The sequence below is a fragment of the Rhinatrema bivittatum genome, chromosome 5 (assembly GCF_901001135.1).
Source record: "Rhinatrema bivittatum chromosome 5, aRhiBiv1.1, whole genome shotgun sequence".
NCBI lineage: Eukaryota > Metazoa > Chordata > Amphibia > Gymnophiona > Rhinatrematidae > Rhinatrema > Rhinatrema bivittatum.
The window spans coordinates 116,500,322-116,644,500 of NC_042619.1; the positions used below are offsets into that span (position 1 = coordinate 116,500,322).

The window sequence follows — 144,179 nt, forward strand, 5'->3', positions numbered from 1 at the left end:
GTCTTGATGCCTTTTTTAAAGGCGGGCAGGGAGGGTTCGAGACGGAGTTGAGTGGGGAGGGAGTTCCAGAGGGCAGGGCCTGCTATGGTGAATGCTCTTTCTCTGGTGGTGGAGTGGTGTGCGATTTTTAGGGGGGGGGGGTGTGTAGTGTGCCAGCAAGGGTGGATCTTGCGGGGCGATTGGAAGAGTGGAAGTGAGGCATTTCCTTGAGCCAGGTGGAGTTGTTTTTGTAGAGAATGTTGTGCAGTATGGTCAGGGTTTTATATTGAATGCAGAAAGGGATGGGCAGCCAATGCAGATCGATAAGAATGGGTGTGATATGTTCTCTCTTATGGGTATTGGTTAGGATTCTCGCCATGGCATTTTGCAGATTTTGCAAGGGTTTGTTGGCATCACAACAGTGCTTGAAATTATCACAACAACTTGTATATTAATTTTACCTCAGAATGTCATTTTTCATGTAAACTATGTTATAAATGCATAATTTAAAGTTGTGTATGGGTAGGGGGCGCCAGACTGTAAGGTTTGCCTAGGGTGCCAAATACCCTTGCACCGGCCTTGGTCACTCCAGGGAGTTTCTGATATGTTTATGTTCAAATCATTTATGTGAAAGCCAGAGGAGTTAATAAATATTAGGTCCAGGCAATTGCCTTTCTTGTGGGTGGGAGTGGAGATGATTTGCTTCCAGTCGAATGAAAGAAGGGTATCGAACATAATGGTGGAAGTTGAAATATGTGAGACCACTGGGTGGAGGTTGAAGTTGCCTAGGATTATGGTTGATGATGGATTCAAGTTTAGATTGAGGATTGCTTTGCATAGGGGGACAGTGTTGATGGCAAGGAGCCCAGGAGAGCTGTAGGGATGTGCAATCGTTTTTCCCGAATTAGGAAATGTCAACAAAATAAACAAATAAATAAATAAAATTTCCTAATTCAGAATGGTTCAGGAGAACCGAAAAACAATTGAATTTTTTCTGAAATTTCGGAAAAAATTCATTTTTGAGTTAGCGCGCGCTAACTTCCGATAGTGCGCACTAACTCTGCCAGGTTAGTGCGCACTAAGCTAAAAATCGGGGCCCCCGAAAAAAAACCCTAAACTGTGGGAAAAACAAAATTTCCATGGGGGGGGGGGGGCCCCGAAACAAAGCCAGACACGAAATATTTACCCGAAGCACATCTCTAGAGAGCTGTAGGTAGGATAGAGGTTTATGTGTTTGGATTTTAGACATAGCAACTCAAAAGGGGCAGGGGTACAGATATCTACCATGGTAAATTTCAGATGGGATTTAAAGAATATAGCCAGTCCTCCTCCTCTATGTCCTATTCTAGGTCTATGAAAATATGAGAAATTAGGTGGGCAGCAATGGTTGAGAATCAGGGTGTCATAATCTTTCAATCAGATTTCAGTGATACATAAACAGTCATATGCTTCAGAGGCAAGGAGGTCATAGATGAGGGCGGATTTTTTCATAATAGATTGCGCATTAATGAGTATAAAGAATAGGGTGATGGTAGTACAGAGGACAGGATGCATGCTGGTAAATTTAATGTTGGTAAGAGTTCTGGTTTGTGGAACACAGAGCTGTCGTCAGATAGTACCTCCACCGTAGTGACCTTGGCCTGTGATTAGGGAGATAGGGAAGCCTGTGTGTGGTGAGATAGGTGATAGTGTACTCACAGCTCTCCATAGTATAGATCAGTGGCTCTCAACCAGTGTGTCCGGACGCACTGGTGTGTCACCAAGGGATGGAAAGTGTGTTACCAAAAATGTGACATTGCAAGCCTATGCTTTCTATAATAGCCACATCTACTTGTGGAGACTGCAGAGTAAGGAGCTGGTACTTAAAATTCCCCATCATCACTCCCTGTTCCTGCTTTTCCCGGTTTTTCTCTCTATCTTTGTTTATAATTTATGGTCTTTATAATTTATGGTCTTTTGTTCTGTATTAGATAAGGGTCAGTGTGCATTCTGCATGTTTGACATACCTGAGGGATTCTGCTAACTAGGATGTAGATTCTGTGTAGGAATCTAGAGCAGTCTGGCTTGCTTTGTTTTTCCCATAGTAAGTTTACTGTGCTCTATCTTTGCAGTCTTACTTTTTCATAGGTATGGTTGTTGCCTTTCAAGTCCTGGATGTTAGTACTCTTATGGTATAGCTCAGCGCTTCTCAACTGGTGTGTCGCCAAGCACCAGCTGGTGTGTCGCGTGCTCCCGGTCTGAAGCTGTGGCACCCGCTGCTAGCCTTTTCTTCTTCCTGCGCCCTCCCCCCCGTGACCCGGAACAGGAAGTGATACACAGTGCAGTGCGCGGGAAGGAGAAAGAGCCGTGCATGTGGAAAAGAAGCAGCGGCGGCCCCCGAGCAATTGAAGCAGCCGGAAAGGAGACAGCAGCATGAGCCTCCCGCAGCCGATGGGATTCTTCTTTCTTGGCCTGCAGGGGCTGGAAGAGGAGGCTGCTGCAGCTACCATTTGTGCTCGGGGAGGGGCGGGGGGGGGGGGGGGGGGGAGAGGAAGTGAGAGAAAGAGAGAGAAGCAGCCAGCCAGGCTGTGTGTAAGTGAGAGAATGTATTTGATTGAGAGCATGTGTGTGATTGTCAGAGAGCTGATGTGTGTGTATATGTGAGAGACAATGAAAGTGACTGCTCAGGGAGATGACTGATGTGTGTGTGTGAGAGAGAGAGAAAAAGCATGGAAGTGAGAAATCTGGATATGTGAGAAAGCATGGGAGTAAGAAGCCTGGTGTTGTGGGGGTGTGTGTGAAAGAAAGCATGGGAGTGAAAAGCCTGATTATGTGAGAGAGTATGGGAGTAGGAAGCCTGTGTGTGTGTGCATGCATGACAGACTGGTTGGTAAGGTGACATTGTGTGGGAGAGAAAGAGACTGGTGTGTGTGAATGTGAGAGAAAGAATGTGATTCATGGAATGAGAAGCTTGTGCACGTGGAGAGCGAGCATGGAAATGAGAGACTGGTGCGTGTGTGACAGAGAGAAAGTGATTATGGGAATGAGAAACCTGTGCATGTGAAGAGAGTAAGCATGGGAGTGAGAAACCTGGGTGTGTGTGAGACACAGCATGGGAGTGAGAAGCCTGAATATATATAAAAGAGAACATGGGAGTGGGAAGCCTGTGTGTATGTGTGCATGAGAGAGATCAGGTGACAGGTGACTGGTGTGTGTTTATGTGTGTGTGTGTGTGGGTGAGAAAGAAAGTGATTATGGGAATGAGAAGCCTGTGCTTGTGGAGAGAACAAGCATGGGAGTGAGAGACTGGTGAGTGTGTGTGAGACAGAGAAAGTGATTATGAGAGTGAAAAGCCCATATATCTAAGTAGAACACTGGAGTAGGAAGCCTGTGTGTGTGTATGGCATGAGAGAAACTGTTCAGGAAGGTGATTGGTGAGTGTGTCAAAGACTGTTTGGGAGATTGGTGTTTGAGAGACAGAAACTGGTCATGGGGGCATGACTGGTATGGTGTGTGTGTGTGTGAGAGACATGGGCACTAAGGAAGAGGACCATGAGTATAGAGCTTAGCCTCTACTGCTGCTTCTGCTGTGTGCTTCGGACTGCATGGAAGAGGAGTAGGAGAGCTGCTGGAGGGGGTAAGTAAAGGTGGCATTTTAAGTTTATCTTTCTTGATTGCCATTTTGATTATTTAATATTATGTGATGTGTCTGCTTTTTAAAAAAAAATATTTTATTGGTGTTTGGAGAATTTTTAATAGTTTTTATGAGTTTTTAATTGTTGGATGTTATTCTGTTCATAGCTGTTTTGAAACATTTATTCTGCTTATTAGTATAGTTTTACAATTATTTCTGTGTGGGGATCTATAGCTGCTTGCTAGTTCTGTTTTCCTAATAAGAGGTATATTGGTTTTTAGGGCCTGATTTAATATTTGTAGTGTTGCCTTTTCATAGATAGTGTTGCTCCTGTTTGAGTGTATTCCATAATACAGGTGTAACTGTGTGTGGATTAGTTTATGTGCATTATTACAGATCCTGGGAGTATGTTAGGTCAGTTCTGTGTCTGTTACCGAGATGAGATATTTTACTAGCAGGTAAGCGTATGTTATCAGTCTTATTTGTTGTGTTTTCTCAAGAGGACATGAATTGGTGGTAAACTGCTGTCTTTTCATAAGTAGGGCTATTGAGCCTGGAAGTAGAAGGAGTTTGAGTTGCTGTTACTGAGATGACACCAGAATATCTTTTTTGTAGGGTGAGTTGTATGGGGAATTTCATAATTCTGCTTTACATCCATTATTGTGGGTCAGGGGGTTCCCGTGGATGCAAACTGTACTTTTACATCTCGTCCTGTGACGATAATGGGTCAGGGTGTCATGCATGTGAGAACCATCTGTCAGGTGTGTCCCGACAGAAAAAAGGTTGAGAACCACTGGTATGCTATATAATTTCTAAATGTTTTTTTAGCAGGTTTTCATGTTATTTCACAAAGTGTCTGGCAGGGAAGGGATTTTGAAGTGCTATTACTGAGGCGATATCAGAATTTGAATATATTTTTTGTATAGTGAGTTGAAAGGAGAAATTTCTTATCTCTTTTTTGTATAAACTCCAGAAGAGGTCAGAACTTTCTGAGGTTGACAGTGCAATGCATGACAGTTTGTCTGATTTGAAAAACTGTGCTGAATATGCATATTAGTCCCAGATTTCTCACTGATGCAGTAAGCAAAGATTTACATTTTTTGAAAAAAATATTTATTAATGATATTTTATAAGCAGTTGAAATTAATGAATATGTTGTCTTTCTCCTGCAGCATTTTCAACAATAAAATATCTAGGATTTCTTTTTTTTTTTTTAAGTAAGGCTGTTAAATGAAGTGTGGAATGTGTCACATGCGTGAGTGTTATACTTGAGCTTGGTTGTGGGGCCTTGGGGCATGGTAAGAGCTGACTCCACCCACAGGGAGGAGCCCTTTGGGAACTCACCACGACAGGCGGGGTCTCAGCAGTGATGGACACAAGAGAAAAAGAGGTTTTATTATACAGCAGAAGGTAACCCGAGGAGCAGGTTTGTAAACACAGTCCAGAGTGGAAAGACCTTTAGATGGATTCTCCAGTAGTGATCCGCAGAGTGGGGTAACCCAGGGAATACTTCCTTCTGCTAGTTCTTGTGCGAGTTTTCTCCGGTAGTGGTCCGCAGCGTGGGGTAAGCCGGAGACTGGTATTGGAAGTAGGCACAAGGCAGCGTGGATCCAGTAGTGGTCCGCAGAGCAGATCTTGTACTCACTCTGAAGTGTAGCAGAAGAGCTACTGTCATAGTCGCAGTGGAGACCCGAAGCACGGGAACACTGGAGGGTCTTCCGTAGTAGCAGCGAGAGGTGCTCATTTAGGCTGGAGAATGTGAGACTCGCAGAGAAGGCTCTCCGAGGAGCGGATAGCCCTGAGTGCAGCAAGGCCCCCAAGGAGCGGGTACCTAAGTCACTCAGTCTGGAACGCAGGAACAGCGAGGCAAAGCCTCTCTACATAGCGGAATTAAGCATGACGGAATCCTTCGTACTCGTAAGTAGGAAGGTCCGGTAGGTTTAAATACATATAGGCAGGTGATGTCATGCGGAGGGGATGCCTCTGAGGTTCCCGCCATGATGTGGATAAGAGGGGGGCAGGCACGCATGCCTTAAGTCACACCAGATTCAAGATGGTGACCGGGATTGCCCACGCCATCCTGGGAACGCCAGGGGGATCAGCTTGCAGAGGCAGTGGTGGCCATCTTTATCAGAAGCGGAGCTGCAGGGCAAAAAGAGGTGAGCAGCAAAAGTCACAGCCGTCTGTGACTGATGGGCGCAACAGTGAGCATCATCTGTCAGGTGTGTCATGACAGAAAAAAGGTTGAGAACCCCTGGTACAGATGGTTATGTAGGTCTGAGATTTAATGGAGTGACCCCCTTATCCTAGTATGAGTGGAAAGGGTAACTAACCATTTCCTATTTACCTTTTCCACTCCACTATCATATTGCCTCTCGGCCCTCTCTTCTCCACACTGAAGAGCCCTAACCTGTTTAGCCTTTCCTCATGGAGGAGTTGTTCCATCTCATCTATCATTTTGGTCACCCTTCTCTGCACTTTTTCTAGTTCTGCTATATCTTTTTTTGAAATAAGGCAACCAGAACTACACACAACATACATGATGCAGTTACATTATGGATCCATACAGAGTCGTTTTGATATCTTCCATTTTAATTTTTATTCCTTTCCTTATAATTCTTAACCTTCTATTTGCTTCTTTTTTTTTTTTTTTTTTTACCATCGCTGCATATTGAGCCAAGGATTTCACAGTACTGTCCACAGTGACTGAGTTTCCTGGGTGGGAACTTCATATAACTACAGTTTGGATTATTCTTCCCTATATGCATCAGTTTGTACTTGTATACATTAAATTTCTTCTGCCATTTAGATGCCACATGCCCCAATAAAAAAAGGTTCTCTTGCAATTCTTCACAATTGCTTTGTGATTTAGCTACTTTAAATAATTTTGTATCATCTACAAATTTGATAGCCTCACTTTTCACTCCCTTTTCCAGATAGTTTATAAAAAGCACTGGTCCCAGTACAGACCCCTAGGACATTCTACTATTTATCTTTTTCCACTGAGATAAATGATGCCCATTCAGTCCTACCCTGTTTCCTATCGTTTAGCAAGCTACTAATCCATAATAGGACATTACCTTCAATGCCAATACTCTTTAATTTACTGAGAAGCCTCTCATGAGAGTTTTTGTCAAATGTCATTTTAAAATCCAGATACACTATAATCACCAGACTCATCCTTGCCCACATTTATTAACCCCTTCATAACAATCTAACAGATTTATAATACAAGATCTTCTTTTGATAAATCCATGTTGGCTCTGCTTCATTTATTTATGTCTAACCAGATAATCAGTAATTTTGTACTTCAGAATAGCTTCTACCATTTTGCCTGATATAGATGTCAAGCTTGCTGATCTGTAATTTGCTGGACCATGCCTGGAACCCTTTTTAAAAATGGACATTATGTTGGCCACTCTCCAATCCTCAGGTACTGAAGGTGATTTGAATGAGATTATTAGTAATAAGTCTGCAATTTCATTTTTTAGTTCTTTCAGAATTCTGAGAAGTATACCATCCAGACCCAGTAATTTGTTACTCTTTGTCAATTTGCTCTATTACATCTTCATGGCTCACAGTCATTTGCTTCAGTTCCTTTAAGTCTCTTTCATAACATGTGCCTAATGTTATTATCTCCCCACTACACTCTTCAGTAGACTGAAGCAAAGAATTCATTTAATTTTTCTGTTATGGCCTTGTCTTCCTTTTACCCTTCAGACATCTAGTGGTCCAACTAACTCCCTCACAGGTTTCTTGCTTAAAATATGCTTCGAACAGTTTTTAGTTTGGGTGTTTGCGTCTTTGGCAAGCTTCTTTTCAAATTCCCTTTTGCCCTGCTTTATTAACTTGCCAATGCTTATGCTCATTCCTATTTTTTATTTTTTTCATTTGGATTCACTTTTCAGTTTCTGAACAATGACCTTTTGGCTTTAATAGATTCTTTCACCTCACCAGTTAACCATGGTGGCAGTTGTTTGGTCTTCTTTCTAGCTTTTCTAATGCATGGAATACATCATTTCTGGGCTTCCATTCAATTTCTTTAGATTCATCTTTGGCAAAAATTAAAAGTTTAATATTTGTTAATTTGGCTGGCATTGGTTTAATGGGTCTCTGACTGGTCCTCTCATGAGAGGACCAGTCAGCTTAGTCTTTTTGCAGGCAATCTCTTTATAAAGTTTGGGCCGTCTGTTTCTTCACAGTCTTGAATTGGGTGTTTGAGAACATTCATCACCTCAACGCGAACAAAACGGAACTCCTTCTCATTTCCTCGCAACCCCCCGACCTCCCGCCTAATGACCCTAAACTTAACCTTCTCACAGGTCAACCATCCGTTAGGGACCTCGGAGTCCTGCTTGATCCCGAACTAAGCTTGAAACCACACATCAACGCTATCCTCAAAGCAGGCTTCTTCAAACTCAACGTTCTCAAAAAACTCCGATCCCTGCTATACATCCAAGATCTCCGCACAGTGATCCAAGCCACCTTCACCTCCAAACTAGACTACTGCAATGCTCTCCTCCTTGGGCTCCCCTTATCTACGATAAAACCTCTCCAATTGTTGCAAAATGCCACCGCAAGACTCATCACTAACACACGTAAACACAAACACATTACCCCCATCCTCAAGGATCTACATTGGCTCCCCATCCTCACCCGTATTCACTACAAAACTCTGACCATAGTACACAAGTCTATCCACACCCACAACTCCAACTGGCTCGACCTCCCCTTCATTGCCCCCCTGTCCACTCGTGCTACCAGATCTGCCAGCAAAGGTACCCTACATGTACCTTCCTTGAAAACAGCTCATCTTACCTCCACCCGTGACCGTACCCTCTCCATCGCTGGTCCGGCTCTCTGGAACTCCCTACCTGTCCACATGCGCCTCGAACCATGTGTGATCAAATTCAAAAAGAAACTAAAAACATTTCTGTTCAACCAAGCCTACCCAGAATAGTCTCCTCCCACCCTCACCATAGCTCTCACCCTCCTGGTGATCGCCCTTTCCTTATATTAAGGAGTTAATTACTTTGTAAATTGTTATTCTTCTTGTTATGACTTCTTGTTTTAATCTATCCTTCCATCCTGCATTTGGTTAACCCCCCGCCCAGTTTTCCTTCCCTGTTGATATGTATTTTCCAAGCCTTCTGTTAATATGTGAACCGGTATGATGTACCCACTAATACCGGTATATAAAAGTTTCTAAATAAATACTGTTAGAGGTAGGGTTCTGCTCTTCTAAATAAGCACAAACTAAGGCAAGCACAGAATATTTATTTCCACTTCCACAGAAATCCTTAGGAAACTACACCTCAGCTTCAGTGGTGCTTGACCTCCTGCACCAGTAATACAAAGTAGATCTGATCAGGACTGCAGCTTTTGATGAGATAGATGATTCTCATAGATAGCCTGTTAACAAGGGCATTTCACACTATCCAAGTGAGCCATTTCACAACAAACCTTACCCAGAAGGCAGTGCAGGACACCTTCTCATGGGACAGGGTTTGATCACTTGGCTTCCTATAGGAGGAGTTGCACATGGTGCCAGTTTGTCCCCCACAAAATCACTGTCTTAGATTAATGGGGCACTGGAATACTTAGCTGACTCTTAATGCTCCTCATCTCAAATATCTTACACAGTTTTTGTTAAACTACATTGACATTTACAGGGTTTGTACACTTTCCTATTGTGTGTCTATTCTCTGGAAAATTGTAGCAGAATTACGAGTCTAGTGTTGCGTCCATCGGTGCTAGACTTCTTCGCCCTGTTTGCCTCACCTTGTTCATTCGCTCCTCGAGGGCCTGCTCTCCCTGCCTCGGTGCCGCTACCTAACTTCTTCAAGCTGGTGGAATCGCATACCAACAGCAACCATCTAGTGAGTAATCTAACTCTCAGTCTATCTCATCCACAGTACTGCCTTGCTGGGAAACCTGCATCGGAATCCCCCTTTGCCCATGGGGTGAGAAGGGTTCGCTCTGCCGAGGGTCCTGAGACTGCTACATCCAGATTACCTCACTACTGCCACCTCTGGTGGTACACCTCAAGCTGTTTAATAAAAGAACTAAACTCTGTGTTTGTGCGTCTGCGTTTTGCCTAGTACTGTGGTGCCTCACGGGGCTCCTCCCCGTGGGCGTAGTCATCTGCCACAGTACCTAAGAATCCACTCAGACACCGCTTAACCAGAACATCAAGAAGGATGCCTATGAAGCTGAGATGCTTTTTCTATCTGAGGAGTCCCGTGTCACTGTTTTCAGATGGTTTGCTCACAGCTTCCAGGATGGAAACTCTGCATTTGAATGTAATGTAGGGTTGTAGCCACCTTCTCTAGCAATGCTCTTGGTACCAATACCACTTTGTATTCACTTAGTTCTGGCACCAGATGGGAAGCAATGCTACTCATATCATTAGCTGTTCTCACCTACTTGTAGATTGTCTTCACTATACCCAGATGGCTTATCATCCTGGACGCCTTAATGTTTCTCCCTTCCTCAGATGCTCTGATTTTGAGGGAAGACCCTCAGACCAGCCATCTAACAGATCTCATAAATGTAACTGGGTAATAAAGGCATCTTCCCAAAAACCAAGTATGCACCTTTTCAGCAGTTGCCTATCAGGTGAAAGTCCAAACAAAACTCCACACTCTAAAACCTTCTGTGACAGAGTAAGGCATTTAGTCTAATAATTTTTCTTTGACATTTTGGTCTTAATGAATTGAAAGGAAAATTCCTCCCTGTCTGCTACATTGCCATATACTCTGTAATGGCACCTTTACTTGCACTGGAGACAATATTAAGGGCTGAAGGAAGTAGACTCTCAAATTATTCCTTTTCTTTGCCAGAAAAGGCTTTTACTTTATAATGAATGGGATTCAGGTCTGCCCCTTCCTTTGAAGTCATTACCCCATGCATCACCACCATCCTTGAGATATCTGCAGGAATGGTTAGATAAAAGTTTTATGATCATGATCGTTACACTAAGCCGCACTGATCGATTAACTGGATTTTGCTGAATATAAGAATGGAACATTTAAAAAAAAGGATGATGGGAAAGACAGTGGGGCATGGGATGACGAGTCAGTGGAGTCTCATAGAGTTTGGAAGATACTTGCTGAACTCTGGCTGGAATATGAGGAATACACTGGGGTAAATGCCCCAAAGATGCTAGAATTTAGCCGGATAAGTTTCCAAATCTTCATTTAGCCAGATAATTTCTGAGTAATGGGGCTAAATGCTTTTGAATATGGACCTCATGATTGATAGAAAATGAAAAAAATGTCTTGATGTTGTAGATGCAGCATTTCTATATCCAGAGAATGTGTATTTCTATATTTCGAAGGTCAGCACCGGAATGAGGTCTTGGGGAATGGGGAGAATGCCGAGATCAGGGGAAGTGATAACATGTGTCCAATGCTGCTAAGTCATGTCAATCTGGAGAGGGGAAGGTTGCCCTTTTTCCTGTCTCCTTCCAATCTGATTTCCTTACCCTTTACCCTCCGAGGAGCAGGGATTGGTTGTGTGTGTGTGGGTGGATGGGGGTAACAATGTCAACAATTTTTCACACAGGGCGCCATTTGCCCTGGAGCTGGCCCTGCATCCAGTTTTTGAGAGGGTTTTCCCCTATGGCTCCTGTTAACATAGCTGTACTGCAACATGCCAGACAGGGTAACACAACAAAGTTATTTTATTTGGTATACGCCTTTCCACAGAAGTGTTCAAGGCGTGGTACAATAAGTAATGAAAACATTTAGAGAGCAAGTCTGTCCTTGCCTGTTTCAAGTTCAATTCCATCCCAAGACTGAATAATAACAGTGACAGCTGTAGAATGTGCTCTGGCCAGATGGGAACAACAGGCTCTTGGCGTATTATATTCATTAAAGCAAGGCAAATTAAATAAGACTAATAGATTTGGAAGTAAGTTGGTACCATGTGTAATGGAGAAATTACTTACCTGATAATTTAATTTTCCTTAGTGTAGACAGATGGATTCAGGACCAATAGATTATACACCTCTGCCAGCAGATGGAGACAGAGTCAGATTTCAAAGCTGATGTCACCCTACATACACCCCGGCAGTGACCTCAGCCGTTCAGTATTCTCTTCAAAAGTCACTGTGGACCTACTAGTGAAAAAACTCGATTAAAAACAGATAACGTAACTGTATTCAACCAATCAAAAACACAGAACCCCAGTAAGAATACACATGCGCTGATCTAGGGACTGTATGAAGGCTTACCCGTAATCTCTTGGATTCGATATCCATTCCACGGGCGAATTCTTGGTACAGTTCCTGGGCAGCGGAGGGCGAGATGCTGAGTCCATCTGTTCACACTAAGGAAAACGAAATCATCAGGTACGTAATTTTTCCATTCCTAGCGTGTAGCCAGATGGACTCAGGACCAATGGGATGTTCAAAAGCTACTCCCAATCGGGGCAGGAGGCTGCCCGCAATCCAATTAATACTGCCCTTGCAAAGGCTGTGTCATCTTGGGGCTGTTTGTCCAGGCTATAGAACCTGGAGAAGGTGTGCAAGGAAGACCACATCACTGCTCAGAAGATATCAACATGGGAGACGGCAGCATGAGAATGCCTGAACCCTAGTGGAATGAGCTTTAACCTGAGAAGATAATGGCTTTCCTGCCTCCACATAGGCTCCCGTGACCACCTCCTTAATGCAGAGAGCTATAGTAGCTCGCAAAGCTGGTCCTTCCACCTTGAAGGACAAATAGGTGGTCCATCTTTTGGACCAGTTCTGAAACTTCCAGATACCGCAGCAAAAAAGTCTACTGACATTCAAATTATCCAAGGATGACAATGAAATGGACTGATTCAAATGAAACTCCGAGACTACCTTGGACAAGAAAAATGGAACGGTACAAGCTGTAATGTTCCTGGAGTCTTCCGAAGAAACGGTCCTGACATGACAATGCTTGCAGTTCAGAGATGCGATATGCGAAACATATAGCCACCAGGAACACTGTTTTCAAGGTTAATAAACGCAAGGAAAGAATGTGCAATGGCCGAAAGGAGGACCCTGCCAAAAATTCCAATACTAGATTAAGAGTCCACAAGAGACTGGACACCATAGTGTTTCACCTCTTTCAGAAAATGGGCCATGTCCGGATGAGCGAATAGGGGGCTTCCGTTCACCTCGCCCCTGAAACAGGAGAGAGCCGCTTCTTGCACCTTCAAGGAGTTAAGGGCCAAACCTTTATTCAGGCCGTCCTGCAAAAATTCCAGAATTAGTGGGATTTTGACTACCTGAGGGAGGACACAGCATTCCTCACACCAAGCCTCAAATACTCTTCAGACCCACACATAAGCTAGGGAAGTAGAGAACTTCCGAGCGTGGAGTAAGGTGGCAATCACTGCCGCAGAAAAGCCTTGCTTCATCAGGTGAGCCCTCTCAAGGGCCAGACCTTAAGACAGAATCAAGTCGGATCCTCGTGAAGGACCGGTCCCCTGCTTTAGCAGCGCCCTGTGCAGTAGGAGGCACAGGGGGGTCTACACCAGGAGTCTCTGCATTTTTGCATACCACGGATGCCTGGGCCAATCTGGAGCTACTAGTAGGACTAATCCCCTGTTGTATTTGATTCTGCGAATGACCCTGCCCAGCAGAGGCCAGAGGGGAGGCCGTATAGCAACTCTTCTTCCGGCCAGGTCTGAACAACAGCATCGATCCCCAGGGACCTCAGATCTCTTCTGCGACTGAAGAATCAAGGAATTTTCGCATTGTGAGATGCGGCCAGCAGGTCGATGGATGGGAGACCCCAGCGATCTACTATCAGTTGAAAGGCTTTGGCAGACAGCACCCACTCTCCTGGATCCAGACTCTCCCTGCTTATAAAGTCTGCTCTGATGTTGTCTTTTCCTGCGATGTGGGAGGCTGAAATCATCTGCAGATGTATTTCCACTCATTCCTTAAGGAGGTCTATCTCCTGTGACATTTGTTGGCTCTTGGTTCCATCCTGGCAGTTGATGTAGAATACCGTCGTTGTGTTGTCAAACATCACACGGACCACTCAACCCTGGAGTCTGTGGCTAAATTGTAGACACGCCAATCTGACTGCCCGGGCTTCCAGGCGGTTGATGTTCCAGAAGGCCTTTTCTTTGGTCCAACATCCGTGGGCCGACAGTTCCTGACAGAGAGCTCCCCAGCGGAGACTTGCATCTGTCCTGAGGACCAGCCAGTTTGGTGAGAACAGGGGCACACCCCTGCTCAGATGAGCTTCCTGCAGCTACCACTGGAGCCGAGAGCACATGCCCATCAGCAAGTGGAGGCGAATTGAATAGTCTTGAGATTGCGGGTTCCAACGTGACAGCAGTGAGCGTTGAAGTGGTCACATGTGTGCCCTTGCCCACGGCACCACTTCCAGAGTTGCCGCCATCAAACTGAGAACTTGGAGATAGCTCCACACCGTCGGGCGGATTGAGCTCATCAACTGACACACCTGGGACATCAAATTCCTTATCCACGTGGTTGGAAGGAAGACCTTGCCCTGCTTGGTGTCGAACCAGACTCCCAGATATTCCAAGGTCTGGGAAGGCTTGAGACTGCTGTTGTCCAGGTTTACTTCCCAACCGAGTTCCTGAAGCAAGGAGGTTACCCTGTTGATCACCTGGAGACTCTCTTCTACTGATCTGGCCTGGATCAACCAGTCGTCCAAGTATGGGTGCACCAGGATTTCCCCTTTTCTCAATGCTGCCGCTACAACCACCATAATCTTGGAGAATGTTCTGGGTGGTGGTTAGGCCAAAAGGCAGTGCCCGGAACTGATAATGGCAACCCAGTGCTGCAAAGCATAGGAAACGTTGGTGTTCTTGATGGATTGGAATATGTAGGTAGGACTCGGATAGGTCCAGGGAGGTTAAGAACTCTGCCCATTGTACAGCCATTATCACGGTGCATAATGTTTCCATGCAGAAATGATTCACAGTGAGTACAGAGCTTCTAATGTTTGTCCCTCTTTAAAACTTGCTTCCAGGGAATCCCATTCCAGGTCAATCAACTCCTAGATGGCTTATAGTACTGGAAAGTAGCAAGAGGCTTTCCGTAGGGAGATCAAAATGGGATTCTTCTTTGGTTCCATCAGAGAATTGGATCCAGGGACACCCAGCGTCTTCAGGATTTGGGAAACCAAGGCTGTAAATTCATCTCTATGAAAAAAAACCACAACATGGTCCAAATCAGGGGGAAATTTCCCCTTCTTACACGTATGCACCTTTTCAGCAAGGGATCTGGATCGTCCTCTTCATCTGAGCCATCTGGGTCCCTACCAGGGATGCCCTTGGTAAGGCAAGGCATGCCTCAAGGTCTGCCAATAGGACTAGGAGAGGGAGGGCTTACCAGCTGAGGTTCCACCCGGACAGGGGCAAGCGAGGTAGTAGACTGCGCCTGTACAAAAGCTTGTAGACCTTGGAAAAATTCCACCAAAGAGAAGGCATCCGGGTCCATAACTAGCCCAGGAGGTACTGGGGTAGGAGCCACTGAATTTCCCTCTCCTATGGATGACCCAGTCAAGTACTCGGATCCATGGTACTTCCAATTAAGGATGTGGCTAACCCATTCTCTGAATGGGAGGAGCCAGACTTAGCAAAGTGCAGAGAGGCCAACTCTCCTTGGGCTTCCCTCACAGTGCCGACATAAGTTGGAATCCAGGTCAGACTATGCAGCCCTAATATGACAAGCATCACAGAGAGGAAAGGCACTTTTCTTGGCTGCCGGCGCCATTGGCAGCAGTAACTGTGTGTTCTATCGGCTCATGCTTAAAAATTTCTATGCGCACAGATTTCGAGCACCTAGGCAGGCGTGGTGAGGCATATGCACAGCCCATGCGCCCGGCTGATCTTGGTTCTGCGCTTTGAAGTTGTACGCGTATGTATACGTTATGTGAGTGGTGTATGCGCACACCCGATGCACTGCGTGTACCAACATTCTATGGAGGGCGATACGGCACGCACAAAGACGTGTGCAAGATAGCACTGCTGCGGCCTACCATGCAGTGTGCCGACCAAGCCTAAAGCGGGGCCTAGCCCATCAGGGTCTGCTCAACCTGCTCGGAAGCCTACTTCCCCTTACCTCAACGGGATCAGGAATGATGTCAGTAAAGCGCACTGAGCAAGGAGGCCGGAGGAAGTCTTACCGAACCCATCCAAACGTCTCTGAATTAGAAGGTAAAGCAAAATTGCTTACCTTGTAATAGGTGTTATCCCAGGACAGCAGGATGTAGTCCTCACATATGGGTGACGTCACCGAACGGAGCCCACGCGGGAAAGCTTTCTGTCAAATTTTCTAGAAACTTTTGACTGGCCCTGTGAGGCCACTGAGCATGCCCAGCATGCTATGATATTCTCTGCCACAGGTGTCTCTCTTCAGTCTGGTATATAGCATAAAGCGATAGCAAAAAATAAAATAATAAAAGGTTTGAGACCCAACTCCGCGGGGTGGCGGGTGGGTTCTGTGAGGACTACATCCTGCTGTCCTGGGATAACACCTATTACAAGGTAAGCAATTTTGCTTTATCCCAGGACAAGCAAGATGCTAGTCCTCACATATGGGTGAATAGCAAGCTAGAGGCTGAGTCATGTGGTATTGAGGCAACAGTGAAGTATTGTTGTTGAATGAGTCAGCCGAAGATCCCAGAACATTGGATGTAGGAGGAGTTGGGATTAAACAGGAAACAAGTTCTTTAAGACAGATTGTCCGTAGGCTGAATCTTGTCTTCCTTCTTTGTCTAAGCAGTAGTGAGCTGCAAAGGTGTGAAGAGAACTCCATGTTGCTGCTTTGCATATGTCTAAGAGTGGCACTGAACGAAAATGTGTTACTGAAGTTGACATTGCTCTTACTGAATGTGCCTTTACTCGCCCTTGAAGAGGAAGGCCTACTTGTTCATAGCAGAACTCTATGCAATTTGCTATCCAATTGGATAAGGTATGTTTACCCACTGCCTTACCTGGCTTGTTTGGATCATAAGAAACAAAAAGTTGAGTGGATTTCCTATGGACTGCAGTACGGTTTAGATAGAAAGCAAGTGTACGCTTACAGTCCAGGGTGTGCAATGCTGTTTCCCCTGGATGGGAATGAGGCCTTGGAAAGAATGTGGGTAAATTTATGGATTGGTTCAAGTGGAATTCCGTAACTACTTTGGGAAGGAATTTTGGATGTGTATGGAGAACCACTCTGTCATGTAAGAACTTTGTATAAGGTTCGTATGTGACAAGTGCTTGTAACTCACTAACCCTTCTAGCTGAAGTAATGGCTATGAGGAAGATAGTTTTCCATGTAAGAAATTTAAGATTACAAGAGTCAATGGGTTCGAAAGGGGAGCGCATGAGTCTTGTTAGTACCAAATTCAGGTCCCAGCTTGGGACGGGTTTTCGAATTGGTGGTTTAAGGTGAGTTAAACCTCTCATAAACCTACTTATGAGAGGTTGTGTAGATATAGGTGTATCTGCTATCTTGTTATGGTAAGCAGAGATTGCACTTAAATGTACTCTTACAGATGAAGTCTGGAGACCAGATTCTGAAAGATGGTATAAGTAGTCTAGTAGAGAAGTTGTGGGGCAAGTGAAAGGATTTATATCCTTTGCTGAGCACCACAAAGTGAATCTCTTCCATTTAGAAGAATAGTTTTTTTGTGTGGAAGGTTTACGTGAAGCTATAAGCACTTGAGATATATGAGATGAAAGATTGAGTGGTTGTAAAATCAAGCTTTCAACATCCATGCTGTCAGGGACAGGGACTGAAGGTTGGGATGTCTCAACCGACCCTGATCTTGAGTAATGAGAGTGGGAGCTACTCCTAGACAAATTGGATCTCTGACTGAGAGGTCCAGCAGTGTGGGAAACCATACTTGTCGAGGCCAATACGGGGCTATGAGAATCATGGCCCCCCTGTCCTGTTGTAGCTTCACTAGAGTTTTGGTTATGAGCGGTATAGGAGGATACGCGTATAGCAGGCCTGAGTTCCAAGGGCGAGCAAAGGCGTCCTTGGCTGGTTGGTTCTTCTGTATGTGTAAAGAACAGAAGTTGTCCACTTTGTGATTCAGAGGTGATGCAAAGAGGTCTAAGGTTGGTTGACCCCAGCGTTGAAATATCCTGGTTGCTATTGCAGGATCCAGGGACCATTCGTGTGGTTGGAATTGACGGCTGAGTCGGTCCGCCACTACATTGTGAATGCCTGCCAGATAAGTGGCTCGTAGGGACATTGAGTGATGCAAGGCCCAGCCCCAAATCTGTGCTGCTTCTTGACAAAGGAGATAGGAGCCCGTACCTCCTTGTTTGTTGATGTACCACATGGCTACTGTGTTGTCTGTCTGAATGAGAACAGTCTTGTGTGAAAGGCAGTCCTGGAACGCATGTAGTGCATAACGTATAGCTCGGAGCTCCAGAAAATTGATTTGATATGTTGCTTCGAGTTTTGTCCAAGTCCCTTGTGTGTGGAAATTGTCTATATGAGCTCCCCATCCCAAGGTGGATGCATCTGTAGTTAAAGTAATCTGTGGTACTGGGTGTTGGAAAGGTAGGCCCTTGCACAGATTGTCCATGTTGGTCCACCAAAGTAGAGATGATTTTAGTTGGTGGGTCACTTGAATTGGATAGTGTAATGGTTGAATTGCTTGGATCCATTGTGACCTTAGAGTCCATTGAGTTACTCTCATGGCTAGCCTTGCCATAGGAGTAACATGAACTGTTGATGCCATGTGACCTAGCAGAATCAGAAACTGATGAGCTGTGGTTTGTGTCCGTAAGGAAATGGACCTTGCTAACTGAATGAGGGTTTCTGCCCGTTCCATAGGTAGAATGGCCTTTGCTTGGTTTGTGTTCAAATCTGCTCCTATGAATTGAAGCAGATGAGTTGGAGTGAGATGGGATTTTTGATAATTGATGAGAAATCCCAGGGAGTGAAGCAGAGCAATTGTTCGGTTGAGAGAAGTTATTGCTCCTTGTTGAGATGGACTCTTTATGAGTCAGTCGTCTAGATATGGGAAGACATGGACACCTTCTTTGTGTAAGTGTCCTGCTATTACTGCTAGACATTTGGTGAAGACTCTGGGAGCAGATGCCAGTCCAAATGAGAGAACTCTGTATTGGTAATGTTGAAGGCCCACTGTGAAGCGCAGGTATTTGCGATGAGGAGGGTATATTGGAATGTGAGCATAAGCATCTTGAAGATCCAGAGAACAAAGCCAATCCTTTGCCTGAAGAAGTGGAAGCATGGTGCCTAGAGAAACCATCCTGAACTTTTCTTTCTTTAGAAATTTGTTGAGATTTCTGAGGTCTAGGATGGGACGTAGGCCTCCAGTTTTCTTTGGAATAAGGAAATATTTGGAGTAGAATCCCCTGCCCTTCTGCGTCCGAGGCACTGGTTGAATGGCCTTGGATCTCAGAAGGGTGGATAATTCTGTTTGTAATTGATGAAGTTGAGATTTTTGTTGTTGGCATGATGTTGGTGGAAATTCTGGAGGAATTGAAGTGAAATTTAGTTTGTAACCTCGGGCAACTATTGAAAGAACCCATTGATCTGAGGTTATGTTTTGCCAATTTTCGTGAAAAAGGGATATTCTGCCTCTAACTGGAAGGTTTGGTTTGGGATTGCAAGGTTGAATCTGTTCTCTGGTGTAATCCTCAAAAGCCTGTTGCAGGCCCTGTTTGTGCAGGCGGTTGTGGACGGGTAGGCCTGGATTGTCTGGCTTGAGAACGCTGAGTTGGCCTGGTGGATCTACCCCTATTTGTTGGTTGGTAGTACTTGTGTGGCCTGTAGTAAGAGCGTCTTACATCCCTTCGTGGAGGACGACGAGAAGGTTGACCAACAGGTTCTTGTGGGGTCTGAGACAGTTGTTTTAGTGTCTCCGTGTGATCCTTGAGCTGTTGAACCGCTTCTTGAATTTTATCTCCAAAGAGATTGTCACCAAGACAGGGAAGGTCAACAAGCTTATCTTGAACCTCAAGCCTGAGGTCAGATGCCTTGAGCCAGGCCCACCGGCGAGCAGTGATTCCTGCTGCTGCTGTTCTTGAAGCAGTTTCGAAGTTATCATAAACTGCTCTCACTTCATGTTTTCCTGCTTCAAGACCTTTTGATATAATTGCTTGAGCAGGCTCTTGGAATTGAGTTGGTAAGGAAGTGATGAATTGTTCCATCTCTTTCCAGAGATTTCTTTGATGTTGAGTTATATAGAGTTGATCTGCAGAGATTTTAGTACTCAGCATGGAACTCTGGTAAATCTTCTTACCCAATGTGTCCAGGAACCTGTGCTCCCTGCCTGGTGGGATGGAGGAGTGTGGGCGCACATGTTTAGATTTCTTCTGTGCTGATTCCACAATGACAGATTGATGGGGCAATTGTTGTTTATGGTACCCAGGAGCTGGTTGAACAATGTAAGTAGTTTCTACTCTTTTGTTCACTGCAGGTATGGAAGCTGGGTGTTCCCAGATTCTTTTTTGAAGTTCCAATAACACCTCATGTACAGGTATTGCTAGTACCTGTTTGGGTGAATCCACAAACTGTAATACTTCGAGAGTTTGTGCTCTGGTATCCTCCTCAGCAGCCAATTTAAATGGAATGGAATCAGACATAGTTTGTATGAAGGATGAGAAGGAAAGATCTTCTGGAGGTGACTTCTTTCTTCGGTCAGGAGAAGAAGGATTGGACATGAACTCCTCTGAGGAAAATTGAGAGGGTTCATCATCCCAGGAGACTTCTGATTCTTCTCTATAAGTTGTTTGAGTTGTTGGAACTGGAGGGGCTTGTAGTCCGGAAGGTCCAGGTTGTGGATCATCAAGGAAAAAATCAGCAGATACCTGCCTTTTTGTAATAGGTGGTAATTTGTCGATGACTTTTTGGTATCTTTGTAGGAGGCGATGATAAAATGCCTCATCGTGCACCTCCTCCGATGGAATAGGTTGCTGCAGGGATGCAGTCGTTTGATTCGTTGATGGAATTTGAAAAATCATCGATGTAGATTGAGTCAGTAGCCTCGGTGTAGTGGTTATAGTATCCGCCGAGGATCTTGAGGGAAAAGATGTTGTTGTCATCGGTGTTATCACCGGCATCGATGTTGTAGGCAGAAGCATTGGCATCGATACTGACGGTGAAGGTATCGGCATCGATGGCATAGCCATCAGCATCGATGTTGAAGACATCGGCATCGATATCGAGGGTATCGGCATCGACCCGGAGGTCGGCATCGACAGGCCTGTCGGAAGTTGTTGCTCTTGTAGAGCTTGGAAAACAGCTTGTCTAATCATTGTAGACAATTCAAGCTGTGGTGTGAACGAGGGCTCAGATGGTGTATGCGATGGTAGTGCAATGACCATCGATGACGTTGTCGGTGACGGCGAAGGCCCAATCACCGGCGTGTCTTGGTTTTTAGACCGCTTCGGCATCGACTCGTCCTGGGACACCGTTTCGGAGGATGATCGATGGCGATGGCAATGTTTAGTTTTGGATCATTCTGTTGACTTTGTAGAGAGTACAGAAGATGGCGAGGATGAACGGTCTCCTGATCCATTCGGACGCGGTTTTTTTAAGGAAAACTTTCTTTGTTGCTCCAGCCGGAGACGACCTCGGTGCTTTTGAGGGAGAAGGAATTAGCTGAAGAGAAAAAAGGTGTTCCATCTTCTCTTGTCTGGCCTTTCATCCCTTGACTGTCATTTCTGCACATTTATCGCAGGAACTGACATCATGTTGTTCCCCGAGGCACATTACACACTCCGAATGGGGATCGGTAATGGACATATTTCGGTTGCAGACCGGGCATTTTTTGAAACCGGTCGCCATTTTCGATCGACGGCCGTCGATGAAACGAACGTGTGTGTGTGTGAGAAAAATTTTCAGCCGAAAATTGTTAAACAGACAGTACTCACCAGCCGGCGAGGCAGAGATCTTCCCGTGACAGAGAATATTTAGAAAAAATGACTTTTCAGTCAAAAAAGAGATTCCCAACGGTAGGGCTATCGGTCCGCGGTGAGAACGGCAGCGCGGAAAAGTGAAGACTGAAGAGAGACACCTGTGGCAGAGAATATCATAGCATGCTGGGCATGCTCAGTGGCCTCACAGGGCCAGTCAAAAGTTTCTAGAAACTTTGACAGAAAGCTTTCCCGCCTGGGCTCCGTTCGGTGACGTCACCCATATGTGAGGACTAGCATCCTGCTTGTCCTGGGATAAGTCCTTTTTTTTTTCTACTTACCTGGGCTCAGCGATTATCGGCCGAGTACAGAGACAGTCTCTGGCTGTGGGGGGGCATTACCACTGCGCTCGGCTTCCTGTACCCGTTGCCTTTCAGCTGCTTAAGCATCAAAGTCCATGCCGGGAACTGGCTACTGGACCAAGGCACACCGCTGAGGGATCTCGGAAATTGTCTCAGGAATTCTCAACTGGGGTAGGGACCTTTAGGTATCACCACAGGAGAGCGGGGCTCAATGTTCCTTCAATTTTAAAGTAGAATTTCTCCTTCCAAAAAGTACAGCAATCCCATAGTGAAAGGCATGTCCACCATCTGCTGGAGACGGAGAATACTGAAGGGCTGAGGTCACTGCAGGGGTTTATGAAAGGTGATGTCAACTTTGAAATCTGACTTAAATCTCCATCTGCTGGCAGGGGAGCATAACCCATTGGTCCCGAGTCCATCTGGCTACACGCTAGGAAATCTGAGTTTTGAAAGTGCTTTAACAGAGCAGTTGTAGGCAGGACAGATGTTCCTTTCTGTGATACTAATTTTGGTTTCTGTGCACTGGAGACTTCTTAGAGATTACAGGGCAGATGGGTCCCCTTCCTCCTCTCACAGGACCAGCAACACAAACACTTTTTTTGCTGTAGGACCAAACGAATACATGTGCAGAGAGCTTCCATCACTACTCACAATTAGGCAGATTCAATAAAGATCACGGGAGAACGGGTGCTCCGTGTTGAACGCCCACTCTCCTGGGTGCGCGATCCTATATTTAAATGAGGGGTCACACTAAAAGGAGGCTCTAGGGACGATTACGCACCCCTAGCGCTTCCTTGGCCCAGGAGAGGTGGCTCTGTCAGCGGGTTCAGGAAACCGGTGCTCAATTTTACGAGTGTGTTTTCTGAATCCGCTGACAGCGATCGATTAGGAAAAAGGACACCTGTAAAATTGAGTGTCCATTCTCCTAACTGGACCGACTAGCACGTTTTTTTTTTTAATTATTATTTATTTATTTATTTTTTACATTTTTGGTTCCTCCAACTAGGAGGATATTAAGTCGGAGGGAGTACTGAAAAGCAGATTCTAGCATGCAGAATCATCCCCTCTGAATGCTTTCAGTTTTCCCTGGGTCAATGAGATTTCTCACGTATCCTCATTCATTTTACATTACTAAAATCCTAGGGACATTACGAACCAATGCATTTAAAATACAGACAACTTACATTAGGAAATATAACCAATGCAGGTTTTATAAAGAACAAGAACCTTGGGTGCAGTCATTTGCCACTGACTGCTTGAATATAGCCCAAATACGGCAGTCAATGCAGCATCTGAACAGTGGAGATTTGGGTATTGTTACACTCATTCACAACCACTCATGCACTGTATTACTTGCTCCAAAAGAGGATTTTTGTGGGCAGTTTTGGTGTGTCCACTGCGTCAAAACATATTTATCATCTTGCCCATTGTAAAGTTGCCCTATTTTGGAAGAGGATGGAAGCACCCTCTTTAAAATTTGTTCTCAATCGCTTGCATGAGATTTATAGGTTAAACAAAACAACAGTTATTCCAAAGAATCCCCTGTCTAAATTTTATGGTTTCCTTATGTTACTTGGCTTTCAGCAAACTTTTCAGTCTCAGATTAATCTGATGATGTACATATTGAGGTCTCACTTGTTTTATTATCTGATGATCATTTATTAAGTATACAGTATCTATACTTTTCTCTCTCTTTAATTTGACCCGTATCTTCATAGGTGGGGAAAGTGGGATGTGGGGGTGGGGGTGGGGATTGAAGGAGGGACTGCTGGGTTAATGAGTGTATAATACTTGTGTGATATCTGTTTTATTGCTGTTGTGGTGTTTTGCTGTTTTTGCTATGTGCATATCAAATAAAAACTTTAAACGAGAAAAAAAAACCCCCATTTATCATCTAATTCAACTCAATGTCCTTATGACTTTGACCACATAGTTTCTGTTATCTGATACCATCACTCTGTCTGCTCCAGATACTATAATGAAATGTTGGCATGGGCAGCTCCAGCACAAAGCAGAGTTCATTCACGGCCAATTGGTGAGGCAAAACCTCGTAGTGTCCGAAGCCTTCTCAGATGGTACCTGGACAGGTGACACTTCCAGTGCCTTTAATTGTACCTTGGCTTTGACAGTCATTTAAAAGGAGGACAAGCTGGCAAAGTCCTTAACCCTGTGTGAGGAACAAGTTTGGATAAAACCGCAAGCCTTCCACGGAGTCATCTCTGCAGAGGTGCCCCATCTTTTCAGCCAGAAGCAGCCTAAAAAGGGCAATGGAGATCTGGTGAAATGCCGAAGACAGGGCACAAGAACAGGAGAGAGAAAGCAAAGGCAAAGCCAAACATTTACCTTTCTTTGGCTAAAAGGACAGACATTCCCACAAGCTTGGCAAACTCTTCTGAGGTAAGGGAACTCTTCTCCGACACCTGGCACAGAGGAAATACTGCATTAGTACAGCGTTCCCACAAACCCTATTGTACTTTACTATCACTCTTACTATATTACTATTAACATGCAACAAAGGGTCCAGCTGACTTATTTCACTGCTAATAGTTATTGGCTTTCTGAAGGAATCCAATCCTATATCATACGTTTGCATCTGCAAGCACTTTCAGAGGCCAAACTGACTCCAGCTTTTAAAGGCCAGGCTGATCCAGTCCTGTTTTTACCTTCTGGCAAGCACAAATTTGTAGTTTTCACATCAAAGCAGAGCAGCAACATAAGCACATGGATGTCATACAGCAAAGCTGGGACTGGAGCAGTCTATCCTGAAAAACCTGGAATCAATTCTTAAGCTTAAGATGCTTTATGCACTGAAAACTGTGGATCTTATTTTTTCCCCCCCATTTCCATACTTAAAATTATAAAATACATCCAAATTCACAAACGTTGACCCTGCCCAGCAATATGGGTAGCAAGAAAACAGTTGTTGAAGAAAGAAACCCAAGTGGTCTGGTTACAAACACCAAACGTGAAGACTGACACTTAGCAATATCCACACTGCCACTATAGTGCTTTCCATCAGAAAACAATATCCAGATGAACCTCACTGCAATAACCATTTCCTCAGAATTAAATTGGAACTCTCTCTCACACCTGTTACACATCGCTGGACGAGGCTGTGCCATTTCTTAGAAAGAGCTCTCACACACCACTTCCAATGATATGAACATTTTCAATGAGGCTTTCTCCTCACCCTGTGCAAATACTGAAAAAACCGGCAACTCCACCCTCAGTAAAAATATATATATATATATAATAATAATAATAATAATAATAATAAAATACCAGCTTCACTCATGCCACCACCTCCAGCCTCAGACTTACTTTCCATCCTCCCTTCCTCGCTCTTACTTTCCATTCCTGCCCTGGCCCATCCCCCGCTGACAGGAGAGCTAAGCAGAGGGCCCTGCTCCTGTCTGCATTTTCTTTTTCTCTCCTTAATGATTTAAACAGCATACCATGTGGGGGAGAGAGAGGCGCTGGCGGCAGAAAGCAGAGTTTACAAGTTGCCGGGTCCCAGCGCAGATCTCCTGTCGGCAGAGACTGTGCTAACAGCAGCCCTTCAACCCTGTGAGCCATTGGGGGGGGGGGGAAAGAGGCAGCACTCGGCAGCAACTCTTCTTTGCTCCCCACCAGGCGGGAGGTGGCAGCAACTGGTTCCTTTGGCTCTATCACAACTGGTTCCTTTGGCTCTATCCTGGCGGATCTTCAGCCCAGCGGCCACATTGGGAGGGAGTGCGACCGCACGGGTTGCATATTCCAAAAGCTGGTCCGGAGGGAGAGGCTTTCTGGTTTTTTTCTCCTTGAAAAACAAAAATAGAACCCCTGGGGAGAGGAATCTGGCATCCTCTGATTTCCCAAGATCAGAATTGTGGTAATTAAAGCAGAGAGAAGCCTCAGAGGGGTTCACTCTTCCCAGTCACCCCCAATAAGAAACATTGCTAAACTCCCTTTGCCACAAAAAAAGTTCATTATGTCAGCAGATCTGGGGAGACAAAATGTTCCCCCAATCCATACCGTATCTGGATAAGAGCAACAACCTGTGTTACAATGGGGGAGCACTGGCACCTCCTTTCTGTCACTTTCAGCCTCTTTTACCTTTTATGATCCATGATCTGTCCTTTATTCACTTGTCAAAGAAATAAGGGCAAAGAAATAAACATTAAACAAGTGCTTCTGCCAACAGAACATTTACTATAACAATTTTTTCTCCTCTGAAACACACTGGAAAGAAACAAGACTTCAAGAGAAGGCCAGTGCATGAGGGGTGTTCACTGGATTAGAAGTGTCGACTATACGAGGAGCAAATGAGAAATGAACCTGTGCCATAAAACAGAAAAGCCCATATACACTGTCTCAGCTTTTCTTTAGACACTGCACTCCTGTTTCAGAGTACAGTGTTATTAGGGAGAATAATTCTCTTTAGTGTGTTTTCTGAAAACGCCACCTTGATTTCTCAGCAAGGAGCTCGAGGCTTAGGAAAATGCGCTGCTTCCTGTACCCGAAGGAGATGCTGGACTCTGCCTTTGGCACCCATTGTGTGCACGTTCCCAAAGCAGGCTGACTAGCGGGAGGGAGGGAAGGAGGGAGGTTCACCCACCGTCTCAAGAGCAGAGGCCACCATTTCCTCTTCATTGTGAGACTGCAGCTCAAGCACCATGACCCCACTGTCAAATACACGCAGCCTGCAAAGGGAGAATAGAGAGCACAAGTAAAAGAAGGAAAAGGCTGGGTTTTATTCTCTAGACAATGGCCAAAGGCATGCATTTTATAGACAGCACCTGCTCTGATACTTCCGGTAACACTCCTCACATTTGGAGAGAGCCAAGCGTAGAAACTTGGAAACCCAATGGAATAACGACAGCTGCAGGTACAACGTTTGAGAACTTTTTGGATTCACAAAAGATACGATGGAATACCAAATGTTTAGGTGTGGCTGTTAGACGAGAAAGATGCTGCTGTTCAGAATTAACAGAAAAAAATCTTTGCTATAACAAGGATACAGTGCTGACCGCACTGTATTAAATGCCTCTCAACTCTACATCTTTCCCTTTTGGTATTGCTCCGAGGAACACTTTCATATTTTTTTGTCCTACCAGATTTTATTTCTGGTCATTTAAAACTTATTTTTCTTTTAAATACTAGGTAACATCACCTTTATATTGTGACAAAAATCGCCTTCCTCGAGCCCATTCTTCAGTTGTTTATACTGCACTCATGCTTTACATGAATCAGAGTTTTAGTCACAAAATTCCCTGAAGAAAAAGTAGTAGGGTGCTTTTTCTTTAGCCAATTTTCAAAAAGGTCCATATTCAAAGGGTTTCTCTGGCTGACACCCCCTCCCCCATGGGTCATAGGGACCCTCATCCTCACTATATGCCACAGGGGATGGGGCCCTAGGTGCTCGGCCTATGTCCAGAGGTGTAGGCACCGATGGAACTGGACGGGGGACTAAAGTCCTCGGCGCCTCCGCCGGCCTCTGCAGAGCTTCCTCCTCGGAGGAACCAATGACAACCACTGTATTGGTAAGGGGAGGCCTTCGCATCCCGCCGGGCACCAGTGCCGTCCCAGGAACCGATGCCAGCTGGATTGGTAAGGCACCAATGAGCACGTTGAGCTTCTCCAGAAGTGGTACCAAGACGGGTGGCATCGACTCCAGTGCTGTCGGTGCCACAGGACCAAAGCCCTGCAGTGCCCGCTCCTCCTCCAGCTGGACTTGATGCTCCAGCTCCTCCTCAAACGGTGCCAATGCCAACACCGACTGGGAGGAAGGAGGGGTGGCCAGATCTTCTTCAGACATGCAAGGGGGATTAGTGACTGGCACCAGGATGGTGAAGACCGTCGTGCACCCCGGACAGCGATAGAGGATGGGCTCTCCTCACCACAGGGACGCTTCAGGGTCATCACGGCAAAAGCTGGTGCATCCCTGGGCCCGGCATCTTGCATTGAGGGGGACCGGTGCCAATGCTTCTTAGGCTTCCCTCGATGCTCGGCCCTGTCCTTCCCTGGTGCAGAGTCGAAGATGAACCTGGCATTCTCAGCCCAGAGGAGATACACAATGGTAGGTTGCCAGCACCCCATCCACCGATCTTGACAGAACTGATGTTCCCGCCTATGTCAATGGTGTGGTGTCCATTGGTGCAGCTCTGAGGTCCTTTGATGCCGATGGTTCGGACTTCCTCGACCCGAAGAGCTGAATCATCTTGTCGAATCAAAACTGATGTCCCTTTGGGGGTCATCTGGACACACAAGCGTCAACCTCGGACATCATGCGATGCCCCTAGGCAGTGATAGACATGGTCTTCGGGCACTGGGGGCATCGTTGAAAAGTGGACGTGGCCATGATGGGGTGAAACAAAAGGGTTGAAAGTCGGAACAATGGCAGTGGGCATCAATGGCCAGTGGGCACTGAGGCACCACTACCACGGGGGGGGGGGGGAATCAACTGCGAAAGGAAACTTAACCGAAACTCCTGACTGGGGACACTATGGGAGAGGCTGAGAGGGACCCGAATATGGATCAAAGAGGAAAAACCACAAAAAACCATGAAGAACAAGAATTTTCCACAAGGCAAAAAGCCGAGTTTTGAGCTCAATCAAACTGCGAGGCTCACAACTCCGCGGGAAAAAAAAAAAGAGAGACTGAAGAGAGATCCCTCGTGGACACTTAGTATAGGGCATGCTGGGCACGCTCAGTGTGCCTAGTCAAAGTTCTAGAAACCTTGACATAAGTTTTCTGCGCCAGGGCTCCATCTGATTATGTCGCCCATGTGTGAGGACTACCATCCTGCTTGTCCTCGGAGAATATATGTGATTTTCTTGCATGAATAGCAGTGTTCCGTGTACAAAATATTTAAAGTGAGAGGAGGTGTATTTTGAGAGTTCATTGTAATATACAACACATCCAATGCTTGGATGGAGTAGAGCTGGCTGTCTGCAGCTGAGGTCAGGTTCAGAGATGAATGATTTCATGTTCTACCCTTATTCAATATTTATAAGGGAAGTGCAATACCATCCCCCTATAGACCAATGTATGGCAGCCCCAGAATTAGTTTCAGAAATACATTTATGTTCAGAAAATATCTCATCTGTAGATGATATTGTGAGACTGGGGCAGCAGAGTGACTCACCCAGAGCACGTCAGACTTCTGACCGCTAAGTGCTGGCTTATTTTGGTGCATCCAAGAGGAAGGAGTCCCAATGTGGCCACCAATTCTGCCATAGCACCTCAAACAGCGACTTCGTGAGGCCATTCTATGTAGTGTACTCCACTTGGAGTGCATCTCTAAATGCAATTAGCAGTACATAGATGTAAAAATAAATGAGCTCTGCTCTCACCCATGAAAACAGCCCTGTTCATTTATTCAGCTCTACACACTCAGACATACATACAAACCGAAAAACGGGAGCAGGAGACTGGTAATTAATCAGGTCTGTGCACTGCTCTTGGCAAACCCCACGGTAGATTTTCACTCATGGGGTTTGCAACAATAATGAAAACAAAAGTACTGGGGGAGAACAGTTTTGCTTTCATCGCTACCTAAGATGAAATCACCCACAGAGATTTAGACACAGAATATGAGGGCAGTGCATGCATATTCATTTCGGATATCCTGAAAACCAGGCTGGTTTGTGGCTCTCGAGGACTGAAGTTGGCCACCCCTGTACTACTCGATCTCTCGCGTCATAACCACAGTCTTGGGCTCCTCCAAAGGCCTACCTTAAGGGCAGCTTCAATGCTTCCAACATCTTGCAGGCATTCACTAAATCTTCTGGTGACAGTAACTGTTAGAAATAAAAATATGAATTAGGAAAGGACAAAATTCAACAACTCACACCCATTTAGATAGGGAATATGTAACTCATACACCATCCATATCCATTTTCTTCTGCTGCATTCAACATCGCTAGCAATTCATTAGCTGTGGTCATGCCACTGTGCAAGAATGGGCACATGTGAAAAGCTAGCTGGATGATCTACTTACCACAGCCAGAAAATAGTATAGAGCTAAAAATGTATCCATACACATTATACAGGATAGGAAATAAAGGAGGACTGTCATAACATGCAGGATTTACGCAAAAGAAACAAAAAAAAACCATATTCAGTAAGCTGGCAAGTGGACAAGTTATTTGGCTGAACTTATGTGAATAACATCATAGATATTCAGCAGGACAGGTTTCCTATTGAATATATTCAGCTAACGTTATCCAGGTAACCTAAACGGCAACATCTGAATATAACTGGCTAAGTATAAAAGTTATCTGGATATATGAACCTGGGTAACTTTAACCAGCTATATTTTGAATATAGTCAGTTAAGGTTAAGTACCAAAAAAAACCAAAAACCCACCTTTGGGCTAGCAGATCCAATCTTCTAGTCTTCCATCCCCCCCAAAGTCAGTAAGAATGGTCAGGTAAATTAACTCTACTCCAGAATGTCTCTGAATCTCCTCCAAGTTAGCCGAATAAAAAACATCCACATAACTACTTAGTCAGATAACTTGGAGGGGGTAGGAGCACAGGAATTTTGAAAACCAGCAGTTTGTCTAGCTAATTCCCGAATGTAGACGGACACATCGTTTGAATATTGACCCCCAAATTTCTAACCGCTGTCCCCCTAAAAAAAAAAAAAGTGAAAGAGAAAAGGCTGGCTAATAAAAGAACATAAGAACATGCTGGGTCACACCAAGGTCCATGGAGCCCAGCATTCTATCTCCAGCAATGGCCAGTCCAGGTCACAAGTACCTGGCAGATCCCATAAAGTAGATCTATTTCTTCTTACTCATTCCCAGGCATTGCGATAGCTTTCCTTAGTCTACCTGGCTAATAATAATGTGTTATGGCCCTTCCCCTAGGAACTCGTCCAAACCTCTTTTAAACTCTACTGTGCTAATCGCCGTGACCATGTCCTCTGGCAACAGATTCCACAGCTTGATTGTGCGCCGAGTGAAAAAAGTACTAAGATTTGTTTTGAATCTGCTGCTTGTTGGCTTCACGGACTGTCCCCTTGTTTAGCATTTTTGGAAAGGGCAAATAACTGTCCTTGATTTATCCATTCCACCCTTCCTCTGCACCTTGTCTTGCTCAGCTATGTCGTTTTTGAACTAGAAAAGGCGCCGAGGAGGGTTACAAAAGTGAGAACGGGAATGGAAAGGTTCTCCTATGATGAAAAGCCACACAGGTTACGGCTCTTCAGCTTAGGAGGCACGGCTGAGGGGGACATGACAGAAGTTTATAAAATAATGAGTGGGGTGGAATGGGTAAATAAAGGACGGTTAACACATTTTCTTTTTGTTAATTCCCATTTTTATCTGCCACCAATTAGACATTGGACTTCTTCTGAGTAAACGCTGGATGTTCTGAAAACCCTTCTCTTCCTACTCTGTCTAATGCGTACGGATAGATTTCTGCTGGATTTACCGCTGGGCTCCCATTGCTTTGTATTTATGTTGCCTCTCTTTGGTTGCTGCCTGGAACTCAGAATACCAGGCACCAAACAACTCTACTTTTCAGACAGCCATGTTCTTTACTGTACACTTACGGATTACATTTGGAGAGCTCTGTGGTCTTTCATCGTATACTGAACCTTTTTCATTTTAGAGCATGCAGCTGTGCAGCGCAAATCCACCTTCTGTTGTACAGTTTTAATTTTTATATATATGTGTGTAAGGCCAACTAGGCCTCACCATATTCTTAAAATTTGGAAACTTCCAGCAATGGGAGAGTTCCAGGGATGTGTAACCAACTATTGAGCGATGGCTAGGGTCCATCCCCTGTAGGGTGGGTCACTGGTCTGCATCTATAAATGGGGACTCTGGGAATTGCTGGTAGCGGTGGTCGACAAAGGGAGCGAGGGAAAGGCAGCAGGAGCTGTGGCTCTCCTAGCTCCAGCAAGGGAAAGGGGGTTTTGCCTTTCCTTTCTACTGGGAGGAATGTTCTCTCTCGCAAGTGGGTAGAGGGATTCCAGGAGGGCTCCAGAGTCTGCAGTGCCATGGAAGGCATCTGTCCCCAAGTCTCAGGGGTGGAACAGCTTGTGAGGGGGGGGGGGGGCTGAAGACATCAACCAGGTATTTTGCCAAACTTTCCAAGAAGGAGAGGAGTCGTCTCCAGTTCCTGAGAGGTTTGAAGGGAGAAATTACCGTACTGGGAGCAAGAGGAGGACCTGGTTTTCCTACCTTTTGACCCAAGAGGCAGAAAATACTGCATTTTCGTGTTACAGGCTGCTCGACGCTCTACTGTCTTTTTCTCTATTTGCACATTTCAAAACTTTTACTTTCACCCGCAGTGAAGCACGTTTTTGGTTTGGAACAGCACCCATCGCGTGTGGACTTTTTATTTTATTGAGAGACTGTGTAAGCGATCTCCTTGGGTCTTACAAGTTTAGCTGCCCCCATTAGAGGATCCTGATCTGGGATTGCAGTCAGGTTTTCCTCAACCCTGCAGCCCCTGAAGATGGCCGCTTGCTTTCTACAGGGAGCTCCCCAAGAAAAGGGGGTTACATACACGGGCACATAAATGTGTTCAAAGGCATGGGAGATCACACATGCACATAGCAAGCAAGAAAAACTACTACTACTACTACTACTACTACTACTGCATTATTTGTATTTATTGTGCATTTAGCTTGTACCTTATCATTGGTAGATCAGGGTGATCTCCATTAAGGTACAGCAAGTATTACTCATAGTACAATGTACTCACAGATTACACAGGGCCTAATTTACTAAGGATTTTTTTCACATGCTGTGTCTATGGGCAAAAAAAAAGCTGAGGTCGATATTCAAAAGATTTGTCCAGCTAACTTTGGGAGTTAGCCAAACAAATCTTTGGAGTTAAAATTCTACCCCCGCCTTTCTGCTCAAGGGTTACATTTTGTCTAAGATAATTGTTGTCCACACAAAAATTTATTTGCATAAAAAAGAGGCAGTCTGGAGGCAATCCTGGGGGTATGGCAAAACTCTCACCGGCCAGCATGGATAGTCAGCGCCGGCTGGATAAAGTTAGGCAGAGAAGTCTAAACGTGGTGAAGACCTATCCAAAAATTATCCGGATAACTTTATTCAGGTGCATTCAGTGGGAGCCTCATCTGGATAAGTCCCACTGAATATCTGGATGAGGCTGTCTGGATAACTTTTCCACTCACAGGCTTGCTGAATGCAGGCCTCTTAACAAATAAGACCCATAATGAACAAACTCCTCTTTATTACCAAAAGCAACTCACTCAGCACCCACAGTGCTTAGAAATTTAGAATAAAATTAACAAAAGGGCATTATACATAGACCAACTGCAATGAACAAGTGAAAGGTCTCTGCTGTGGCTAAGATCTTACAGTGTGCGTGTGCCTATTTTTTTTTGCTATCAATATTCTCCTCTGAGTAAGCAATCATCTGGGATGGAACCGGTTGGCATGGCGCTCACAGGTGCAGCCAGCATGCCCCTATGCATTAGGGACAAATGTCTCCTTCAAATGACTTTTTACCTCAGCCATTTTGTTCTGCTGTTCAATACACCCACCCACTAAGCTAAGATATTTGAATTCATGTATTTACTGGTGTCTTTCATACATCACACAGACGATCAGGGTTGCCAACTCATGAAAATATTATTTCACTGAGCTTTTCAGGTTTTTACTGACAACCTAATTTTCTTTTACTGAGACACATTTTATGTTGCCATTTTGTGCACAGATGGTCTTTCCTTGCAGAGAATCACCCCTTTGTGCACCAAGAAATGGTCCTGGACTCCTGAATAGTACAGCCTGGCAGGGCTGGGCCCACAGCACAAGACATATAAGCCTGTCACGCAGGTTGTTTTTACTAACATGAAATTATTTTTAAAGATGGGATGTTTTCTGTTCGTTTTATTTTAATGTTAGTAAATTTAGTGACAGTTGGCAACCCTGCTAATTAAGTAAGAGAAATTCTAATTAATTTGTTCTATCAAAACACAATGTTTACTTTCTACAGAACAGCTGCACGTCACCACATACCTCCATTCCTCGAGCTCGATTTACTAGACAGTATACCTCTGTGAGAGACATTATTCCCCCTCGCTCCTGTGTGAATATAAAAAATGTATTAGGACTTAATAAAATGCATCAGGATCAATTAAAATAAAGAACAGCCTCGCTTGACAAAGAAATCACCAGTCCCTACCAATTCCAGTCCAAGTTTCCTTTTTATAGTTTACATAGTAGGGATGCCATCCCCTGAACCAAGACTAGGCCCTGATTTTACAAATAAGCGCCAGCAAATGTGGTGACATTTCACCTTTTATGTAAGTACAATCAAGTCACTTTTCTTTAGATTATACTCTCTCACAGTACTTTCAGCTCACATTGTAGACACCTCAAACTGCAAAGTACAGGGATTTACCTCCAGAGGGGTCTGCAGCATGTCAGCCAGCTGTTTTGCCAGTTGCATATGGTAATGGGTTCCAGAGCCATAGGTTTCCCTGGTGACGGGATTAGCTATGCCCATGCTTAGCAAGTAGGACTTGAACCTAATAGTCTAATTACAATGAGAAAAGAAATCATTAAGGATACCAACAAGTCTGAGATGGAAGAATTCCCAAAAGTACATAACTTTAGATTCAGTTATTAAAACGACTGAAACCCCTTTTGGATATCACAGATTTTAGATTTGTTCTTCAAACATTGTTGTTTCCATGTTTTGACTACTGTAACTCTCTCCTATTGGGACTGCCAGATTCATCATTGTGTCAATTACAATTGTTGCAGAACTCTGCTGCCCATTTGTTAATGGATTGCAACAAATTTGATCATATTATGCCAGTTCTTGCAAAATTGCATTGGTTACCCATCCAAAAACTAATGAACCAGGTTGGTGCTCCCTGGCTTGACACAGCGTTAAGGATATATATTCTCATGAGAAATTTAAGATCACAATATAAAGGAATCCTTGAGATTCCATTGATTAAACAGACACACCTTGATGAGATTAGAGATCAAATAGGTGATCCAATATTATGGAATAACATGCCTGTCAGATTAAGAACTGAAATCACCACTACTACTTTTAAAATACTTTTTAAAACTTGGTTATTTAACAGGTATTTTGGAAACAGCACTAGATGAAACTTTACAGATTAGGAAGTAAAATACATTACCATCTTCTAGACAGCATGGATATTATTGATTTGTTAGCTTGACTTTTTTTTCTTAATTTTTATGTATATACCATTTGGGACTGTAATCCGTATTGACCCTCTGTGATAATACGGTATAGAAATGTTGCTAAATAAATAAATATATCTTGAACTGAAGCAGACAGTTGTTCAGAGGACATCTGGACAGCACACCCTTACATAATGCATACAGTATACCCAATTTCTCCTTAGCCGGCTACAATGCATGTTGAATCAGAAGTTTCATTCTGAAAATGCGCCCTTTTTCAAAGCAAGGGATGCCAGCTCCATTCAACGCTGCCATCCAAAGAGGATGGCTGGAAGATTTAGCTTAAAAGAGGTCATTTGTTAAACTTTAAAACCCCTGCTTTCATTTACCTCATCTTCCGTGATGTCCCCTTGTTTTTCTTTAATTTTATTAGCAATGGATTTGGACAACTCTACCATTTCCTTAGCCTGTCAGGGAAAAAGAAAAGGGAAGCACCTAAGAACCTCACCTCTAGATACATTATCATGGAAACAGCAGAAAGCAAAAGATAAATCTTACCTTGTCCATCAGGTTACTTAGGTCTTCAAAAGCCTACAACAAACAATAAAATTGGTACATTATAAGTACAAAAAAAAAAGACTACATGGAAATAAAGTTTAGATGTTCTTCTTGAATTTAGAAACGCATCCTGAAAGTTGATACCTTCATAAAATTCAAAGATCCTACAACATGGCACATACTGAAAAGACTTAAACATGAAAATAAACTGAGAACACAAATAAACTGCAATTTGATGAAAAAGAGACCAGAAGAATTTGACGCTGGTGCTGGGCCTGCAGCACGTCAGATCTGAAGCCTAGACAGCTTCCCTTGCTGTCATGACAGGTTACATGACCACACAATCAATCAGAAACACTTATCTTCAGAGAATCTGCATCTCATTACAGGGACCAAGCACTGGCAGAGCACTCACGGATTTCCACTGAAGTCAGGAGCTGTGTAGTGATCTGCATGCTGTTACATGTTCCTTACGGGGCTGCTGTTACTCCTAGGATGTGCAGAGTTATACGACCAACCATCTCTTCCCAAATCCTCCTGTCACATGCAGAGATGGGGGTCCACCTGTCAAAGAAGGGGTGCAACGGGCTCCCGAACAGACTGGCAAACCTAGTGAGGGGGCTTTCAAACTAGGGCTTTGTCCATCCATCCCTAGTGATTCTATGGGCCCGATTTTAAAAAGCATTTACATGCTTAAAACTCGTTTTTACTTGGGTAAATGCACTTTACTCGAGTAAGTGGACTTTTGAAAATTGCTAAAATATATGCCACTGAATTGTCCATAGGATTTACCCACGTGAGTGCATTTTACACATAGTAAATAACTTTTGAAAATGGCTATGACAGTAGTTACACATTTACTTGTATAAATCCTTTTGAAAATTCATCTGTAAGGAAAGTAAAAGTTCTCAGGTAAGTACATTTTTAACACTTGTAGAGAAATGGTAAAAAAAAAAAGGGCAACATCTGGAATACTAGCGACGGTATAGAAAATAAAGTCCCAGATGTAGAGGCAGTCATGGAAGAGGCTCACTTGGATACAGTGGCAGTTACAGAGATGTGTGACACAGAGAACCAGGACTGGAATACTGTTATATCAGGCTATAATCTAACTTAGGAAAGACAGGATAGGAAGAAAGGGAGGAGACGTGGCACTATATATATAAAAAATAATATTAAAGCAACAGATCTGCAGGGCTTACGAGGTAGACAGGAGGCCCTGTAAGTTAATCTGCGAACAAAATGATAAAGGGGATGGAACAGCTCCCCTATGAGGAAAGACTAAAGAGGTTAGGGCTGTTCAGCTTGGAGAAGAGATGGCTGAGGGGGGATATGATAGATCTAGAATGGTTAAATGTGAATTGTTTGTTTACTCTTTCAGATAATAGAAGGACTAGGGGGCATTCCATGAAGTTAGCAAGTAGCACATTTAAACTAATTGGAGAAAATTCTTTTTCACTCAATGCACAATTAAATTCTGGAATTTGTTGCCAAGGGATGTGGTTAGTGCAGTTAGTGTGGCTGGGTTTAAAAAAAGATTTGGATAAGTTCTTGGAGGAGAAGTCCATTAACTGCTATTAATCAAGCTGACTTAGAAAATAACCACTGCTAAGAATTACCTCTTATAAGTTTATGTTATTTTTTGCCTAAGAAAAGTCTGGCTGTGAATACATTGGAGTTACTTTTTCAAGGTAATCTTACCAATTTCTTAGAAAACTCTGAAAGAATAATAGATAGGGGGTACTACTTGTTACCTTTCAGAATTTTTCTGACCTTAATAAGGTTATGAAAAAATACTTTTCTGCTTACCCCATATCTTTTTGCGAAAATTTGGTAAACATTTTTCCAGATCTATCATATGCTACACAGCAAAAAAGAAAAGAATTTTTGGTCTTCCGGCAGGAAGTGATTTCTATGGGCTTTTCCTATACCCTGAGATTTCCTTGCAAATGTGTGTTAAAAAAAGAACAGGATGTTTTTGTGTTTTTCTCACCTGATCAGTTGAAAAATTTTATTGAACAAAGAAGAATAGTCACCTCTTCCCCACTTTCTAGTGAATAGGAAATTAATATTCAGAGCTTAACTGTGGTTAATGTAATAAAAGTATGTTGTCTTTATTTAATAGCTCCCTTTTTTACAGAGCCTCTGTTTATATTATGATGATGGGTAACTTTTCTGTTGATGATAAAATAATAAGGAAGAATTATGGAATTATTGTTGGATGAATCATAATAATGTAATCCTACTATTTGTTTCCGTATTAATTTGGAAAAAATCAATAAAGATATAATTATTAAAAATAAATAAATAAATAACCACTGCTATTACTAGCATCAGTAGCACAGGATATACTTACTTTTTATGTACTTGTAACCTGGATTGGCCTCTGTTGGAAACAGGATGCTGGGCTTGATGGACCCTTGGTCTGACCCAGTATGGCAATTTCTTATGTGAATGGAAAATTGATTTATATTGGTGTAATATACAGACCTCCTTTGCAGGCAGAAGAAATAGATATAGATTTAATTGAAGACATTAAAAAAAACTGCTATGAAAGGGAGGTGATATTACTAAGTGATTTTACTCTGCCAGCTATTGATTGGGACATCCCGACTGTGGTGTCATCTAGAAGCAGGGAGGTCTTGGATTGTATGCAAAAAGAGCAGTTCTGGCAACTAGCAACAGAACTAACACATGAAGCAATATTGGATCTGGTGATTACAAATGGGGAGAGTATTTCTGATGTCATAGTGGGGGATCACTTGGGTTCCAGTCAGGGATGGTGCTCCCATTAGATAAACTAGGCAGTTGCCTAGAGCGCCAACATTTTGGGTGCGGCAAATTCCATCCAGCTCAAGGCCCAGAGCCAATACTGCCAAAGAAGGGAGTGCTATGCTGGGGCTGCCGCCAATAGGTAAGTTGGGATTGGGGGGCATGGGATTCATGGCCGAAGGTTCGTCTAGAGCACCAAGTACTCGTGCCGACCTTGATTCAGTGATCAGTGGATGGTGTGGTTAGAGCACAGGCAAGATGGTTCATTCAAAGGCCAGGTCATTGGCTTCAGGAAAACTAACTCTGTTAAGATAGGGGAATTGTTAGCTGGATGGGATAAGCTAGGGGAAGTATAAAAGCAGTGAGTAAAACTAAAAGGAAAAATTATATGGGCAACAAACCTTTTTAGTTAGGAAAGTAAATCAAGTTAAAAGGAAAGAGAGAGAAACCACTGTGGTTTTCTAAAGAAATGGCAGAGAAGGTAAGGGAAAATTTGTTAGTGTTCATAAAACTATAAGGGATCTCAGAAAGAGGAAAACCAGGCAAAAATATCTGCAGAAGCTAAGAAAGCAGTCAGAAAAACAAAGGTGCAGCTGGAAGAAAAAATAGTCAATCCCTTAAGAGAGGGCAACTAGACTTTTTATTAGTAACAGGAGAAAATGCAAAAATGGGATTGTAAGGCTCAAAGGAGAAAGTGGAATTTCTTAACAAATATTTCTGTTCAGCGTTCCCGAAGGTCTTGGAGAAGCACCACAGATAACTGCTGCATATAGGAATGGAAGCGAGGCAGATCTTAATCAATTTTCAAAAGACTGTGTTTGCGAGAAGCTATCAAAACTAACATTAGATAAAGCAGCAGGGCACAACGCGATACATCTGAGGGTGTTAAGGGAATTTAGAGATGTCCTGGCAGCTCCGCTGGCTGACCTTTTCAATGCTTCTTTAGTCAGGAGTAATTCCAGAATCTCCTCTGCTGCGAGCGGCTTAGGCTCCGCTCGCGGTCCCACATGGCTGCTCTTCAGCGCCCCCTAAGGGTCAGTGCCTGAAGCGACCACCTAGTTCAACTAATAGGATGCGCCAGCCCTGCTGAGAACTATAGGCCAGTTAGACTGACCTCTGTGGTGAGCAAATTAATTCAATCACTGCTGAAACAGAGCGCAGTGATATTTCTGAAATCCAATTACAAGATCCGAGACAGCATGGTTTTACCAGAGATAAATTTTGTTAGATGAATCTGATCAATTTCTTTGACTGGGAGACTAGAGAGTTGGATCAAGGGAGAGCACTAGATGTAGTGTACTTGGATTTCAGTAAGGTCTTTGACACAGGTCCACATAGGGCACCTTTAAGCAAACTGTGAACCCTAAGTATGGACCCTAAAATGACCAATTGGTTGAATGGAAGGCAATAAAAAAGTAAAGTGGTAAACTGAGTTCTCCCTGAGGAAAGGGGGCTTAACGGTGGCGTGCCACAAAGATCGGTCTTTGGTTTGGTTCTCTTTAGCATTCTTGTAAGTGATACAGTGGAAAGGATTCTGGGAAAGGTTTGTCTTTTTTCCCCCCGATACTACTAAAATCTGCAACAGGATAGATCTCCTGGAAGGTGTGAAAAACATGAGAAGGAATCCAGTGAAGCTTGAGGACTGGTCTAGAGTCTAGCTGTTAATAATTAAAATAAAATGTGAGAAAAATACATTGGCTTAGTAAAAATTGTCCCCTTAGGTTCCTAAATGTAGGCACTCAGCTTTTTTGAATATCAGCTTCGAAGTTACTACATGGAGGGAAGCAAACAGAGGTGGGTCTTAGTTTTATTTAGATTTAACTCATGGCTTTTCATTGCTAGGTTAAGGCGATTCAGGTGTTGCAGGTATTTCCCTGTCCCCAGAGGGCTTACAGCCTACATCAATGGCCAGAGGCAGTGAAAGTCTTCCGTGAGAACACCTTTTCTGTCGTCACCGTTATGCCTTTATCAGCAGCTGCTCTGGTGCTGGAAAGGTCACAAGTGTTTGACTGATGCTTTATTTGGAGTAAAAACATGGAAGGTGTGTGCTGAGCTTGGTCTTTACATATGTTTTTGAGTCTAGTCAAGGCAACAGGATGGATTTAACCTCAGGGAGTGTCTACTTTTGGCAAAAAACACAGACTCACAGCTCCCTCTAAGAAGGAAAGGTTCAGAAGTGACAGGAAATAGCAATATACTGCAAGCTCTAGCACAAGAATTCATGGCCTGTAAAGTTAGCTTGACAAGACATGATTTATAAGTGAGAAATTGGAACACAATTAAAGGTTTTAGGTTGGCCAGGATGCTTCGCTGATCAGCATACTGAGTTTTTGTATTATATGGGGAGGGGACGGCTTTTTTTTTTTTGGGGGGTGGGGAATCAGGCACTATGTCCTGGCAATTTTTAAATTATTTTCAGAGGTGGGCAATGAGGCCTGCTTGCCTGAGAGGGGTTGGGATATTTATTTGCACTTAGGCTATAGGATTAAAATTTATCTGGGTAACCTTCAGTCGTGTGTATTCGGTGGGCCACCTGTCCCACTGAATATCTGGCTAAACGTTATCCAAGGAACTCCCGCTAGTCTGCTCACTATGAATCTCTATGTTTTTATATTGATGTCACCTACAATTTTTCTGAAAATCAGACAACTTGGAAACTGAAACAAGCTTGCTCTCTTCCTGCTGAGCTTGGCTACTCTCTCTCATGCTGCGATGTTTTCTGTGATTACAGAAAGAAATGGGGGAGAACTAAAATTATGTCTTTGGTGGGAACTGCATCAAAACATTCCAATGGAAGGTACAGAGACAAAGTGCTGAGCACCACTCTAATGGGGCAATATTCTAAAGTTTTTACATTGGTAAACACGTGTTTATCCATAGGAAAATGCAGTTTGAAAATTGCTCCCCCCAATATTGTATCTTGGTAAAATACCTCTACTCACATAAAAGCGTGGGTGGGGTTAGGGCAGGGAAGGAAAGGGTGTGCAGTAGAGGTAATTTTTAAAGGAGTTACACGTGTACAAGTAGCAATTTTCAAAAGCTGTTTTACGCGCGCGTAAATCCTTTTGAAAATTATTTCCAAAGATTGTACTTTGAAAATCACTGTGTGTGGCTTTCAGGGGCAAAGTATGGACAGACAAAGCACTCATGCTGTGCGCGCTGCCCACATTTTCAAACCCTGTGAGGAGCTTCCCTTTGAAAATAAGCTTGCAGTACTGCAGGCTTGCAAGCACAGTAGACAGAATCAAAATTATGCTGTGTAAGGGGGTAATTTTGTAACATCACACATAAGCGAGCTGGCAAATATGAACAGAAGGTACAATTTTCAAAGCGGACCTACGCGCATAAATTCGCTTTTAAAATTATCCCGGCAAAGCTACGAGAACAGAATTACCCCTGCTGTTTGACAAGCATAGTTTGGCAGACAGAATTTACGTGTGAACTTTTTAAAATCAAAATGTATGTATGGAAGGGCCCAACCCCACACAGACTCCACCTCCCTCTCCCCTAGGCATGGAAAAGTACACGCATAAAGGTGGATTTTCAACAGTTTAGGTGCATAAAAATGAGCACATGTGCCCATAAGTAGCCTCTACTCGCATATTCCATATTTTATAAAAGGTGAAAATATGAATGTATTTTCAGCTTCGCATGCACATAGATGTGTGTAATAAAAGGAGCGGCCTAAGGGCATTCTGGGCAGGGACAAGATCTACATGCGTAAGTTGCTGTTTTAAAATACACTTAGGAACGTACATTTGGCATTTTTACTCCTGCTAATTACCTGGTGTAAGGGATATTAAACGCGTTTATTATGTAGTAGTGACTGGACAGGAGATCTGAGAGAACTGGGGAAGTTCAGGTTGAAGAACCCAGAAGGGTCTCGATAATCTGGGGAAAAGGACCGGGAGAACTGATGGACTGATCGGTAAACTGGTTAATTTCCTTGACATGTGCCATGTTTTAAAATTGGCCGACTTACCCATGTACATCCGGACTTATGCGAGTAAGTCCTAGTTTAATTTCATGTGTAAAGCATACGCACGGATATTTTTGAAATAGGTAGAAAAAGTACGTGCGTTCAGTGCATTGATATACGTGGTTTCAATTCATGGCATGTATTCGTGCATAGGCAGGCATACACATGTATGTTCTGGGATAGACACATGCGTATTTTAAAATATGCGCGTACAGTATGTGATACACACGAGTTATAAAATACTATAGCAAAGCTATATGCCACCGTGCATAGTTTGACATTTATCCTCATACAGTGTGCATGCACAGAATTTTACACAGGTCACAGTCACACAGTTTTCTGAAGGACCATTTCTGTGGGCAAAGCACTACTTTGCTAGTGGAAGTCCCTTTGAAAATTACCCTTCCTATGTAAGAACTGCTCATGATTTCACAATTACAGTAATAAAACTGTAAAAAGTCATGGTGCCTACTTCAGAAATCCATTTTGCAAATAAACAATAGTTGAATAGTGTAAACCACTTTTATTGGGTTTTTTTTTTAGTGATTATGCAGTATATAAATATGTTAAATAAATAAATATGTGCTATCATTATCTAAGACTTGATGATGCTTGTATTAAAGATCTGATGTTTGTGACAGTGTGTGTCAATTTAAAGAGAAGATGTAATAAATCAATTTTTTTGTATCTTTCCTAGCTTGGATAGCATCTAAGATGGATCTGTTTTTTCTTGCATTTTGCTACCCGTTTTTGGATTCTTATTATATATATTCTGTCCTAAAAGATCATGCTCAATTCCATTTCAGGCTGGCCTTCTCTCCCCAGGGCACTGTTGATATTTTAATCCCTATTTTTTTTTTTTTTTTTAACATCCTGATGCAGAGGGACCATCAGGAAACGGATTTCCTTTCCTAGCATAAAACAGACATCATTCATTATCAAGATTTCAACTTTTTCTCTATCGCTGATAGAGTGAAGTTGTTGGGGTGCTTTGCTGACAGTCTTGTCCATCAGGCTGTTTTAGGGGTAAATAAAAGTGTTTTTTAATCGTTTACTTCTGGAAATGAGAGGATGAAATTAAGAGAAGCTTGTGCTGCGACAGTATTTTGGCTTCAGCGCAGTCCTGGCATTTTAAAAAGTCCCTTCCAGAGATCACGTGATGCTGTGAAGGGAGAAGACGCACATTCTCTCTTCTCGGCCCCTTAGCCCACCATCTGGCTCCATCCGGCATCTAAAGAAACCCCAAACCTCACTAACCAAGCCTCTTTGAAGTGCTAATCTTGGGTGACCCGTTTTGGCTCCATGCTTTCGCGCCAGGCAAAGAAGGACCGTGAAAAAGAAAAAGAACGGGTGCGGCCCTCGGAGGCCATGCTTGAGGGGGAGGAGCAGCCCTCGGAAGTATTACTGCAGGCGAATATGGCAGATCTGAAAGCTGCAATCCAGGAAACGATAAAACCGGAATTATTAACCATATCATCTAAGCTAACAGAACTGAATAATTCCATTCAAACTTTTGAGACACGGTTTGACGAGGCAGAACAACGAATTTCCGACCTGCAGGACGGCCTCCAGGCGATGCAGCAGGAGATAACAGCGCTTAAACAAACCGTGCTGAAACAAACCGAGCGCATGGAGGATCTGGAGAACCGCTCGCGGCGGTCTAACCTCCAGTTAGTTGGGCTGCCGGAGTCTCTTCTTGATCGGGAGCTACCTAAAATACTAGAAGCATGGCTGCCTACCGCGTTGGATTTGGCGGTTACGCATGGCCCATTGATTATCGAGCGCGCACATCGCTTGGGCCAGAGGAGGTCAGAGGAATCCCGCCCGAGAGTTGTTATCGCGAAAGTACTGAATTTTGTGCATAAAAATGAAATATTGATGGCGGTACGGCGGGGTAAAACCCTGCAATATGAAAACCAACGTGTTCTGGTGTTTCAAGACTTTTCCGCGGCGGTGTCGCAGCAGCGCCGAGCAATGGCGCCAATTTGTTCTAAGCTGCATGCGCTGGGAGAGAAAGCGATCCTGGTATACCCGGCTCGTTTGCGCGTCCATACCAGTGAAGGAACCCGTTGGTTCACGGATCCGGCTGTGGCTGCCAAGTTTGTCGAGGAGCGTGGGAAGACAGTTGCGCCAGCGTTAGCGGCACCATGATTCTTTGCTAATGGTGGCAGCCTTGCTCTGGGCCACGATTTTAGCTTCCCCCTGCACGGGGGTGGGCTTCATATCCACACAACGATAAATGGCGGCACTTGAGCTGCCAGATCAGGGCATAATACTTGCCTGATACTCCCGGACAGTTTCAGACGGAAGGCTGTACAGCATGCATTTGTTTATTGGACATACCAGCCGCGTTTTCGTTGTGGCTATCTAGTCTGTTAGACACTGGCTTCCGTTTTACTCATGTTCTTTTATGTATGTTTAACAGAGGTTTTGGATTTGAAATGTTAGGCCATTGAATGTATGTTTGGGGTATTGTTTACTTGACCCGTTACTATTGCTTGCTGGGGGGATGGGGCTGGGTGGGGGGTGCCGATCAGCAAATTAGTGATCTCATCTTCCGACGGAGGTTTAAGGGGGATAGCAGTGCTAACTGTGTATGGAGGGAAGGGGGGAGAGAGGGAGGGGTGGGGGGGGGCGGGTGGGTTGTGCGTGGGCTATACTCCTTGGTTTGTGGTTGTGGGTTGTATTTAATGATGTCTTGTTGCGGGTTCCTTCATTGTCCCGGTTAGCGGGAATATTAGCGCGGGGGCTCCAGCTGGGAGGGTCCCCGGGCGGTCATTTCAACGACTTGTTTGGTAACGTGACTGGCTGGGTCTCGGGGGTTACTTAAATCATGACACTTCCGAATCTTAAGATATACTCTTGGAATGTTTGTGGGGTTAATTCGCCCTTGAAGCGCTCAAAAATCCTATCGGTTCTCAACAAGAGGTCGGCTGATGTGGTCCTACTTCAGGAGACGCACCTGAATGACACTGAACATCAGAAACTGCGGAGGCAGTGGGTGGCTAATGCTTACTATGCATCAGGTACGACTCGGTCGGCAGGGGTGGCAATCCTAGTTAGGAAACATGTGCCTTTACTTGTCCATAAAGAGATTAAAGACCCTCAGGGAAGGTACTTGATTCTTGAGGCGGAGCTAGATCACAAACCGTTAATACTGTGTGCGGTGTACGCTCCTAATAGCCCCCCTTTAGCCTTTTTTCATGGGCTGTATGGGGCGTTATTGCCATACATTGAGCAGCGTCTCATTATTGGGGGAGATTTAAACTCCGTTAGGGACCCCTTTGTGGACAAGATTAGTGTTCGGGCCCAAGCACTACCTCCTAGTAAGGGTATTCATTTTTTGGAAAGATCGCTGCACCTATTAGATCCCTGGCGCCTATTCCATCCTGGTGAGAAAACGTTTACACACATTTCTAGGGCGCATCAGTCACAGGCTCGATTGGACTACTTTTTTATTAGTTCCAACTTGCTCAGTCTTGTCCCTCAGGCGGATATAGATGATATAATAGTGTCCGACCATGCTCCAATCTCCTTAGAGCTCACTAGAACAGTGACGGAGCCGGGAAGGCGGTGGTGGTGTTATCCGCTTTTTCTGGCGGACGATCGAGGATTTCAGGACTATCTTCATGCTAAATGGGAGGAATACTTACGCTTTAACGGTGAACATACATCAGATCCTGTGCTACTCTGGTATGCTGCCAAGGCAGTGTTGCGGGGCGATGTGATAGCGTTCATGGCCCGTCGACGGAAATTGGGGGACCAGAAATTAGTACTATTGTCGGCTCAGCTTCGGCGAGCAAGACAGAGGTTGCAAGGTGCCCCGAGCCCTGAGACGCGGGCCACATACTTAGCCCTTCAGGCTGAACTTAACACTTTATTACATCTCCGGGCAAAAAAGGGGTGGGCATACTATCAATACAGATTATTTCAATTTGGGAATAAACCGGGCCGGATGTTGGCCAATTTAGCTAAATCACAGAGGGCATCCCGACATATCCCTGCCCTTTCCACCTCCTCGGGGCGTCTGGTACGGGATACTCCATCCATTCTGCAGACGTTTAAGGAATTTTATTCGAATCTATATTCACAGGGGCCGGTGAATGGGGTCAGTCAAGAACAATTCTGTACCCGTACACGCGTACCCCAATTAACCCCCACCCAGCAAGAGGACTTGAATAAACCCATTTCAGAGGAGGAGGTTCGGTTAGTTATTGCCACAGCGAAGCGAAATAAGGCCCCGGGTCCTGATGGATATGCGGTTGAGTTTTACAAAACTCTGCGAGACTCTATACAAGGCCCCCTCGCTCACGCTTTTAATGCGCTGATACAGCGGGGTTCCTATCCGCCGCATATGAATAGTGCCACTATTACTTTGTTGCCTAAGCCTGGGAAGGACCCCTTGCAAGCGGAATCTTACCGACCAATCTCTCTTCTTAATGTGGATCAGAAGCTTTTAGCAAAAATCCTGGCCGATCGGTTGGCACTTGTGCTGCCAGATCTGCTGGGACTGGGTCAAGTGGGATTTGTTAGGCGTCGGTACGCTATAACAAATATTAGGAAGGTTCTCGCTGCCATGACCCTGGGCCAAAATGACGGCTTCCCCCACTTGGTAGTCAGTCTGGATGCTGAAAAAGCGTTTGATAGGGTTGAATGGTCCTATTTATTCCATGTGCTCCATTTGGTGGGAATCCAGGGGTTTTTCTATCAGGCGATCAAGTTGTTATATCAGGATCCGCTAGCCACTATCGTAGTAAACAATGTTTGCTCTGACACCTTTCCCATTTGCAGAGGCACTAGGCAGGGGTGCCCCTTGTCACCCTTGCTTTTTGTGTTACAACTAGAGCCCTTATTGATCGCTATCCAGCAGACTCGTTCGATTAAAGGAATCCGGTTTCAGTCGGAAACTTTTAAATATGCAGCGTTTGCTGACGATGTTTTGGTTTTCTTGACTGATCCCGTAAATTCCTTGACCTCCCTGTTGGCCTTGATCCAGGAGTTCGGCTCCTTTGCGGGGCTTAAATTGAATCTAAAGGAGTCTGGAGCACTGCCCTTCCCTTTGTCCTTAAGGGATGGGTGGGGACCGGCCTTCCCATTAATGTGGGCCGCCTCTAGCATACGCTATTTGGGAATCATACTTCCAGTACAATTGGCGTCGCTGTATGCGAGTAATGTAGCCCCCCTTTTGCAGCAGACCTTGGAAAAATTGGAGGCCTGGCGTTCGCTCCCCGTTTCGTTGCTGGGTCGTCTAAATTTGTTTAAGATGATAATTCTGCCAAAGTGGCTTTTTCTTTTTCAAAATTTACCCATTTTTCTTAAGGCTCCAGATAGGAAACGATTGGAGAAGGCCTTGCGCCAATTTTTGTGGCGGGGTAGGAGGGCACGAATCCCGCTTCGGTATTTGCAGAATCGTTGGGGGCAGGGGGGGATTGGAGTGCCCGACTTCCACATGTATAATGTGGCAGGCAATCTCAGACTGGTTCGGGATTGGCTTAGGGGCGTCCCGATGTACACGAATCTTTCAGTGGAAAGGGCTCTGGTGGCTCCCATTGGGTTGGGTTATGTGTTACAGGCGGACGCCTCAACAGTGTCTTATCCGCCCTTGGTGGAGAACTTACTGACACCATTGAAACGAGCCTGGAGGGTGCTGACTCGCAAACTGGGAATCCCTAGAAAGAATGCTTATCTTTTGCCCTTAAGGGGCAACCCCGAGTTCCCACCGGGCTCCCAAACATGGGGTTTTCAGGCTTGGGCAACGCAAGGTATAGAGTATCTGGGCCACTTGCTGGACGAAGACGGCCGTCTCTTGTCACATAAAGAGGTAATAGCGCAATATGGTTTGTTGTTTCAACATGTTTTCCCCTACATGCAAGTGCAACATTATTTTAATTCGCTTCCCTTAGCCAGCAGGCAGGTCCAAGCCTTTCATAAGTTGGATGCATTTCTTTCCCTATCCACTCAGAAGGCTCCCACTCTAGCCAAATATTATAAAAAGCTTATGGGTTATCAGGTGGTGGGAGCTACTGAGGCCTTGGCCGGGCGATGGGCTGGGACTGGGATACCAGGGGTAACAGCACGGGACATACAGCGCTGTTTTGGTCAAGTATCTTGTATCTCTTCTAATTCCTATTACCGTGAGATGCAGTTCAAGTTTTTGTGGAGAGCCTTCATCCCGCCTATTAGGGCAGTACATTATAAATTGGTGCCCACTGGGCACTGTGGGAAATGTGGAGCGGTTGAGGGCTCTCTACAGCATATGTTTTGGGATTGTATCCGAGTGCGTAGATTTTGGGGTCGGTTGGTGCAATATTTGGGGGGGTTATTGCATGCTGTGATACCATTTCAGATTACTCTGATATTGTTTGGACTGATTCCGCAAAGCATAATCAGAGGACAGGGACCACGTTTATTCCTTCGGAAGGCGTTTGCTGTGGGGAAGAAAATAATTTTACTAAACTGGCAATCTTCGGAGGCACCAGCGTATTGGCAATGGAGGAATCATCTTCACAGACTCCTTTTGATGGACAAGCAGTGGGCGAACACCTCAGTCCAACGGGAGCGCCGCTTCCTCAGTGTGTGGGATTCTTACTTACAATCTCTCACACCCCTGATTCGCAGCCGGATACTGAATGATATGGCCGCGACCCGGCTGGGAACTTTGCAGTGATTCACGCTAATAGAGGACCATATAACCAAGGAGTGGGGGGGGGGGGGGGGGGGGGGGGGGGGGGGGAGGGATAAAATGAGTTGGCTGTTGGTATCTAGAGGCTTGGTGGTTCATGCTTGCACTCATGGTACTGGACCAATGATGTTTAGCTATGGTAATTGAAATTGATCATATGTATTATCGGTGTTGCTACTGTTCACTTGTTTCTGAGCTACTCAATAAAAACCATTGACCGTTAAAAAGTCCCTTCCATGTAAACACATTTTCTCAGTCATCCTCTTCATAGTGGGCACACATAGATCTTTCCAACTCAATCTGCTGCCAACACCTTAGACATAGCTGGAATTTAATTCACGGAGGGGGCAATTCTCAATAAGCCACTTAGCAGCAAGGCATCTGTAGCTAATTTGAAAATGAGCATAAACTTATGTGGTTACAAAAAGCAGAGTTGCTTACCTGCAACAGGTGTTCTCCTAGGACAGCAGAATGTTAGTCTTCAAACATGGGTGACATCATCAGATGGAGCCCGGCATGGAAAACGTCTGTCAAAGGTTCTAGAACTTTGACTAGGCACACTGAGCACGCCACTATCCACGCGGGGTCCCCCTTCAGGCTCGTAACATAGAATTACAAAAAAATAAAATAACAAACAAAGGAGAAACCCAACTCCGAGGGGTGGCGGGTGGGTTTCCTGAAGACTAACATCCTGCTGTCCTAGGAGAACCCCTGTTACAGGTAAGCAACTCTGCTTTCTCACAGGACAAGCAGGATGGTAGTCCTCACACATGGGTGAATACCAAGCTGCAGGCTGCTCCCAAACTTATATACATCAACAGACACCAAACCTGGAGCTAACAGGCGCAACAACTGCGGTGGTGTGGAAAAACTAGGGAGAAGCCTGCCCCGAAAAACTGGGCCCTAGGCAGAAAGAACTGGGTTGTTTCTGACTGAAAAAGGTTCCGCAGGACAGTCTGACCAAAGTTGCTGTCCCTAGGGCCATCTCTATCCAAACAGTAATAGGCTGTGAACGTGTCGAGGGAACTCTACTTCGCTCCTTGCAGATGTCGGCCATGGGAACCGCATGCAAATAGTTTCCGATGCTGCCATGGCACGGACGGAATGAGCCCTGACGTGGCTTCCAAGCTGAAGGCCTGCCTGCGTCCAGCAGAAGGAAATGCAATCAGCCAGCCAGTTGGATAATGTGAGCTTGGTGACTGCAACTCCCAATCTGTTCTTACCAAAGAGATGAAGAGTTGCGTGGACTGTTGGTAGCCTGCTGTTCACTCCAGATAGAAAGCTAAGCTTCTTCTGCAGTCCAGGCTATGTAGAGTCTGCTTGCCATGGTGAGAATGCAGCCTGGGAAAAAAGGTAGGTAGGACAATTGACTGGTTGAGATGAAAATCAGTCACCACCTTAGGCAGAAACTTAGGGTGGGTGCAAATCACAACTCTGTCATGGAAAAAATTTGTGTAAGGTGGATATGTCGCCAACACCTGAAGTTCACTGTCTCTGTGTGCTGAAGTAACTGCAACCAAAAAGATAACCTTCCATGTCAGATACTCCAACTCACAGCAATGCAGTGGCTTGAAGGGATCTCGCATGAGACGAGCCAGAACCACGTTGAGATCCCAGGACACAACAGGAGGCCACGGGGAGGTTTCAGCTGAAGCAAATCCCGCGTAAATTGGCTCACCACAGGATGCATGGAAATAGGCGAACCATCCACCGCATGGTGGTAGGCCCCAACAGCACTGAAGTGCACTCTGACCGAATTGATTTTCAGACCAGCATCAGAAAGAGATAGCAAGTAGTCTAATAACTTGGGAATGGGACAAGAGAATGGATCCAAGCCATGACTCTCACACCAAATGGAAAACCTCCTCCACTTCACAGGGTATGACTTTCTGGTGGACGGTTTTCAAGAAGCTACCAGGACCCGAGACACGTCTTCAGAGAGGTCAAGGGGCCACAGGACTAACCTCTCAACACCCAGGCTGTCAGAGATAGTGCCCGGAGGTTGGGATGGTGCAGCCTGCCTTGATCCTGCGATTTTTGGTCAAGGACTGATCGGTTCCCTGATGGAGAGATCCTGAAGGATTGGGAACCAAGCCTGTCTCGGCCACCTGGGGGGGGGGCGCATGAGAATCATGGGCCCCCCATCCTGCCGAAGCTTCAGGAGAGTCTTAATCACCAGCGAAAGCGGAGGATATGCATCCAGAAGGCCCTTGCTACAATGGCAGGCAAAAGTATCTGAGGTTGGTCTTGCAGACCCCCTGTGTATGGAGCAGAAATTGTTGTAAGGGTAGGTGAAGAGATCCATATCCGGTACCCCCCAGAGGCAGAAAAGGCGATTCGCTACCGCCTGGTCCATGGACCACTCGTGGGGGTGGAACGCTCGACTCAGGTGATCCGCCACCACATTCTCTGACCCCCACTAGGTATACGGCCTGCAGCAGAATTCCCTGGGACTGGGCCCAGGACCGAATTTGGAAAGCCTCCTGACAAGAGGAGGAGGAGCGATCCGGTAACTCCTTGCTTGTTGATGCACCACAACGCTACCTGGCTGTTGCTCGACTGGACAGGCGATCCTGAAATGACCAGAGCACATACCTGATCGCCCGAAGTTCCAGGAATTTGATCTGGCGTGAAGTCTCCTGGGCGAACCAGTGACCTTGTGTGCAGAGGCTGTCCATATGCGCCCCAGCCCAGGGTGGAAGTATCCGTACTGAGCACAACCTGGCACGGAGAGGTTGGAAAGGGAACCCCCTGCTCCAGGTTGGGCAGAATTTTCTGGAGGGGTGGCGTGATGTGCATCCACATGTTGAGGTCCTGGGAGGCTGACGTCACTGTCACCACAGAGTCCACTGGGCTCTCTGCATGTGCAAGCGGGCCAAGGAGATGACATGGACAGAGGCAGCCATGTGACCCAACAACCGAAGCATTAGATGGACCGGCACCCGTCAGCTGCAGCGGACCAAGCTCACCAGAGACACTAGAGCAAGCGCTTGGTCGTGAGAAAGGAAAGCCCAGCCCTGGGTCACATTCAGGCGGGCCCTGATAAAGTCCAACTGAGTCGACGGAACAAGATGGGACTTCGGGTAGTTTATGACAAACACGAAGAATTCCAGCACCTGTATGGTCAAGTTGAGGGAACAAAGCTCCCCTTCATGTGTGGTCTCCTTGACCAGTCAATCGTCCAAATAGGGGACAACGTGCACCCTTAGTTGATGGGAGTTGGGCACCCACTACTGCCAAGCAATTGGTGAAGACAAGTGGGGCAGAGGCCAGGCCGAACGGCAACACCTTGTACTGGAAATGATTGTCACCTACCAGGAATCGTAGGATTGTGCAATAATTAAATTAGGCTCAGGATCTAATAAATCCCCCTTGATCTGGGGAGGGGTAGCATTTGGTGACCCATGATCACAATTTCTCTCTGCTGAAAACACCAAAGGTTTAGAACAAGATATCTCATCATTCTGCCAATGGAGGTGTAGTGGTAAAGCTTCCCTTCTGCGCTCAGCATTTGTGGGATCCCCCAGAGCAGCCCTCTTAGAAAGCTTTCAGGTCATGCACTATTACCCTGTCATAGTATAATAAGGCAGTCATAGTATAATAAGGCAACACCTGGCTTGGGCACCATGGCCTCAGAAGGAGCGATATAGGCATGAGATTTGGATTCGGTTTCCAGATCTGAGCTCAATGCAAGTTACAATTAGGTACAGGAGATAGTTCCTTGCATCAGAGGACTTCCAATCTTAGGGCCCCTTTTACTAAGCACATAAAATGGCAAAACCTTAACTAAATAACCCCCCAATGATTGTACCAGAGGCAATGGAAGGTGAAGTGACTTCCTTAAGGCTTCAAGAAGCACCAGTAAGAGAGGGAAGATTTCCCAGGATCTCAGTTTGCTGCTCTAACAACTAAACTGCTCCGTTCCATCGTGACACACAATCAACAGAAAAGTCAGCTCTTGCTGAAAAGCCTGCTGTATGTGCTTCCGTTTCCAACGGGCTCCTTCTGGGCAGGCTGGGATACAAAGGGCAATGTGCACACACCTAACAGGAACTTCTGCAGACAAACAAAGGCTTAGAGAACACTGGATTCTTATCGGCATCATACAGCAGATGCAGGAAGCCTTCCTCTGGGAGCCAGGCACCAGTTCCTAAATTAGTCATTAATAGCATTCAAAGTGAAGGCAAAGGAAAAAGTCAGGATGAAACCAGAGTTCTCCACTTCCCCATGAAACACACACCTACACAAAGAGACTTCTTTTGCTTGCTTAAAAAAAAAAAATATAGACAATACTGTAAGATTTGTGGACCCGTGTTGCTGTGGTGAAGTTGACTCAGCCTATGGGGAAGGCCCTGTAGGCCCTCCCTGATAGCTGGCAGAGCTACGCAAGGAAGAGACGGGTCAGGAACTTCATCTAATCCAACCCCTTGCCCCTTGGGTTCCAGGGGCCAGCAGGTCTTAGACGAGAGCCTCTATGGTAGTGGTGTAGGCAAACGTCCAGGGCCAGGATAGGGAAAGAGGCGGGCAGCAGGCAAGAGTGGTCAGTACCCAGGCAAGGGTCAAGGGCAGGTTCAAACAAGAGTAGTCAAAGTCCATGCTAAGGTCAGATCCAGAAGTCAGTCTGAGGGCAGGCTGTAGACAAGAAGAAGGACTGACACAGAAGGGCAAGCAGTGGATCAGGAAATGCAGGAATCAGGAACTTATATTACACAGTGGGGTAGATTTTCAAAGGGATACGCCCCCCCGAAAACCTACCCCAAACCCCCCCTGCGCACGCAGAGCCTATTTTGCATAGGCTCGGCGGCACACGCAAGCCCCGGGGCTTGCATGGAGGGGCGTGTTGGGGGGCGTGCCGGGAATGACGCGGCATTTCGGGGGCGTGTCGGGAGTGACGAGACGTGTCCGGGGGCGTGACAGCGGCCCCTGGACCAGAACATGGAGCACGGCAGCTGGCCCGGCGCGCGCAAAGTTATGCCTGCTTTGAGCAGGCGTAACTTTCGAGATAGAGGTAGGGGGGAGATTTAAATAGGGCCGGGGGTTGGGCGAAGGAAAGTTCCCTCCGAGGCCGCTCCGATTTCGGAGCGGCCTCGGAGGGAACGGAGGCAGGCTGCGCGGCTCGGCTGCCGATTTTGGGCAGCCTTGCGCGCGCTGACCCCGATTTTAATGGATACGCGCGTATCTGTTGAAATCCCGCGTACTCTTGTTCGCGCCTGGTGCGCGAACAAAAGTACGCTTGTGCCAAGATTTATAAAGTCTGCCCCAGTGAATGCGACCCATTGCTGAAGCAAGGAAGGAGCATACCTCTGCTGTCATAGAACAGGGGGAGATGGCTTCAGCCACCCCACGAACACGGTGGCATGGTGTTGTAGAGACAGCTTCAGCCATGATAGGAAGAGAGGATGATGATATGCACACAAACACCTTCAGCCTTCCTGGCACAGGTGTCTTTATCATAGGTGTTTTTAAAATTTTTATTTTTAAATTCTCATCCCAAAGTATTCAAGGGGGGCTGGGAGTCTTATTTACAACAAGAGAAAAGAAATGCTGTCAATCCCAGAAGAAAATTTCTCTTTGTGTTCATGGGGTTACTTTGCCATCTTAACTTTCAATCTCTTCACTAAACTTGGTTTTAAAACTACTAGACCAACAAAAAAAAACAAACCCCTACATATCAGATCCTCTTCTCTTCTTTATAAGTTAGGGGTTGTTTCCCAACCACTGTTATATGTTTGCTAAGAAAGAAGGTTTAGTCCTGCAGACCCCACAGCCAGATGGGCTTTCAGGATATCTACAATGAGTATGTGTAAGATCAATTTGCATATACTGAGTCTCCAGTGCATGCAGATTTATCTCATGCATATTGATTGTGAAAACCTGACTGGCTTGGAGTCCCCAGGACACAACTAAGAAACCCTGGTATAACACAGTTAGACTGCAGAGCATTAAGTCCAAGAAGTACAGATGGGCAGAGAGACCGCAATATCAAAGCATCCACATTTCATGGCCCTTCCAAGAAACCAGGAAGCAATAATTTAGATTCCGGCAATGATTTTCATCTGGTTCTCTGTAGCATTCCAAACTTTTGAGACCTGCATGCAACCAACTCTGGAGGACAGCATATTTCTGGTGCCTATGCTGAATGCAAACTTGAACTGGGGAGGTGGCACAGGGTAAAGGAGGCACAGGCTCCTTCCAGCATACTATTGCTGTCACTCTTTGTAGTAAACACTGAGCTGTGCTGAGATCCATCTCCAAATGCCCTTAGAGAAAGCTAAGGCGAAAACTTAAGACAGCGTTAACTGCTGAAATGCTGTGGTCATCTGCAGAAAACCCAGGACACTTCCAGGACTGTGAATTGGGCATGAATTGCTTTCCATACCTGACTCACAGAGTCTATTAGAATCGGAAGTGTTTCAGAAGCCTCTACTACCTCTCTCACATGCTCAGTTTACTTTTTTTTTTTTTGTTATAAACATTATGAGATGGGAAGGGAAAATGGTACATTCTGGTCAGACGAAGACTAGGCCACAGCCGAGGTGCATGCCTTTCCTGATGCCAGGGAGTATGATCCAGTCTCACCATGCAGGGCTGCATCACTACAGGCTTTCCCCAGCAGCTGCCACACTTGCCACAAAAGTTTTCCTCTGTGTTTTTCTATCTCCCTTCTCTTGGTCACTGATTCCCTGCACAGTTCAGACCTTCTCGTGCCATCAAACCCTTTCTTCTCTCTTAGCCTCTCCCACTGAAACACCCTGCCTCTCGATATTCAAAATGCTACCTCCTTATCCCACTTTCACGCCTCCCTTAAAGTGCAATCATTTAATCTGGTTTTTCAAACCATTAAATTGTTCCTCTTACTTTATCCTGGTCTGCTTAAGTTTCTCTCTCCATATGATGGAGTAGTTAGCTGATGTTTTTTTTACTAATTAGGATTTTAGTATTTATTGTGCATTCTATATTTTTAGTTTTGTTTTATGTTTTTATGTTTCTTTTATAAATTTTACATTTTGATTTTATACTAATTTTCAAGTAATTATTTGATGTATTTTATTATTTGACTTAATATTTATTATGTTATAGTGTTTGAAATGTAAACCGTTGTGATGGTACTACTTAACGACGGTATAGAAAAGCTGTCAAATAAATAAATAAATGATGTCTAACCCCACAAATTGTCAGTTACTGTGGACCACTGGAGGGTGCCTTTGGAGAGCAGGCTGTACTAAAGTCAAAACAACAATATCCTGCTTTAAATTCACTGTATGTATAAACAGTCAGATTTGAGAACCAGGCGAGTGTATTTTAGCTCCTGCTCAAGTTTCAGACAAAGCAACTTCATTTCGAGCCATTTCAAGTTGCCCACAACACAATCAGAACTTCAAACAATGTTTTTATGGCAAGGCCCCAACAGATGGCTGCTTTTGAAAGCCGAGCCCAACCTTACCTCAGAAATATTTTTGTCAGTCTCCTTTCTTTTTTCTTCCAGTTTCCTCTCAATGCCCACAATTCCTACGGCCTTTACTCTTCCTGACTGAGGAAAGAAAAAGCCAGGAAGGAAATTAGTACTCCCATTCACAACACTTGTGAACGCTCCTGTGGCTTCCCAGGAGGAATATAGCTCATTAGCCATCAAACTACAATACAGTAATTAGCTGTCTTTGTTCAGTTTTCCTTTATTTTCAAAGCAGCCTTTTCAGATACTGAAGACTCAGATTTCTCTCTCAGTTACTAGTTTGTTTTCTAAATTCTTTTCACAGTATTGAGAATTTTCAGGAATTTATATTTCTTCACACTGAACCTTATTTCAAAAGTACACACTGCAAGCACTACTGTTAAAAAAAACAGAGACTTAACAGTAACATTTTTAAACTTCAATTTTCAACCGCTGCCCTATAATACTCCTGACCCCCGTAGGGCAGCCATATCAGCAGGGAACCTACAAAACTGCCTCTCACTCATGGGGCCTGACTGGCCCTTGTTAACTATGATGTCATAAATATGATCTCACACACACACACACACAACATGAACCAATCAAATTCCAAAGCAGCTGACGCCGTTCCAAACATAGCTGCTTCCAGGTGTCCAGGGAGAATCGCAGGAAACCTGTTCAAACAATTTCCAAAGCAGTGAAATGGCAGTAACAATTTTAACCAATACAGGGCAGGCAAAAAATCTTTTGTGAGCACTTCTGAAATACTGAGCCATGCGCAGAGAGTAAATTTTTCTTTGAACTGTAAAATTTATCAACATAAATATTAAATGAAAATATGATTAAAGTGCCTTTACTACAGCTGGAACAAGGAATTTGGCACATTATAAAAAGTGGGACAAACAGGGGGGGGGGGGCATGCTTCGTCCTCAGCTCTCACTGGCACTTTGACGATTTTCCTCTCTAGCAGAAATCACCAGCTGTACCATCCTGGGCAGAGGCGGTACATTTTCTTCAGAAATGATAGTTCGTGACTGTCTCCCAGTATATATTGTCTCATTTGCTGTGTTTATGGCAGCGGTAGTAAAAGTCAAGATGTGTGGAGACTGGTGCCTCTTACTATCAGGGTGATCCAGTACGTAGCGGTAGGAAGAGCTGCGTTAGTGCCTACGGCACCCGCGGTTACCGCCCGCACAGTGCAGCTCACCTACCGCTCGATCCTGAAGCCTAATTTTCAGGCCTATCCTGTAAAGTGCGGCCGCGTTTACCCTGCTCCTAAGCCGCTTCTAACTCACGTTCCGGCCGCGTTAGCCCTTCCTGCGATCCCGAATCCCCTTTAACCTACTCCTACCGCGTCCTAAATTCCCCGGGCAACCCCTTCCGCCCGCAGCATGTATATTGCATGCAAACGAGCGAATTAGCTCGATATTGCATGCAAACGAGCCAATTAGCTATTCCCCTAGCATCCTGTAACCCGTGCCCCGACTAACGCTACCTTTCCCTGCCGTTTTGTCGCGCGTTTAACCTGCAAACTTACCGCCTACCCTGACCCAGGCGGTAGAGGCATGGGTAAGGGTAGGTGGCAAGCTTTCCCCCAGCCCCCGCTCACCTGCCCCGGCCGCGATCGTGGGTGCCGGTCCCCATGGCAGCCCCAGTCCTCTCCCCTGCTCCCGAAGCCAAAAAAAAAAAAAAAAGCGAAAAAAAACTTTGCAGCCCCCTCCGATGTCCGGAGGGGGCTGCAAAGTTTTTTTCGCTTTTTTTTTTTTGCTTCGGGAGGGGAGAGGACTGGGGCTGCCACGGAGACCACTTTCCCCGTGCAAGTAAGTTGTTTCGCCGCTTGTCTCTTCTCCCCCCTCCGGGGGGAGAAGAGACAAGCAGCGAAACTGAGCAGCGAAGCCCGAACCCGACCCGGTGAATCCCGGACCCGACCCGGACCCCCAACCCGGACCCGACCTGACCGCTGTCAGTCTGTTCTCCCTCCTCCCGGAGCAAGGCTGCTTTTCGCGCCCTGCTCCGGGAGGGGGGAGAAGAGATGACAGCGGCGAAACTAAAAAAAAACAAAAGCTTGTCTCTTCTCCCCCCTCCCTCCGGGAGGGGGGAGAAGAGACAAGCGGCGAAACTGAACGACGAAACTGAGCGGTGAAGCTAAAAAAAAAAAGAAAAGCAATTTTTTTTTTTTTCAAAATTGACAATTTTGGTTTTTTTCCAAAAGCGACTTACTTTTGGGATCTGTCAAGATCCCAAAAGTAAGTCGCTTTCGGACGCCTGCACAACTTACTTTTTTGCAGCCATCATCAGTGACACAACCTGGCTCCGTAGCTCCTCCCGACAAGATGGCCGCCTGCACGGGGAAAGCGCGCAATTGGCCGCTCAAGACGTGACGTCACGATGTCACGTCTTGAGCGGCCAATTGTACGCTTTCCCCGTGCAGGCGGCCATCTTTGTCTTCGGGAGGAGCTACGGGAGGCAGATCGTGTTCCTGCTCAGGGCTGCTGGCTACAAAACAGTAAGTTTTGCCGCTGAAAAGTTTTTTGCCGGTGTCCGGGCTGGGGGAAAGCTTCGCCGTTGTCAGTGTCCCCCCTCCTCCCGGAGCAAGGCGGCTTTTCGCGCCCTGCTCCGAGAGGAGGGGGGACACTGACAAGTCGTTTCGCCGTTGCTTCCTGGTATCTGTCATTTCAAATGACAGATACCAGCGTGGCGTGAAGCCTTAGGCCCGCGCACCCAGGATCCTGTATAGGCGCTCTATCCAGTATCCTGGGTTGCGCGGGCCTAAGGCTTTTCGGACGCGGCTTACATTTACATACAATTAGGCTTCAGGATCGAGCGGTAGGTGAGCTGCACTGTGCGGGCGGTAACCGCGGGTGCCATAGGCACTAACGCAGCTCTTCCTACCGCTCGTTACTGGATCACCCTGTATATGTAAATGTAAGCCGTGTCCGAAAAGCCTTAGTCCCGCGCAACCCAGGATACTGGATAGAGCGCCTATACAGGATCCTGGGTGCGCGGGCCTAAGGCTTCACGCCACGCTGGTATCTGTCATTTCAAATGTCATTTGAAATGACAGATACCAGGAAGTCTGGTCCGATCGGATGCAAAAATAAGTTGCTTCGCCGCTGTCATCTCTCTCCTCTCCTCCCGAAGCAGGCCTTGCTCCGGGAGGTGGAGAGAGAGATGACAGCGGCGAAGCAACTTACTTTTCCATCTGATCTGACCCGACAGCGCTTCTCCCCCCCTCCCGGAGCAAGGCCTGCTTCGGGAGGAGGGGAGAGAGATGACAGCGGCGAAGCTTTCCCCCAGCCCGGACCCGACCTGACCGCTGTCAGTCTGTTCTCCCTCCTCCCGGAGCAAGGCTGCTTTCGCGCCCTGCTCCGGGAGGGGGGAGAAGAGGTGACAGCGGCGAAGCAAAAAAAAAAAAGGGGAGCAAATTTTGCTTTTTTTCAAAAGCGACTTACTTTTGGGATCTGTCAAGATCCCAAAAGTAAGTCGCTTTTGGACGCCGGCAAAACTTACCTTTTTTGCAGCCATCAGCCATCAGCAGGAACACTATCTGGCTCCTGTAGCTCCTCCCAACAAGATGGCCGCCTGCACGGGGAAAGCGTACAATTGGCCGCTGAAGACGTGACGTCACGACGTTTGGCGTCACGGGATGTGACGCCACATCTTCAGCGGCCAATTGTACGCTTTCCCCGTGCAGGCGGCCATCTTGTTGGGAGGAGCTACGGGAGCCAGATCGTGTTCCTGCTCTGCTGATGGCTGCAAAAAAAGATAAGTTTTGCCGGCGTCCAAAAGCGACTTACTTTTGGGATCTTGACAGATCCCAAAAGTAAGTCGCTTTTGAAAAAAACCAAAATTGTCAATTTTGAAAAAAAAAAACCCAAAATTGCTTTTGGGTTTTTTTAGCTTCGCCGCTCAGTTTCTATTTTCCCCCGTCCCAGAGCAAAGCTGCTTTTCGCGCCCTGCTCCGGGAGGGGGGAGAAGAGACACTGAGCGGCGAAACAACTTACTAGCTTTTGGTTTTTTTCGCTTCACCGCTCAGTTTCTATTTTCCCCCGTCCCGGAGCAAGGCTGCTTTTCGCGCCCTGCTCCGGGAGGGGGGAGAAGAACTGAAGCGGCGAAGCAACTTACTTGCACGGGGGAAAGCGGTCTCCGTGGCAGCCCCAGTCCTCTCCCCTCCTCCCGAAGCCAAAAAAAAGCGAAAAAAACGTTGCAGCCCCCTCCGAAAAGCGAAAAAAACGTTGCAGCCCCCCTCCGATGTCCGGAGGGGGCTGCAACGTTTTTTTCGGTTTTTTTTGGCTTCGGGAGGAGGGGAGAGGACTGGGGCTGCCACGGAGACCGGCACCCATGATCGCGGCCGGGGCAGGTGAGCTGAGGCTGGGGGAAAGCTTGCCACCTACCCTTACCCATGCCTCTACCGCCTGGGTCAGGGTAGGCGGTAAGTTTGCAGGTTAAACGCGCGACAAAACGGCAGGGAAAGGTAGCGATAGTCGGGGCGCGGGTTACGGGATGCTAGGGGAATAGCTAATTGGCTCGTTTGCATGCAATATACATGCCGCGGGCGGAAGGGGTTGCCCGGGGAATTTAGGACGCGGTAGGAGTAGGTTAAAGGGGATTCGGGATCGCAGGAAGGGCTAACGCGGCCGAAACGTGAGTTAAAAGCGGCTTAGGAGCAGGGTAAACGCGGCCGCACTTTACAGGATAGGCCTGTATATGAGGGTCATTCCGTGACATGCTTTCCAACTGGATGACAAGCCAAGTGGCTCTAGAAGGCTAAACTGCACGGTAACACTCTCTTATGATTAGAGGTGCCAGCCCCGGTACATCTTAAAATCAGGCCTATCCTGTAAAGTGCGGCTGCGTTTACCCTGCTCCTAAGCCTTTTTTAACTTCGTTTTCGGCCGCGTTAGCCCTTCCTGCGATCCCGAATCCCCTTTAACCTACTCCTACCGCGTCCCTAAATTCCCTGGGCAAATCCCCTTCCGCCCGCGGCATGTATATTGCATGCAAACGAGCGAATTAGCGCGATATTGCATCAAACGAGCGAATTAGCTATTCACCTGCAATCCGGTAACCCGCGCCCCGACTATCGCTACCTTTCCCTGCCGTTTTGTCGCGCCTTCTAACCTGGAACTTACCCCCTACCCTGACCCAGGCGGTAGAGTCATGGGTAAGGGTAGGTGGAAAGCTTTCCCCCAGCCCCCGCTCGCCTGCCCCGGCCGCGATCATGGGTGCCGGTCTCCGTGGCAGCCCCAGTCCTCTCCCCTGCTCCCGAAGCCAAAAAAAAAAAAAAGCGTAAAAAACGTTGCAGCCCCCCTCCGATGTCCGGACTGGGGCTGCCACGGAGACTGCAACGGCAAAGCGACATTTCAGTGTCCCCCCTCCTCTCGGAGCAGGGCGCGAAAAAGCCGCCTTGCTCCGGGAGATGGGGGGACACTGACAGCGGCGAAGCAACGGCGAAGAAAGCGGCAAAGCGACATTTCAGTGTCCCCCCTCCTCTCGGAGCAGGGCGCGAAAAGCCGCCTTACTCCGAGAGGAGGGGGGACACTGACAGCGGCGAAGCAACGACGAAGAAAGCGGCGAAGCGACTTTTCAGTGTCCCCCCTCCTCTCGGAGCAGGGCGCGAAAAGCCGCCTTGCTCCGAGAGGAGGGGGGACACTGACAGCGGCGAAGCAACGACTAAGAAAACGGCAAAGTGACTTTTCAGTGTCCCCCCTCCTCTCGGAGCAGGGCGCGAAAAGCCGCCTTGCTCCGGGAGGAGGGGGGGACACTGACAGCGGCGAAGCGACTTTTCAGTGTCCCCCCTCCTCTCGGAGCAGGGCGCGAAAAGCCGCCTTGCTCCGGGAGGAGGGGGGACACTAGCAACCATGAAGCAACTTACTTTCTGAAGCCATCATCAGGAACACATGCGATCGTAGCTCCTCCCGATGAAGACAAGATGGCCGCCTGCACGGGGAAAGCGTGCAATTGGCCGCTCAAGACGTGATGTCGTGACGTCACGTCTTCAGCGGCCAATTGTACGCTTTCCCCGTGCAGGCGGCCATCTTGTTGGGAGGAGCTACGGGAGCCAGATCGTGTTCCTGCTGATGGCTGATGGCTGCAAAAAAGATAAGTTTTGCCGGCGTCCAAAAGCGACTTACTTTTGGGATCTTGACAGATCCCAAAAGTAAGTCGCTTTTGAAAAAAAACAAAATTTGCTCCCCTTTTTTTTTTTGCTTCGCCGCTGTCACCTCTTCTCCCCCCTCCCGGAGCAGGGCGCGAAAGCAGCCTTGCTCCGGGAGGAGGGAGAACAGACTGACAGCGGTCAGGTTGGGTCCGGGTTGGGGGTAAGCTTCGCCGCTGTCATCTCTCTCCCCTCCTCCCGAAGCAGGCCTTGCTCCGGGAGGGGGGGGAGAAGCGCTGTCTGGTCAGATCAGATGGAAAAGTAAGTTGCTTCGCAACTGTCATCTCTCTCTCCACCTCCCGGAGCAAGGCCTGCTTCGGGAGGAGAGGAGAGAGATGACAGCGGCGAAGCAACTTATTTTTGCATCCGATCGGACCAGACTTCCTGGTATCTGTCATTTCAAATGACATTTGAAATGACAGATACCAGCGTGGCGTGAAGCCTTAGGCCCGCGCACCCAGGATCCTGTATAGGCACTCTATCCAGTATCCTGGGTTGCGAGGGACTAAGGCTTTTCGGACGCGGCTTACATTTACATATAATTAGGCTTCAGGATCGAGCGGTAGGTGAGCTGCACTGTGCGGGCGGTAACCGCGGGTGCCGTAGGCACTAACGCAGCTCTTCCTACCGCTCGGTACTGGATCACCCTGATTGTTAGAAAACAAACTTTTACATTGTTTTACTGGAAGTTTTATTTTTTTTTAAGTTCAGCGGAGAGGAATTCCCCAACAGTCCATAGTGGAACAGCTTGGCTGCTTCATCCACCTGTTAAAAGCACAGATGCTTACTACTCTCTGGACAATTTAAGACACACACACACACACACACGGAGGGTAAAACAGAGCTGTAGCTGCAGCAATGGCCTTTTACATAAGAATAACTTTCAAAAAGGAAAGCATACACTAATGCAGGTTTTGGCAGGTCTGGTTAAGAGCACAGCAATAGGGAAGAAATTTTAAAATAGTCTATAGCTCTATTCATTTTCTAGGAGCCGAGTCAAAGCCAAGCGTGGTGTCTCTGACACCTTCTCTATGAACTGTCTTGTGGCCAAGTCACCAAGCGTGTCTCAAAGGAGGAGAGGGTCAGCGGTGCCACCACTTACAGTGCGCCATCTTCTCTGGTCTTGCAAAATGTATAGAAACAAGTTATATTTAGCTTTTTCAGTGCCGAGGAATGTTTGCACACACGTAATTGACACCATTCCCATCACTGAACTAAAAAAAACTCACCAACACAATAGCCCCAATCCTAACTAAAATCATCAATCTCTCACTTGATGAAGGAGTAATGCCAGACGCCTTGAAAGGAGCCATTATTAAACCAATAATTAAAAAAAAGAACCTTGACCCACTAGTTCTCAATAACTATAGACCAGTCTCTAACTTACCCTTACTAGCCAAACTAATTGAAAAAACAGTACAACAACAATTATCAAACCATATTGAATGTAACAACATATTTTACCCAGCGCAACATGGGTTTCGCAAACACTACAGCACTGAAACTCTACTATTAGCTTTCTCAGATAATATCTTAAGAGGATTTGATACTGGAATACACTACATTCTAGTTCTATTAGATCTCTCCACAGCATTCGACACAGTAAATCACAAAACACTACTCAATAGACTGAAAGAAATAGGTCTCACTAATAAAACAATAAAATGGTTTGAGTCATACCTTAAAAACAGATGTTTCCAAGGTCAAATTAAAAATACACTTTCGGACAAAGTTACACTGCTAACTGGTGTCCCACAGGGATCGGCCCTGTCGGCAACACTCTTTAACATTTATCTCCTCCCGGTATGTCACCTACTAGCAGGACTTGGAATCATACACTACTTATACGCAGACATAAGAACATAAGAAAATGCCATACTGGGTCAGACCAAGGGTCCATCAAGCCCAGCATCCTGTTTCCAACAGTGGCCAATCCAGGCCATAAGAACCTGGCAAGTACCCAAAAACTAAGTCTATTCCATGTAACCATTACTAATAACAGTGGCTATTCTCTAAGGGGCGGATTTTAAAAGGAGCGCGAATAGCCTACTTTTGCTTGCGCATCAGACTCAAGCAAAAGTACGCTGGATTTTAGTAGATACGCGCGGAGCCGCGCGTATCCACTAAAATCCTGGATCGGCGCGTGCAAGGCTATCAATTTCGTATAGCCGGCGCGCGCCAAGCCGCGCAGCCTACCCCCGTTCCCTCCCCTCACCTTACCCTCCCTTCCCCTACCTAACCCACCCGCCCGGCCCTGTCTACACCCCCCCCTTACCTTTGTCGGGGGATTTACGCCTCCCAGAGGGAGACGTAAATCCCCGCGCGCCAATGGGCCTGCTGCGCGCCGGGCCGCAACCTGGGGGCGGGTACGGAGGGCGCGGCCACGCCCCCGGACCGCCCCAGGCCGTAGCCACGCCCCCGTACCCGCCCCCAAAACGCTGCCGACATGCCCCCGAAACGCCGCGACGACCGGGCCCGCCCCCGACACGCCCCCCTCCGAAAACCCCGGGACGTACGCGAGTCCCGGGGTCTGCGCGCGCCGGTAGGCCTATGTAAAATAGGCTCACCGGCGTGCAGGGCCCTGCTCGCGTAAATCCAGGCGGATTTACGCAAGCAGGGCTCTTAAAATCCGCCCCTAAGTGAACTTAATAGCAGGTAATGGACTTCTCCTCCAAGAACTTATCCAATCCTTTTTTAAACACAGCTATACTAACTGCACTAACCACATCCTCTGGCAACAAATTCCAGAGTTTAATTGTGCGTTGAGTAAAAAAGAACTTTCTCTGATTAGTTTTAAATGAGCCCCATGCTAACTTCATGGAGTGCCTCCTAGTCTTTCTACTATCCGAAAGAGTAAATAACCGATTCACATCTACCCGTTCTAGACCTCTCATGATTTTAAACGATATACAGCTACTGCTACCAATTGTAAACACCATTGAAGAAACTATGAAACTTGCTAATATGTATCTTGAGATAATTAAACAGCTCTTAAATCAGATGGAACTGGTAATAAACATCGACAAAACGGAATTCCTACACCTTGAACGTAAAAACATACACCACATCCAACCAACAGTCACAACTAAAAATAACAAAACCGCTGAGCTAGCAACTAAGGTACGAAATCTAGGAATAATAATTGATCCTGAGCTAAACATGAAACAACACATCTCCTTGAAAATAAAGGAAGGATATGCGAAACTAATGATCCTAAGACGACTTAAACCTCTACTAACACTAAACAATTTCCGCACAGTTTTGCAGGCAATGATATTCGCAAGTACAGACTACTGCAACTCCCTACTTTTAGGACTGCCACAATCCACAATTCGGCCACTACAAATATTACAAAATTCAGCTGCTAGAATTTTGACTGGCAAAAAAAAGAATGATCACATTACAGGAACGCTTGCTGATCTACACTGGCTCCCAATTGAACAAAGGATTCAATATAAGGCCTTATGCATAATACACAAACTAATCCATGATGAAAACGCTAACTGGCTTAACACTGCACTACAAGTACATGTCCCACAAAGAAACCTAAGATCTGCTAATAAGGCTCTACTAACTGTTCCCTCTGTCAAAACAGCACGCCTCACGCAAGTTAGGGAGAGAGCACTATCACTGGCTGGCCCCGTGCTATGGAACACCATGCCACTCGAAATAAGACTGCAGAGAAACTTCAAAATATTCAAATCCAATCTGAAAACCTGGCTACTTAAACAAGCTTCTTATAAAGATAAAGAGAAGGAAAAAAAACAGCTGATTGATTAGGATGCACCAAACTAGAAATTGTTATTTGTAACCTACAAATGCACATTAAAGTTAAATTCTTTCCATCTACTATGCTCCCTACAGACAAACTTAATGTACTCACATATTTTATTGAAGTGAATTGTTACCGCACTATGATGGCACATGATGAATTGTAATCTATACCACTTACTTTATTCATTATCGTGCCTTGCTGTAAACTGCTGTGATGGTTATCTAACTTAACGACGGTATAGAACAGCTTTTAAATAAATAAATAAATAAATAAATTATGAGTAGCATGAATTGGTCTTTCTGGTCCAAAGCAGATCCTCAAACTTTTTTTTTTTTTATTAAAAGGGCCACACAGAACATTTCAAATCACAGAGGGGGCTCCCCAGTCTCCCTTTACCTGTGCACCTGCACTGCTGCTCCTCCTACCTACCCTGGGCTCCTTCTACAGTTTTGGCTCAGACACATTCCGAGGGAAACAGGGAGAAATTGATTTCTTTTACGTTAGGTAATGCTGAAAGACTATCAATATCTGTGCTACTCCTTATCCTTCCAGCAGAAGAAACTGTCTTGATCTCATGCTTTCGTTGACAAGTACATGGACATGATGGTGAAATGACCGACTTAATGCATATGTTACGCCTATTTTTTTTAATACATTTGGCCACTGCCTGCCAAAGACGCCCATTCTAATATTAAAGGAATATAAAAAATGTGCAGGTCTGTGCCAAGCAGCCCTGCAGTCTTAATACTGGAATTGACAAATCAGAAACTTTGAGCAAGAGTTTGATTAAAAGCATTTCTCCATGCAGTTGGCAGGCTTGGGGGTTAATTACTGGATGATCTGAGGCAGCAGAAGCAGCTTGGGGTGTATTTTGGTTAGAAGGGTGTGCGTGCTCAAGGCCATTTTATAGGGGGCTGGGCTCAAGCCAAAACAATCTTGGCAACGAATGAGAGCCTCAGGGGAAAGTACGTAGGAGATACTGGGAAAGCGAGCCAGACAGCTCTTGGACTGCAGGGTCCCATAATACTGGGATGGAAAATGAGGCTTGGTTTTAAGCAGGGAGGCAGATTGCATCTAGCAGACGACACAGTCAGTGTGAGGGGGGGGGGGGGGGGGTCTCTCTTTCCTGCACCCTCAATGGAGCTTGGGACAGGGGAGATACTGGTGCAATATTTGTTACAAATTTACAATTTTGTTATCCATGCCTTCCTCCGCCTGCTGGAGGGAGCAGCTCTTACAAACTCCAGAATGTGCCTCCCTTTCTCTTGTTGGCAGTGGTAGGACTGGACCACATCTCTTGCTTGTGGTGTTGTTAGCGGCTCAGGCCTGTGGTTCCTACCAGCTCCAGTATGTGCCTCCCTCTGTATGCTCTGCTGCCTTGGGCCACATGAAATTCCTCAGCGGGCTAGATATGTTCCACAGGCTGTAGCTTGTGGAAACACTGAACTAAAGAGTATCCCCTAGTGTGTGTTCATACAAAGGTGCTTTGAAAGCCAGTGCAACTGCTGCTCTAAGTGCCGAGATAGATTCCATGAATGTGGTGTCCTCGCAGAATGCTCGCCCTGGCTATTTAATTTTGGAATGGTGATCTGCATTTGTTCTACCTCTGAAATGTATCCTCAGTGTCACTAATTCATACCTAATCAAATTCTTCAAGGCTATTTATCCAGGAAAATTGGACGTCTGAAAAAACTCAATCCGCCTACAAGTACACGCAGTCTTCCATGGTGCTGAACCATGAGGAGGCACTTTGAAGTCGGAGAGGAAAACAATGTGCGTGGTTTATATTTTCAAACCTAGGAGCACAGTTTTCCCACTGAAATTTTACCTGCACAAAAAAAGTAAATGCAAAGTCCACAGATTCTTTGTACCCGGAGACAATTTTCAAAGGCCTAAGTGTGCGTGTCCTTTCCCTTTCAAAACTAGGTATGAAATATGGGACCCGCAGCCAAACGTTTGAATTTTGCTCCCATGGTGTTTGAGAATTTATGTATTTATTTACATTGATATCCTGCAATTCAAAAAAATAAATAAATTATTTATATATATATATATATATATATATGGCTCTGGATGGCTAACAAAGAATAAAAACCAAATATTGGTACAAAATTTAGCCAAAACAATTGAAATCATAAAATCTAGTCCTTAAAAATTAAAAAAAAAAAAATTGCAAACTTTGTGACAATCTCTGGATGGAGGCGCAGAGTCAAGTCATATGGTGGGCACCAATGCTGGTCACTGCCACCGTCGCCGCCATCTCAAAGACATCATAGGCGAACCGGACCTCATGCCTGTCACACTCCAAACCTTGCTGGACCACCTTCAGAAAGTCTTCCTGCAGTGGTTGAGGCAGGCACTCAACCAGATCCTGAACTTGCTTCCAGAGATTTCTGGAATATTGGCTCATATAGGAAAATTGGTTCTTACCTGCTAATTTTCATTCCTGTCACGGATCAGTCCAGACAGTGGGTTGTCTCCACTGTCCAGCTGCTCCTGTCCAGCAGATGGAACCAGAGAAAAACTGAAAGGGCATACCATATAAGGAAAGTGCTCACCTTGCGCCCCTCAGTATAAACGTTAACAAAGCAGATATGAACTCGATGAGGGTCAATGAACTTGATGAGGGTCAAGCAAGTAACTGATCCAAAAAGGATAACACAATGCAAAAACTAGGAACAGTGCAAAAAAAAGCTCTTTTCTAACAGGTATAAACGTCCAGTGCCTTAAGGTCCTTCAAATATAATAGTTCTGTAAGGAAAAGGCATTCTCCACAGCTGAAAAGAAAGAAGACAACGAGCGGACTGAAGAACAGGATACCGGGAGGGAGTCTGGACTGATCCATGGTACTACAGGAACGAAAATTAGCAGGTAACCAATTTTCCTTTCCCTGTAAGTACCCGGATCAGTCCAGACAGTGGGATGTACCAAAGCTTCCCTAACTAGGATGGGACCGTGACAGTCCCGCTCGGAGTACCTGTCTGCCAAAAGAACCAAGCACTGGCGCCGCTACGTCAAGACGGTAATGCCGAGCAAAGGTATGCAGCGACTTCCAAGTGGCTGCTCTGCAAATTTCCTGCGGAGAAACCAGCTGGCTCTCCGCCCATGAGGTAGCCTGCGAACGCAGAGAATGGACTTTCAGACCCTCCGGGACCTGCGGACCCCGGCAAATATACGCCAACACGATGGCTTCTTTTAGCCAACGAGCTATGGTGGCCTTAGAGGCCTTCTGCCCCTTATGAGGCCCACTCCATAAGACAAAAAGATGATCTGAGATCTTGAAGTCATTAGTAACCTGTAAGTACTGCAAAGAGCTCTCTTAACATCCAAACGGCGGAGGTCACCCCCCCCCCCCATCGCACTAGCAGTTTCCTCCAGAGAGAAGGCAGGAAACTCGACGGACTGATTTACGTGGAAGGAGGAAATCACCTTTGGCAGGAAGGAGGAAACTGTCTTTAAAGAGTCCCCAGAATCCGAGAACCGCAAGAAGGGCTCCCTACAGGAGAAAGCTTGAAGCTCGGACACCCTCCTGGTCAAACAAATAGCCACAAGAAAGACTGTCTTAAGCGTCAGATCCTTGAGCGTGGCTTGGCAGAGGGGCTCAAAGGGCACCTCGCAGAGGACACGAAGGACCCGATTAAGACTCCAGGACGGACAAGTCGCCCAGACCGGTGGATTCAAATGCTTAGAGTCCTTAAGAAAACATACTACATCCGGATGGGCCGCCACCAAGTAACCGTCGAGCCTCCCTAAGAGGGAACCAAGGGCTGAAACCTGAACACGCAAGGAGTTAAAGACAAGCCTTTAGAGAAACCGTTCTGAAGGAAGGAGAGAACCAAGGAGACCGAAGCCCTATGCGTCGATACCCCCGCGTCCGCACACATATTCTCAAACACCCTCCAGACTCGCACATAAGCCAGAGAAGTAGAGGTTTTACGTGCGTGCATCAAAGTGGAGATCACTTCCTCCTTATAGCCCCTCCATCTTAGGTGCCACCGCTCACAAGCCAGGCCGCTGGACAAAAGCGATCCGCCCGCTCAAAATATACGAGACCTTGTCAGAGGAGACTGTGGAGGTGACAGAGCCGAAGAGGGCCGTCTGATGCGAGATTCACAAGGTCTGCGAACCACGGTCTGCGGGGCCACACCGGCGCGATGAGAATTACCAGCTCGTTGTGAACCTCTATCCGTCTGAGGACCTTTCCCACCAGAGGCCAAGGTGGGAACACGTAAAGGAGGATATCTCTGGGCCAGGGTAGGACCAGCGTGTCCACTCCCTCCGAGCAGTGTTCCTGTCTTCGGCTGAAGAACCTGGGAGCCTTTGCATTCTTTAAGGTGGCCATCAAGTCCAAGAGGGGAACCCCCCACTTGCAAACGACTAGATCCATCGCTTCTTCCGACAACTCCCACTCCCCAGGGTTGAGATGTTGACGACTGAGAAAATCTGCCTGAACATTCTCCTTCCCTGCAATGTGGGAAGCCGCCAGGCGGTCCAGGTGGTGCTCCACCCATGAGAACAGTTTGCTGGCCTCCAGAGCCACCAGGCGATTGATGTAAGCTACTGTGGTGGCATTGTCGGAGAGGACTCTCACCGCTTTGCGCCTGACCAAGGGGAGGAAAAACTCGAGTGCCAATCGGACTGCTCGGGCCTCCAGGCGGTTGATGTGCCACTTGGATTGGGTCGTGGACCAACGACCCTGAGTCGACTGAGCCTGACAACCGCTCCCCAGCCGGAGAGGTTGGCAGCCGTTGTAAGGACAATCCACTGGGGAGTTTCCAGAGGAATACCCCGTGACAGATCACTGAGGGAAAGCCACCACTGTAGGCTGGAGGTGGTAGATTCGGGAAGTGGCAGAAGCACCTGAAAATTTCCTGAAACCGGCTTCCAGCGGGCTAGCAAAGTTTTCTGCAAATGACGCATATTTGCAAACGCCCAGGGAACTAGATCTATAGTGGAAGCCATAGAGCCCAGTACTTGAAGGTAGTCCCAGGCCATGGGCAACGAAAGAGAATGAGATGCTGGATCTGTTTCAAGAGCTTGAGCGCCCGAACCTCGGGTAGGAAAACCTCAGACACCAGAGTGTCGAAAACAAGCTCCCAGGAATTCCAGGACCTGGGAGGGCACAAGGTTGCTCTTGGAGTAATTGAGAAGCCACCCGAGGGAGATGAGGACCGACACTACACGACTGACTGCTGCCACACAGAGCTTCTCTGACTTCGCCCAGATGAGCCAGTCGTCCAGGTAGGGCTGGACTAATATTTCCTCCCACCGAAGGAAGGCTGCGACCACCACCATCACCTTGGTGAATGTACGAGGAGCGGTGGTGAGACCTAACGGGAGAGCCTGAAACTGGAAGTGCCTGCCCAGAATGTGGAAGCGAAGAAACTTCTGGTGTTCCTTGCAAATCGGGATGTGTAGGTAAGCCTCCATGAGGTCGAGGGAGGCCAGGAACTCCCCGGAGCGAACCGCCGCTATGACCGCCCTCAGGGTCTTCATTCGAAAATGAGGAACCCTGAGGGCCCAGTTGACTCTCTTGAGGTCCAGGATTGGACGGAAGGCGCCGTCCTTTTTGGGAACGATGAAGTAGATGGAATACTGGCTGGATCCCTGTTCTTTTCCAGGAACCGGAACTATGGCTCCGAGCTCCAGGAGCTTGTCGAGAGTCTGACACACTGCTGGTTGCTTTCGACTGCCGCATGGCGAGATCAGGTGTCGGTCGGGAAGCTCCCGAGCAAATTCTAACGCGTAACCTTTTTCGATCACATCGAGGACCCACTGATCCGCAGTGAATTTGGACCATTCCTCAAGAAAAAGGGACAGACATCCACCTAAGGCGCGAACGGAAGAAGGGGCCAGCCTCATCTCATTGCGAGGACTTTGAGGCGGATCTGGGAGGGTTGCCATCTCTGAAAGGCCGACGCCCCCGAAAGGAAGGAGACCATGCCTGCGACCTGGTGGAGGAATTCCGCTAAAAAGACCCTGTGCTGACCCCTGAAACGAGAGCGCGAAGGAAAAAAGGATTTTGACTGATTAGGGAGGTCCTCAGGCAGCTTATGAACCTTATTTTCTCCCAAGGACTTAATAAGCTGTTCCAGGTCCTCCCCAAAAAGCAACCTGCCCTTGAAAGGAAGAGTGCCCAATTGTGACTTCGAGGAGGAGTCCGCCACCCAGTTATGGAGCCAAAGGAGACGCCTGGCGGAAACCATGGAGAACATAGCCCTGGCCTGCAGTTGGAGGAGATCATAAAGGGCATCAGCTCCATAAGCAATCCCGCCTTCGATTTGCTCCGCTTGTTCGGCCTCAGCAGCCGGGAGGTCCTGGGTGCTGAGCAATTGTTGAACCCATCTGAGGCTTGCCCGCTGCATGAAACTGCTACAGACCGTCACATGGACTCCTAAGGCCAACACATCGAAGATCCTTTTAAGATGAAGTTCCGGGGGGGCGCTGTTTGCATCCAATGTGAGAGGACGCACATTAGCTCAGCTCCGCTCCCTCCGAGCCCTGTAACCCTCATAACGCGGTTCAAAATCTTGCTATTCTCAGCGAAACTTGTAAGAACTTCACTCTAATCCGCCTGCTTTACACGCTATGACCAGCAAAAGGAAACCGATGGACTTAAAGCAATACTCTTATGGTAAAAACAATCCGGGGACAATTCAAGATGGCGCCGACAGTGGAGCTGGGGACCCGGGCGAACCAGGAGACCCGATAGCGGAGGGAAGGGAAGCCTTGGACCCGGAACGGGACTCCCCAAGTGAGGCTCTGTCTCGAGACGAAGCTAGACGCTGGTTCATGGAGCTGAGAGCCGATATGAAGCAATATCGGCAGGACATTATGGCGTCAGTGGCTGACCTCAAAGAGGATCTCGCTGCACTGGGTAACCGCGTTGATGAGACAGAAATTCGCCTAGAGGGCCATGGGGATGCCATCAACCGTTTAGTGACTCGACAGGACAATACTTCTGCTGAAATCAAAGCACTACACGATAAGATCGAGGACTTAGACAATCGAGGCAGGAGAAATAACATGAGGATCAGAGGCGTTCCTGAAACCCCTGAATATGCTGATGCGCGGCAAACAGCGGCCCAAATTTGCAATTTTGTTTTGAGCGGAGGAGCTGAGGGTCAGTCAGAGGGAACGGACATAACATCCGCAAACAGTTTTGAAAGAGCCCATCGGGCGTTGGGCCCCCGCCGCGACCAGCAGCCACGCGACATCGTCCTCTGCTTTTCTAGCTTTCTTTTAAAGGAACGGATCCTTAAGGAAGCCCGCCTGCAGAAATCCATACAGTGGTGTAACTGCCAAATTTCCCTTTATCAGGACTTGGCACCGAGTACACTGAAAAAGCGTTATGACATGCGGGAAGTAACGGCTGCCTTGCGGGGTCGAGATATTCGATATCGCTGGACTTACCCCTTCGGGTTGAATTTTCAACACCAGGGAATCAGCTACCGAATCGCCTCCTTGGATGACGCCGTGGACGCCTTCCAGAAGGCTCAATTGCCTCTTACGTTTACCACTTCTAAAATGGCGGACCGGCATTCGATCCGGGACTCAGCGCCTCGGTGGCAGAGAGCCGGGAAGGGCGGTAAGAGACTGCGCCGCCAGTCTGGTGGCACGGGATCCCATACTTCGGAACCGGACTGAAAGAGACTTGAACTGTCAGCTTTTATTGATTTCAGGCGGGTCTTTCCGGCTATAATGTTTCCCCGGGGTCTAATTGCACTATTAGGCTGGAGCTGGTGGGGAACTCCTATGACGGGTTATGGTCATGGGGGAAATGCTTGTTGCATTGTTCATTGTTAGCATTTATATTGTGATTTCATAGTTCTGGAGGGTTTCTATCATATAAATTCCACAATTCTTCATAGACAGGGGGGAGGGGGGGGGAGGGGGCGGGGATTTTCATGTTCATTCCTCCGATTGGATGGCCGCAGGTCCTCACAATTTAGTATCCCATCATACGATTTGGGATGCTGCAGGACGTACAGACCTCATGACAGATTACAGTGGTAGCGCTGCTAGATGGAAGCGTGACAGGGGGCAGTATGGATATATAAGGCGGGAGCTTGTAATACACAGGGGCGGAGACCTGAGGCACGAGGTTGACAGGGGGGCACTGGGGGCTATGGAGGTGATAGTTTTATATCAAAATGGCGGTTAAATTGGTATCCATAAATGTGAAGGGGTTGAATTCGCCCCAGAAACGGCAGCTGTTACAAAGGGAACTCACACGACAGGTTGCAGATATTATTTTTATACAAGAAACGCATATTAGACAGTCACATGAACACTTGCTAAAATACCCTCGGTTTCCTACAGCGTTGTGGGCTGCTAGCACGCTGGAATGTAAATACACAGGTGTGGGTATATTGTATTCTCCGTCACTTGTACATGAGCAAATCCAGGTAGTTAAGGATCCTCATGGCAGATTTATCCTCAATAAGATCAAAATAGATAACAAGATGTTCACTATCCTTAATGTATATTTTCCTTTACAGAATCAGGTATCTTTTATACACCGTTTAAATACCCTGTTGCAACAACATGCGGAGGGGGAGGTGATCGTGGGGGGTGATTTTAACCTGATCATGGATCCCGCTAAAGATTCCAGCTCAGGTTCACAGGCACATAAGGTGGAGCGTCGAGCTTGGTTGGGGGTACTAGAGGATTGGGGTTTGGTGGACATCTGGCGGCTTAAACATGCACACTCCCGATCGTACACGTTTTACTCCCACCCACATTCTACGTATTCTCGCATTGACTACCTTTTTGTGTCGGCCACTATGCAGGGCAGGATACAAAAGGCTGATATTGATAATATTACATGGTCCGACCATGCTCCTGTGTGGATGGTCTGCACTATGGGTGATCATGGCGGTGGGCTTCGCACTTGGAGACTTAATGACAGTCTTCTTAAAGACCCCGGCTTCACAACATCCATCTCCCAGCAGTTGCAGGAATATTTTCGGCTTAACCAAGTGGAGGACATGTCTCCTCTTACAGTGTGGGAGTGTTCCAAAGCTGTTATCCGAGGCTCTTGTATAGCTCGGGTGGCTTATTGCAATAAAGAAAGAGACGCTAAGCGGGCGCAGCTCAACCAGGAGCTTACTGAATTAACCAGAAAACATAGCAATACGCAGTCCCGGAAGCTCTACCAAAAACTTTTAGCAGTGCGGGGACAGCTTAGGGCATTGGAAGACTCAGCCATAAGTCACTATCTGACTCTTCTCAAACAGAAATATTTTGAGGGGGGTAATAAGGCGGGTAGACTCTTAGCCAGGCAATTGAGGGCAGCTCAAGCCCAGACAATCATAGCAAAGATACGAGATACTCAGGGCCAGGTGGTTACCTCCTCCGCGGAAATTCGACAGTCATTTACTGATTTTTATTCCAAGCTTTACTCTAGGGACCAATCCATAGCCTCTAACACAATCGATGAGTATTTGTCTACTATTGAACTACCCCATCTGACCCCGTTACAAAGGGAGGTATTGGATAGGCCTATCTCACAACTGGAAGTGTTGGCGGCTATAGAGTTGTTGAAGGCTGGAAAGGCCCCAGGGCTGGACGGCTTTACCGGTATTTACTATCGTAAATTTGCCCAGACGTTGGTGGGCCCATTGACCCTGGCGTTTAATTCCATCTTGGCGGGCTCGGACTTCACACTGGATGCCAACACGGCAGGTATCACTGTGTTGGCTAAACCGGGCAGGGATCCCGAGCTTTGTAGTTCCTATAGGCCGATATCCCTCATTAATATCGATATGAAGCTCCTTGCCAGAGTTTTGGCTGCCAGGCTGAATGGGGTGCTGCCCGGGCTTATACATAATGATCAGGTGGGATTTGTGCCTGGAAGGTTGGCGGCCGACAATGTCCGTCGGATAGTAGATATTATTGATCTAGCGCACAAGGAGGTTCTTCCAGCCATCCTTCTGGCGCTGGATGCGGAGAAGGCCTTTGATCTTGTTCATTGGGACTTTCTCTTCCGCACCTTACGGATTATGGGTTTTGGTGATTGCTTTATTGAATGGATTCGTAAAATGTATGCTAACCCAGCGGCCAGGGTAAAGGTTAATGGGACCTATGGCCCCCAGTTTTCAATCCAGCGTGGAACTAGACAGGGGTGTCCCCTTTCCCCCCTTTTATTTGCTATTTTTTTAGAACCTTTTGCCAGACGAATACGAGGCAATACGGCTATCTGTGGCATTGCCAAAGGTAAAGATAATTTTAAAATATCGTTATTTGCAGACGATGTCATGTTTACTCTGGCTGAACCTGAGCAATCGTTGCAGGGGGTTATGAAAGAGTTGGATGAGTTCACGTCCAGGTCTGGTATGAAAATTAATTTTGAAAAGTCCGAAATCCTTAATCTGACTCTGCCTGCTGAGTCAGCCTTGGCTCTCCAAAAGAAGTTCCCTTTTAAATGGGCCGAGACCTCTCTTAAATATTTGGGGGTTCACCTGGGGAAGCATAATGACTCCCTATACGACTTGAATTATCGCCCTTTATTGGCCAAAATACAGAAGGACCTGGATAAATGGCTAGCCCACTCACATTCCTGGTTAGGTAGAATAGCCATTATTAAGATGAATGTGTTGCCCCGCTTTCTGTATTTCTTTACCACGATTCCTATCTATCTCCCTGATATGCTCCTTCGCAAATGGCAACAGATTCTAGGACACTTCATATGGCGGCGTCGGCCCCCCAGGATAGCTAGGGCTGTCCTATATCAGACTAGAGCTCGGGGTGGTCTACAGGTGCCCAATCTAGCATGGTACTATAACGCTGCACAATTGCGGGCGCTGGTTGCCCTTCACTCTAGTGCCGAGGTACCGCAGTGGGTTAAGTTGGAGCAAGCTCTTCTGGGTCATATTCCTGTGGATGCCCTCCCGTGGCAACCCCAATCTACCTGGGGCAATCACACTATGTTGCCATTTGCCCTGCGTACTACCATGCGGGTTTGGAGTAGATGGAAACAGGTGTTAGTAGGGCCAGAGTATTACTCTATGATGACCCATCTATTCGCCAATGTTGTGATACCCTTGCAGGCACGTACTGGGGCTTCTCAGCAATGGGTGAGGGCGGGGATCTATAAGTTGGGTCAGGTTTATCAACAGGGTGCCATATTGTCGTGTGAACAGTTAAAAGAGGTATATAGTTTAGAACGAGTTGATTTTCTCACATATGCCAAAGTATATCATTTTTTCAAGAAGGGGCTCCGTATTGGCACGATTAGAACTAAGGGTACCCTTTTTGAAATGTTTTGTAAATCTGCCAACTCTCTGCGGGGTGTGATTTCCAAGATATATGGACTCATGAACGCTCGTAACCTGGGTACCCTCAGACATCGATCTTTATGGGAAAATGACTTTCAAATTTCTTTAGCAGATGAGGACTGGGAGAGCATTTATACAGCAGCCCATAAGTGTTCCATATCTACGGGCCTACAAGAAAATTGCTACAAACTTCTCTACAGGTGGCATTATACACCCGTCGCACTTCATAAATTTGCTCCTGATATCTCTGACACTTGCTGGAGAGGTTGTGGCAGTACGGGCACTTACTATCACCTATGGTGGCTCTGCCCCATCATAGCTCAATGCTGGACAGTGGTGTTGGTGTGGTTGTGCCAGATCCTAAACCAGAATCTCACCATTGAACCTTGGCATGTCCTCTTGGGTTTAACCCTTTCCAATACATCACCATCTGTTCAAAAGCTAGCTCTGCAAGTTTTTATTGCTACACGAGCGGAGATTGCACTCCACTGGAAACAGAAAACTGCACCATCTCTAGCCAACATTCAACACCGTCTTCATTCTTATTACCAGCTGAACCGGCTTACAGCGTTACATCAAGATCGCCTTCCTGCTTTCCAAAAGCTATGGTCTCCATATTCCGACTGGTTGGAGACTCAGAAGGCCTGTACAGAATGACTGTCAACGGATATAGGGGAGCGGTCAAGAGGCTAACACAGATGTTGCTTCTCTTTCTACGTAAATAACCATGGTGAATTCGTGTTACCTATCTGCCTTAGCGGAATTTTACCAGTCTGCTGGACTACCAAGATGGACCTCATACAGTTTTTGTGCCCCAACCATATTATTGGCTTCCGACTTTCCGTTCACTACACACTTAACTCAGTATTGCCGCCTGATTACTCTTTATGATGAAAGTTGCCTTGTGATCTGGTCATGGAGGAATGGGGGGAAGGAGGGAATACGGGGGATGTTTTTCATGAGGGTTTAAAAAAAAACTTTGGTAAGACTATGGCGCTCATTAGTCCAGGGTATTATTACCTATTGTTAACACTGGGTGCTTTTCTTTGTGGACATGTTATAATGTACTTGGTTGTGTTCTACCTGATATGCTGTTCATTAATGGTTACCAATAAAAATTGTTTATATACAAAAAAAAAAGATGAAGTTCCAACTTGCAATCTTGAAGATCCTTTAAGGCCGTTGCCCCCACCATCGGGATAGTGGTGTGCTTGGTGACAGCGAACACCGAAGCATCAACCTTGGGGACCTTTAACATATCTAGGGCCTGATCCGGCAGGGGATATAGCTTATCCATTGCCCTGCCAACATGGAGGCCAGATGTGGGGGACTCCCATTCCCGGACCAGGAGCTGCATAAGCATAGGGTGAAAAAGAAAAGTACTAGGAGGAGCTCAGAGGCCAGCTAAGACCGTGTCCACGGTCCGAGAAGTAGAGGTACTGGCAGGGTTCTCTGAGGGAACCTCAATCCCAAATTCATCCAGAACAAAAGGAATGAATGGATCAAGTTCTTCCCGGTTAAATAATCTTAGGACCCGCGGGTCATCTCCCTCCACAGGTGGATTCCCTAGCGAAAGATCCGGGTCGTCATCCTGATCTGGCAGCGGAGCGGGCTGAGGAGGATCAAGTGGGTCTGGACCACCGGGCACAGTCCTAACCCTGGTCGCACCCTGCGAGTCTGGGGCGCCAGAGCCCTGGCCGCCAATCAAACGAGGGATTTTTGCTGCCGGGGGGGGGGGGGGCCGGGGAGGGATCCCACTGTTCCTCCAAGCTGGCCAAAAAAGATCTGTGCAATAAGAGCACAAACTCCGGGGAAAACCCGGGGTGTGCTCTGCCAGGCAAGGGGGGGGAGGGGCAGAAACAGGAGCAGGAGAGTCCATAGGACTTAAATTAGGCAGAGAATGGTTAAAATCCGGCTCCCCTCCCCCCTGAGGCTCTGAGTCTTCAGTGAGGTCCGGGCAAAAAATGGCCGCCATTCCCGCGGATTTTTCTTTTTTTTTTTGAGGAGGAGGACGGCCTGGACACACGCTTGCCAACCCGACCTCAGGTCATCGATTTAACAGGTGCCATGGAGGATCCCTCCCCTCTGGGCAAGCAGACTGAGCAAAGGCCGTCACAGGAGAGCCGCAAAGCAGGCTCCCTGCAGGCCAGGCAAAGCACTGATCTCGGCGTCAGGATCATGAGAAAAAACAGCTGATTTTTGCCTGCACAGAAGTGCGAAAGCCAGCGAAGGCTGTGAGCTGCTTCTTACCCTGCCGGTCGGCAAAGTGCCGTAAAGAATAGCCTTTTCCACTTCAAAATTAAACTTGAATTGAATCAGTCCCTTTCTTTTTTTTTTTTTTTTGAAGAATTACTTAGCAGGCTTTATTGAGCACTGATACAGCAGAGGAATGTCAAACTTCTCTGCAAAGGGACCCAAGGCATGCACATCTCAGGGGTCACCACGGGAAAAGGAGGGGGAGTGACTGGACCATCAGTATTCATCCCTAGGCAGGGAAGGCCACCGGGAAAAAGGAGCCCTAGGCTGAAGTAATCAAGGGGAAAAATCCCCCCTAGGGCTCCACAAGAGCTAGGAGACAAACTGTCTCCTGTGAGAAAAGATACACTGTTTAACTTTTCTGGTTTGTTTTTTTTGGTAGAAAATACTTGCTTGACCCAGGAAATGTTGAAGAAAAGAAATCTTTGAAGAGAAGAAATGGCAGAAACAGAAGATTTGCTAAGGAGAGGGAATCGCAGGTTCGTCTGACCGCATCTGATGGAACCAGAGAAATACTGAGGGGTGCAGGGTGAGCACTCTCCTTATATGGTATGTCCTTTCAGTTTTTCTCTGGCTCCATCTGCTGGACAGGAGGCTCAACTCACTGTCTGGACTGATCCGGGTACGTACAGGGAAATAGCTGATAGCAGGTAATACAAGCCACCAGCATGGAGCCCTGGAAGACTTTCCTCCCTAGGGCATCCAGCACCCTGTGTTCTTGGTCTAGGGGAGCCGAGATATGGGTTCAAGAATGCTTTGTTTTTTTTGAGGGCGTACTCCACCACTATAGACTAGTGCAGGAGCTGACGCCTCTTAAACCTCTTGGTGGGTTGAACCAAATACACCGCATCGGTCTTCCTGTTCACCGGGTTACTGAGATGGGGTGTTCCCAGAGCCGGATAGACAAGTCCTTAAAAATGTCATGAACCAGGACAGCCACCGCCTCGTTAGACACATCCACAAACTGGAGGATCTCCAGCATCTTGTGCCGGGAGTCCTCCTCCGTCAGGAGCTGGAACGGGACAGGCACCATCATGGCTTGTACAAAACCTGCAAATGTCAGGTCCTCGGGAGTTGATCGAAGCCTCTCCGGGGGCAACGGCTCAGAGGGCAGGGCCTCAGAGTAGGACTCTAGTATGTCATCCCCCCATGGGTCATACTGGGCATCCTCCTCACTCAGATCGTCCAGGGACACCAGACGGGGAGCCCGGACCTTTGAAATTAGCTTCCGTGGCGCCCCACTCAAGATCTATCAATTCTTGAATGGCCTCCATAACAGGGAAAAAACAAGAGGCTTTATGCAAAGAAATCAAAATGGGATCTTTCTTTGGCTCAGACATGGATTTAGCCCCAGGGACTTCCAGCATCTTTAATTTCTGGGAAATCAGAGCTGGTAACTCATTTCTATGAAAGAATCGCAACACAATGCTATACGGTTCCAATCCTAGAGGAATTTCCCCATTCTCCAGGGAATAAGGATCGGCTTAATCATCCATGCCATCCAAATCCCTATTGGGAAGATTGGCCGCCGATCTAGGAGTACTTCAATGCTTAACCACAGCACCAGGTGTGCAGAAGGTTACCACCTGCGACTCTGACCTGGCAAGATTGGTCGGGGCAGAGAACTGCGCCTGAAGAAAGGACTGCAATCCTTGAAAAAATTCCACCCAAGGAAAGGCAGAAGGATCCATGCCAAAACCAGGAGGCACCTATCCTGTGCCCACCGAACTACCTTTCCCCACTGACGAACCAGTTAAGGGAGATCCAAAGTCGGGTGCCCCTTCTGACACATCTTTACCCAGGCCCACATCAGGCTGGGAAGAACTGGGCTTAGTAAAATCAGATGAAGACAATTCTCCCTGAACCTCCAAGAAGTGCTGGTACAAGTTAGAGGGAACGCCAGAATGAGATGCCCGAATATGACAAGCAGCACAGAAGGTAAAGGTGCTTAGGTTTCTTAGCTATAGGTGCCATCAGTCTGTCAGTGCGCTTAACAAGCAACTGAAAGGTGCCAGTCCATCTGTATGCCCGCTGCAAAAAACAGGCGCCCAAGCCTGTGCCTTGATGAGCATCCAAAAGCTGAGTACCCTCAATGCCGCTCAGATTGTGCACATAGGTAAGCGTATGCCTCAATTAGACGCTGCTACCAACTGGAAGCCCAAGCAGGCGTCCATCTAAGTATCTAATATATGGGTGTACAACTGGATGCACTCGCATGGACCAGTGGTCCTGAAGAGGTCAGCCAAATGAGCAGGAAAACGTGTGAAACACACCACCGTGGCCTACCATGCAGTGCACAGTGATAAGCCTAAGAGTGGTACCTAGCCCAAAAAGGCTGCACAACCTTTCACATCCCCCAAACTCCCTCAGAGGTGGGAACGACATCGGATCGGTGCACTGAGAACGGAGACCAGAGGAAGGAGGAATCCCTACCAAAAAACCCTCTGTTTCTTTCTCTCTCTTTTTTTTTTTGCTTCACCCAAGCTCAGCCCATCCCAGCTGCGTGCAGAGTCAGTCTCCAGTTGCGGAGGGAGAGGGCATATACCATCACCACCACGCTTGACTCCCTGCACCCGCTTGCCTTTCAGCTGTCTGTCTTTTTTACAACTAAGTCCACACCAGCTGAAAACCAGCTACTGGACCAAGGGAAAATCCAATAAATATCACCTCAGGAATTCTCAACTGAAGGAGGGACCATATGTATCACCACAGTAGAGCAGGGCGAATTAATTTCCTTTCTTCTTTTCTCCTTCTGAAAATTTTAAGCAATCCCCAGTAGGGAGATGCACATTCACTATCTGCTGGAGATGGAGAATACTGGCGGGCTGATGTCACTGCAGGGGTATATATACTGTGATATCAGTTTTGCTCCGTCTCCATCTGCTGGTAGATGTGCATAACACATTTGTTCTGGAGCCACCTGTTTAAATGCTAAGAAAACCTACTTTTCACAAAAAAATGTCCCACAAACAAACACGCCTTTCGCCCCTCACTCACATCTACTTAATATAGTGAGACTAAATGTCAAAGTGCAGCGTTAGACTCAGGATCCTATTCTCAAAACATTTTACATGTCAAATAAATACAAACCTTGGATAATGACCTGTAAGAGGGCATATAACATCCCCAACACATTATCAAAGATTTTATGACATACCTGTGGACCCTTATTAAGTGGAATTGCCTGAGACACAGACAAGCGCTCCCATCTCCTCTGTGTTATTTCTTCTGACAAACGCCTAAAGAACTATAAAGAAATACACAAGTCAAGGGGACAATCTGCACCTTTTTCTTAGCATCATTTTTCTCTCTCTATAGAAGTTTACAAAATATCAACTTCACTAACATTAAAGAACATAAGGACATGCCATACTGGGTCAGACCAAGGGTCCATCAAGCCCAACATCCTGTTTCCAACAGTGGCCAATCCAGGCCATAAGAACCTGGCAAGTACCCAAAAACCAAGTCTATTCCATGTTACTGTTGCTAGTAATAGCAGTGGCTATTTTCTAAGTCAACTTAATTAATAGCAGAATTTTTGTGTAATTTTCATTGTCATTTTCTCTCTCCAAGCCACATCTTTCCAGTCCAGATCAGAATTTCATGTCCCAACCCAATATACCACTTCACGTCACTACTCCTGTAGTAAGCAGACAGAGAAGCTAATGAATGTAAGGGGACCCTAGAATGTCCACTACTGGGCCTTCATAACTTGCTCCTGATCTTACTTCCATTCACCCTACCATCTCACTTCTTCAGCTACAGATCTGACATAACAGCATTTCCCCTGGACAAAAAGGCAGGGTAAAAATCCTGGCTTTGGAGTCAAACCAGCAGGTGTCACTGCTACAAAGGCATTGAGTGATATGTTTCTTGGTGCTGTTCGCCATGACCGGGCCTATAGAGCAAGGCTTCTATTCGAGAATCAAGTCTACATCTCCAACATAGTAATAGAGGAGTAGTTGCTACTCACTGGGCTGGATCCATGATTGGAACATTCTGTACCATGACACATTGACTAATTGTAAAGCTCTCTACAAAGCATAAGCACTTCTGACAGGCATGTCTAATAAGTAACCTACAATCTCCTGTGCCTGCTTGTCTTTTATAGGTTATCAGTACATCTTGCCTATTCTGTGCAATTCCTATGTTGCTCTTCATCTCCCTCTATGTGTACAGTGTTGTATATACACACACATCAGGAAGAATCTCCTCCTTATTTGTTGTTATTCTTGTGAGAATTACTTATGAAGAAAGCATACAGGAGCAGCAATTACTTGTCTGTAGCTAAATATTTACCTCAATCTGGCCATGCTCTTTGAAGGAAAGTTTGATGTAGGAGCATCTACTGGTCTGGTAGGGACCAGGTTCTTTGTTTGGGGAGGAAGGGTGAAGATGAACCACTATTTTGGCACTAAAGAGACAGAAAAAAAATATTTACTAATCAAAAAAAGACATGTACATAGGAACCCTGTTATATTAAACTCAACACACTGCTCCTGTCACTACTGTCACCCTCATATCACCTGTGCATCCCCCTTTCCTCCAGACTAAGCTATCTGGGGATGAGCTTCAAAGGGTTTAGGTGCTTAATTTTGGGGTTTATTTACTAAAGGTTTTTTCCCATTCTGTGTCTATGGGGAAATTGCTTAGTAAGTGAGGCCCTTAGGCAGTTAAGTTCCTAAACTGGCCCCTTTAAAACTTTACTAGCACCTGAAATTAGACTCTTAATTTCACTAGGCCTCTAAATTTAGGTGACTAAAACATTTATTTTATTTATTGATTCAATTTCTAATCCGCTTCCCTGACAAAGCTGTCCAAAGTGGTGGTCAAGAGCATAGAAATACAATACACATAACAAAAAACAAAAAGGTTAGCCGGATATATTGGAGGCAGTCTGGGGTGGGGGTATTCCAGGACAGAGTTAAGTTAGCCAGATAATTTATCCCGTGAAGTCTGGTCATGCCAGAGAGCACTCCTAAAGTTAGCTGGGCAAGTTTATCTGGCTAACTAGGAATTCATTCAGCTTATTCAGCAGAACACCAAATCGGCAGTGCTCTGTTAAATATCTGTGACAACGGGGAACAAATTGGTGGCTACGAGATGGAGTTCAGGTGGAGAAAAAAATAAATTAGACGCATAGCACTGATTTTCAACACTAGGCATTTAACTTAGGAGCCTCAATCTAGGCAAATGAATTGCTGGGCTAAATTTAGGAGAATTTTCAGCTGGAAATGTAGGTACCTTATGAGACCAAAGATCTTTTTATGGATCTGTTTGCCTGCCTTGCATTAATTGTTGGTTGCATGCCTGTATTGATGAATGTGTGTGGTGCATTGTATACTCTCAGCACAATAATAATAAAAAAAAAAGAACAATTTTTATTTTATTTGTTTTTATATACCAACGTTCAAGATATATATCACATTGGTTTACAATAAAACGAAACAAACAGTTGAATAAAACTAAGCACATAAAACAATAAAATACTTAAAAATATAGCATGTAATAAAATACAAATATTATAAAATACAGTAAAAATAAATGAAATTCTTAAAAATCTGCAATATGACTAAAATGTTATGAGCAAGGTGACCGAAAGGTACGAAGTTTAGGCTGATGTTAGGTGAAAGCTTGTTGGAAGAGCCAGGTTTTAATACCCTTTTTAAATGTTTTAAGAGAGAATTAGCCTAGAAGATTAGACATTTCCTGAACTCCCAGCCTGCAGAATATTTTCAGTGCATAAAACACTATTCAGCTGTAGCGAACCTGTTACATTGGGGTGAATCAGCCATGGAAGGCACAGGATACTTGAATGGATGTCTCCTTCTTAAGAAATATTGCAAAATACAAGCAACGACAAATCCTATTACTTCCATTGCCAGTGAGGACTGAAAGGGATGTTCTTTCAGCTGGTAGGCAGAGACCAATGATGATACCACTTGACCACATGTCTTCATGACGTTTTCAAAACTCTGTTTTTTGTTCCACGTCTATATTTGTCATTAGCTTTCTCCCCCTGCGGGTTCCAGTTTGTTGGTCTCAGCAGAGCAAGATATGCTCCAGAAGAATGCAGAAGTCACAGTCTTCCCCAAGAGACTTGTACTTACAGCTGAGGTTTTCCTAGGTCTCGAATGTGCCTGTAGGGATATGGACCAGATCAGAGAATGGAGCAGCTATGTGGCTCAAAAGGATTATAAATATGGCAACTGCAAAAGCCCAAACTACAAATATCAGGGACAGGGTGATTCTGTCTGATGTATGAGAAGGGCCTGATGGGGAAACAGAGTGGAACAAGCTGGCAGGCAGAGCTGGTACGCACTGTCTCTCCTAAGGCACTCTCTGCCTGCTAGCATCGTGATGAAAAGCCTTTAAGTAGAATGCCTGTCCTCTCTTAAAAACACATCCTGTCCTGCTTACCACTTCTGATAAGCATCAACACCAAAATAATTGGGGAGGTGATACCTTCATTAGAATAGTAAATGCTGAAAGACATGCACTTCAGGACAGCTAAGGTCAGAATTTAAATTGAGGAATTCATAAGGCTGCTCTCTATCACAAAACCTTAGCGCGCTGAAATAGCAGCGGTTACTGCACACTGATGATGTCACTGTTCAAAGGCGTGGAAACGAAAGCAAACAAACTGTGACATCTGCAGAAGAGGTCCGCATGATCTCAAAAGCTCATAGATTACGATATTTCTTTTTGCTGGTCCGTAACTGGTTTTATAACCTGCAGAGATTCCAGTGCTTTCCAGGGCTAATACAAACTACTAGAAATGTGCACAGACACTCGGTGATGTTAAATTCGCTCTGCAGACGGTTCGTTCCATTGGGATGGTACAACAGTTAAACTCTCAAACTTAATGGTATTCAAGTTTGTTTGCACAAGAGCCAGCAGTAAGAATAAGATGTGTGTTAATTAGGATGGAAAATCTTAGAGCTTTTATTTTGTTTTATTTTTGTGGAGAATATAACAGGTTCCCCTTCTCCCCACAGACTAAGAGCAGTGTTCTCATGCTTTCTTATGAGGCCTACTGTCATCAACAGGTGTTATAAAGGAAAAAGGCACACTAAAATAACCCACAAAAAATACACCACCTCTCAGGGACGGTAACTTTAAAACAAACTCATGGGTGCCCATACGCAGGGATTTAAAATTATGCACGCAATTGTCCACGTATGATTTAAAATACTAATTTTAAGCAGTTAACCAAGCAAATGTATTTCACTTAGGACCTTGTCGGCTTTAATGTGCGCAGGTAAGCGAATTTTAAAACACGCTTGTGTGAAGGCCATTCCCAGTTTTACCAATTAGTCCACCAGTTTACCCAGTCTGTCTTGAGGTCATTCAGACCAGTCTGATTCTTCAGCCTGCACCCCCCTAGTTTGCCCACAGCCCTCACTCAGTTGTTTTAGGCCTAAAAGAGATTTCTGTAGACTTACACCTAATCCTGTGCAGCAGTAAGTATACGCAGCTAACAGCCCGCAATGCGCTGCGGCTGTCGGATTTAAAATGCAAATTTACACATATAACTGTTGGGCCCACCCCGACACACTTTTTCACTCGTGCACGTGCATACCCGTGAGGAATCGGTGGCTTTTAAAATGCGCATTGCTCCGTGCGGCCCATATACTCGCGTATATGGGCCTTTTAGCTTGAGCAACGCTTTTAAAATTCACCCCTTAATGTGCTCTCAGAAAGTATCAAAAAAATAAAATAAAAAATGGAAATCCCAATCCCCCCTCCCATAATTTTAGAAAAGACAAGAAAACCCACTAGCACAATGAACATTTGATACACCTTGCAAATGTTAACAAAGCAGTGTTTAAAGAAAAGCTTATACAGGGAAACATCCAGGTGGAGGCTGGAATCGGGGGGGAGGGGGGTCCTAGGAGACTCTATGGTGCCCCTATGCTGTTGCCAAATTACATCACCCCTGCTATGTGCAAACAAACAGCCTCAGTTATATTCTGCTCCACTTTTATCTCGATGCTACACGCCACCTAACAGCACCAGAATAATTACAATCTATGCCTCCAAAAGCAACAGTATTCAGCTGACCTAGTTGGGAAAATATTGCCCCCTCTGCTCTATCAGCAGACAAAAGCATGCTGCAAATAGCAAACCCGGCTCCTACATTACCGCAGCTTTAGGAAAATGCACTTAGATCCAATTATTCCCAGTTAAGAAAGGAATCCCTCATTTTATACGCCCAGGAAGAGTAGGTGGTAAAAAAACCAAAAAAACCCCCCAGCTGCTGGCATCTTCTGCTTTATTCTGTCATGTTCCTCCGGAGCTCAGAGCAGCACTTCAGAAAAAGTCAAGCGAGTGCTGGCTCGGATGGAACGATTCCCTGCCAGAGTCCAGCACTAGTATATAGCGAGATTTGATATAAATATAGTCTTTTGAACGGAGGACAATTTACATAAAAAGTTACTTTACTCTCCGTATGCAAGTGTAGGTCCTTGCCAGAACAGTTTACTTCTGCAGAGTTTCATCACTGCACCCGAAACAAATCTGCCTAGTACATCTGTATGCAATTAGGGTAGATTTTCAAAAAGCGCGAATTGGCCTACTTTTGCTTGCGCATCAGACTCAAGCAAAAGTACGCTGGATTTTAGTAGATACGCGCGGAGCCGCGCGTATCCACTAAAATCCTGGATCGGCGCGTGCAAGGCTATTGATTTTGTATAGCCGGCGTGCGCCGAGCCGCGCTGCCTACCCCCGTTCCCTCCAACGCCGCTCCGAAATCGGCGCGCGCAGACCCCGGGACTCGCGTAAGTCCCGGGGTCTGCGCGCGCCGGTAGGCCTCTTTGAATGTAGGCATACCGGCGCGCAGGGCCCTGCTCGCCTAAATCCGCCCGGTTTTGGGCGGATTTAGGCGAGCAGGGCGCTGAAAATCCGCCCCTTAGTGTTCAAACCACAAGCAACAGAGCTTCAGCCAGCATTCAGCATACTATAAGAACCACAACAAATGCTGGATTAAAGTGATACAGTCCCAGATTTCAGATGAGTTTATAAATCCAAAAGTTCTTTTATTCAAAAGATGGCAACTCCACTGTATACAATGAACATGGTCTTTCACGCACAAGGGAGGAGAAGTCCATTAATGGCTATTAATCAATTATACTTAGGGAATAGCCACTGCTATTAATTGTATCAGTAGCATGGTTCTTCTTAGTGTTTGGGTAATTGCCAGGTTCTTGTGGCCTGGTTTTTGGCCTCTGTTGGAAACAGGATGCTGGGCTTGATGGACCCTTGGTCTGACCCAGCATGGCAATTTCTTATGTTCTTAAGGGGTCCCCCGACACGGACCCGTGTTTCGCCAACAGCTGCGTCGGGAGGGATGCCCAAGAGAATTTTATTAAGGGATTTCTAAAAACAATTACAAAGGACTGTATTAGAGACCATGGTACCAGTACAGAATAGATACAATTAAATATAGCACGCATGAAATTTTACCTTAATCGGAGTTCACAGATTCAGGGCAGGGAGCGCGCTTGAGCATAGACTAGAACTGACTTAAAAGCTGTCAAAATTGCGCCAAACAGGTTTCACAGACCAATCAGAATAGAGGAACGTACAGCCAATCACAAGTGAAAGAGCAGAAACACCTGCAACCTATCAGAATCAGGCAAAGTGGAACCATTCGATTTCTTTGTTAAGGGCCTTCGGTATGACAGAGTCTATGCGGTGTACCTGAGCTGAGAGTGATAGAGTATCGAATGGTTCCACTTTGCCTGATTCTGATAGGTTGCAGGTGTTTCTGCTCTTTCACTTGTGATTGGCTGTACGTTCCTCTATTCTGATTGGTCTGTGAAACCTGTTTGGCGCAATTTTTGACAGCTTTTAAGTCAGTTCTAGTCTATGCTCAAGCGCGCTCCCTGCCCTGAATCTGTGAACTCCGATTAAGGTAAAATTTCATGCGTGCTATATTTAATTGTATCTATTCTGTACTGGTACCATGGTCTCTAATACAGTCCTTTGTAATTGTTTTTAGAAATCCCTTAATAAAATTCTCTTGGGCATCCCTCCCGACGCAGCCGTTGGCGAAACACGGGTCCGTGTCGGGGGACCCCTTGTGCGTGAAAGACAATGTTCATTGTATACAGTGGAGTTGCCATCTTTTGAATAAAAGAACTTTTGGATTTATAAACTCATCTGAAATCTGGGACTGTATCACTTTAATCCAGCATTTGTTGTGGTTCTTCTTGCATTTAGTGTTCAACATTTTAACTCTGCCGAAAGAGACTGGCCTATACATAAAATCAGCAGCGCCAAGAAATCCTATTCACTGGGGAAAAGACCAGGGCTCCTCTCTCATCCCACTGAACACCACTCTATTTATATTTATGTCCTCTCTCTGATCACTTCGGTTTTAGCCCGGATTCACTTGGTTGCACTTTCTAGAGCCCCAGTATCCACCTGCACTTCCTGGGCCTTCGTCAGATTCCCTCTTTCGCTCAGGATGTACTTAATGCTAGAACCGACCCTGGCTAGAAAGGGGCCCAAGAATGACGGAGCATGGAATGCCCCCTCAGTTCCGAGGGCTCCGATACTCTTATCACTCTCAGCTCAGGAAACAAGAGCCCAGCTTTTCCCTGACATTCTACCCTCCCTAACCTGCACAATCATTTACGGAAGAGCATCCTCTACTTTGAGCCAATACGACCCCATTTTAGCACTGAAAATTCACATATTCCTCCCCCCCCCCCCCCCGAGAAAACCAAAACAAATAAGCAGGGATGCAGGTCCCCTCCAACAATTGCTCCATTCCAGCTGATCCTCTCTCTCACCCTCCACCCTCTCTAGTCAATTCTCTCTATCAACCTCCACCCTCTCCAGTGGAACCCCTCTCTTAACCTCCTCCCCTCCAGTGGACTTCCTCTCTCAATCAGCCTCCCTCTCAGCCTTCCCACTGATACCCTAACATCCACCAGCTTCTCTCACCTCCTCAGCCCACTCCCTCACTTTCACCCTTTCAGCCCGTTTTATTCCCCCCCCCAGGTGATCCTCTCTCACCCCCAAACCCTTCTCATACCCCAGCTGACCCTGTGTCATTTCCTCCCTCTCACCCTAACCCTATCCCTTCCTCCCCCTCATCCCCTCTCTTTCACCTTCTAGCCTCCCCTCCACCTCTCCAAACCTTATCTCACATTCCCCCCCCCCCCAGTCAATCATCTTTCATTCCCCCTCTCACCCTCCACTGCCATTCCCTCTCCAGCTGATGCAACCCTCAAACCCCTCCCGATCCTTTCCTTTAAACATCACCCTGGGCTAGAGCCAATAGCAAAATTTCCTTTGGGCCCCAGGCCAAAGGTGGATGAAAGAGGGCAGACTGATGATAGCGGCAACATTTTTCTCTTGGAGAGGTTCAGGAGAAAGGAGCTCTTGCAAACTTCACCGGCCCATACTCACTCAGCTCTCCCTTATCCTCCCCTCATGGCTGGTCCCAAGTCTGACAGTGATCTGCAAGCAGCAGCAGCAGCAGCATTAGTAATCAAAGTCAATAAGAGACCTGTGAGCAGTGCAAGCTCACAGGCCCAGCAGCGGCCCCAGTCCCTTCACATGCATGGCTTCCTGTCACCAAAGAAACTCAGACAAGGGCAGGATCCCTGCAGGGCCTGTGAGCGAGTGCTGGTTTGCAGGCCCCATGCTGCCTTCCATTACTAATGCTGCTGCTTCTAGAACCTGAAAAGCACTGCCATTTGAGGTGCCTGTGACTTCCATTTGGGGTCCCAACCCACAGTTTGGGATGTCCTTATTTATAGAACTCCTTGTTGTAAATCTGGAAAAGAAATTCCAGAATAAGGGGTTTTGCCATGAAAGTAGAAGGGGGTAGAGTTATGAGCAATGTAAAGAAGTATTTATTATTATTTTAGGAAGAGAGGGCTGAGGAAGGGCCTGCATGAGTTGAATATAAGACCTGCCATACTGGGTCAGACCAAGGGTCCATCAAGCCCAGTATCCTGTTTCCAACAGTGGCCAATCCAAGTCACAAGTACCTGGCAGGATCCCAAGGGGTAGATACATTCCAAGCTGCTTATCCCAAGATTTCTGCAACTCTACCTTAATAATTGTTAATGGACTTTTCTTCCAGGAACTCGTCCAAACCATTTTTAAACCCAGCTATACTAACAGCTCAATGAATATATGCAACATCTCATTGCAGACAGTGAAGACAAAGACAGTATTAGAATTCAAGAAAGCATGGGACAGGCACATTAAATCTTTAGTGGAAGAGAAGGGAGGGCAAACCGGACATCAAAACAGGATCTGCAGAATTGCAGGAGGGGGAAAAACGGGTAGACTAGATAAGCCCTGTGATCCTTATCTGCCATCATAGTCTGTGTTTCTAGGTCCAGCTCTTGTCAAAAGGAGACGACTGGTATTTCAATAAGCAGAAGAGATGTGGCATAGGAAAAAGAAAAAATAAAGACGGGTGAGTTCAATATGGCAAAAAAAAGTTTAAAGGTCAAGCAGCGGGGCAGAGACGGACAGAGTGCAGGAAAGGTGTGGAAACTGATTTTAAAAAAGGATTTTAAAAGAAACAAAACAAAGGAAAAGGAAAACATAAGAAAACAAGAGAGCACGCAGCAAGAATATGAAAGCCAAGATAGAGAAACAAATCATAAATATTCTCCCAGTAACTGCCAAGAGGTCAGCGTGCAAGGTATAACACAGGATGCTTTCACCCCTCAAAAGGCTTGGGGAAAGAAAATAACCAGATGCCTTCAGGCTCCTTTGGTTCAGCTTTTCTTACACAAGAACAAGAAAGCCAATAAAAAAAATAAACACACACAAAAAATGGGAAGCAGGCCGCTGGTACCAGAGCACATCAAGTACGTTTTTCTGGAACTCACAGCACACCAGGCCTCAGCCAGGGCTGGGAACGGGCGCTACACAAGAGAGTAGAGGAGGAAGGCGAGGGGCAAGGGACAGCTTTATCCAGACCCAAACAACAAGCCAGAAGGGCGCCAGACAGATAACAGATTAAATACGTTCGTACCTTTTTCCTATCCCGCCTGCCTGCTCTTCGATGAACACGATTTGAGAAAGCGGGATGCCAATGCAGCATTCCTAAAATTAATTAAACAAAAAAGCAGAAAAACAACACATTTATTTTCAATTGCCTAATAAGGCTTCAGTAACTTTCTTTAAATAAAAATATGGAAGATAAAATCAATTTTTTTTTTTTTTGGTAATGCTGAAGAAATTCAAGGAAAAGTAAAAGTTGCTGAAAATAATGGCACCATTACATCACTGAAAAAATGGCAAGATGATGTTGGCTTGCGGCTGGGATTGTCCAGTAAGACCTAACGGTGTTTGTAATCATAAGCAGGACTGGAACCCAGGTCACCTGGGTGCTTAAAATTCAGTAAAGCAAAAAAAAAATAAAAAAATTAAGAAATAAATGAAAGAGAGCAAAACAAGAAAATAATGCAAATAAAAATAAAAAAAGCATGAAAAACTTTTTTTTTTTTTACTGGCTCCTAAAAATTTTAGACTGTTGCCTAAATTTGATAACCATGGGGCTCATTTGCTAAGCATTTTCCCCATTGGCAGAAAATGAAATAAAAGCCTTAGTATATTACCTCCTATATTTCCAGCCCCGGTAAAAAGCAAGTCAGTATCAGTAAAAAAGCAAATGCATCTTGCTACTGGAAGCCACTAACTTATACAGGTCACTAGGAATGACCACCACATGGTTGCACTGTGTCCTAAAGCTCCGAAGGAGTCAGATTTTTATGATAATTGATGTATAAGTGAAGGGATCCAGGCGACTATAAGCTTCTCGCACACACTACACATTCTATGAATATGATTAATGTGTGACTTCTGAGCTCTGGAATACAACAACCTGAAGCCACTCTTCCATTATCCATATGCTAGGTTCATTTTTTATTACTCCCTTCATCCTTACTTGAAAAGTTCTTATTTTTGGTATCCAGGATTTAATAAAGGTGATGATGTTATCTTTCTGAAAGAGAACATTGCCTAAATTGATTAATTCTATGACCACCTTGACATGTCAAATTCTCATCCCTCACTAAAGCCACCAAGCAATTACAAATACCTATGTATTTCTTGTAAACAAACGCAGCAAAGATTTAGCAGAGATGCAGCTTCAATTTGCACTGTTACTGTCCTTCTCCAAATGACCAATATTGCACATCAAGCTTTGGGAATTAGTACAGCAGTACTGCCTTTTAAGTACCAACAGAGCTCTTATAATGTCTTCCCTCATTCCCTAAAGAGGCTTTTGGTTTTTCTTTCCTCTGACTTTCTCCAGTTTGTTTTAGCCTGGCAAATTCATCCTGCGCCTTTGGGCTATGAGACCACGAACCTTCAATTATCTGGGAGGCTTCCCCTATTTGATAGCCCCCCCCCCCCCCCCCCCCCCCCCCGAACTCTGGCCAGGAGCCACTAACTGCATCTCCCTGTGGAATCCAGTTAATATGGACCCTAAAATCTAGTGACTAGGTGTCACCACTGAGCAATGACAGAGGGCCCCTCCCCCCAGGGGCTGTGAGTGCCTCCTCTGCATGGCAGACCACAGCATTTGCCACCAAGCCACTGGGCTGGCCCAGCTTTCTCCAGTTTTACGATTGGAGCATTCTTCTTTTCTTGGGCAGTTCTGCTGGGATTTGACTCTTTTTGTACTGCTTCCTTACAGATGTTCTGGGCGGTAAACCATGTCCCCTAGAACACGTTCCACAACACTGAAAGAGGCGCAGCTACAAATTGAAAAATCCTAGATATGTACTGGGGTTATTTCAAACAGTTTTTATGCCTTGCAGGAGCGAGGCATTAGGGAAAACAATGTTATTGATTTTTTTTAACCTAGCAGTGCATACCTATCCCTTTGGGCTTCCAGCTCCATCACAGCTGGTCTCTACTGGAGCAGCTGTGCCACAAGTCTTTATCGTTAACTACTCAGGGATTCCCTCTGTCATTTTTAACCCTCTTCCTCTATGATCCAGCCACCATCATGGCAGTTCTCAGCCAGGGACGAGAAATTGTGACTCATTCCAGAACTAGGTATGCATGCAGCCCGAATTGTCTGCCCATTGGTTATCGCTATTTGCAATGGATGAGTCTCTTTTCCCCCAGGGTCTGTGAACGTGGCTTCTGCAGCATTTCCAGCTCCGATTAGCCTAAGCTGGAGAAGCTGGGGCCAGGAATCCAACCCAGATCTCACTCATGACAGCACACGGCCATGCCAAAGAATCATCAGGCTCGTGCAATCAATCCAGGGTGGAGGGCCACCTTTGTGTACTGTAACTTCAGTAATCAATGATTACTGAAGTTACAGTACACTGAAGTCGAGAACCTCTTTAAAATGCAAGTGCAAGGTGTGAGAATAAGAAACAAAGACCTGGAAGAAAATACTATTTTAAATTCATCCACGTTAAAATGATTTTATCTGGCCTGTCTTCAGGCACAAAGTGCAACACAGAGCAGGTGAGGTACGCTCAGGTCCCACAAGGGTGGTAAGATTCAGGCCTGTCTCAGAGGTGAAACACCTGGGGCCCCTGGGAGAAGACACCCTGCTGAGCGCGGTCTCAGGGGTGCACAAACACTTGCAGATATTAAAATAAAAATCCAGAGCAAGACACAGGAAAATCCCAGCACCAGTGTGCTGATGTTTTCCAAACTTCCAGGAGGGTATCAGCTCCCCGGCCATACTACCCAAACAACTGGGAGGGTTCAAAAAGCAAATTCATTGTGTTACTCTAATTCAAAATTAGCAGAAATTATAGAGCCTAATCGTTAAGAAACTAAAGGGAGCAATAATATTTAAAGTTTTAAAGAAAACCCTTAAGATTTGTGTCTAATCCGTTTCTACATTTTTATTCTCCCAAGAGATAGGTATCAAGATTCAAGGTATGAGCGCAATTGCTCTGGATAATTAAACAAGTATTTTGTATCTTGGTTTATAATAACGCATTATGCAGAAATATAGACTGTTTGTCTTTCTCTTGTTCTATATGAGTTTATATTGTTAATGCATATTGACTGGGTGTATCTTCAAATAATTTGTAAAGTTGAATAAAAATAAAAAAAGCAAATTCATACATCCATGCAAGGAAAGCAGCATTAAGAAACTTGGCAGAGTACGTACGTGATTCTTCTGATCCCTCCAGAGCAGCCTGTGCGTACTGAGAAGAAGCGTCCCATAGTCAAGCTTTGCCTAGCCCAGAGAAAAGAAAAGTTAATATCCACTGAAGGCATCAGAGCAAGGTGGGCAGATTGATTTTCTGCAAAACGACAAACATGTTACCATGTTATTGGCTTCATTATGCTTTAGAGCCAGAGATGTCCTCACGTCTAACATGCCAAGACAGGCAGAACAAAAATACTTCCCTTCTACCGAGAGACGTAAGGGGAGTGCTCCCTGCTTGCCTTTCCTTACTCTATGTAGTGCAGAAAGGCACCTTGCAGTGAGAAGAACATCTTTGAATTATTTTCAGTTTTATAAACATTGGTCCTTGGCTTAAGCCACTAACTGAGCCACAATAACAGCAAGGCAAGTCTTCAAAAGAGTCACATTCAAACTTTTTATTTTTTTTTTTATACTTAAGAGCACTTGTCCCAGTTGATGTTATATTTTAACAAGGAGATGTGTGGCTGTTTCACTGCTTTACTGTACAAATGTACACATGGTTATGACAGCTCTATGTGCTTCCCAGCATGCCCCTCAACTTTCTGATCATAAGGACACAAACTAAAGTAAGAACTGATGGGCAAGTTTACAGGAAACATCTGCCCAGGTCCCATAAACACAAAGTACAAATGATCTAAGTCACCACTGGTGAAGATAAAGGAGGACTGGGATTAAAGGTCTGCCAAGTGAGCCAGTGTCTGCAGGGAGACTTTGGGTCTTATCTAGCTTTTGAACTTGTATCCCGGTGCATTGTGGTACTTGTAGTCCCTGCTTGATCCATTGGAAATCACACCCTATTGGGTCCTAAATCATTTCTCTAGCACCCAGGTCACTTCTGCTTCCCCGGGGGAGGAGGAAAACCAGGACGCAGTAAGCAAGATGTTACTTGGCATCTTAGAATCAGTGCAACAGACCCAGTCAAAGAGCAAAATAGAACCACCCAAGGACTGGCATCACAGCAGTCTGCCCAAGGACCAGCAGCATAGCCCAGCAACGAATGGACGAGTACAGAATTATTTCATTTTTACATGCTTGCTTTTACTTCGGTTTTGTACTTTCCTTCCATTTTTTTTTACTCATATTAAGTCCTTTTTCACTGTTTTCTGAATTTTTACATATAAAGTTCCAATACTGCATTTATTTTTGTCTTTCTTTGTCACATCCCCCCATATCATTTAGCGCCTCCAGCAAGTACTATTAAGCATGTTAGCAAACAGCAAGGGATACACAGAAATGGCTTTGGTAGAAGGCAAAAAAGCACCTGAGGTCCACGGGCTGCTTTTATTTAAATTTTTGCTATTGAGTGACCTCTGCTGGAAGAAGCATGTAAGCGAACTTAAAAGTGTTAACAGTCAAGGATGATAACCCATTATTCACATATCAAGTTATTTTCTGGATTTTCCACAATTTTCAGTTACTCCCATATTCAATATCAGACCCAAAGCATGTACAATTGCATTCAAGAAAAAAGTATGAACTTTATTTTAAAATAAGCTCTAATTCTGGGCCTTATCAATAAAGCACCTTTAAAAAGCCCTGATGTCATAAGCTGCACTCGCACATTTTTGTTCGCATGTGAACAGGCAGGCGGATGCAATACCGTGCGCTCAGTTTAGTGCACAGGTTAACCCACGGTGGATGCGCGTTTTCGGAAGCACACCCACAACCCCTGATGCAATAAGGGGGTTAGCGCATCCGAAATGTGCGTCCAAATCAGCGTGTAGCTAATAGCGCTCATCACATGTAAATGCCATGTTGATGAGGCTATTAGCCATTACCCTCCTATGTAAAAAATAAATGTGTACCCTTTCAGCTAAGGAAATGTATGCTTACTTGCAGGTTAGACATTTTTTGTCAATCACTTCTGTGGCGTAGGTTATAGCAAGGGGAGGTCTCCATGTTTGAATCCTGGTGCTGGAATGTGGATAAAGTGGGGAAATTAATTTCTAAATGTTATAACTTGCTTAACAGGGACCCATCTTCTACTCCAAGCCATATTAAGGCCTGGGAACAGGATTTGGGACGTCCCTTGCCAGATTAGGAATGGAGGGTTATCTTTTCAGAAATGGGAAGAGGGCTGATTGCTACCAATTTAATTGAGAATAGGTATAAAGATTTTTTTTTTTGCTGGTATTATACTCCTAAGTTGCATCGTTTTTCTCTGATCTCTGATAGGTGTTGGAAGAAGTGTGGGGGTTTGGGAACATATTTGCATATGTGGTGAGAGTGCCCGCTCATTCAAGGTTACTGGGGAGAGGTCTCTACCTGGCTGCAGAGCGTGCTGGGTTTTACCTTCAAGTTGTATCCATTACAGGCACTACTGAATGTCCCCATCCCTGAAGGTAATAAATTCCAACAAAAAGTAGTGATTCAGGTTGTTACGGGAGCACGCTGTGAGACTGCCAAATATTGGCGCTCCACACAGATCCCTTCATTATAGGGTTTGCTTCGTTGTATCCACAGCTTGTACTGTATGAACAAGATCACTGCTTATCAAAGGAATACTATGGTAAAGTTTGACAAAATTTGGTCTGCTTATATTCTATGGTGAGATTCCTGCTCTTAAGAGGGTTGATGAGGGTAGGGGGTTTCCTTGGTGAGGTTTAGTTTTCGGGAATACTTTTTGATACCTTATGAAGACCTGAAACCCTCTAATTATAGGGGAAGATAATTTATTTATTTTTATATACCGATGTTCCTGTATAGAATACATATCGCACCGGTTTACAGACAACTGAACTGTCGCCTCAGGGGCGGATACATTGAAACAATGGTTGAAACTGAAACTTACAGAACATGATTAGCAAAAGAAGTACAATTTAAGGCATATACAGTTCAAAACATATTTACAGTGGGATTGGTGGACCAGCGTCTGTAACGCTCTATTCATCGGCACATAGCTATCAGGGAACACTTGGCTAAATAGCCAGGTCTTTAGCTTCTTTTTGAATACCAAAAGGCAGGGTTCTTGGCGGAGGTCTGGAGGGAGCGAGTTCCAAAGTGAGGGACCAGCTGTGGAAAGGGAGCGTTTCCTAAGTGAGGTTTTGGCAGGCTGGGTGTGTAGCATGTACTTGTACGCTCTTCTGATGGGTCTCATGGTGGTGTGCTGCTGAAGTTGGAAGGTTAGGTTGAGGGGGGAGATGTTGTGTAAGGCCTTATGGATCATCATGAGGGCTTTAAAGAGTATCCTGAATTTAATTGGCAGCCAGTGAAGGTTCTGGAGGATAGGGGTGATGTGTTCCCTTTTATTGGTGTTTGTGAGGATCCTTGCCGACGCGTTCTGGACCATCTGAAGAGGTTTGATTGTGCTGGCGGGTAGGCCCAGAAGGAGTGAGTTGCAGTAATCCAGTTTCGGGAGGATGACAGATTGTAGTACCAGGTGGAAATCTCGGAAGTTCAGAAGTGGTTTTAATTTTTTTAATACTTGCAATTTAAAGAAGCATTCCTTAGTGGTGTTGTTTTCGAATTTGCTTAGGTTGAGTTGGTTGTCTAGTAGCACACCCAGGTCTCTTACATGTGTTGTGTGGTCTATAAATGTGATGGGGAGTTGGGAAGAAATAGGGGGGATTAAGCGGAATGCAGTTGTCTGGGGCTTTTAGGAGGATTTCGGTTTTGTTGGTGTTAAGGACGAGGTTGAGGCTGGTGAGTAGGTTGTTGATTGCAGTAAGGCAACTATTCCAGTAAGACCATGTTTTGTGGAGTGATTCAGCTATGGGGATGAGAATCTGTATGTCGTCCGCGTATAAGAAATGCGTTAACTTGAGGTTGGTTAGTAGGTGGCAGAGTGGAAAGAGGTAAATATTGAATAGCGTAGGTGACAGTGATGATCCTTGGGGTACCCCCAGATTTGATCTGATAGGGTGAGCCTCTTTGTTGTTTATCCTGACCTTGTAGAACCTGTTTTCAAGGAATGATTTGAACCAGTTGAACGCCGATCCTGTGATGCCGATGTCTGCTAGACGCTGTAGAAGGGACGTGTGGTTCAGATAATACAGGTGAAATCTTATAAGCCCCTTGGGGATTGTTAGGTGTCTTCAATTGCTTTTGTTTTGGTAATAATAACCTTTAACTAACTCCCCCAAACGAACTTTCCAGCTAGACAACTAAATTCCACTCCCCACTTATACTACTTGCTCCTTCGACCACTCCTCCCACTCCCCTCTTCTACTCTTTGCACCTTCGTCCATCCCTCCATTGTCTTCCTTTTCCCGTTATGATTCAGTTATTGTATTTAATTTAATTTTATCTCTTGTTGAGATGAGTTTCATGAGTTTCTTGAATTCGCAGGTTATGTTTAGATGAGTTTTTGACATGTTCTCAACTGTTTTAACTGGCAAATTTGTTTCTTGTACCGCCCTAGAGCGAAATTGATGTTTCATTGTGAACCGATATGATTTGTATTTTTACAGGAATGTCGGTATATACAAAATAAAAATAAATAAATAAATAAGAATGACTGATTTTGGGGATGGGAGGAGGGGGGAGAGCTATCATATTTTCTTGGGAAATATCTAAAAACGATTGTGCTGTAGGTTATTGGGCTCATTAACAGTGTTATATCTCTGTGTTGTATTTGTTCACATGGACCAAGATGGTTATTCTTGTATTTGCTATTCTGTCTTTAATAACAATTGTATAAACAAACAAATAAATAAATAAATGTGCACCTGACAGCACATTTTTACCCTCAAAAATTAAATGCCAGTCCTGGAGCTGGTATTAAATCTTGAGGAGCACCAAAAGTAAACAGAAAAGCAGTATAATTGTGATATTAAGTCGGAGGAACCGAAAAAAGGAGTAATGTAAAAAATAAATAAAGTGTCTTGCCAGCGGTCAGGTTAGGGAAACGGATACTCAAATAACAAGCATCTACTTTGCATCTACTCCCTATAATTCATTGTACAGACTACTTTATACTGTTAACTGTTTGTTTGTTATTATGGTCCATTCCATAACTTAGCTAAAATAGTTTCCCCTAACCAAGTTTTCTTTACCCCTTGTTCCATGTACCGCCTCCGGGCAAATTTCTTTTCTGTTTCAATGTAAACCGATGTGATTTGTATGTCATACAGGAACACCGGTATATAAAAATTAAAAATAAATAAATAAATCTATTTTCCTAACCCGTGGCTGTGCACAAGTTAGGAAAACAGATGCTCATAAAATTGAACATCCATTTTCCTAACCCACGAACAGCCACTTCTACTGGGCGCCCAATGCCATGGACGTGCTAGGGACGCACAAGTTATCCCTAGTGCGTCCTTTTTAGTGCGGCAGCTCATTTGCCTATTGCATCGAGCTTCCAGGAGAGGTGATTGTGCACGCATTAAAAAAAGCACACCCAGTTTGGACGCACTTTCAGGCCAATACAGTAAAGTTCGCGGGAGAGCGGGCAAGCCCAGTGTCCTGTGCGCGCGATTCAATAAACCAAAATATTTAAATTAGGGACCACGGTAAAAAGAGGCGCTAGGGACACACTAGCGCCTCTTTTTGGACAGGAGCGGTGGCTGTCAGCGGGTTTGACAGCCGACGCTCAATTTTGCTGGCGTCGGTTCTCGAGCCCGCTGACAGCCACGGGTTTGGAAACCGGACGCTGTCAAAATTGAGTGTCCGGTATTCAACCCGCGAGCCATAGGCTGATTTTAAATTTTTTATTTTTAACTTTTGGGACCCTCCGACTTAATATCGCCATGATATTAAGTCGGAGGGTGCACAGAAAAGCAGTTTTTACTGCTTTTCTGTGCATTTCCCCGGCGCTGGCAGAAATTGACGCCTATCTTTGGGTAGGCGCTAAATTCTTAAAGTAAAATGTGCGGCTTGGCTGCACATTTTACTTACTGTATCGCGCGAGAATGACTAATAGGGCCATCAACATGTTGCGGGCGCTATTAGTCTCGGGGGGGGGGGGGGGGGGATTGGACGCGCGTTTTCCACGTGCTATTACCCCTTACTGTATAAGGGGTAAAGCTAGCGCGTCGAAAACACGCGACCAAATGCTGGTTAACAGTGCGCTCCACCGGAGCGCATTGTACTGTATCGGCCTGATTTTTAGCACGTCAGTATTGCATCGGACTGAAGGAGTTTTGCGCACAACCACGCACTAGCAAGTGCAAACAAATTAGCGTTCCTCCATACAAGTCCCATGTTAATCAAGGCACTGGCTATTACTCAATGCATTCCTGATGGTTTTCTTGTAAAATGATTTCCATTAAAGAAAACGCACTTGAAAAGTATCCAAGAGCGAGGTCGAAAGGCTAAGCGGTAGGGGCGGAAGTGCTACTCAGAAAACAATTCGTTCCTGGCAGAACTCATGGGGAGACTCCTGAGCCATAACAGCATCAACAGAGCTGGGAGCTCTCTGGCTAGTACTATCCACAAGGCTTGCAAACTGAGCCCGCGTCTGCGCCATGGCCAGGGCCGGTGCAAGGGGATTTGGCGCCCTAGGCGAGCCTTCTCCCTTGCGCCCCCCCCCCCCGGTCTCGGCCCCGACCCTTACCTCATTCTCGATCACGCCCGCTGACTGGGGTTTTCTGGGTCGCAAGCAGGTTGGGCACTGCTTGCGGCCTGCCAAACTCCACTCCTCTTTGCCACCACTTGCGGCTCCATATGGCTCGCACCCAGTGGCGTACCAAGGGTCTCCGGTGCCCGGGGGCCAATGCATGTGTGTGCCTCTCTAGCATCCCCCCTTAATCCTTCTTGTACTAATGCTTAAGGTCACAGAAAATCAGTGGTGTCTCCAGACAGAAGAATTGGGGGGGGGGGGGCGCCAAAATGACATTTCTTCATCTCACCCACCTCTATAGCATGGATCCTGCTTTAAAATTGGTTATTAAAAAAAGTGTTAATAAAAAAGTCCAAAGGGTCCTCTGCGTTATTTTAAAAAGCTGGCCAGTTTCACACTATAAAATTATGTTGATAGCCTCAGTCAACTGATTCTATGTGGCTATGAGAGTGAAGTCAGGAATATATAGGAAGGAACAGAATGTCAATATAAATCCTGTACCTCCAGTTCTGTAACTCTGTGCATCCACTGAAATTCCCCCAAACAATGGAGCTTGGATGTTTCCCTTACAGCTCATCATACTGAAAGATATTTTCAAATTCTGGTGTCACTTCACAGTAACAGCAGCACAAACAGCTTCCACTGCCAGGCACATTGTGAACTAACACAAAACACCACAAAAAAGACACTCAAAATCTATACTGCAATCCCATCATAACATAACAGTAATAACACCAAGGACTCAAACAACAATAACCCTACCTGTGAATAAGCAAGGGTAAATATTACACTGGGTCCTAGAATACAAATACTCCACCTACTGAGGAAACAAAACAAACCCGATTGCTATAGATCCCTATGCTAGCAGAATCTCTCATCATGGTCACACACACAGAGCAGAGACAGACCCTCACCAAATACAGAATACAAAATAAAGGAGCACAAATTAGAAAAAACTGAAATGGAAACCCCAAGAAGCCAGACTCTGTGTATTAACAATGGAAAAACAGAACCACCATTCTTCATAAAACAAATAAAATCAAGAAACATAAAGCATCAGTTATAATAGTAAAACCATACTAATAAAATAATATTTTTAAAACTACTGATAAATAGAATTTCTATTAATTAAAATCATATACATTTTTTACAATTTCCTAAAACCAATAAAATATTTCAAAACAGCACATATATCAAATAACACACAATAATTAAAACTAATAAGGATTTTAAAAAGCCCCTGCTGTCCATACATGGGAGCTCTTGATTGAGGTTATCATCTCTCTCTCACACATACTCACATGTCCATTCTCTCTCACACATACACTGTCACATACATACACATTCATGCTCTTATACCCAACCATAACCTCTCGCTCTCACAGACACTGACACACTCAGGCTCTAAGGCACTCTCCTCTCCCCCTCCACACACACCCCCCCCCCCCCCCAACAAACTCTTACTTCCCCTGGATTTTCTCATACACACTCATGCTCTCACTGGCTCCCTCACATACACACAAACACACACTCCCAGGCAAGCTTCCAATCGTTCTCACACAAACACACACACACACACACAGGCAAGCTCCCAGTCATTCTCACACTGACCCCCAGGCGGGCTCCCATTCATTTTCACCACCACTTCCCTCCCCATCCTCAGGCAGGCACCCATGCATTCACAACACATACACCGCCAGGCAAACTCCCATTCATACACATGCACACACTAAAGGCAGAGACCCCCCTCTCTTTCTTTTGCCAGCAACCTCAGAGCCTCTCTCATTCCTCTGCTGCCACTGTCCACTGTTGCTGTATGGCTATTGCGGAGGTGCTGATTGCTACTATTGGCACTGAAGCCCATTCTGCTGCCTCCTCTGTGCAGGCCTCATGGTACATTGTGAGATCCGCATAGAGAAAGTGCTACTCTTGCACATTCCCAAAGATTACATGTTCCAATCAGTAAAAAATAATTTATTTTTTTTTACATTTGCTGTCTGATCTTAGTTTTCTAATCAGTTGGTCACAGGCTTTTTTTTTTTTTCCACCTTCCCTTTCTTATTTTTTTGCCAATTCCTTTTATAACATATTTCTTTTCTCTCCATCTGTCTTCTTCCCTCAAACACACAGTCAGGTTCTCATTCTCACATGCTTTCTCTCTCTCACACACACACACACACATACATACACAGGCACTCACTCTCACATGCTCTCTCTCATACAATCATGTATACACCGTCTCTCCTCTGCTGTCTGACTCTGGCACACAGGCTCTCTCTCACTCCCCACATGCTGTCTTGCTCAAGCACAGGCTCTCACTGTCACATGCTGTCTCTCACACACACACAGAGGCTCTCACATGCTGTCTCTGCAAACATTCAGGTCCTCACTCCCACACACAGTCTCTCAACTCATCTCATACAGGCACACTATACACACTGTACAAACCCTCAGTCTCTCTCTCACCTCTGGGCCTCCTCTTCACGGCCGCTGCAGGATGGGCTCTGCAGCCGCCCCGGACTTCTCGAGCCGCGCTGCTCCTCTTCTGTACGCGGCTGATGCTCCTCCTCTTTCCTGCCCGCGCGGCTCCGGCAACATTTTTTCTTCCGGGGCCCGCGCGGGCAGGAAGGAGGAGAAAGCTCCTGCATTGGCTGATGATCCTCCTCCTTCCTGCCCGCGCGGCTCCGGCAACATTTTTCTTCCGGGGCCGCGGGGGCAGGAAGGAGGAGAAGCTCCTGCATTGGCTGATGCACCTCCTCCTTCCTGCCCGCGCGGCTCCGGCAACATTTTTCTTCCGGGGCCGCGCGGGCAGGAAGGAGCTGGAGCACCAGCATGTTTAGACGCGATTGTTTTCTTCCGGCCGTGGTGACTTGAGCTCCACCACGGCCCCGCCGATCTTCTTGCTGTGTGTATTCGGCACACAGCATAGCAGTAGTTCACCGCTCAGCCGCTATTGGGATGACGTCCACCGGCGGCCATTGGCCATCAGCGGCTCGGCGCCCCCTAATGCTCAGCGCCCTAGGCGATCGCCTAGTTCGCCTAGTGCTTCCGCCGGCCCTGGCCATGGCCTCCAAAACGGCGCCCTATAACATAATTTAGCAGTGAGAGTAAATCCCTAAACCAAAACCAGGCCATGTAGTTACACCTGAAGCCCCAAGAACGATGCAGCAGCCTGGGAATAAATTGATCGAATGCGCACGTACCAGCTCTGGGCCCAATACATTTACTGAACTTTTATCCCATAAACACAGAATGGGAGGAAAGCCAACGTGCATACGGCCCTACGGCTGCCGGTCGCGATTTACACGTGGATCCTCTAGCAGGCTGATACAAGGGAACCGCAAAAATCAAAGGGAAGGATTAGACTGCTCGGCTCCAGGAGTTTCCCCTGGCTCCCGGAGGGATGGAGAGAGGCCGGGCCGACCGCCGTTCCCTGCCCTTGCCTACTTTCTCTTCGCCGTCGTAGAGCCGCACCCCTCGCTGCTGGATCACTAGCGTCTCGTTCATCTCCAGCAGGCCGCTGGTCCACACGAAGCGATCCATCCTCCTGCGGGCCGGCGTTCCACTCGCACTTCCGCCCTCTCCCCCACCCGGCCGAGGAGAAGCGAGCAGGCCCCGACCTCCAGAGCCCGCTCTCGGCTACTGGCACGAGTGCTTCCCGCGAGCAGGCGGGGGCTAACAGCCGGGCTCTCGTGTAAGCCAGCAAAAAGGCAGAAATCGTTCAGCCCATGCAAGATCAGGAAGTTAAAACTTGATACCCGGAACCTTTCGGATTCCACAACCTGTTCCTTGCTGGCTGCTTGGTGACCGTAAAGTGAATGTTGTGGCGAAGCTGGACGTTAGAAAGCCTAGAAAATATATCAGACCCGCTTTTTATGAGCTGCGCATTGAGACAAAACCGTGATAAATCCTTGGCGACTGTTTCTTTGGGGTTTTTTTTTTAATAGGCTGTGTGATAGGATTTGGGGTTCCTTTGCATATAAAAAGATTCAAAAACTGCTTTTATCTCATCCTTGGCTAGCTTTGCAACACACTTTCACTTCACAATTTCTTAAATTTTAACCACCTAATAAAACACGACCATACCAAGCCCGATCTCAACAATTTATGCATAAAAGGGCAGGATTTAAGAGGCTGAGGAAAAAGTACAGGATTACATTTAATTTGGGCTCTGTTGTGTTGATATTTTCTATGCTTGCTTAGATTGTAAACTCCACAAAACAAGGACTGTCTCTTTCATGTGGATACAACGGAGCACTTTGTACGTCTAGTAACTCTATAAAAATGATTAACTGTAGTAGTGGTTCTAATTGTAAGAAAGATTTTCAAAGTTACACGTAGCATGAGATTTGGTTTAGCTGTTAATCCGAAATGTTGATGTGGGTGATACTGATAATATGAAGTCAGGCATGGGGATGGTTTATATGAAATGACACCACACCCATGCAATGTGATGTTTATTAATAAAAACAAAGAAGCAGAGAACAGGGCGAGGCTCCCTTATTTAGGCATAGGGTCCTGTAAAGCTCAAAACTCACCATGTTACTTGTGTTATCACACTGAAAACCATCACGATGACAAGTAGTTTTAGCAGTTGTGCTGTTTTCCTTCAGGTTTAATTACTCTTCTTTTCCAAATCCAAACTCAAGCAGGCCGATTCAGTAAAAACACGGGAGAGCGGACGAACGCCCGCACCCCCGGCGCGCGCACCGGCCACTCGCCGGTGCGCGTGATACAGTATGCAAATGAGGTGGTGCGGTAGAATCGGGCAAAAGGAGGCGCTAGGGACACTAGCGCGTCCATAGCGCCTCCTTTTAGCCTGGAGCGGCGGCTGTCAGTGGGTTTGACAGCCGACGCTCAATTTTGCTGGCGTTGGTTCTCGAGCCCGCTGACAGCCACGGGCTCGGAAACCGGATGCCGGCAAAATTGAGCGTCCGGTTTTCGGCCCGACAGCCGCGGGCCAAATTCAGATTTTTGTTTTTTTTTAACTTTTTTACTCTTCGGACCTCCGACTTAATATCGCCATGAAATTAAGTCGGAGGGTGCACAGAAAAGCAGTTTTACTGCTTTTCTGTGCACTTTCCCGGTGCCGGAAGAAATTAGCGCCAGCCTTTGGGTCGGCGCTATTTTCTGAAAGTAAAATGTGCGGCTTGGTTGCACATTTTACTTAATGTATCCCGCAAGCATACCTAATAGGGCCATCAACGCGCGTCCAAGAGCAGGCTAACAGTGCGCTCCGTCGGAGTGCACTGTACTGTATCGGCCTGAAGGTGAGTTACAGTTCTACTGTAGTTATTTCCCTGTACATAAGAACATAAGAAAATGCCATACTGGGTCAGACCAAGGGTCCATCAAGCCCAGCATCCTGTTTCCAACAGTGGCCAATCCAGGCCACAAGAACCTGGCAAGTACCCAAAAACTAAGTCTATTCCATGTAACCATTGCTAATGGCAGTGGCTATTCTCTAAGTGAACTTAATAGCAGGTAATGGACTTCTCCTCCAAGAACTTATCCAATCCTTTTTTAAACACAGCTATACTAACTGCATGAACCACATAGGGAGGAGGAATAACCTAGTGGTTAGAGCAGTGGACTATGAACAAGGAGACCAAGGTTCAAGTCCTACTGTCACTCCTTGTGACCTTGGGCAAGTCACTTTACCCTACATTGCCTCAGGTACAAAAAACTTAGATTGTAAGCCCTCTGGGGATAGGGAAGTACCTGAATGTAAACCGGTGTGATATCTCAATTGAGATGAATGTCGGTATATATATAAATAAAAAAAAAAAAATTCTCTGGCAACAAATTCCAGAGTTTATTGTGCATTGAGTAAAAAAGAACTTTCTCCGATTAGTTTTAAATGTGCCCCATACTAACTTCATGGAGTGCCCCCTAGTCTTTCTACTATCCGGAAGAGTAAATAACCGATTCACATCTACCCGTTCTAGACCTCTCATGATTTTAAACACCTCTATCATATTCCCCCTCAGTCGTCTCTTCTCCAAGCTGAAAAGTCCTAACCTCTTTAGTCTTTCCTCATAGGGGAGTTGTTCCATTCCCTTTATCATTTTGGTAGCCCTTCTCTGTACCTTCTCCATCGCAATTATATCTTTTTTGAGATGCGGCGACCAGAATTGTACACAGTATTCAAGGTGCGGTCTCACCATGGAGCGATACAGAGGCATTATGACATTTTCCGTTTTATTCATCATTCCTTTTCTAATAATTCCCAACATTCTGTTTGCTTTTTTGACTGCCGCAGCACACTGCACCGACGATTTCAATGTGTTGTCCACTATGACACCTAGATCTCTTTCTTGGGTTGTACCTTAGGCTCTCTTGGGTTGTACCTTAGGCTTACACCTGCCTTAGGCAATGGAGGGTGAAGTGACTTTTCCCAAGATCACAAAGAGCAGCAGTGGGAGAAGCAGACTTTGAACCCTGGTTCCCCTAGTTCTTAGCTGACTGCTCTACTAGGTTACTCCTCCACATCAAGCCCAGCATCAGGTCTCCATCAGTGGCCAATCTGCCTCACAAGTTACTAGCAGATCCCTGATAGTTGATCTGTTTCACTCCCAAGAAGAAGCGCTGTCTTCCAAAGTTCACCCAACTATGGACTTTTCTTTCAGGAACTTGTCCAACCATCTTTTGAACCCCACCATGTTAGTTGTCTTGACCAAGTTCTCTGGCAATAGATTCCATAGCTTGATTGTGCACTGAATGAAAAAATACTTCCTATGCTTTGTTTTAAATCTGCCAGGTGCTAGTTTTATGGAGTGTCCCCTAGTCCTAGTGTTGTCGGAAAAGATAAACAATCATTCCATCTTTACCTGCTCCAACTCCCTCATGAGTTTATAAATCTCAATCATATGTACTCTTAGTTGTCTCTTTTCCAAACTAAAGAGCCCTAATCTGTCTGGCCTTTCTCCATAAGGGAGCTTTTCCATCCACTTTATCATTTCTGACAAAGTAAGGGGTAAGTTTAGTTGATTACATTTATTGGATACATTTTCAATCACAGCATGGTGGCTGGAAATGTTCCCAAATTTAGCTTAGCCTGTTCAGCACTGAGAAGCCTCCTGAAAACTTACCCTGAGCAGTTCCAGAGGATCTAACCTCACTGAAGGGCCTGTCCCTTAATCTAAAAAAAAATACCCACCTCTCCCCTGACTCCCAATCGCTCGGTCATTTTTGATGCAGGCTTGTCTTCGTCTGTTAAAGAAAGGTTCAGACTTTAAAATGTGTAAGGCTGAATGCACATCACCATTATATACAGGGAGGACAATAATGAAAGCCATTTCAGGGGGTAAAGCGCTATTTTATCCACAGAAATAGGCTGTTTGATTACTGTCCATCCTCTACACAAGTAAAAGTAGGAGCATATAACAAGGCATATTTCTGGTTTGGAGTTCGGACAGGGGGAAAACTATAGCAAGAGACCAAAGTGTTAGGTCCCTTTAAGGGCCGCAGCTGGAGAGCTAAGCCAGCTCTGGATTATGATGTCTGATTATGACATCACCACAATAGAGGTTTTACACCCTGCAACTGCTTTCTTTCTTGGTCTTTGCAACAGACTGGAAGGTCAGGCAGGTTCTGTACCGCCTGGACTAAGTAATATGGTGCCAGGCCAAATAGCTGGCAAGCCGAGGGTTAAAGCTAGTGGGGGGAGGCGTAACGGCCTGGATGCAGGCTGGTGCGATGTGACGAGGAAGGGGTGGGGGGTGGGGGGGGTTATGTTCGAACCTCTGATGTGCTGGGAACCCATTGGTTCCTGTAGGTTCAAACAGGGGAAGGGGAGGAGCCGAAGGCGAGTCGGGTGGAAAGGGGATGCAGCAGACATTTCAGTTTGCTGCAGTGGCTGCTAGCAGCTGATACCCACCCGTCCCTAGTTTTGGTTGATGTTTACTGTTCGGGGGTTTTGATGTTGTCGCAGCGGGCGGTTGCCCGAGCCGATTGGGGGATTATGTTGTGTTATAAGTATTTGACTTAGATCAGTGGTTTCAACTAACAACTGGGTGCAGTTGTTGATGGCACGGATCCTTGCTTGGGCGGTGGCGGGGGTCGAGGTGGTCGGCCCCTTGCTTGGGCGGCGGCGGGAGTCGTGGAGGGGATAATGTTTATGATGTAACTGCATACAGGCTGGGATAGCCTTGGATTGCCCGTCTTGCTTACATGTGACGGATGGGCGGGGTCGGGCAAGTTGGATGTTATGGTGAATTTGGCTCAGGCACCAGGATATTGTTAATTAAAAGCTGCGGCCTGTTGATCCCAACCGGTGTCAAGTGTATTTATTGAATGTAAAGGGACGGGCGTGAGCAGAAGCGACTGTCCTGGCTACCCATATTATTCCTCTGTTGCTCCTAGGCTGTGTTCCCTGTGCTTCGGTGCCGTGCCTCCAGCGTCTCCTGTGTCATCGTCCCTGTGTCATCATCCCTCCAGTGTCTCCTGTGTCTTCATGCCTCCAGCGTCTCCATGTTCCTGTGACCATCACATCGTCTCTTCGCTATCTGCCACAGACCTTCTGCCTGGACTACGCTGTCTCTTCAAGAGATTGGTTCCTATCTTGCTGGGTGAACGCTCTATATCTCCCTTCCCTGTACGTACCAGGATCAGTCCAGACTGCTGGGTTATGCCTCCCGTCCAGCAGATGGAGTCAGAGAAAAGCACCCCCTAGATATACTGGTGTGCTACCTGCGATCCCTCAGTATATCTCTGACTCCAGCAGATTGAGAGGCATAACCTGCGGTCCTGATCTTTTCTAAATTTGAGTTTGGTTATTCAGGTTTGACTTCTTGCTGACCTTTGACTAGATCAATTTCTTTTGTTTAAGGTAGTTAGCTCAGCGGATAGGTTTGGTTTCTGTCCTCTTTTCACATGCGCTGGGCGAAGTTCTGATTCTTGGCAGGCTTGGCAGGGCAGTGCCATAAGGCCTATTTCCCTGTACGTACCAGGATCAGTCCAGACTGCTGGGTTATGCCTCCCCTCCAGCAGATGGAGTCAGAGAGAAAACTGAAAGCACCCCCTAGATATACTGGTGTGCCACCTGCCAGCCCTCAGTATTTCCTCTGACTCCAGCAGATCAGGGAGACATAACCTGCGGTCCTGTTCTGACTAAATTTCCTATCAGGTGTTTTCTTCTATTTTACTAATTAAATTTTCCAAACTGTCTAGATCAACGCAGGGGGAGACTTTGTTCTCTCTAGTTTAAAAAAAAAATAAAAAAATACTTATTTAAGTTACTAAATTGTCAGTAGATGTTCTATTGGGCTTTAACTGGTTATTAAGGCAGGCGTGGAGAGCTTGGCTCTCCCTCTTTACCCGGATTCAGTGTCCCTTGGTCTTGGGGGAGAGTTTACCGGTGGGCCGGTCACCCTCCCCCCCTCCTTAGGAGTGTATTCTACCAGTGCTCTAGTAGCTGAAGAGGGCTCTTTAAAAAAAAACAAAAAAAAACCTTCGCGAGCACTTAAGTCCTGTTGGCGACAGGCTGTGCTAAATTCGTAAGCCCTAGCCTGCCGCGCACACCAGGGACTCCGGAGGGGGTGGATTTTAGTTCACCCGGCGATTTTGGCGCGCTTGTAGAGCTTACCTTTGGCGCGTTTTTTCTCCCTGCTCTCCGAATGCCGCAGTCTTCGGCCTGCACGGCCTGTGGTAGGGCGGGGGCGCGACTCTCCAGGGAGGGCCTCTGCTCCCGTTGTATTCCCGGGGGCGAGGGACCCTCCCAGGGGCCGAGCGCTGCCCGCAGCGGCACTTTAGCTTCTTCTTCGGCAAGGCAGGGGAGACTGGCTGCCGCGCGGTCGTCAGCCCCGCCTCCCTGTGAGAGGGAGCCGGCGGCCATTTTGACCACGCGGCAGCCTGCGGATTTGCAATCAGAGGATGGGGATTCCTCTCCTCTCTCGCCGCCTGCCTTAAGCCCGCGCAGTGGGGCTGACCCCGATGGTCCTCAAGCCACTCCCCCCACGGGTTCCAATAAAAGGAGAGTTCTCTTTTCATCTAAATTTGTTCTTTTAATGCACCAGGCATTTTTAGAGGCAGAGGCAGGCTGGGATCCGGATGAACCCCCTCCCGCGAAGGTTTCTAGGGTGTCCCCTATCACAGATAAAGCTGGGGTTCCTGGAAAAGCGGGGACTTCTGTGGGAGCCGGAAATGTACCTATAGGGGGTACGGGTGCGCCGGGAGCCCTTGATTTCTCCCAGGGCTCTCCGGATGCCGCGGGGGCAGAGCTCTCGGACGCACAGGAGGCTCTAGAAGGGGATGACCCCGAAGTTTTGCGCCTGTTTGGCAAGGATGAGCTTAACTTTCTCATCCAGCATGTGCTGAAGGAATTGGAGATCCCCACAGCAGGACGCAGATACATCTACAGGGGATGTAGCGATGGCGGGTCTGAGGGCCCCCCCCGCGAACTTTTCCCTTACATCCCAAGGTGGTACAGCTTGTATCTAAGGAATGGGAGGTCCCAGAGGCATCCCTGCGTGTTAGCAGGGCAATGAATAAGTTATATCCTCTGCCCTCACATTCTTTGGAGACTTTTAAGGTTCCCGCCGTGGATTCGGCGGTCACCGCGGTGGTTAAACATACTACCATTCCGGTCACGGGGGGAGTAGCCTTAAAAGATCTTCAAGATAGAAAGTTAGAGGTGCTTTTGAAGCGCATTTTCGAAATAGCGGCCCTGGGTGTCCGTGCGGCGGCTTGTAGCAGTATGGTGCAGAGAGCTACTCTCCGCTGGGTTCAGCAATTGCTTACCACACAGGAGCTCCCGCCCGCCGAGGCGGAGCAGGCCAACTGTGTGGAAGCGGCGGAGCTTACACAGCGGAGCTTACACAGCGGACGCCTTGTATGATCTGTTAAGAACCTCTGCTCGTACTATGTCTTCGGCGGTCGCTGCTCGGAGGTTACTTTGGCTTCGCCGTTGGTCGGCAGATGCCTCCTCCAAGTCACGTCTAGCCGCTTTCCCCTTTAAGGGGAAGTTATTGTTTGGTGAGGAATTGGATCAACTCATCAAGGACCTGGGGGATAATAAGGTATATAAATTGCCGGAGGACAAGCCCCAGCAGTTTCGACCTTTCGGGAATGTGCGATCCCGGTTCCGAGGGCAGCACAGATTTCGCTACGGTAGGGGTGGCTCCTTTTCCCAGAAACAGCAAGGCCCGAGGTCTCAATATTGGTCTCCTTCCTTTCGAGGCAGGCGACCGCAGCGATTGGGATCCTCCCAGCAATTGCCCGCCGGGAAACCCTCGCAATGAAGGCGCGCTGACCCATTCCTCCTTCCCCCGAATCGGAGGTCGTTTGTCCCTGTTTTGGGAGGAGTGGGTCAAAATCACGTCAGATCAGTGGGTCCTCGACGTGGTACGTTACGGTTACGAGTTGGACTTTGCTCGACCCCTCCGGGACTTTTTTATGATATCTCCTTGCGGGCCTCGAGAAAAGCAACTGGTTATCGCGCAAACGGTAAACCACCTACGAGCCCTCGGAGCAGTGCTGCCCGTTCCCTCGGACGAGGTGAGAACGGGCCGCTATTCAATTTACTTCCTAGTCCCAAAGAAGGAAGGTACGTTCCGTCCTATTCTGGATTTGAAGCGAGTAAACAAGGCCTTGCATGTTCCCCGGTTTCGTATGGAAACTCTAAGGTCTGTTATTGCGGCCGTCCACAAGGGAGAATTTTTGGCTTCTTTGGATCTAGCTGAGGCGTATCTCCACATCGGAATCCGGGAACGGCATCAGAGATATCTGAGATTCATGGTGTTGGGAGAACACTACCAGTTTTGCGCCCTTCCATTCGGCCTAGCTACGGCTCCGAGAGTGTTCACCAAAGTTCTTGTGGTAGTCGCGGCTTGCCTGCGACGTCAAGGAATATTGGTGCATCCCTACCTGGACGATTGGCTCATCCGGGCGAAATCGGAGAGCGAGTGCAACCGGGCAGTCCAGTTGGTGATACAGCAACTTCAGTCACTAGGCTGGGTGGTCAACTTTGCCAAGAGCCAGCTGCTTCCGAGTCAACAGTTGGAATTTTTGGGAGCACGTTTCAATACCTTGGTAGGCAAGGTTTTCCTGACTCGGCAGAGAATGGAGCATCTGATGTTTCAGGTACAGAGACTTCTGGTTCTCCCGTTGCCCACGGCCTGGGATTATTTGCAAGTCATTGGACATATGGTGTCTACTCTGGAGATGGTGCCGTGGGCTTTTGCTCATATGCGGCCGTTGCAAAGGGCTCTCCTTTCTCGCTGGGACCAGAAATCCGAGGATTACGGAGTGCAGTTGCCGCTGTTGGAGCCGGCGCGGACCAGCTTAGCGTGGTGGTTGGTTCCGGACAATCTTTTGCAAGGAGTGGACCTCGAGCCCCCCCCTGGATCATAGTGATGACGGATGCCAGTCTGACCGGCTGGGGAGCAGTCTGTCAATCACGAGCGGTGCAAGGGTCGTGGACCCCTCGTCAAGCTTCTTGGTCCATCAATCGTCTGGAAACCAGGGCGGTACGACTAGCCTTGCGTCAGCTTCTGCCAATGGTACGGGGCGGGCGGTTCGAGTCCTGTCAGACAACGCAACCACGGTAGCATATATAAATCGCCAGGGCGGCACGAAAAGTCAGCAGGTGGCGGTCGAAGCGTCCTTGTTGATGACCTGGGCGGAACGCTACCTGGCTCGCATCGCGGCCACTCACATCGCAGGCGTAGACAACGTTCAAGCGGATTATCTCAGTCGTCAGTACTTGGATCCCGGGGAGTGGGAGCTCTTGGACCAGGCAATGAGTCTCATCACCCGGCGATGGGGAGTGCCGCGACTGGACTTGATGGCAACTCGGCTAAACGCCAAGGCAGCGCGTTTCTTCAGCCGGAGGCGAGAACACGGATCGGAGGGGGTGGATGCGCTAGCGATTCCATGGCCTTGTCACACCCTACTCTATGTGTTTCCCCCCTGGCCATTAGTCGGCAAGGTGTTAAGACGTCTAGAATCCCATCAAGGTCCAGTGATTCTAGTGGCTCCCGAGTGGCCAAGAAGACCATGGTTTGCGGACCTAGTCAATCTCGCCAGGGACGGGCCCTTACGGTTGGGCCACCTTCCGAACCTTCTTCGTCAAGGACCAGTATTTTTCGATCTAGCGGATCGCTTTTGTCTGGCGGCTTGGCTTATGAACGGAGGCGGTTGAGAAAGAAAGGTTATTCGGAACCGGTTATTTCTACCTTGCTTCGCGCGCGGAGACCTTCTACCACACTTGCTTATGCCAGAGTGTGGAAAGTGTTTGACTCCTGGTGCGCGACCGCCCAAGTTCAGCCTCGTCGTGCGGAGATAGCGGATATCCTTACTTTTCTACAGGATGGTCTGAAGAAGGGTTTAGCTTACAGTTCTCTGAGAGTCCAGGTGGCGGCTCTGGGTTGTTTGAGAGGAAAGATTGAAGGATCCTCTCTCGCATGTCATCCGGACGTGGCCAGATTCTTGCGCGGTGTTCGAAACTTACGTCCTCCGCTCAGAGCCCCTTGTCCTTCCTGGAGCTTGAATTTGGTACTCAAGGGCCTCATGGTCGCGCCCTTTGAGCCGCTTAGGCGAGCCTCCTTAAAGGATCTCACCCTCAAGACAGTGTTCTTAGTGGCCATAGCTTCCGCACGTCGGGTATCGGAGCTACAGGCGCTCTCGTGCAGGGAGCCGTTCTTGCGTATCTCGGACTCTGGGGTGTCGTTACGTACGGTTCCTTCGTTCTTGCCTAAGGTTGTATCGGCTTTTCACGTTAATCAGTCTGTGGACTTGCCGTCTTTCTCGGAGAAGGAGCTGCAGTCTTCTCACGGTGCCGACTTGAAGCGTCTGGATGTTCGGCGAGTGCTTTTGCAATATTTGGAGGTCAATGATTTTCGGCGGTCGGATCACCTGTTTGTGTTGTGGCAGGGGCCCAAAAAGGGTTTACAGGCCTCTAAAGCTACTATTGCCCGCTGGCTGAAGAGCTCGATAGCGTCCACGTACATTGGGTGTGGTAAGTCCGTTCCGGACGGCTTAAAGCCCACTCTCTCCGTTCACAGGCGTCTTCCTGGGCGGAGAATACTCTGGTCTCTAGCCAGGAGATTTGCAGGGCTGCCACTTGGAAGTCGTTGCATACCTTTGCTCGACATTATCGAGTAGATTTTCGTGGGCCGTCGGCTGATTCTTTTGGCAGCAGTGTGATTCGAGCGGGACTCTCGGGGTCCCATCCCATTTAAGGCGGCTTGGGTACATCCCAGCAGTCTGGACTGATCCTGGTACGTACAGGGAAAGGAAAATTATGTTTCTTACCTGATAATTTTCGTTCCTGTAGTACCAAGGATCAGTCCAGACGCCCGCCCTATTTTGTGCACAAGAGAGTCCGCTCGAGACACTTCTTTGCTCACTGAGCTGTAACACTTGAGCATGGTAAGTGGACTATCCGTCTTTACATTTTAGAAGGTGTTTTCCTATTTGTGGTTTGCTTAGTTTGCGCATTGCGTTTTCAATTCTTGGCGCTTTGCTTTTCTGCAGGCGTTTACTGTTTTTAATGTTACTGCTTGATCTAGACAGTTGCCATGGTTAATTGGCTAAGTGGGCGGAGGAGTTTTTCTCTGCTTTGTTATCCATTATATTGAGGGCTGGCAGGTGGCACACCAGTATATCTAGGGGGTGCTTTCAGTTTTCTCTCTGACTCCATCTGCTGGAGGGGAGGCATAACCCAGCAGTCTGGACTGATCCTTGGTACTACAGGAACGAAAATTATCAGGTAAGAAACATAATTTTCCTTTCCCGGAGATAGTGATCCCTTGGGACCAGGGGGAGTATTCACCGGTGGGCCGGTCACTCTCTCCCCCCCCCCCCCCCCGTATGTAAATTCCAGGGGTATTTCACCTCTGAAGGGGGCTCAACTATCACAGAAAAGACGGGATCAGATTTTACTTTTATAAAAAAAAAAAAAAAAAGCATGCAGTAAGTCCTGTTGGTGGCAGGCTCTTTGATCGCTTCGTTGGCCCCGGCCTGCCATGCTAGGGTCCCGGGACTCCGGAGGGGGTGGCCTGGTCACCCGGCGCGTTTTTATTTTACCTCAGTCACAGCTCTGCTGTTTTCGCGCGCTTTTTTCCTGCTCTAGCAGCTTCGGGCTGCTATGCCGCGTGCATTGGCCTGCGGGGAGTCGGGGGCGCGGCTCTCCCGAGAGGGTCTCTGCTCCCTTTGTCTTCCTGGGGGCGAGGGACCCTCTCGGAGGCCCAGCGCTGCCCGTGGGTCCCCCCTTTCGTGGTCGCGCGAATCGCAGAGAGTGCCATCGGCTCGCATGCCAAGCAGCGAGGATGCGGTGTCGGACAGAGGGGTTTTCCCTCCTGATTCTCCTCCGGCCCTCAGCCCACAACGAGATTGCGATTTCGCGGCGCATACACCCCCCTCCCCCCCAGACCCGCGGAGTCAGCTTTAAAAAGGCAAGTGCCATTTTCTTCTCGGTTTGTTCTGCTGATGCATCAAGCCTTCCTAGAGGCAGAGGCTGGCTGGGAGGATGCGGGTCCGTCTCCCCCTAAAGTCTCCAAGTCCGCTGCAGGCGCTGGGATTGCAGGGGTTCGTTGTCCCCAGCTGCCAGTAAATCCGGAGGATGCAGAATCAGCTGTCCCGTTCCCAGACCTCTTGATTCCGGATGTAGGGGGTAATTTAGAGGGAAATGTCCCAGTTGAAGGGGATGACCCCCAGATCCTCCGTTTATTTGGTAAAGACGAGCTGGATCCCTTAATCCCGCAGGTCTTGAAAGTGCTTGAGATTCCGGCCCCCCCGCTGGAAACAGATGTTTCCCCGGGAGATTTTGTTTTGGCGGGAATTAAGGGACCCCCCCTCAGACCTTCCCATTTCATCCAAAATAATTTCAGACAGTTTCTAGGGAATGTGATTTTCCAGATACCTCATTAAGGGTTTGCAGGGCTATGGACAAGCTGCACCCTGTCCTGGCTGAGTCATTAGATCTTCTCAAGCTACCCAAAGGGGACTCTGCGATCACGGCCATCATTAAACATACTACTATTCCTGTGACGGGGGGAGCAGCGTTTAAGGATCTCCAGGATAGGAAGCTGGAGGTTTTGTTGAAGCGCATTTTTGAGGTTTCTGCATTAGGTGTCCGGGCCGCGTTCTGTAGCAGCGTCATGCAGAGGGCTACGCTTCGCTGGGTACAGCAATTGCTTACGGCCCAGGACCTACCGCCTGAAGAGGCGGAGCAAGCGAACCGCATGGAATCTGCGGTCGCATATACTGCAGACGCCTTGTATGATCTCCTTCGGACTTCTGCCCGTACTATATCCTCGGCGGTATCCGCAAGGCGCTTGTTATGGCTTCGACACTGGTCTGCGGATACTTCCTCCAAGTCCCGATTAGGTCAGACCGGTCGGTATTCCATTTACTTCATGGTTCCAAAGAAGGAAGGAACGTTCCGACCGATCTTGGACTTGAAACAGGTCAACAGAGCTTTGCGCGTTCTGCGTTTTCGCATGGAGACGCTGAGGTCTGTCATTGTGGCCGGCCACAAGGGAGAATTTTTGGCTTCTTTGGATCTAACTGAGGCGTATCTCCACATTGGAATCCAGGAACACCGTCAAGGATTTCTGAGGTTCAAAGTTCTGGGGGACCATTATCAGTTTTGCGCCCTGCCGTTCGGTTTGTTGACAGCCCCCAGAATTTTCAGCAAAGTATTGGTGGTGGTCGCGGCTTCTCTTCGCCACCAAGGGATACTAGTGCATCCCTATCTGGACGATTGGCTCATAAGGGCCAAGTCGGAAGCTCTGTGCAAGTTAGCGGTTCAGTCAGTGGTGGAGCAGCTACAGGTGCTAGGTTGAGTGATCAACTTCCCAAAGAGCCATCTAACCCCAACTCAGCACCTGGAGTTTCTGGGAGCCCGATTCGATACCTCAGTGGACAAAGTGTTTCTTCCACGACAACGAATGGTCAATTTTATGGCTCAGGTGCAGAACCTGTTGGAACTGCCATTGCCTATGGCCTGGGATTATTTACAGGTACTTGGGCATATGGCTTCTACTCTGGAAATGGTCCCTTGGGCCTTTGCTCATATACGCCCTTTGCAGGGGGCACTGCTTTCCCGCTGGGATCCCAAGTCGGAAGACTACAACATGCTATTGCCCTTGCCGGAGCCGGCACGGTCCAGTCTCAATTGGTGGTCAATACCAGACCTTCTCCTTCAGGGGTGGACTTGGAACCTCCACCTTGGATCATTGTTACGACGGATGCCAGTCTATCCTAGTGGGGGGCGGTCTGTCAGTCCCGAGCAGTGCAGGAACGATGGTTCCCCTGGCAGACCACATGGTCCATCAATCGCTTGAAGACCTGGGCGGTTCGTCTGGTCTTGTGTCAACTCCTCCCGATGGTGCACCATCGGGCGGTGCGAATTCTATCAGACAACGCGACCACCGTGGTGTATATAAACAGGCAAGGCGGCACAAGAAGTCGCCCGGTGGCTGCCGAAGCGACTTTGTTAATGGCCTGGGCGGAACGCAATCTGACCCGCATCGCGGCCTCACACATCGCAAGCGTGGACAATGTTCAGGCAGATTTTCTCAGTCGACAACACCTGGATCCAGGAGAGTGGGAACTGTCGGCCGAGGTGATGCAACTCATAACTCGACGTCGGGGGACACCACGCTTGGATTTAATGGCGACTCGGCGAAATGCCAAAGTGGCTCACTTCTTCAGTCGAAGGAGGGAACACGGATCAGAAGGGGTGGATGCGCTGGTACTTCTGTGGCCTCCACGCATCCTCCTTTATGTGTTTCCCCCATGGCCCCTAGTGGGAAAGGTGTTAAGAATTACCGGGGTCTGGTAATTCTAGTGGCCCCGGAGTGGCCAAGAAGGCCATGCTTCGCGGATCTGGTCAATCTGGCAGTGGACGGTCCATTGCATCTCAGTCATCTCCCGAATCTTCTGAGTCAAGGCCCAGTATCTTTCCATCTGGCGGATCGCTTTTGTCTAGTGGCTTGGCTTATGAGCGGAGACAACTGAGAAAGAAGGGTTACCCGGAAGCAGTGATTTCTACTCTTCTCAGGGCATATTCTCGCGTTTTTGCAGGATGGTTTGAAAAAGGGCTTAGCTTACTGTTCGCTTCGCGTGCAGGTAGCGGCCCTGGGCTGTCTGAGGGGTAGGATTGATTGATGGTTCTTCTCTTGCCTGCCGACCGGACGTTGCTTGTTTTTTATGCGGGATTAGGAATTTGCGTACCCCTGTTAGGGCTCCATGTCCATCCTGGAGCTTGAATTTGGTTCTCCGCAGTCTCTGCGCTTCTCCATTTGAACCTATCAAGAGAGCCACTGTGAAGGATTTAACTCTCAAGACATTATTTCTAGTGGCTATTTTTTCAGCGCGTCGCATTTCGGAACTTCAGGCATTGTCGTGCAGGTAGCCGTTTTTGCGTATATCTGAGTCCGGGGTGTCCCTGCGCACGGTACCTTCTTTCTTGCCTAAGGTGGTTTCGGCCTTCCACGTCTATCAGGCAGTGGAATTACCTGCCTTCTCTGAGGAGGATATCCGCTCTTCTCAAGGTTGGGATCTGAGGCATTTGGATGTCCGTCGGGCACTTCTGCGGTACTTGGAGGTGACTAATGATTTTCGACAGTCGGATCATCTATTTGTTTTGTGGAATGGCCCCCAAGAAGGGTCTTCAGGCTTCCAAGACTACTGTCGCCCGCTGGTTGAAAAGTGCGATTGCTTCCGCATACATTGGGTGCAAACGGCCTCTACCAGATGGGCTTAAGGCTCACTCTCTTCTCAAGCGGCACCATGGGCTGAAAGTCAGTTTGTGTCTCCCCAAGAGATTTGCAGGGCGGCCACTTGGAAGTCGTTGCACACATTCGCTCGACATTATCGGTTAGATATCCGTGATCCGTCGGCGGATTCTTTTGGTAGCACTGTGATTCGAGTGGGACTCTCTGGGTCCCACCCCATTTAAGGCGGCTCGGGTACATCCCAGCAGTCTGGACTGATCCTGGTACGTACAGGGAAAGAAAAATTAGTTTCTTACCTGATAATTTTCGTTCCTGTAGTACCTAGGATCAGTCCAGACGCCCGCCCAAGTCTGTTTGCTATTGGAGAGTCCGCTCGTATTTCTTTCTGTTCCTTTGTCTCCTTACAGTTCCTGCAGCTGCAGAGTATCGGAATACGTGTTGATGCGTAGTTTCAGGCAAGTTATACAGGGTTTTCTATTTTCATATAGGGAGACAAGTTTGTTTGTGTTTTCAGAGCACTAGGCCTACTTGATCTAGTCATTGGTTGAGTTAAAGGAGTTTACTATTCAGCAGGAGTGGATGTTTCTATGATTCATTCTGCTTTGATATTCTTTATACCGAGGGATCGCAGGTGGCTGTTGTGTCCCGTGCTCGTGGCGGCCACGGGCGCGGCCCCCTACCTCCACCGCAGCGGCGACCCACCGTGGCAACTCCTGAAACGCTCCCCGGGGCCAGTGCCCATCACCCCGGGGATGGTCCGTGGTCTGGCCGCCCGCTGGGGAGCCGTCCTTGCTCCTCCCTCGCGGCGCTCTGCTGGCTTTCCTCCTCCGAGGAAATCCAAGATGGCCGCCGCCATCTTTAGGCGCGAGGCCGCGCCCCCCTGCTGGATTTAAAGGGACCTGGTCCCTTTAATGATACTCACCTGCTTCCAATGATCCAGAGCAGAGGAAGTATTTAAGGAGGCTTCCTCTGCTCATTCCTCGACTTGGCAACGTCTCCTGCGAGTGTTGTTTGAGTCTGCTGCTTCGGTGAGTTCCAGCGTCTTGATTTCCTGTCTCGTCTTGGTTTTCCTGGTTCCTGACCGGATTGGCTTACGGTGATTCGCTGGCATCTGACTTCGGATTGGCTTACGGTGATTCTCTGGTGTGTGACTTCGGACTGGCAAGTAGTGATCCTTCGGTGTGTGACCTTGGACTGGTAAGTGACGACCCTCTGGCTCTTGACCTAGGACTTCTTCTTGACCATCCCCTTCAAGGACTTGCCTAAGTCCCAGCGGCCCGGGTCCCTATGGGTTCCTCCCGGGGGGACCGCGAGCTTCCAGGGGTGAAGCTCCAGTTGGCCCTTGCACCGTACTTCTGACCTCTCAAAGGTCCTCCTAAGTCCCAGCGGTCTGGGTCCCTACGGGCTCCTCCTGGGAGGACCGCGGACTTCCAGAGGTGAAGACACACCGCCGTTCCTTGACGTCATGACTCCTCGTCTGCTTCCACCGTCGCTTCTGTCTTCTGTGCCAAGGGTCAGGTGGTCACCACAGCTGTTCCTGCCTCGCCGCCTGACGGGAGAGCCAACAGATCCTCCTCCAAGGTATACCATCCTCCCGTCGGCCCAAGGGTCCACAAGCCCCAGCACAACAGTGGCACACCAGTATATCTAGGGGGTGCTTTTCTCTGACTCCATCTGCTGGACGGGAGGCATAACCCAGCAGTCTGGACTGATCCTAGGTACTACAGGAACGAAAATTATCAGGTAAGAAACTAATTTTCCTTTCTCCTTCCTCTCTGCCCACCTGCCTTTGCTGTTCTCTACTTTTCCTCCCCTTTCTCTGTCTTGTTTATGCTTCCCCTTTTCCTTTCCCTTCTTTTAGTAAAACAGTTTTAGTGGTTAATATTATTTCCCTCCCATGTAAAATTCCCTTTTATTACCATTAAAGGGTCCCTGAGGGAGAGAGAGCTGTGGGTTAATAGGGACAGACAGGGAGAGTTTGTAAAGCTAAGGAAGCCCAGCTAGTTGTACAGCCTAAGCTGATCTTATCAGCACCCTCACAGCCGACTGAGACAGGTGCAGCATTCAGCTCTGCAAAAACGTTCACTTAAAAACCAGTTGTGTTACTGTGAAATTCCTTTTCTTCTTCCCCTGGTTGTAATGCATTTTATTTAAAATCCTTTGTGTTGACTGTTCTGCCTTCATAACAAGCTCTGTCTATTAGCACTATGGATCTTAGGTAAGTGAGTTTTTCTGTGATTCTTGTATTTTCTGGATGTACAGTCTTTATTTGTCTGGATACTGTGAAACCCCAGGTTTATGGAGTCACAATGTCCTCAGAAAACCCTCCTGAAGGAGCAGGTGGTATGGTACTTGCCCCAGATCCAAGGGGAAACCCAGTTGGTGGGTGGGAGGTTGTCAGGAGAGAGGCACAAGTGCAGGAGCAGGCAAGGCCTCTGCAGTGCTTGCTAGGACCTTCAAGGTCCACCAAGTGAGCAAGGGTTTAACCTCCAAGTGTCAGCTGAAGCAGCTTTTGCTTTACTTCTGCTATGAATGTTTTATTCCAGGGAGGTAAAGGAAGAGATGTGATGTGTGCTCTTAATTCCTGCCATGAATATTTAATTCTGTGTGGCTGGGTCGGAGCCAGCAACAACTCTTGCTCTGTTTTCCCTGAGAACATTTAATTCTTGGGGTGGGAAGCTGCAGGAAGGAGCCAGGGATGGGTCAGGAGCTCTTACTCCACTCTCCAGTCCTTATGAAAATTTAATTCAAGAATAAGGGGAAGGGATGAATCAAAGATGTGGCAGCAGATCATGCTCGCTCCTGTCTTGAACATTTGATTATGAGGGGGAGGGGGAGGAGTCAGAGACATGGAGCAAAAGCTCCGTCCAAGAACCTCTGGTTTGAGGCTCTGGCATCGGCTGCCTGGGACTGAGCTGTGGGTCTCATCTGGGTCTGGATGTTTCACAGCCTTGACCTAAATAATCAAAGTATGCAAGGTCTGGCCAATCCCATCTGAATTTTAACCTGAGGTGATAAGGAATGCAAAAGTACACATCTAGATTTGCTTTGTTTATTGCCCCCTCAAAAATACCGCTGCCTGCTTTTTGTGAGGGCACATAGTTAAAGGAAAACTCTGCATATAGTTTTCCCCCTGTCTGAACTCCAAACCAGAAATATGCCTTGTTATATGCTCCTACCTTTAATTGTGGAGAGGATGGACAGTAATCAAACAGCCTATTTCTGTGGATAAAAGAGCGCTTTACCCCCAGAAATGGCTTTCATTATTGTCCTCCCTGTATATAATGGTGATGTGCATTCAGCCTTACACACTTTAAAGTCTGAACCTTTCTTTAACAGACGAAGACAAGCCTGCATCAAAAATGACCGAGCGATTGGGAATCAGGGTAGAGGTGGGTATTTTTTTTACATTAAGGGACAGGCCCTTCAGTGAGGTTAGATCCTCTGGAACTGCTCAGGGTAAGTTTTCAGGAGGCTTCTCAGTGCTGAACCGGCTAAGCTAAATTTGGGAACATTTCCAGCCGCCATGCTGTAATTGAAAATTTATCCAATAAACGTAATCAACTCTTGTGGTCACTCAGCAGCTCTTCTGAAAACGTACCCCTTACTTTGTATACAGAAATGGCACAATTAACTTTCCCTGTACATACCAGGATCAGTCCAGGACACCTGGGTTGTGACTCCGCACCAGTAGATGGAGACAGAACAAGACCTGTCGGACTCAGTCATATATGACAATGTGCCAGCCACAGCCCCTCAGTCTTACTCTGTCTCCAGTAGATGGTGCAGGTGCAGTCACAGCCTCTGCCTGCCCTGGGTTCTGTTAGTCAGTCAGGGTTGAGTTTCTGGTTTTCATTGATTTCTTATGGTTTAGTGCTGGTTAGTTGAAGGTCCAGGCATTTATTTATTTTTTCCTTTCTGAAGAAAGTCCCGTCCGTCCTGCCTCCCAGGGGGGTTGGGAGGTTCTGAGGGGACCATCCCCCCCTGGTTGAGGCCGCTGCTAGGGTCGAGGACCCGGCTGATCTAGTAGCAGTGTCGGGGGTGACACCGGGGAGCCCGGTTCACTCACCCCCGCTGGAGCAGGTCCCCAGGACCGAGGACAGCGGCAAGTTTAAAAAAAAAAAAAAAAAGGGTTACTTTTGTTTTTACTGCCTGCCGGCTCTCTGTTTCTTCGCATCTCCGTCTCGGGGTTTCTCGGGGGGAGCCGCTTGCTGGGGGGTGGAAGTTAATTACAAATTTACTTTCTTGTTGCCACGATCGCTCCGGATGCCGTGGGGATCGGTTTGCCGAGCATGCGGCTCGGCGCGCGCGCGTCTCTCGAGGGAGGGCCTTTGTGCTTCCTGCGTCCCGGGCGGTGAGGGTCCGTCCGGGGCACGTCGGGGGGCGCCGATCCCGTTCGGCGTGATTGCCGCCATGTGTGAATGCAGCGCCGGACAGGCCGACGGATCCCCTCCCGCTTAGCGCGGGAGTGGCGGCCATTTTAGGTACAGCCCGTGAAATCGTGCGGGAGACGGCTAGGGATGGCGGCATGCCTCCCGCGCTTTCACCGCAGCAGAGGCCTGCGGGGGGGGGGACGCCCCGGGGGGGGGCCGAGTCCCCTGGGGAGGCTAGTATCGGCGAAGATTCATCGGGCTCCGGGTCCTCCTTTTCGGCGGATTTTGCGCTGTTGCTGCGCAAGGTTCTCAAGTATAAGGGCCACAGGCGCAGACAGGAGAAAGCTTCCGTGGAGGGAGCTTACAAATCTGGATCTAAGAAGAGGAAAGCCAGGGAGGCCCCTGGCTTCCCCCAAGTGCCACCCAGAGGGCAGCGGCCGCCGCGGGGTGTCCCGCAGGATACGGACAGCGAGTCCACCTCGTACGATGAGGCGGATCCACCCGAGGAGCCCCCGCGGGGGGCCGAGGGGGCGACAGGGGACGGTTCCGCCCAGCCCAGTGCGGGCAAAGGAGCGCAGGCCGTTGAAGGGGATGACCCGAAGGTGGTCCGTCTTTTTCGCAGGGAGGAGCTGTCCCCGCTTATTCCGGCTATCCTCCAGGAGCTGGGAATAGAGGCTCCGCCTGTGGTCGCCCGGCAGGAGGCCAACATGGATCCGGTACTTTTAGGTCTCACTGGGCCAGCAGTGGCCTTCCCTTTCCATTTTTCGTCGACGGATATACTGTTTAGGGAATGGGATACACCGGAGTTAGGTCTGAAGGTGAGCAAGGCCATGGATAAGCTCTACCTGCTGCCGTAGGATGCGCTGGAGCTCCTACGGCTTCCGAAGGTGGATGCGGCGGTTTCGGCAGTGACGAAGAGGTCGACGATCCCGGTCACGGGGGCCACGGCTCTCTGAGACATACAGGACAGGAAACTGGAGGTGCAACTGAAGAAGATTTTTGAAGTTTCAGCTTTGGGGGTCCGGGCCGCCATCTGTACTAACTTTGCCATGCGAGCTAGTCTGCGCTGGGCCCAGGTCCTCCAGGCAAATGCGGATCTTTCAGAGGAGGAGGCCACGCAGGCGGATCGATTGGAGGCGGCAATAGCATATGGGGCAGATGCTCTCCACGACCGCCTTCGTACTTCAGCTAGATCCATGGTTGTGGCCGTCTCGGCGCGCCGCCTCCTTTGGCTTCGCAATTGGGCGGCGGATGGATCCTCCAAGGCTCACGGCGGATGGATCCTCCAAGGCTCACCTCAGGGCGCTACCGTTTAAGGGAAAGTTGTTGTTTGGCAAGGAGTTGGATGATTTGATGCTTTCCCTGGGGGAGAACAGGGCCTTTAAGTTGCCTGAGGACAGGTCCAGAACTCGGTCCTCGTTCCCTAGTGGGTCCCGCTTTCGTGGAAACAGAAAGTCGCGTCCTCAGAGGTCTGCCGGTCCTTCTTACAGGTCGTCTTCCTCCCGGTCCTCCCAGTGGCCGCAGTCCTTTTGTGGGAAAAGATTCGGTAGACAAGGGGGAACCCCGTCGGGCACGGGGCCCAAGGCTTCGCAATGAGATGCGGTTGGCCCATCCCTCGCGTCAACCCCAGGCCGTCGTTCCAAACGTCGGGGCGAGGTTGACGTTGTTTTTCGAGGAATGGGCCAACGTAACGTCGGATCAGTGGGTCCTCAACGTGATAAGACACGGCTACACGTTAGATTTTGCTCGAACCCGAATCAGACAAGTTCCTGATGTCGCCCTGCAAGTGTCCCGAGAAGAGGGCGGCAGTGCAAGGAACCCTCCGGCGCTTGGAAAGCTTGGGAGCAATTTCCCCCGTACCTGCCAGTCAGCAAGGCAAGGGCCATTACTCCATTTACTTCATCGTTCCAAAGAAAGACGGCACCTCAAGGCCGATTTTGGATCTGAAAGGGGTAAACAGATGCCTTCGCGTTCCTCACTTCAAAATGGAGACAATTCGAACGGTGATTGCCTCGGTACGTCCAGGCGAATTCTTGGCCTCCCTGGATCTTACGGAGGCGTACCTCCATGTAGGCATCCAGCCGTCTTTTCAACGGTTCCTCAGGTTTTGCATCCTGGGAAGGCATTATCAATTCCGGGCGCTCCCTTTTGGACTCGCAACGGCCCCTCGCACATTCACGAAGGTGATGGTCGTGGTGGCAGCTCAGCTTCGACGGGAGGGATTCCTGGTACACCCCTACCTGGACGATTGGTTGATCTGGGCCAAGTCCGAGAGTCAGTGTCGTCTGGCAGTTGCCAGGGTCCTCCAGCTGTTGCAGTCTCTGGGCTGGGTCGTCAACTTCAGCAAGAGTCAACTCGTCCCCACCCAGTCCTTGGAGTACTTGGGAGCCCTATTCGACACGAAACGGGGCAAGGTGTTCCTGTCTGGGGAACGTGTGCGCAAGCTGCAGAGTCAAGTGAGATGGTTATTGTCTCTTCGGCTACCGCTGGTTTGCGATTATCTGATGGTTCTGGGTTCTATGGCGTCAACGCTCGCGTTGGTCCCCTGGGCGTTCGCTCATCTACGGCCATTACAATCATCCTTACTATCCCGCTGGAAGCCTGTATCAGAGGAGTTCCACCTACCGCTGCCGCTCACAGTCCAGGCGAGGGCCAGCCTGCACTGGTGGCTAGATTCGGAACATCTGACTTGTGGAGTGTCCCTGCTAGTTCCCAACTGGACGGTGGTAACCACGGATGCCAGCCTCTCCGGTTGGGGAGCGGTTTGCCTAGGCAAGTCAGTACAGGGCAGGTGGTCATCGACTCAAGCGCACAACCGGCTAGAGACTAGAGCGGCTCGCCTGGCGCTGCAGTCCTTTCTGCCGCTGGTACGGGGGAAAGGCGGTCTGGGTGTTGTCGGACAACGCGACCACCGTGGCCTACATCAATCGCCAAGGCGGGACAAGAAGTCCACTAGTGGCGGAGGAGGCGCAGCTCTTGATAGGCTGGGCAGAACAACATCTCAGCAACATCGCAGCGTCTCACATTGCCGGAGTCGACAATGTCCAGGCGGATTTTCTCAGCCGTCATCACCTGGATCCCGGGGAATGGGAACTGGCGGAAGACGCCTTTCTCTTCATCTGCAAGAAGTGGGGGGTACCCCACATGGATCTGATGGCCACGTGGCAAAACGCGAAGGCCCCGCGTTTTTACAGCCGACGTCGAGAGAGAGGAGCCGAGGGCGTCGACGCGTTGGTCCTTCCCTGGCCGACGGACGTGTTGCTGTACGTGTTTCCTCCGTGGCCGATGATAGGCAAGATTCTTCGGCGCATAGAGTTGCACCCGTCCAACCGGAGTGGCCGCGTTGTCCATGGTTCGCAGACCTCATTCAGTTGTCGGTGGATGCTCCCCTTCGTCTTCAGGGGTTTGCGGGGCTCCTCCGTCAGGGCGCCGTCTGTTTGGAGGATGCGGATCACTTTTGTCTCGCGGCATGGCTTTTGAGAGGGGTCGGTTGAAGAGGAAAGGTTATTCGGATGCGGTGGTAGCCACGCTGTTGAGATCCAGGAAGCAGTCTACGTCCTTGGCGTATGTCCGAGTCTGGGTAGTTTTTGAGGAATGGTGTGTGAAGCGAGGGGTGGATCCTACTTCCGCCTCCGTCTCCGACATCCTAGCTTTTCTCCAGGCTGGTCTCGCCAAAGGGCTTGTGTGCAGTTCCCTTCGAGTCCAAGTGGCGGCGCTTGGTTGTCTGTGGGGTAAGGTTCAAGGATCCTCCCTGGCCCTGCATCCAGATATCTCCCGTTTTCTTCGGGGGCCAAAGCATCTCCGTCCTCCATTGCGTCATCCTTGCCCGTCCTGGAACCTTAATTGGGTTCTCTCCTCCTTATGTTCGGCTCCCTTTGAGCCCTTGAAGCGGTCGACTCTTAAAGATCTCACGTTGAAGGCCGTTTTCCTTGTCGCGATCACTTCGGCTCGGCGGGTTTCGGAGTTGCAGGAGCTGTCCTGTAGGGAGCCATTCTTGCGCATCTCCGACTCAGGAGTCTCCTTGCGGACAGTCCCTTCCTTTTTGCCAAAGGTACTGTTGGCGTTCCACTTGAACCAATCAATTGAGCTCTCCGCTTTCGCGGTCGGGGAGTCCTCGGAGCCGAAGCTGAAGGAGTTACGGAAGCTGGATGTGCGGAGGACTCTTCTTCGCTATCTGGAGGTCACTAATCCTTTCCGGGTGTCAGACCATCTATTTGTTCTGTTCTCCGGTCCGAAGAGGGGTGCCGCAGCGTCCCGGACGACGATCGCTCATTGGCTCAAGGAGGCCATTAGCTCAGCGTACCTTGTGCGGGGAAAGTCTGTTCCCGTGGGTCTCAGAGCTCATTCGACACGATCCCATGCTGCGTCTTGGGCAGAATCTTCTCAGGTGTCGCGCCTCAAGAAATTTGCAGGGCAGCTACTTGGAAGTCGTTGTATACCTTTATTAGACATTACCGGTTGGATGTTCAGGCTACCGATTCCGGGGGTTTTGGAGAGAGAGTACTCCGAGCGGGACTCTCTGCTTCCCACCCTCGGTAAATTGGCTCTGGTACATCCCAGGTGTCCTGGACTGATCCTGGTACGTACAGGGAAAGGAAAATTAGTTTCTTACCTGATAATTTTCGTTCCTGTAGTACCAAGGATCAGTCCAGGATCCCGCCCGCATTGCTGTTCTGAAGTAACGGAGAGTCCGCTCGTTGTTTGATTACCTAATCTGATTGCTTGTTTCACTCCCTTGGTTGGGGGAGTTCTGTTCCAGTGGGGGTTTTGAATGGCTCCCCGTTAAAGTTAGGTTATCTAGCTAGTTTTCCTTGTTCATGTTTTCTACTTTGACATTTCGTAAGACTGAGGGGCTGTGGTTGGCACATTGTCATATATGACTGAGTCCGACAGGTCTTGCTCTGTCTCCATCTACTGGTGCGGAGTCACAACCCAGGTGTCCTGGACTGATCCTTGGTACTACAGGAATGAAAATTATCAGGTAAGAAACGAATTTTCCTTTGTGATAACCAAGATCAATGCCTGTACCTCAGATGGAAAGTAGGACATCAGGAAATGCTCACATATCTCCTTTCTTTCTCTTTCCGGTTCCGATCGTCCTGCAAACTTCAGCACTGGTGCTACTACTCCCACCCCTCTTTCCACTGCTCCCTCTGCTTTCCCTCCTCTCCCCTAAACCATGCCTCCCCCTCCCTATGTCCCCTCCTCCCTCTCCCATCAATCTCCCTGCCTTATCTCCTGTTCTCCCCTTCATTCTTTTTCTCCTTTGCTCCTTCCTGTTATTGTATCAACTCCTCCCACCCCTCCTTCCAATGCTCCCTTTGCTCTCCCTCCTCTCGCCCATGCCTCCCTTCTCTATATCTCCCTTCTCCTTCTCTCTGCCCTCCTGACTTTGCTGTTCTCTACTTTTCCTTCCCTTTCTCTGTCTTGTTTATGCTTCCCCTTTCCCTTACTTCTCCTTGACATCCCGTATGTGTTTGGTCTGATTGCAGTGCGTGCGCTACGAAGAAAAAAAAACGGTAAGGAGCCTTTGCAAACATCGCTTTGTGCCCTGTAATACTTTTAAAGGTCCTCAGTCAGCGGATTTGTCCGGCTGAGTTTGGAATTTAGCTGGACAAACCGCAGAGTGTTAAAATTGTGTGCCAATGAATGGTTAACTTACCTGGATAAAAAGAGATGACCGGGTGTGGGGCTTATGTTTAGTTGGGTAGCATATAGCTTTACCCTGTCCGAACTCCAAACGAGAAATATGCCTTGTTATATGCTCCTACCTTTACTTGTGGAGAGGATGGACAGTAATCAAACAGCCTATTTCTGTGGATAAAAGAGCGCTTTAACCCCAGAAATGGCTTTCATTATTGTCCTCCCTGTATATAATGGTGATGTGCATTCAGCCTTACACACTTTAAAGTCTGAACCTTTCTTTAACAGACGAAGACAAGCCTGCATCAAAAATGACCGAGTGATTGGGAGTCAGGGTAGAGGTGGGTATGGCCCTTCAGTGAGGTTAGATCCTCTGGAACTGCTCAAGGTAAGTTTTCAGGAGGCTTCTCAGTGCTGAACAGGCTAAGCTAAATTTGGGAACATTTCCAGCCGCCATGCTGTGATTGAAAATTTATCCAATAAACGTAATCAACTCTTGTGGTCACTCAGCAGCTCTTCTGAAAACGTACCTCTTACTTTGTATACAGAAATGGGCACAATTAACTTTGTGATAACCAAGATCAATGCCTGTACCTCAGATGGAAAGTAGGACATCAGGAAATGCTCACATATCTCCTTTCTTTCTCTTTCCGGTTCTGATCGTCCTGCAAACTTCAGCACCGGTGCAACTACTCCCACCCCTCTTTCCACTGCTCCCTCTGCTCTCCCTCCTCTCCCCTAAACCATGCCTCCCCCTCCCTATGTCCCCTCTTCCCTCTCCCATCAATCTTCCTGCCTTATCTCCTGTTCTCCCCTTCATTCTTTTTCTCCTTTGCTCCTTCCTGTTATTGTATCAACTCCTCCACCCCTCCTTCCAATGCTCCCTCTGCTCTGCCTCCCTTCTCTATATCTCCCTTCTCCTTCCTCTCTGCTCACCTGCCTCTGCTTTTCTCTACTTTTCCTCCCCTTTTTCTGTCTTGTTTATGCTTCCCCTTTCCCTTACTTCTCCTTGACATCCCGTATGTGTTTGGTCTGATTGCAGTGCGTGCACTACGAAGAAAAAAAAACCGGTAAGGAGCCTTTGCAAACATCGCTTTGTTCCCTGTAATACTTTTCAAGGTCCTCAGTCAGCGGATTTGTCCGGCTGAGTTTGGAATTTAGCTGGACAAACCGCAGAGTGTTAAAATTGTGGGCCAATGAATGGTTAACTTACCTGGATAAAAAGAGATGACCGGGTGTGGGGCTTATGTTTAGTTGGGTAGCAGCCCTGAAGATAGCTAGCGGGAACTCGTACCTGGGTAAGTCCAGCTAACTTCCTGCTCTCAGCACCGCTGCATGGATCTATTTTATTTATTTATTTATTTAGCATTTTTTATATACCGAGGTAGAGCAGAGTAGCCTTCACTCCGGTTTACAGATTATAACAACATGTTACATAAAACTAATTGAGGACATTGAAGAGAAAACAACAATTAACAATCTGAGAACTGTCATGTCAAACATAAGAGCAGGGCAAGATATCCCAAAGGATAGGTACATTAAATAGTCTGAGATCAAGTATAATGAAAAAATAGACTTAGATATCTGTAGGAAACAGGAAGATTAGACAGAGGGGGGAATAAATGACAAAATATGGGAAGCTGTGGGATTAAGTTTTGAGATTGTTGTGCAGGCTGTCAGTATGAGATTGGCAGAGGAGCCAGGCTTTTAGTTCTTTCTTAAAAGATTTTGGGTTTTCTTGGGAGGTGAGGAACTGAGGTAAGGAGTTCCATAGTTTTGGGCCGATGATAGAAATGGCTCTGTTTCTGGTGGACGAGAGTTTAGTATGAGGGAGTGATGGAATCACTAGCTGTAGTTTACTAGTTGATCTTGTTGTGCGTGGAGAGTACTGGATATGAATGATGTCATCAAGTGCGGTGTAGTCTGCTTTGTATATTGCTTTCTGTAAAGTTGAGAGGATCTTAAATTCGATTCTTTGTTCAATTGAGAGCCATTGTAATTGCTTGAGTACGGGTGAGATATGATCAAATTTTCTTTTGCCCGTCAGGACTCTGGCAGCAGCATTCTGAAGAAGTTGCAAGGGTCTTAGGGATGATTTAGGTAAGCCAATTAGTAGAGAATTGCAATAGTCCAGACCAGAGAAGATTAGGGTTTGAAGGGCGGTTTTGAAATCATGGGGGTGAAGCAGAGGTTTTAGGTGTTTGATTACATGTAATTTGTGAAATCCTTCTTTTATTTTTGAAGAGATGTGTATTTTATAGTTTAGATCGCTATCAATCCAGAAGCCCAAGTCCTTAACGTTGTCTTTGAGTTGGATGGTGGTATTGTCAAATTGGAAAGGTGGGATAAATAAATTAGTTTATAAATATAAATGAAGAAACATTTTGTTGGTATTCAGGGATTTCACAGTGCTAATCAGTGATTTCTCAGAGACCAGGAGTCCCTCAGATCACAGGAAACTGTCTGCCCTCTATAGTTACTCCAGTGAGCCATAGCAAATGGTTTAGTCCACTCACTACCCTAAACTAGGTCCTCCTCTGGGAGGTGCTTAGACCTTAGAAAAGGGACCCAGAAAAGACAAAACACTAAATATAACAACTGAGGAATCACTAAATAGCAGTCAAATGTTTATTTATTAGCACAATCTGTGGTCAGAAGACCTCCTTACTGATTCAGATGCTGGTTGGTTACTCCAGCTCTACCTGACACAAAAACCTGAAAGAACTGTGTGAGACTTGGTGCAGGACCCTGCTGATACCCAGCACTAACTTACCTGTCACTAATCATTCACAGAAACAGTGCTAATAAATGAATGTTTGTTATTATATATAAGAAAAGGATTTACAGTTAACTCAAAAGGCTTGAAAAACTGGAAACAGCAAAAAGGAATAGTAACTGCTGGTACTTAACAGTTTGTCTACAGAGTGACATGCTGCTTCCTTCCCAGTCAGATATGAGGGCCCTCTGCAACCTTTTCCTATCACCCCACAGCTGTACTTCCCAGCTGAAACAGGTCTCTCTCTCTCTCTTTCTGCTAATTCCAACTCTCATTCTCTCAGCCCGTTCTGTCCCTTAACAGATCCTCAGCAGCAGTGCAATGTCTGCTGAAACGAGCATCTCTCTCTCAGTGTTAACAGTGTCTCTCTCTAAGAACCTTAGCAGCAGGGTGAAGACATCGGTCCTGGGATTCATCCTCTCAGCTCCAGCTCCTGGTGCCAGTCGAACACTGCGCTCTTATACTGCCGCCTGCTGACCGGCTGAAGATCATCTGAACAAAAAAACCTCTCAATATACCAGGCAAATAACAGTTAAAACTCCTGCTCATCACCAAGAATAATTTTCCAAGTGCGTGGCTCGACTTTTGTGCTGTACCGAAGGGACATTTGAAATTCTGCTGACTCCACCCCTCCAGCTCTGCCTCAGCTCCATCCCTGAAACACCTCTGCTCGCTGGCTGTAAAAGACTAGAGGTTAGAGCAGTGGGCTGGAAGCCAGGGTTTAAATACCACTGTCACCACTCCTTGTGGCCTCAGGGTCAGATTGTGAGCCCACTATGAATAGAGAAATAACTACAATACCTGAATGTCATCCACTTTGAAGTGCTGAAAGTTGGAATATAAATACAATTAAATTAAAAAAAAAACAAACTCAGGCTCCTGATTGATTTACCCCATGTAACCTCTACAGTACCAGGGGGAAGGGTTAGGTCGGCAATCATAAATGTAGATAGTTGGGTGGCTGGTAGACGGAAGGACTGCCTGGTAACTTGCCTGCCTGGTGCGAAGGTGGCACACCTCACACGTCACCCGGTGCTGCCTTGGATCAGAAAAGTCTCACGGTTGGAGAACATCATCTTGGTGTAGCAGGAAGTGATTCTGTAGCAAGGACCTGCTCTCCAGGTGATGCGTTGTCCTCTCGCACTGAGGACAAGACTCCTAGGGCTACTGCCCAGGAGGGAAGGGTTAGGTCGGCCATCATAAATGTAGATAGCTGGGTGGCTGGTGGACATGAGGACTGCCTGGTAACTTGCCTGCCTGGTGCGAAGGTGGCACACCTCACGCGTCACCCAGATAGGATTATAGACAGTGCTGGGGAGGAGCTGGCTGCCGTTGTACATATGGGCACCAACGACATAGGAAAATGTGGGAGAGAGGTTCTGGAAGCCAAATTTAGGATTTCAGGTAGAAAGCTGAAATCTGGAGCCTCCAGGGTGGCATTCTCTGAAATGCTGCCCATTCCAGGTGCAGGTCCTCAGAGGCAGGCAGAGCTCTGGGGTCTCAATTCATGGAAGAGACTATGATGTAGGGAGCAGGGATTCAGTTTTGTAAGAAACTGGGAAACCAGAATGAAATCAGGCTGCTGGCACTAACTTTTAAAAAGGAGATAGAGCAGCTTTTAAATGGTTCGGAGGAATGTATCTTTGAAGGATACTAATGAAATAGGAGAGTTAGGGCATCCCAACAGAGAGGTTCCAATAAAAGCAAACGTAGTCCATGTGCCTGTAAATGAATCCAAATTATCCCTATCAACTGAAAGCAGGTTGTTAATACAAACAAAAAACACTCTTTGAAATGTCTGTATGCCATTGCCAGAAATCTAAGAAGTAAGATGGGAGAGTTAGAGTATATAGCGGTGAACGATGAGATTGACATAATTCGCATCACAGAGACTTGGTGGAAGGAGGATAACCAACGGGACAGTGCTATATCAGGATACAAATTATATCGCAATGATAGGCTCAACTTGGAGGGTATGGCACTTTATGTCCAGGAGGCTATTGAGTCCAACAGTATAAAGATCATACAAGAGACTAAATGCTCAGTAGAATCTATATGGGTTGAAATCGCGTGTGTGTTGGGTATGAGTACAGTGATAGGAGTATACTACGGTCCACCTGGCCAAAATGGTCAGATGATGAAATGCTAAGAGAAATCAGAGAAGCTAACCAATTTGACAGTGCAGTAATGGGAGATTTCAATTACCCCAATATTGACTGGGTAAATGTAACATCAGGACTTGCTAGAGACATAGTTCCTGGATGGAATAAACAACTGCTTCATGGAGCAATTGGTTCAGGAACCAACGATAGAGGGAGCAATTTTAGATGTAATTCTTAGTAGAACGTAAGATTTGTGAGAGAGGTAACAGTGGTGGGGCCACTTGGCAATGGTGATCATAATGTGATAAAATTTGAACTAATGACTGGAAGGGGACAATATGTAAATCTACTGCTCTAACACTAAATTTTCAAAAGGGAAACTTTGATAAAATGAGCAAAATAGAAAAAAACTGAAAGGTGCAGCTGCCGAGGTTAAAAGTGTACAACAGGTGTGGACATTGTTTAAAAATACAATCTTATGGCAGCCCTAATTTCTCTGCTTGAAATTCAGGCAGCTATCAAGTTGTTACTGGAGGGTAAATGTCCTGACCCCGATGGGTTCCCTACTGGTGGTGGGGGGCATTCTATGGGCACTATGGCTGCTGCTACGATCACTCTCATTCATAAAAAAGTCACCCCTAGTATGCCTTACTGGCGTTCACAAATACAGGTTATTGCTGATCTGGAACAGCTACAGTACAGTCTTAAGGGTGAGCATGCTAAATTTACCAGTACTTGGGGGCCATATCTTGATTATTTGAATGATACTTAAGCTAATTTGTGGTGCCACTTGGGGTTGTTTTTTTATTTCCACTTTTATTGTCCCTCAATCATTTGCTCCCCTATGTACTCTCTTTTGCCATGTACCTCACTGCAATATGAGTTATTACTTCTATGTACTTTTCTCTGTTTGTTTGGAAAAATATAAATAAAGAGTTATAACAATACAATCTTAGATGCACAGTCCAGATGTCTTCCATGCATTAAAAAAGGTGGAAGGAAGGCAAAACGATTACCAGCATGGTTAAAAGGTGAGCTGAAAGAGGCTATTTTAGCCAAAAAAAATCCTTCAAAAATTGGAAGAAGGATCCATCTGAAGAAAATAGGAAAAGCATAAGCATTGTCAAGTTAAGTGTAAAACTCTGATAAGGCAGGTTAAGAGAGAATTTGAAATGATGTTGGCCGTAGAGGCAAAAAGTCATAATAAAAAGTTTTTAAAATACATCCGAAGCAAGAAACCTATAAGGGAGTCGGATGGCTGAGGGGTTAAAGGGGCTCTTAGGGAAGTTAAGGCCATTGCAGAAAGACTCAATGAATTCTTTGCTTCTGTGTTTACTATGATGATGCTGGGAAGATAACCAGTTCCAGAGATGGTTTTCAAGGGTGATGAGTCAGATGAACTGAACCAAATCACGGTGAACCTAGCAGATGAAGTAGGCCTAATTGACAAACTGAAGAGTAGTAAATCTCCTGGACTGGATGGTATACACCCCAGGGTTCTGAAGGAACTCAAAAATGAAATTTCAAATCTATTAGGTAAAATTTGTAACCTATCATTAAAATCATCCATTGTACTTGAAGACTGGAGGGTGGCAACTGTAACCCCAATATTTAAAAAGGGCTCCAGGGCAATCCAGGAAACTATAGACCAGTGAGCCTGACTGGAAAGTGTTCTAAAGATCAAAATCACAGAACATATAGAAAGACATGGTTTAATGGAACAAAGTCAGCATGGCTTTACCCAAGGGAAGTCTTGCCTCACAAATCTTTTTTTTGAAGGGGTTAATAAACATGTGGATAAAGGTGAACCAGTAGTGTATTTGGATTTTCAGAAGGTGTTTGACGAGGTCCCTCATGAAAGGCTGCTAAGAAACCTAAAAAGTCATGAGATAGGAGGCGATGTCCTTTCGTGGATTACAAACTGGTTAAAAGACAGGAAACAGAGAGTAGGATTAAATGGTTAATTTTCTCAGTGGAAAAGGGTAAACAATTGGGCGGCCCCGGACGGGTTCCCATCAGTGCTGGCCTGGTTTCAGCAAATGGCCTCGTTTCTCCAACTAGAACATTTGGACTTTGTACTGGGCAAGCGGAAGCCGGATAAACTGTACCGGGCCTGCTGGCAGGCTTGTTTTCTTCTGATGCCGATAGCTGTTCAAGAAGGGCTGCGGGCAGGTGGCTATGAGCCTGAATGGTGCAACCCAGGGTCACAGTAGGGGGAAGGGGAGGGAAGGGTAGTGTGTGGTCGTGTGAATGGCATGTGGTGTGCATGAGGCAAAGTGAGGTGCAAATGTTAGTAGTGTGAGGGGAACTGGTATGGGGAGAAAATAGAAAAACCAGATGGGCTGGAGACATGAGGGAGGTCTCTGTTGTTGTTAGTTTGTTGTATTGGATGTGCAGTATATTGGTTGTACCTGCTGAGTGCGGAATTCACTGCCTGTTCAAGTTTCCTCCCAATAAAAATTATTTTGAAAAAAAAAAAGGAAAAGGGTAAACAGTGGAGTGCATCAGGGATCTGTACTTGGACTGGTGCTTTTCAATATATTTATAAATGATTTGGAAATGAATACGATGAGTGAGGTTATCAAATCTGCAGATGATACCAAATTATTCAGAGTAGTTACATCACAAGTGGATTGTGATACATTGCAGGAGGACCTTGCAAGACTGGAAGATTGGGCATTCAAATGGAAGATGAAATTTAATGGGAAATAAACATTCCTGTAGTTACAGATGTTAGGTTCCATATTCGAGTTACCACGCAGGAAAAAGATCTAGGCATCATAGTGGGCAATATATTGAAATCATCGGCTCAGTGTGCTGCGGCAGTCAAAAAAGCACACAGAATATTAGGAAGGGAATGGTGAATAAAACAGAATACGTCATAATGCATCTGTATCTCTCCATGGTGAGACTGCACCTTGAGTACTGTGTACAATTCTGGTCGCCACATCCCAAAAAAGGTATAGTTGCACTGGAGAAGGTACAGAGAAGGGTGATCAAAATGAAAAAGCGGATGGAACAGCTCCCCTATGAGGAAAGGCTGAAGAGTTTAGGGCTGTTCAGCTTGGAATAGAGACAGCTGAGGGGGGAAATGATAGAGGTCTTTAAAATCAGGAGAGATCTTGAACGAGTAGATGTGAATTGGTTATTTACACTTTCGTTTAATAGAAGGACTAGGGGGCATATCATGAAGTTAGCAAGTAGCATATTAAGACTAGTCAGAGAAAGTCCCTTTTCACTCAACTTAAGCTTGGAATTTGTTGCCAGAGGATGTGGTTAGTGCAGTTAGCGTAGCTGGGTTTAAAAAAGGTTTGGATAAGTCTATTAAATGCTATTAATCAAGCTGACTTAGGGAATAGCCTCTCTAATCCTGGCATCAGTAGCATGGGATCTACTTAGTGTTTGGGTACTGTGGGAAACAGGAAACAGGAATGCTGGGTTTGGTCACTGTTGGAAACAGGATGCTGGGCGTGATGGACCCTTGGTCTGACCCAGTATGGCAATTTCTTATGTTCTTAGTGATGACATGGTCCCATGGGACAGTGATTCCTAAAGGTACAAACCAGTTACTACTACTAATTATCATTCCCATAGTGCTACTCGATGTACATAGCACTCTACCAAAACATATAAGAGACAGTCCCTACTCAGTAGAGCTTACAATATAATCAAGACAAACATACAGGGTAAAAGAGACATTAGGCATTTCATTTCATCTTTTAAGGAAATAGGTTCCTGTTTGTACCCCAGATCAGACCAGACGAGAGGGTTTATGCATCCCTACCAGCAGATGGAGGCAGAGAACAAAATTTTGAGGCACTGCTACATAAATGAGAGTGCTACCTGCAGTCCTTCAGTATTGACCTGTATTTCTCTGTCTCCAGCAGATGGTAGAGGTGCAAACCTGCAGTCTGGAATTGTTTAAAAAAAAAAAAAAAAAAAAAAAAAAGAAAAGAAGAGAGTTTGGCTCCCCAAGGTGTTAGGTTCCTTCCTGGGCTATCCCTCGGGTGGAGCAGGGCGAGCGGGGACTTGGTAATCCCTGTCCAGACTCGGCCCTTCTTGACACGGGGAGTAGATAGCCAGGCAGCTGTGTGCGGAAATCTGATGCAGAGAGCCTGTTTGTCCTGGGTGCAGAAGGCACATGACAAGCGTTCAAGAATGGCGTCTGAAGCAGCACAGGTGGCCCATTGAGAGGAAGGGATAGCCTATGTGCTGTACAACATGGTCTGGTCTTCTGCCAGGAGTATGGTCTTGGCAGTGGTGGTGCAACAGCTCCATTGGCTGTGAAATTTGTCAGCGGACGTATGGTGTAAAGCCCAGCTGTCAATCCTCCCCTTTAGGGGGAAGCTCTTATTCAGAGAGGACTTGGAGCGGCTCGTGAAGCAGTTGGGAGAGTCGAAAGGCAATAAATTACCTGAGGTCAGGAAGGGTCCTAGGAAGTCCTTTCCGCTGAGAGCCCATTTTCGAGAGGCTAGGAGATTTCGGGCGAGCAGAGCCCTTACGCTGGGATCACAGAAACCAAGTTCGGGAATGATCACAGATTCACGAGAGATGGTGGTTCCCAAGGGTGAGAACGGAAGTAAGGTTGGACAATGAAGGTGTGTTGGCCCACTCCTCTCTGGAAGCTATTGGAGGGAGGCTCTCTCTCTTTTACGAGGAGTAGACCAGAATCACTTCGGACCAGTGGTATCTGAGTGGCCATGTCAGCTGTGGTTTGCGGACCTTCTGCGTCTGATGGTAGACGGGCTCGTGCGCTTGGCTCTTCTCTCAGCGTTACTTGACAGGGACCCGTATTTTCAGACCGGGAGGATCACTTGTGTCGAGTGGCTTGGCTTTTGAGAGGCGGCGGCTCCATTTGAACGGATATTCGGAGCCAGTGATTGCAACTTTGCTTCAGGCAAGGAGATCTTCCATTTCAATGGCTAATGTCCAGGTGTGGAGAGTTTTCAAATCCTGGTGTTTGCTGGAAAGAGTGCAGCCCTTAAAGGTGGACATCCCGCAGATCTTGGCCTTCTTGCACTGTGGGTTGTCTAAGGGGTTAGTGTGCCGCAACACACCGGTTGAGAACCGCTGGTCTAAGGAGTTAGCGTGTAATTCCATTCAAGTCCAGGTAGCGACTTTGGGTTCCCTGCGTGGTAGGATTCAGGGAAGACTGCTGGTGTCTCATCCGGATGTGGCTTGTTTCCTAAAAGGGGCAAAACATCTAGGTCCAATGGTGCAGAAGATCTGTCCGGCATGGAATCTGAATTTGGTTCTTTGGGTGCTGTGTTGCCCTCCTTTTGAGTCAATGCAGAGGGCGTCATTGAAGGATTTAACCCTGAAGACTGTTTTCCTGATGGCTATCTGTTCGGCGGGGTGAATTTCTGAGCTGCAAGCATTGTCAGGTAGGGACCCTTTCCTGGGTTTTTTAGACGATCGGGTTTCTTTACGCACGGTTCCTTCTTTTTTGCCGAAGGTAGTGTCCTCTCTTCACCTTAATTAGGTGGTCGAACTTCCAGTATTTCTGAACCTGACAGCCAATTCTTCGATGGTTAGGGAACTTCACTTATTGGATGTGTATCATATCCTTTTGCGATGTCTCAAGGTGACTAATCCCTTTCAGAGATCGGATCATCTGTTTGTCCTGTTCAATGGAACACAGAAGGAAAATAAGGCTTCCAAGGGCACTAATGCTCGCTGGGTAAAAGAGACGATAGCTTTGGCTTACATCTGCAAGGGCCGGCCGGAGCTGGAGGGATTGTGAGCGCATTCCAGTAGGGCATAGGCGACCTCATGGGCAGAGTGTCAACTGCTTTCTCCACATGAGATCTGTCGTGCGGCGATGTGGTCTTCTCTTCTCTCTTTTACCAAACATTACCGCTTAAGATGTGCGGGCTCCAGAGGATGCGACGTTTGGGGAGAGGGTTTTGCGTGCGGATCTTTCGGGTTCCCTCCCAGAATAGAGGGGCTTGGACTGATCTAGGGGGAGGAACAGGAAAGGAAAATTGGCTCTTACCTGCTAATTTTCATTCCTGAAGTACCATGGATCAGTCTAGAGACCCATCCCCATCTGTTGAAAGACTTCCTTGCTTCTGGATATGGCTAAGGTGATTGAGCTGGCATTTGATATAAAGAGAGTAATGAAAACTGGACATAGTTTGGTGTACGTTTGTTTTTAATCAAGGGGGCCTAGTTTGCAGGGGGCTCCAACTGTATTTCAGAGAGATTGTAGTGGAGAGAGATGGTTCAGTAACTGCAGCCGAGGGTGGGGCTGCTTTCTCAACACTTTCTCTAGTGTTTGCAGGGCTAGAAGGAGCAGGCAGGACTCAGAATAAAGGCAGAAACTTTCTGCCTCCCCAGGACTGGAAATCCCTGCAAGCCCCAGATCTTTTCCCTCCAGGAAGAGGAAAACCTTCAGCCTGAATCCATCCCTGCAGCTGCTGAAAATGGAGGGAAATGCTGGTCCTGGTTTCTGTTTAGGTAAGAGATTCTTCTCTGTCCTCTTATACACAGGGCACCAACTCTTAAAGGAACATTTATCCCAGCACAGTGCAAAGATCTTTACAGGCCTGGGAGGCTTTCAGTTCTGGTCAAAAGAATATAGCTGGTTGCATGGCAATATAGACTTTAAAGAAAAAGGAATCTTATGGGCCTAATGTCCCAAATGACATCCCCCACCCCACCACACACACTCAAGCTGTAACCATTGGCCTGTTGGGTCAGTATCCTCAGCTCCCAAATCCCTCCTAAAAGGATTTAAATAGTAAAAGTGAAGGAGTCATGGCCGGCCTCCTCTATCCGCCTGTTCCCAGTTTAAACATAATTGTGCCACAAATACCCTCCTCTCCCTCCCCCCCCCAGTACCTTTCCCAATCTCATTGTGGTGAGCTCCTACCCTAATCCCGGCTGGCACTCTCTGCACTGCTCACACGGGAACATGAAAAGCACGAGCCAGGCTTGTGATAACCACGGGTCTCCATCCCAGTTGAAGACTGAGATCGGCAAAGATATCAGGAGAGCTGGGGGAGGGAGGGGGAGGCTATTTGTGCCACAATTACATTGAATTGGAATAGAAAGAGCAGTACATCATCCCCTTTCTGTCTTCAGGGGTCCAGTTGGTAGTAAATAATCCTTTACATTTTTTCATTAGTTTTTGTGGTTTCTTAGCTGCTGCAGTGGGGTCCATGAACAGCATCATCATAGCCTTCAGCAGCACCAGGGATTTAATCTTTGCCTGAAGATTCAACACTATTACTAGACCTCTCATTAGCCCTAGTGCTTGGACTAAGGGTGGGCATAATTTTATACTGGGCAACATGCATCCAGAATGATGTTTTCATTCTTCTTCCTATCATACTTCAATAGTAGTAGTCACCTCACTGGGATTTACTTTAGGTATTATGCAACAGTGTCACTACATGAAGGAACTCAGCAAGACTTGGTGAAGGACACTTACTCCATTTATGCTTCCTCATTCTCTCCTCTGTGGATCCTTTTATGCATTTTCAGTCCCTGTTTTGATGTGAAGGTTTTATCATATTCAGAGCATATTAATGTTTTCCATCCTGTGTGGATCCTTTCATGCCTAATATTCTGTTTGCTTTTTGACTGCCACAGCACACTGAGCCGACGATTTCAAAGTATTATCCACTATGATGCCTAGATCTCTTTCCTGGGCGGTAGCTTCTATGGAATCTAACATCGTGTAACTACAACATGGGTTGTTTTTCCCTATATGCAACACCTTGCACTTGTCCACATTAAATTTCATCTGCCATTTGGATGCCCAATCTTCCAGTCATTGCCAAGGTCCTCCTGTAATGTATCACAATCTGCTTGTGATTTAACTATTCTGAATAGTTTTGTTATCATCTGCAAATTTGATTACCTCACTCATCATATTCCTTTCCAGATCATTTATGAATATATATTGAAAAGCTCGGGTCCACTGTTTACTCTCCCTGGTTTGCCTGAGGCTCCTCAGTCCATATCTAAGCAAGATTGCATGCTACGTTGGACCTGTCCAGGGAGGCGGAAGGGTCAGTATGGCTAATTCATCTGCTATCTACAGAAAACACCGTTTACTTTTTTCACGTAGATAAGCAGTGAATTAGCTATGCTGTC

The 144,179-nt window shown here is 46.9% G+C and overlaps 1 protein-coding gene and 1 long non-coding RNA gene across 3 annotated transcripts; one reads left to right on the forward strand and one right to left on the reverse strand.

Annotated features, from left to right (window-relative positions):
- Positions 1–22,994: 22,994 nt before the first annotated feature.
- VPS36 (vacuolar protein sorting 36 homolog) lies at positions 22,995–106,399 on the reverse strand. Of its 2 annotated transcripts, XM_029602780.1 has the most exons (14): positions 105,947–106,394; positions 95,956–96,024; positions 92,839–92,909; positions 84,126–84,240; positions 82,984–83,073; positions 56,372–56,458; positions 35,495–35,527; positions 35,326–35,403; positions 34,176–34,310; positions 33,791–33,856; positions 29,518–29,582; positions 26,399–26,483; positions 24,145–24,221; positions 22,995–24,056 (listed from the first exon to the last, which is right to left on the reverse strand). In XM_029602780.1, exons 1-14 carry the CDS (start codon positions 106,040–106,042, stop codon positions 23,963–23,965), a joined length of 1,161 nt encoding a protein of 386 aa, XP_029458640.1. In that variant the 5' UTR covers positions 106,043–106,394; the 3' UTR covers positions 22,995–23,962. The 2 variants fall into 2 exon arrangements, with proteins under 2 accessions (XP_029458640.1, XP_029458641.1); XM_029602781.1 differs by lacking the exon at positions 26,399–26,483 and having other exon boundaries at positions 105,947–106,399.
- Positions 106,400–130,910: 24,511 nt separating this feature from the next.
- Positions 130,911–132,013, forward strand: LOC115092164. The gene is made up of 3 exons (XR_003856922.1): positions 130,911–131,074; positions 131,487–131,539; positions 131,877–132,013. It is a non-coding gene; the product is annotated as an uncharacterized LOC115092164 (long non-coding RNA).
- The last annotated feature ends 12,166 nt before the right edge of the window (positions 132,014–144,179 follow it).

Coding starts and splice junctions, on each gene's coding strand:
- VPS36 (XM_029602780.1), bottom strand. CDS start 106,042: ATGGATCGCTTCGTGTGGACCAGCGGCCTGCTGGAGATGAACGAGACG. Junction 83,074..84,125: donor AAGAGCATGGCCAGATTGAG/GTAAATATTTAG, acceptor ATTTCTTTATAG/TTCTTTAGGCGTTTGTCAGA. Junction 35,404..35,494: donor TAAGTAACCTGATGGACAAG/GTAAGATTTATC, acceptor TTTCCCTGACAG/GCTAAGGAAATGGTAGAGTT.